This window comes from Musca vetustissima, unplaced genomic scaffold (genome assembly GCF_032173495.1).
Source record: "Musca vetustissima isolate MV318-11 ecotype Yass unplaced genomic scaffold, APGP_CSIRO_Mvet_v1 utg21612, whole genome shotgun sequence".
In the NCBI taxonomy this organism is placed as follows: Eukaryota; Metazoa; Arthropoda; class Insecta; order Diptera; family Muscidae; genus Musca; species Musca vetustissima.
In genome coordinates this window covers 162802-306980 of record NW_026880991.1, presented here as the reverse complement: position 1 = coordinate 306980, position 144179 = coordinate 162802, and the positions used below count along the sequence as shown (strand labels likewise).

Below are 144179 nucleotides of genomic sequence, written 5' to 3'. Positions count from 1 at the left end.
ATTCCATGTCCATGAGTTTTAAAAAAGTCATAACTCTACATATAGTCCAAAGATAGATAGTCCTAATCAGGCATGCTTACCCATATACGCCATCGTAACTGAGGGTCGATGGGTAAACACATTTTTTCATTCTTTCTCCTTACGACAGTCGTTTTTAATGGTGAATTCTCAGTTACGCTCGAACATACTTGCTCTCAATTTAATTTTGCCCAACACTGGTAGTTCGCTCACAAACTGATAGAATGTACTCGTCTTTACGTGATCTTACCTTTAATTGTGTGCTATTAAAAACGTGGTTCAATATTATAACATAATATTTAATTTTTTATTATATGTGAATTCCAATGTTTGATATAAGTTTTTTTTATACAAATGTGTGAAAATTTTATTTTTTGGATTTTTATTTTAAAATGTTCGACCCGTTTGGTGAATTGATGTTTATAAAACAACCCCTCATTCAAAAAAAAAAAAAAAAAAAAAAAACGTAAATATTTCATTAGTGTTAGATTAATTAAAAAACCAATATATATGAAGCGCATTATTGTTATTAACTTATATATCAATAGATTCCATAAGTTATATGCTATGTGAAATGAATACAGCAGATCTGGCGCCCAACATACAGTGAAAATGTATGATATGCCATTTTAGAATGTTCAAAAATTATTTGAAATGGAACATTAATTTTTGGCAACATTCTGTTTGTGTTAATTAATGTTAAAATCCTGTTTATCATAGAAATTTGATAGCTGATCAAAGTTCAATTCATTCATTGGATGTAAACGACAAACTTATTTCTGATGGGAATTCCCTGAATTGAGTTGTAAATATTTTCAGCTCAATGGAATGTGTATGTGAACAACGTAAAGAAAAATCATTTTAATACTAGTGTAAACAGCTAGGATTTAGTATATATCGCTCTAAAAATTAAGTACTTTCTAAATAGACTCAAATGTTAGTCAATATGTGCTTTAAACGGCATTTTTGCCGGGTTAACCTCCTCTATGTGGATTTATATGACATATATGTAATGGAATTGATAATTTAGATCTATTGGTTTTAATAAATCCGATACAATGTAAATGTACAATTAAATCCCAGTATTAAAATTATATAAAGTTAATAGTCAGCTATTATTTGTTTACGCATATAATATATTTCATTTGTATTATAATTTCTATGGACTCTTTTGCATCCATATGTAAATTATTAATAATTCCACGTATCTCTTCAATATTATCATAATTCTAATAGGAATTCCTTTCCGCCGGTTAAAAATAGTTCCGTTGCAGAATCCAGGGTGCGCAAAAATTCGCTCGCGAATGAATTAAAATACATTCTTTTCATTTTGTGCTCATTTTACGAATGAATTTATAGCGATAAATTCTTTAGCAAACGAGCATTCGCCCAAAGAACGTTCCCACTCACATAACAAACGAGTGAGAGCAAACAACAACGATCGTTCGTTTCGTTTGGTGGTTGAAATTCTTTCTGACATTCTCTCACAAATGAAAACAAACATTCCCGAATTCTCGCGAATGCTCAAAACAGCAACAACAATAACAACAAACGTCCATGAACTCAATACTATTGAGTTCCAACTTGGAACTGTGTTTTGTTATTCCACACACTTTCTGCCATGCCTATATAAGGTCGGCCAGTAAGCACAGGTGAGTATCCCAGTAGAAAGTGTCTTGCAGACAACATTAACGAATCGTGCAAGACAATGGCAATTCCTTGAAGACACTTTACAGACAACAATGTGAGATCCTTGACGAAAATTTCACACAAGTGTCGCAGTATTCATGCAAGACAACTTGGGCGACAAGGTAAGCGAAGTTGTCGTTGACGACAACTTCGGCGACAAAATTCCCTACTTTTCGTTGACGACTATCATCGACTATGTCGTTTACACAGTCGTTGACGACTGAATACCCATTGTCATCAATCATACCCCTTTAAAAATTCAAATAAAAATATACATATACATACATTTTCAATTTATATTTTTATAGCATGTAATTTATTATATAACAAGAATTATACATTGCATTTACAAGAATAAATACATTGCATGATAAGTTGTAAAGAAACAAATACATTAAAACGCTTTAAAATATGAAACATCTTTCAAATATTGCTTACAATATTTCACCAATTGTCATTTATTTGCCCCATCCTAAGAGTAAAAGAAAGCAATTAAGAAATGATACAAATAATTATATAGTCAGTTAAACTTACCTATTTTAACCGAGATTCTTAATTATTATATATTTAAATTTAACCTAAATTTCTTATATATTTTTTCAGAAACATTTTTCTTTTCGTTTCTGTCAATATTTCATAGTACACTCGATTCAGACTATTTTTGTTTTCATATTTCGAGAAGAACGACATTTTCGACGACATATCATGTGTTTAGTCATGAATGACAATTCCATAAATTTCGTCAACGTTTCGTCAATGAAATTGTCACGCAAGAGAGTATTTTATACTGGGATAAAATTTGCTGTCAAATCATCCCAGTAGAAAGTGTCTTGCAGACAACATTAACGAATCGTGTAAGACAATGCCAATTCCTTGAAGACACTTTGCAGACAACAATGTGAAATCGTTGACGAAATTTTCACACAAGTGTCGCAGTATTCATGCACGACAACTTGGGCGACAGGGTAAGCGAAGTTGTCGTTGACGACAACTTCGGCGACTAATTTCCCTACTTTTTGTTAACGACAGATTTACTTCCTGTCGTTTACACCTTCGATGACTGTATACCTATTGTCATCAATCTTGTCGTCAATCATACCCCATTCAAAATTCAAATAAAAATATATATACATATTTTTCACTTATATTTTGTATAGCATGAAATTTATTATATTACAAAAACATACCTTACATTTACATAATATCATATAATATAAATAAGCCTGAGAACTTGGCGTAATTGATTGATTATCTCAATTTTAACATCATCTGTAAAGAAATGACATAATTAAAATGCATTGGAATATGAAACATCTTTCAGATATTACTTACAATATTTCACCAATTGCCATTTATTTGTCCCATCCTAAGAGTAAAACAATGCATTTAAATAAATATATAAATAATTATAATTTTTTAAACTTATCTATTTTAACCAAGAAAACACGTCTTCTTTTTCTCAAATTTCGGAAAGAATTTTTTATTCGTTTCTGTCAATATTTCATAGTACACTCAATTCAGACTATTTTTGTTTTGTTTTCATATTTCGAGAAGACCGACATTTTCGACGACATATCATGTGTTTAGTCATGAATGACAATTCCATAAATTTCGTCAACGTTTCGTTAAGGAAATTGTCACGCAAGAGAGTATTTTCTACTGGGATATTTTGAAACCTATACATACACACAAAATTATGTTAGACATCAAAACGAAAATATTAATATTTTGTCAACATTCAATTCAAATTATATTGTCTTTGTGAAGCACATTTGGTCTATTTCTAGACTTTAAAGAGGATTTTCAAGTAAATTATCCTACGAATTATAAATTGTGTTGTGTTTTGGCTGTGTTTTTTATTTAAAGGCGAAACAATTAGTTTTCGCCTCGGCAAAGAAATTTATGTTAGGGTCGTACCTAAATTCATGCGTATGCGTACGATTTTATTCACTTCAAAAGTTAAATACATGCATTTCAATTAATAATACCCAAATACGCATTGCAATGCGTATTCCGGACTTTTTGTTATTTTGAAAATAGAATTCCAGTCATTGAAAATTTTGTTTTTTTATACAAGTAAATATTTTTTGGTTAATTAAGAAAATGTTTTCATCCATTTTCGCCGTTTTCAATTAGCACACAAGTACATAAGGTCCTTGCGTATTTGGGTAATACGGACGTTCAACAAACCCTATAAAGGTGAGAAGGTGAATATTTTAGTACGCAACGCACCGAATTTAGGTACGGCTCTTAAACTTAAAATTTCTCTATGAATTCGCTTACTGGCCGACCTTATATAGGCCTTGCCAAGGTTTATTAATAAGGTTAACCGGCAGGCAAATTCATGCCTTAGTCTTCTCTTGCTGTCAACTTTTTAATCGCGAAATACCCACCAGAACAGGATAAAAACTCCAAATATATTTCAATAAAAATAATGATAGTAACAAGGTAGATGTATAAGGTAGCCGCATCGGTGAATTGGGAACATTATATATCAAAACGGCAAACAAAGCGAATTTAAATTAATTCGCCTTGACATATCAATTTTGAAGCAAATTGTTTTCTACCAATCAGAACACCGAATTTTGAAGTATCAAAAAATATTATTTTGCTTTTAATTCTTGTTTTGAAATTCTTTTCATTTGATCAAATTATAAATGAAAATTTTATAAATGAAAATCATCATAAAAATTAAAATCCGTATTTGTAAATGCAATAAAATGGCGGTGGAGTGATTTCAATACGAAATGTTAGCCCTATACCCAACCTTTCGTAATACCGGATTGGTCATATCTCTACTCGCTGAATCAATCGTTCTGATATTTCGCATTTAGGTTCGGTTCTGGCCAATGGCAGCGCCCATCGATTTTGGTTATGAAAGGTTTGGTTGCTCTTTGGGCCACAATTATGACTTAATAATGGACAGTAAACATGATATGTTAGATTTTGTGTGAATAATAACCAAAACTTTATTTTATGACCTATATATTTACTCGGTGAAGACAAAGTTCGAATAAATTGGCATCATCATATCTAAAATGAGGATGTATACGATACGGTATACATATATAAAATGTTTGCTTATTCCAAATACTCTAATATTGTTGTGGCTGTTAGAAAATCAAACATCAGATAATTGTCGCGGGACTTTTGCACAATCAGGGTTAAGCTCCATAGAAAATTTAAGACCAGTGGACCGTCCGAATATACCGCATTGCTAACAAGTTGTTAAATATTTCATAAAATTGATTTCAAAACAATTTTATTGAATTTTTGTTTGAAATTTGCAATTTCCTACGGCGAATCCAAAATTATATTTGACATATGTTACCATCAGCTGCCTTGATACGGTTACCTTATTAATATACCTTGGATAGTAATGTGCACGTATATTTTGGTTCGAATTAAAATATTTTCTGTTTATTTATTCTTCAAACTATAAATTTGACAGTCAACGAAGACTTCGAATTCGCCTCCTTGTTATCCTTATGAATAAAACTTGGGCCTTGCTTTCTGCTACACACACATTGATTTATTGTGTGTGCGTTTACTTTTTTAACAGTGCATTTGTTTTTTTTTTTTTTTTTTGAGTTTTTCAAAAGAATGTTCTTCAGCAACAAATGCTCGCGAACGAACGAATCGACGACGCTTGCAGTGAAATTTTATGGTTCGTGAATTTTTCGTACAATGCGAACGCGAGAGATTGCAAATGCATTCATTCATTGTAACTTTATCGCTCGCGATAAATTGAAGAACATTCGAATTCTCGCCGTGAGAAAGAGTGTATTTTAATCATTCTCCGAACCCTGCCAGAACCCAAAAGAATGTACTAATTTTGCAAGTTCTTCAACATTTTACTTGAAAACCGTTCCCGAATTCACAAAAGTGGTAAAACATTGAAGCAAATTTAAAGGAACACAAAACAAAATGGCGTTCTCTTTGTAAACTTTTTAATCGAAACTTTTGTCGAGTAAAAATGGTAAACAGGAATGGATTGACAGTTATGTTGATTTTTAAGTGTTGCCATCTAATTTTGACATATTTACTAGATTTGCGTTCTCGAACTTTTCAAATTATTTTGTATTCTGAGAGCGATTTTGAAATGTTTCCCTTTTACTAGCTTTACTATTAAAAAAAGCACTGGAACAGACGAAATGTATATAAATTTGTGTTGTTTCAGAATCTGCAAGAATGTTATTTTAATCGAAATGTAATCGAATCGGAAAAGTGATGTATTTTGTGTTACAAAAACCGTGTTGTATTTGATATTATCTCAATTTAAGGTACGTTTAGTTTATAAATCGAGATACATTCTAAATAGAGTTAAAGTGATAATTGGTTTCCACGTTTAATTGAACCACATGATTGGGCAAAAAATATTGCATAGGAAAATACATGTACATTTTCTCGGATAATTAAACCCTGTTAATTGATTTATCCGCTTAATTGGTTCAAAATTCATGCCATCAAAAATAAATTTCATTTTACTTTTCACCGGTTAATTGCAAAATAATAATTTAAAAATAATCTGGCATTTTTTACATACATATTTGACATAATTTCTGAAAAATACTAGGTGGTATCTCTTCTAATTCAAAACATATGTTTATTGCTAAGAAAAAACTGCGAGAAAGCGAAATTTGTAGTAGTTCCAATTATACGTGTTTACTGTAATTGAACAAACTATTCAATCAAGCGGGTTCGGATAATTGGTTCTTCGGTTAAATGAACAGAAATTTGTGCAAATTTTGATGTGCAATTAATCGAAAAATACTGTATTTGTTTACACATACATATGCACCTTTAATCATGATCTAAATGTCGATCAGCTGATGTTTGTTAATATACATACAAAATGTATTAATTTGCCCGAAAAATATTTGTTTGTAATTATAAAAATCAAAAGGAAAAGTACAACAATGGACATGGTTTTGCAATGCTGTGATCGTTTGGGAAGACACACGATTTTCATTTCACAACCGTTAATTATAAAAATAAGCAATATTTGGAAACAATTGCAACTTTTGGTTCATTGTGAGATAGTGCATTTTAAAATAAACCATGCCCAAAGATGATTTAAAATTGTAGTAAATTTAGCATGATTAAGAAAATAAACCCTGATTCGGCCCTTAATAATGATCAAACGCTATAGGTAAAACCGCTTTCAATCAGCTGATATTCCATATAATTCCATAAAGTGAAAAATGCAAATAAAAATGTTTTAAAATATGTTAGTTATATTATGTTTACATTGTACTCGATTTCGTTAATCCAATTGGTTTAATTTGCCAATTCCTTTGAATATATGCCAAATAAATGCTCATAATGTTGGTTAACCCAGAAAAAAGTTCCAGATTATGGAAAGCAACCAAACTCCTGTTGCAATTTCAACTGGCAACGCCACTGAAATTAAACTTAACATTATGAATATCATCTTTTCTCAATTGCCGTCGATAAGACTGTTTTGAAGAAGTGCTTCAACTAGAAATATTGTAAACAAACAAAAAAATGAATAAAATATTTCAGAAAAACGAATTATATGTGATGATAAACTCAGTGGAACTATTTTTGATGATGAAAATTATGTTCAAGGTGTGTCATTTATTAGAAGGCATTTAAGAGATAAATCTATTAGAACTACTGTGAGTAGATGCTAGCGTTTAGTGAAATGTTAAATCAACTGCTCATATTAGCTTGAAGGTGTATTTTCGACTACCAAAAGATGCCGTTGTGTACATAGTTGAAGCCTTAAACCCTGATTTCCGAAAAGACCGGCGGTCAACAGCAATTCCTGCTCTCTTAAAAATGTGTTCAGCTCTGATGTTTTTTTGTGGAGGGTAGTTTTCAAAAGTCCCATAGCAATGACTTCCACCTTGGCATGGCTCAACCCACAATGTTGGTGGGTTTCGCCGAAGTTATCCGGCTAATAGAGGAAAAACTGTGTAAAATTTGGATTGTATCAAAATTAACGGAGGAGGAAAAAGGGAAAAATAATTTTTTTTATTCGAAAACAACGTTCCAGGGTTTTGACGGATGTATTGATCATACACACGTACAAGGTCTTCTGAAATGGCCTTCCAAACATAATCGGTAGTGGCTTTGGTTTGACCAAAAGTCCGCACGCCGCGTGCTACATTTGGGTGAGCTTCCATCCAAGCAATAAGGATCTCAAATTGTTCTTTTTTAATGGATTTTGATATTTAAAGTAAACAGATGACGCACATAAAGCCATTGCCATTGTAGTACTTATAGAAAAGTTTGATTAATTTATTGGTACAAAAAAAAACGGCGTTGTATTTAAATTATCTCGGATACGCACTAGAAAATAAGTTTGATTTTAGAATTCAATCGAGAAAATACACACCCTTATCATTGCTATTCGAATAATGAACATACTACTGACAGCTACGAGGAATTAGGTATACATATACATTATACCTAAACAAATATCAGCTGACTTTGTATCTTTTTAATAACTAGGATTTAGTACCCCAGAAAACCAGTCAATTTTGAAGGCATAGTCTAAAAGCGCATAAAGTTCATTGGTAGTTACAGCACCTTCTAACCATACTGCCCCGATTACTTGTTTTTAAAGTTATTGTATAAGGAAATCTAGTTATATTTTCAATACAGAATTACAGATTCTTTAATATAGACGAAACGAGATTTTTGTTTTAGAAAACAAGGCTTTAGGATTTTGAAAAAATAAGTCGTAGAAAATAGAGTCAATTGTATATCATCTGCTATATTTTTGTTTACACATTGTTTAGATATAATAATTCATAAGATATGTTTAAATTTAGTGCAAATAAAAACATCGATATGGTTATAGATCTAATCAGCATAAAATATTTCCTATTTTTGAAGGCGTAATTTATGATGTTGACAAGAAAAAAAAAAACAATTTGCTCAAATCGATGGAGGTTTTTTATTCACACTTCAAGGTGAGTGATTGGCATTTTTGTGATAAACTAAAAAATGTTGAACATTAATATGTGAAAATTTTCATTTTTCCATATCACGACCGATGGGCCACAAAATGTCCACCATATTAAATCTAAATAAAATAAATGATTATTGGTCTTGACTGATGTTATATCAAAGCCGTATAGTTTTTTGACAAGGTGTTGTTACATATATCTTTAATAATAATGTTTTCCACGTTTCTTTTGTTTCTATGGAATTTCCCAGCACCCTTGAACAACTGATTCTATATTTGCAGAATATTAAAGACTTGCTAATTAATTGGTGTTATGTTATGCGTGGCGCATTCCACACCAAATTCCCGTTCGCATCCGTGATGTCTCATGTATTTGATTAAAGACAATTTTAGCAACAAAGAATATTAAAAAAAGATTTTTCTTAAATTCATATAAAAACTATTATGGAATTTCATTATTATTGATTAAGAATCTGTGTTTTCATTTTATTTTCTATTGATTTCGACAAGAAAACCAAAAACTAAATTATGCTAATTTCGTTTATTTGTTTTAATCTAGTGATGATAGTTCTGGTGATGGTGGAGGTTGGTTACGATGTCTGGCTCCAGTCAGCATTAAATTCCAGTTTGATTTTTTAAACAACAATAACAAAAAAATACACATATTTTTGCCAAATATTGCCAAAAATGCTTTTATGTTTTGATATTCTATCTTTTAGATTAATTTTTTATATTTCTATTTTGGACTTGACGTCACAAAATTCTTTTGGCCAGCCAATGTCATTCATTCATTTTTATATCGTTTTGAAAAGAGCTCCCTTTAAAAATGCGTATATTCGACAAATGTTTTTTTTATTTGGGTAGAGATTCGAATCTAATGGCTAATTTAATTGTTATTTATTCCAGAAATTGTGTTCCACTTAATTGAAGGCATTGACTTGAATTTGTTGGAAATCCGAATTAGTCAAAGGCACCAATCTAATTAATTAATAGAACATTATGTGATGATTGTGAACAAGAATTTGTTAATTATTGCGAATTTGATTTTCACAATTAATTAACTGAGTCAGCTATTAAAATAGTAAGGTTACCATATAGAAACAAAATAGGATTTTTTATAAAAAAATTTTTTTGAAAGCAGATTTAGGCCACTAGACGGATTTTTTGAAATAAATTTTTTAAAGCAGATTTTGGGAATTAGGTGGGTTTTTTAAGAAATTTAAGGGTCAGATTAAGGCTAGTGGGCGTGTATTTAAAAAAAATTAAGGAAGTAGATTAAGGCTAGTAGGCATGGATTTTTTAAAGCAATTTAAGGAAGCAGATTTAGGGAATTAGAAGTGGACTTTTTAAAGAAATTTAAGGAAGCAGATTTAGGCAAATAGGTGTGGATTTATTTAATAAATATTTGAAAGCAGATTTAGCAATAGGCTTGGTTTTTTTAATAAATTTTTCACAAGAGATTTAGGACAATAGGCGTGGATTTTCAAATACATTTTTCACAATAGATTTAGGCCAATAGGCGTGGATTTTTAAAATAAATTTTTCACAATAGATTTAGGCCAATGCGCGTCGATTTTTTCAATAATTTACTCAAAAGAGATTTAGGCCAATATGCGTGGATTATTAAATACATTTTTCACAAGAGATTTAAGGAAGCAGGTTTAGGCCAATAGGCGAGGATTTTTTTAAGAAATTGAAGGAAACAGATTTAGGCCAATAGGCGTAGATTTTTTAAATAAATTTTTCTAAGCAGATTTTGGCCAAAAGGCGTGGATTTTTGAAATGCAATTTTGAAAGCTGATTTAGGGCATAAGGTGGGGAATTTTGAAAGCTGATTTAAGGCATAAGTTGGGGAATTTTGAAAGCTGATTTAGAGCATAAGGTGGGGAATTTTGAAAGCTGATTTAGGGCATAAGGCGGGGAATTTTGAAAGCTGATTTAGAGCATAAGGTGGGGAATTTTGAAAGCAGATTTAGGGCATAAGGTGGGGAATTTTGAATACTGATTTAGGGCATAAGGTGGGGAATTTTGAAAGTAGATTTAGGGCATAAGGTGGGAATTTTGAATACTGGTTTAGGGCATAAGGTGGGGAATTTTGAAAGCAGATTTAGGGCATAAGATGGGGAATTTTGAAAGCAGATTTAGGGCATAAGGTGGGGAATTTTGAAATACAATTTTGATGGGGAATTTTGAAAGCAGATTTAGGGCATAAGATGGGGAATTTTGAAAGCTGATTTAGGACGTAAGGTGGGGAATTTCGAAAGCTAATTTAGGGCATAAGGTGGGGATTTTTGAAATATAATTTTGAAAGCTGATTTAGGGCATAAGGTGGGAAATTTTGAAATGCAATTTTGAAAGCAGATTTTGAGCATAAGGTGGGAAATTTTGAAATACAATTTTAAAAGCAGATCTAGGGCATAAAACGGCATTTACATTAGAACTTTTTACTGGGTCAACCTACTCTATGAGGATTTATTTGAAATGTATACAATGGAATTGACAATTGAACCCCACTGGGTTAACGAAATCTGGTACAATGTAAACGTACTATAAGGTAGGGATTTTGGAATACAATTTTAAAAGCAGATTTAGTGCATAAAATGGGGATTTTTGTAAGCAGATTTAGTGCATAAGGTGGGGAGTTTTAAAATACAATTTTGAAAGCTGATTTAAGGCATAAGTTGGGGAATTTTGAAAGCAGGCCCATAAAGAAATTTATAGAAGCAGTTTCAGGACATTTTTAAAATATTTTTTTCAGTCTTTTTAAGTGATTATTTATACTCTTTCGAGTCGAGCTTAATGATCGAAGGTTTGCAATGAAAAGGAAAGCCAGGAGAAGAACCTACGTACACCATCACTATGCGACGCGTTTCGCCGTTGGTTAAGCGGCTCATCAGGCATATTGGGCTATGTGGCTTTACAAATGCCGTAAGTTGATAACTTGTATTTATTCCACCATGATGCGAAACTTGCATATGCGAATTAAATTCAAATTTGTCAAAGTTCGACATTTGTCTTCATTCTAGAAACAGTCCTTTTCAAAGTAGATTTTTGTTGTAACTATGGATAATTAATCCACACACCTACAATTGCTTCCATGGTATAAACATGTTTTTGCGCAACCGTTTTAGAAGTGTGTTGATGGCTCAAAATGTTAAGTGGTCTGGCAACATTTGTGTTGCTCCGAGGACCGAAGTTCGAGCCCTAGCCGTGCTCAGCTTGAATTATTTTTTGTTATTTGGATTTTGCCTTGTAAGGGCAGTGATCATTTGAAAGTAATTTTAAGTGATTATTTATACCCTTTTGAGTCGAGCTTAATGATCGAAGGTTTGCAATGAAAAGTTTTCAGTCTAATAAATAGTTTAATTAGATTATGATTATGAAAAGTATTTAATGCTACAATTCAATATAATTATAATTTACTGTAGTTACCACATACAATTCTTCTTCTTCATGACCCATTTAAATTGGGCGGAAATACACTTAGGCACAATTTGGGACAAGCAAACAAAAAATCATTAACCTCTGGCCACCTTAAGCTACTGATAACAGTATCTAAAGAGGATGGATGTAGTTTTTCTCGTCTTCATCTTTCTTCTTCAGCTTGTTATCAATAAACCATCACATTGGACATTAATCTCAGGATTTTTTTTTTTTTGGGGGGAATGCTATCAATCCAAATAGTTTAAAAACCAATAAAAACTTAACTGCGAATCTCCACGATAGGGCAGCGTCGACGTTGACGCTGACAGCATTTTTGGCGACGAAAATCTTCAAAAAAAAAAAAATAATAATAACAAAAATTCCCAAAAAAATAATCTGAGAAAAAAAACGGCGAAATGAGCACAAAAATTCAAACAAACAAAAAAATATTTTGAAACGTAAAACCAGATTTGTTGTTGCAAACGCTCGCGACAACGGCGCCGACTTGTTTTTGTTTTTGGTTTCTGTGTGTGTGTGTGTTTGGCGTCAAAAATCGAAGATGAGACGAAAGCGGACCAGCCACAAAATCAAAGCGCACAGGCATGGCAAAATGCGGCAAATTTGTTTCGCTTTCGAGGTTTTGAAATAAAATTTCAGTGATCAGTTAGAATGAGTTTAGATTTAAACGGGAGTTTGAATAGTGAACAACACGCTAAATCAAGAAAATACAAAAGTCAACAGAAGAAAGTATTCAAAAAAGATACAATATTTAAAATAAAACAAACGGAACAATTTTGAAAAAAAAAAAACAAAAAGTATATAACAAATTAAGACAAACATTTAAGTGCTTTACAGAAACAAAAGAAAAAGAAAACAAATTAAATGAACCTTGTGGAATATAGAACTTTGTGGAATTGAAAACCGAAATCAATAACAACAAATTTGAAAGAGTTTTGAAAAAGAGTGAAGTGATTGGTATTGATGATGATGATGGCATTACGACTGTTTATAATAAGCCTTATAATGGCTTTGACTTTAATCAAGGCCGGTGAATCGTATGCCGTGGGCCAATCCAAATATGGCCGCATTGAGAAATTCCCCTACCAAGTGATGCTGATTGGCAAACAGCTGTGGCGCAAACGTATACTGTGTGGTGGTACCCTGCTGGATAACCGTTGGATTCTAACAGCCGGCCATTGTACCATGGGTGTGACCCACTTCGATGTTTATATGGGCACCAAGAGTGTCGATGAATCTGTGGAAGCGGGCAAGGTTGTGATGCGCAGCAACAAATTCATTGTCCATGAACATTTTAATCCTCGCACGGCTGCCAATGATATTGCCCTGGTAAAGCTACCCGAAGATGTGGTATTTTCATCGCGTATTAAGCCCGCCACCTTGCCACACAGCCTGCGCAATGATCAATTTGTGGGTTCACGTGTTGTGGCCACCGGTTGGGGTGCAGCTGGCGAAACTTCCAATTCGGATCCCATGCAGTATACCGAATTGAGGGTAATTTCCAATGCCGAGTGTGCTGATGAATTTGATGTTATCACAGATGGTATTTTGTGTGCCAAGGGCTTGAAAGATGAGACAGTGTGCACGGGAGATTCGGGCGGTCCTTTGGTGCTGAAGGGTAGCCAGGTTGTGGTGGGCATTACCAGCTTTGGCCCAGCCGATGGTTGTGAAACAAATATACCCGGCGGCTTTACACGTGTTACACATTATCTGGATTGGATTGATGCGAAAATTGGTAACAGTCATGCAAGTCAACAACAACAACAGCAGAAGCAACAACAACCTAAGCAAAAACATTTAGATGATGGTCGCTATCATCCGCAATATAATGTTCAACATAAATCGATGGTCAATACGCCGAGAGATCATCCCAATATTGTGTGAATTGAGGGTGTTGTGAAGACGAAACAATCAGGGATTCCCCTGTATTGAATATTATTGCTGAATCTCATCTGAAATGACTGACTGAACCTAATAGCTTTATTTTTTATTATTTTGATTGGTAGTTACACTCGATCCTATCCAGTAATTATAGTATGTAAGCATGTTATTATTTATTTATTTTTTATTACAATTAGTCAGTAAGGCATAAATACAGGAATTAGTTTAATTAAAAAAATAAAAATAATGTGAAAGTGAAAAAGGAAATGTGATGAGAAATTGAAAAAATCCAAATTTTTTAAATGATTATTTTATACTTTTTTTTTTTAATGTGAAGAGTGTGTGAAGAGAATCCCAACTAATAATTAACCATAAAAGTTTACCATGTGTTTACCCAGACCTAGACAACATGTTGTTTTTAATTTGTATTGCTTGCTGGAGTACAAATAACAGCTGATATAAACACTTAGATTTTTACGTGTTTCTCTCTTATTTTATTTTTTAAAATAAAATATTGAGATGTTACGATTTTCTCCTTTGTAAAAAGAATCTCTACACACTTTCTTTTTCATTAAAAATGTGTATTAAATATATATATATATATATATCTAATGTAAAAACACAGAAATATATAAAATTATTAAGAAGAAAATTCATTGAGCAAAACAAAATATAAATTGTGTAAAAGAGAAAGAGAGAGTAACATTTTTGAGTGAGAGCATTGACATTTTTAAATGATTAGTCATATTTTGTTGTTCCTATTAACGTAACATAATATAATTATTTTTTTTTATTGTTTTTGTTGAAATACAAATTTTTTAAAACCTTTAATATTTTTCTTGAAAGGAAGTAATAACACTAAAAAACCTCTCTTTCTCTTTTTATTAAACAAATGTGATATTAAATATTTCCATAGTTCTCGAAAGGGGAAAAATATATATTTTTTTTAAATTTAAATAATAATAAAAAATATTTTCCTTATTTGCATATGAATTTAATTAAGTACAGTTTATTTATTTGTACGATAAATTATTTTTTTTTTTTTTTTTGTTTCTCATATACTTAGAAGATAAAAACATTAAAACAAAAACAAACATTTTATTTGTTTATAATTAACATAATAAAAAAAGAGAGCGAAACAAACTCAAAATACTCTCACAAAACAAATAAAACACACAAAGAAATTTATATACAAAAAATTAAAAAAAAAAAAATACGTGGTTTTTTTATTTCTATGACGCCTTCTTATATCGAGTTTTAGGTCTTTGGGTTTTTACCCCTCAACAACAAAAAAACATTTCTTGAATAACAACAACAAATTTGATTTAAGCTTTTACCAATATTTTTTTTTGTCATTGTCATTTTTGGGGAATTTCTTCGTTTGAATTTTTTCATTATTTGCTATTTTTTTTATTTTGTGAAAGGTTAAAATACTCTCAGTGATATAATATATTTATTTGTTTGTTTGTCTTTTTGAAATACTTGCATAATTATATTTGTTGTTGCCGTTAATTTGGCGCCACAAATTGCCGGTTTCAAATTGCCAGTTCAGTAAAATCTGGTCAAGATTTGTAAGTCATCGCCGTGGTTCCAGCCAGATAACGATTCAATGATGCTGCTGTTGCTGTCGCGACTGTTGTTAAAATCTGCTGCCTTCAATTCGTAAAGGGTGAAATTTTTTTGTTTGTGTTGTTAAAAGTTCGCCGGGGTTTTCCGAATATTATGTTATAATTTTAAGTGGCGTGTTTTTTTTTTTTGTTTCAATGGAATGAGGCTAACCCAGTTGTCTAGATGATTTAGCGTTTTCTATGTTAGTTTAGCTATTAAAATATTGGCTGTTTTATATATTGTTATTGTTGTTATATTTTTGTATTAGTTACAGTGTCAGCTAAACACAGTGGGGTCATTTAGGGGCATGTTTTGATAAAAATATTTTAACCATTTTTGTGCATACCTTTGTAACTGGCAAAAGGAATCGAGATAGACCCATGGTTCCTTTTGAGAATATGCATAGAATCACTTTGTGAGTCGATTTATGCATTTCCGTTTGTCCGTCGGTCTGTCCGTCCGTCCATGTGTTTTTGTGAGCAAAGTACAGGTCGCTTTTATGATCCATTTTAAGGTGTTTGAAAAAAATATTTTTAACAAGTAAAAAAAGCGTTAAGTTCGGCCGGGTCGAACTTTGGATACCCTCCACCATAGAAATACTGACAAATTTTTGAAATGAAAACATAAGGAACATACATATAACTACAATTCTTCCAATCGATTGTTGTAAACCAAATAGAAAATTCAGCAATTTCAATGGGGGTTTTCCTAAAATCTCTAAGTCCTGATTTATATTAGGCGAGTTTGCTTGCGGCAATTATTATCGTTGAAACCGAATTGTCTATACAAGACAATTCGGTTTCAAAAATATTTCTTTTTTCATTTGATGTCAATAGTTTTTTCACATTTAAATAAATATAAAATGTCAACAAATACGAAATACACAAAACGAATTGCCAGAAAATTGTCGGTACGAGCAATTTTTTCCATTTCTATTCCCCTTGCCCCTCTCTCCTACAGTCAAAGACTTGCCGCAAGTAAACTCGCCTAATCTAAATTGGGACTTAACCCTAAAATGTTGACATATGTATATTATTAACGCATGGTACGGTGAAACATGTGTATAAAATGTTGAAAATACTCCAATTTAGCGGGACCAATATTGACAACATTGTTTATGAATTAGCAACTACTTGGTGTTTTCATTATATAAGGGGAATTAGCAACTAATTAAGGACCGATGTAGCTCAAGTTCCAAGCTAATATTTAAGTTTTCAATCCCAATACAGTCCATCGCGCTAAATATTAAATAGGTGGGATGTTTTATATAGGACCTGGTCCTAAATGCGGGTCGATACAGTCCATTCTCAAACCTTACGTTTTAGTTTTTATGTCGATATCCTCCGAGAGAAAAATTATTACAGCATATGGCTACATCGACTAAATCGTTTTAGAATTCCATACTATGAGGGGTATGAACTGAAAATTTCGTATACCGAATATCCCCTCCTACTATTGTGGAATACAGCTATATGGGATAACCCCAATAAACGGAAAAAATCAGTTAACTATTTTAAAATAAAAAAGGGTGTTATATGGGGACTACCCCTAAATAGGGGTGAATATTAACAATTTTTGGTAGGGAGATTTGTTACCATATACGACTACAAAATACCAAATTACAGCGAATTCGGTTGCAAAACGGGCTCAAGAACCCCAAAATACCGAAAATTTGGGGTACCCTTATATGAGGGCTACCCGGAAAAATGGACCTATATTTATAACTGTTTGTGGAGAGATTTGCTACGCAATAAGAACTCAAAGTACCAAATTTCTGCGAAATCGGTTGCAAAACGGGCTTAAGAACCCCAAAATACGGAAAATTTGGGGTACCCTTATATGAGGGCTACCCGAAAAAATGGACCTATATTTATAATTTTTAGTGAGAGAGATTTGCTACGCAATAAAAAATCAAAGTACTACATTACAGCCAATCCGGTGAAAAAATGCGATCAAAACCCCCCAAAAACTGAAAATTAGGAGGTACCGTTCTATGGGGGCTACCAGAAAAAGTGGACCTATATTTATAATTTTTAGTGGAGAAATTTGGTATCTAAAAAAGAACCCATTTTACCAAATTTCAGCGAATTCGGTTGAAAAACGCGCTCAAGAACCCCGAAATACTGAAAATTTGGGGGTACCCTTATATGGGAGCTATGCCTAAACGTGGACCGATATAGCCCATCATCGAACTTGACCTGCCTGCAGACAAAAGACGTCTCTATGCAAAATTTTGGCGTTCTATCTCAATTCGTTTAGACTGATATGCATATATATACTTTATAGGGTCGGAAATGATTATTTCGATGCGTTACAAACGGAAAAACAAAACTAATATACCCTCCATACTATGGTGGAGGGTATAAAAATACAGACCATTTTATAGTGTTTGAAAAAAAAAAATATTTTTAAAAGTCTAGGTCCTGTAATTCTCCTGAAACCCAAATTAAAGCCACTTTGGAGACATAATGCGGGAAAAACTAAAAATACGGAAAATGGTGAAATGACGTTCTCAATCGAGAGATCTCTTTTTTGACGCCATATGCAACATTCTTCTCGAAATCTCTAATACGCAGTGAGAGTTTTCCTAGAACTAAATTGCGGGATTTACTTTAATAAATTTCCAATTAAAATGTGATTATTCGAATTCACATTTTTATCAAAAAACAAAACTGATGGCCCATCAAATTCCAGGTTTTTTTTTGCTTCAGGGAGACCTGGCGCCAATTGACGGATTATGAATGCTTTAAATTAAATTTGAATTTCTTAGAATTCTTGCATAAATTACCAAGTTATTTGGCAACATTAAAACAGAAAACCAAAAAATCTACAACAAAATACATCTCTCAAATTCGCTCGATGACAAACAACAATAAAGAATGAATGCCATTGATAAGACTTTCAATAATCAATGGAATGTAGTTCCGTCAAGTTAATATCTTTTATTTCGATTCAATTCGAGAGATAAACGAAAGCTTAAAAGGAAAACCAGATTTAGTCACCTAACCATGCATTATTAAGTCTCACGCTACCACTACCGACAGGGGACTTCTTTTGGGGTAGCAGGCGACAACGATATCATCATGCATATTTATTCGACGATGATGATAATAGTGTGCTAGCAGCCAGTATATATCTTAGCATATCGGTTATCTATACAAATCGATCTTGATATTTATTTTATTCTGACCATTGTCCAGATTTTATGCGTTTTCTTCACATAATAAAATACAAGCAAAAACACAAATACTAGGCACATTATTCACTGTCTCACCGTTTGATAATTTATGTATATGTGCGATTTTTCGAGATTGTCTGCCATGTGATTGACGAATATCAATAATGATGAATTATAGGTTCTTAAGTATTTATCTATAGATATTACGAAAAATGCTATGAATGTCTTTTCCACAGCAAAAAATATAATAAAACCAGTAAGGAAAGTTCAAAAGTCGGACGGGGCCGACTATATGATACCCTTCACCACTATGGGTACATGCAAGACATGTTAATATCTACAATATCCTGTAGATATAGAAATTTCGCATACATCAGTCGGGACCTAATTCAGTAGTCTGTGTAAAATATTGCTTTAGTCGGACCACTATTTTGAGTTTGATGCACTATTTACATTAAATCTTTTGTCTTTAAATTGGGAATTAAAACGGCTGCTGGAGTGTAGGATTTAGGTAGTTTAGGAAATTCGTTTTTATTGGTACTAAATTTAGTACAATTTGGATTTTGGAAGAATTTGAAAATCTGAAATTTGGAATTAATATTGCTATCGAAGATTGAGGTATTAGAGACATCTTTGGAAATTCGTATTTAGGTTTACGAAAAGTACTAAACGGCACTAGATTTGGTACAATTGGGATTTAGGTGAACGGAGAGAGCTGGAACCCTTAAATTTGGAATAATGGTTACTGTTGGAATATAAAATTGAGATATGGAAGCATAGTACTTGTGTGTACTATATTTGGTACAACTTGATTATGTGTGAACGGATAGGGCTGCACCCCAGAATCTATACATACTAATAAAAGAGTAATGTGATTGACTGACTGACTTATTTAACGATTCATCAACGCCCAGACGAAACGGCTGAAGCTAGAATCTTGAAATTTTGGGTGAGCGTCACTCTTGGTCCAAAGGTGACGACTAAGGCTAGGTTTTTGGAAAGTACTAAATGTGATACCATTTGTATTTGGCGAAACGGTAGAGCTAGAACTCTTAAATTTTAAATGAGGGTCTCTTATGGAGTGTAAAAAAGACATTGCAAAGTGTTTTTTGGACATTCGAACTATAAGTATGCGAAAAGTACTAAATTTGGTACAATTTCGTACCATGTGAATGGATAGAGCTAAAAACTTGAAATTTGGAATGCGAATTAGGGTTGAGATGCAGGTTCTTTACTCACGTGTACTATATGGTACTATATTTGGTACAAATTTCATTTGGATATACAAATCCAGCTGGAATCCTGAAATTTGAATTTAACATTACCGTCAGAGTGTAGGATTGGGATATGAACGTAGTTTTGGAAATTTGTTACTTATGTGTACGAAAAGTACTATAATCGGTACAGTTTGGATTTGGTTATAGCGGGAATAATGAAATTTGGAGTCGGGATCATAGTAGGGGTGTGGGATTGGGGTCAGGATTCAGTTTAAGAAATTAATACTTATGAGTACTAAACGGTACTAAATTTGGTACAATTTTGATTTTAAGTAAACCAATAAAGCTAGAATCATGAAATTTGGAGTCACGATCGCCGTAGGGGTGTAGGGTTGGGGTATGTAAGAAGTTTTATAAATGTGTACTAAATCTGGTACAATTTAAATTGTGGGTTAACCGATAGAGTTGCAATCCTGAAATTTTGATTTAGGAACACTGTGTAGGATTGGGGTATGTAGGAAGATTTGGAAATGTGTACTACTATGTACTAAATTTAGTACAATTTGAATTGTGGGTGAAATGATAGAGTTGGAATCCAAAAACTTTATTTTAGGATCATTGGGGTATGTAGTTTTGGAAATTGGTACTATTGTGTACTAAATTTGTTACAATTTGAATTGTGGGTGTACCGATAGAGTTGGAATCCTGAAATTTTGATTAAGGTCACTGTGGAGGTGTAGGGTTAGGATATGTAGGAAGTTTTCGAAATATGTACTAAGTGTACTAAATATGGTACAATTTAAATTGTGTGTCAAGCGATAGAGTTTAAATCCTGGAATTATGAGTTAGGACCACTGTGGAGGTGTAGGATTGGGGTATGTAGGAAGGTTTGGGAATTGGTACTACTATGTACTAAATTTTGTACAATTTGATTTGTGAGTGAACGGGTAGAGTTGGAATCCAGAAATTTGAATTTGGAATCATTGTGGGGGTGTAGGATCGGGGTATGCAGGAAGTTTTGTTGGATGGTTGAGGAGGGTACTTATGGAAATAATGAGTGTTAAATTGAAAAATTTGGATATGGGTGAACCTTTTGAGCTCGAATCATGAAATTTGGTACTAAATGGTACTCAAATTCAATTTATGGTCAATATTAATGTGTTGTTGTTTAGTTTTTCTTGCATATGCTGTTTTCTGTAAAAATAGAATATGTTAATACATGTTTAAATATTAGCCACATTCGCTAACGAAGTAGTGGGCATATGCTAGTCGCCTTATAAATAAAATAGGGACATGTCGTAACGAATCAAATACAATGTAATATATTTATTTAACATGTTTAGACTATTACATCCAAATCGAAAACGATGACATCGCACAAAATTCAAGGATGTGGTAGAGTTGCTTCTAGGCAACGGTAGATGGCAGTAAAATCATTTATTTAAATGGAATAAAAACAATGATAACGAAGCTAACGCAAGGACTGATAAATTAGGAAGATGTTTTGTAAAATACCTATGTTCCCAAGAAGTGTAACCGAAGAAAACTAAATCCTTGTGTACTTTCACCTTTAAATTCGTAATTTATTCCGGTTGATGCAAATTTGAGTAAAATTCTGCCTCCAAAATGCTCTATACAAATAATATATCGTTTTCTCCCTTCAATTGGAAAAACAAATGTGAAATGTTGTTCAGAATAAGTCGAACCGGGAAAAGGAGAAAATTCACGGGGAACTGAGGTCCATAATAAATCTAAATATATTCAATTTCAATAATTGACGAAATGAAACTAATTTTTTTATACAAATCCTAATATCAATGTGTGTATGTGATATTAGTAATTTTATGCGTTTTCATAAATGAATTGTATTGTTTACCATATCGAAATACAAAAAAAAAGCTAAATATGCAACTACGTCTTTTTTAATATAAAATGTTTTCGAAACATTTTATATAAATGTTCATACATATATAAAATATTTTGTTTATGAAATTCAACGGTATCCCTTAGTTATATGGATTAATAAAGCAAGTCATTGACAAATTTATTTTCACCTAATTAATGATCAGTATTTTAATGCAATTTATTACTAATTGATGTTATTTTTTTTCTAGTTATTTAATTTTGCTCTGTGGCAATTAAGAAGATATATCGTATCTCTTAGTAGCGGTAAAATGTCGTCTTGATATAATGCGCATATTTATGCATACGTCACCGATATGGTTTGGGAATGCGGGAATTTCGATTAGCATTTTGTTTACCGAAACAAAATTGGATTGTATTCTTGGAATAGGTGTTTTTGTTTGTTTATTTTGAATGAGTTATCAATTTTAAAATTCTACAATGAAGATTTGTTATGATATTTGATATCATAGCAGTAAAGAAAGGTCCAAAGTCGGTGGTGGATCATATATGAAAGCTTTAGAAAAGACTCTATTTTCAAACTTAATACTGACAAATAGTAGAGTAGAGTGTTCATGCTCCCAAAAAATAATGTTCAACATTAAATATATTGGCGCACCAATATATGGGACTAATTGAAAACTTGGCCCAATATTGATAATTTTTGTTAAGGAGATTTTTAACTCAATGACTATTAAAATTACAGCCAATTTATTTCATATACATGCCTAGGGATACGAAGTCGAGCGAAAAGTCGACTTTTAGACTTTTGCCTCTGACCAAAAAGTCGATTTTTAGACTTTTCGATTTTTGCCTTTGACTAAAAAATCGACTTTTCGATCTTTCGATTTTATCAAACCTGTTCAAAATCGATTTTCGAATTTTACCAACTAAAGCAATATCGACTAAAAACTTAATTTTTTTATAAGAATTGTAATAATAACCAACCAAACCAATAACCAAGAATTTTTAAAGAAAATCGAAAGTCGATCTTTAAAAGTCGACTTTGCGATTTTCTCAAAGGTCAAAAGTCGACTTCGACTTTTAAGCGGTGTACACACTAGCACTTTTCAGTGCCACTCTTGCCCAAATTTTGCTTGTTTGATAGTCTGGCCTCTCATGCTTGTCATTCATCAGGCAACCACAAAAATATTCATGGATGTTGGACAGTCAGTACTCGATAAAAAAAGCTGTCACTCAAAAGTGCCTGTGTGTACACCGCTTTAGACTTTTCAATATAAAAAGTCGATTGGTCGAAAGTCGATTTACTTATCCCTACACGTGCCCACACTTCCCAAAATACATGGCCTATAAATAAAGTCACCCAGGGAGACCAGCTGGATTATGAAAACGTAAAAAATTCGAAAATTTTGACATTAGCTTGAGAAAAAACAACTGTTTTCCGATATCGATTACTACCTGGGTGACCTTATTTATAGACCTTGCCAAAATAACGAAATTTGGGATGTATGGGAGGTACAGTAGATATCGGATATAAGAAACTCAAAAAAGTCGGAGATTTCTTTCTTATATGCGTTTTTTTCTTATATGGAATATCGGATATAAGAAAGTATAAAGTCGGTGCTTTTAATAATCTTTTTTATATGCGATGTTTTCTTATATGAGATGTTCTTATATCCGATATCTACTGTATCATAAAAAGCTACTCCGAAACATGGAGAGAGTTTTTTGCTCAATAACAATCCCTAATATTAAAATAGAACTAATTCTGTTGAATGAGTGCCCAAAATCTTTAAAAGAGCGAATATTTGGGGAATGGGAATATTGGAAGTGGGCTACCCTAAAAAGTGGACCGATATACTCCATTCAAACAATATCAAACATTCTAGGGTAATAACAGTGTATGTGCAAAATTCCATGGCTTCCTCTTAAATATTGCGAGCTCTATCATAATTTCAACGGACAGACATGGATTAATCTGATCAAAAATATATATATTTTATATGGTCTTAGTTGAATATTTCAAGGTGTTGCAAACGGAATGACAAATTGTATATATACCCCCAACGTCGAAATTTCGAAACCATAAATGAGGCGGTCCCCTTAAATCGACTCATAATTAACTTGAAATAAAATAAAATTTTCATAATTGCTACCACGTTTTGGCTCAAATAATAATGATATTAAAAACAAAAAAAAATACATAAATAATAAAATAAATATTTCAAAGTTCAAAATACAATCTGAAAAAATATTGTCTGCTTCTCAGATGATGAAACCTAACAACAAGATATAAAATTTACGTAGATATTACCCAGTTGGATATCACACAGCTAATGGGATACGGAAATTATTTATTATAATTAGAATGGGCTAAACAGCGTGTTCAGCCGAATGAAGATGGCTAACTACGTCACAAACTCCCACGAGTTGGCTAGCTGCTGAGTTGAGATACCACATGACACCAATATAAAACATTTTCAAACACATAGACAAACATATAAATTTATAAAGGAACGCCAGAAAATTATTTTCAAATTATATTTCACTGTGTGAGAGTGATGTTGTTTTCTTTCTTTTTTTCTTAATTTTTCATTTATTTTCAATTAAAAGTGACTTAAATTTAATACAAATTGAACTAACATTCATTTAATGATAAATTTTAATTTTTTTTTTATTGAAAATATTGAAAATAATTGTCTCTTTGACACTGAATGGGGGGATGGGCAATATTTGTTGTTTTGTTTTTTTTTTTCTTTTTAGGGAGGTAGGGTGAGTATAAGTTGTACAATACATACATATATTAATATATTAATTTTTGTGGTAGTATTAGTTGCATTATTGTTCTAAATCAGTTTAATTTAAAGCTTTGTATTTTTAATGTTCTCACATTAATTATCTTTGGTGTCTAGCATAACATTTTTCCCCAACTGGTTTTTCCTACCACCTAACCATTCTCAGCCGGTATTAATAATTTGTGCAGCAGCATGTGCATAATTTTTCAATATTAAAAAAAACAAAAAATATTAAACAAAAATTTGTTTTAACATTTAAGAAGAAACAACAAACATAAAGTAGTAGAGCTATGTGGGGGATAGTGGTCGGGTCTTTATGCACTGGCCACAACAGTGGCTTTCTTTTGTATTAAACAATCCAAGGCACAGGTGACATCATTGAAGATTTCATCAACACCGCGTTCAGCATTGATCTGCAAAAAAATAGAACAATTAAATTTTAACCAAGAATTTCTAAGGCAGAAACATTTTCTCGAATCTTACGGTTAAGGTCTTATCGGTATATTGTGAGAGAATGGCATTGGTGTTTGATCTGAATGTGGCAATGCGGGTCTTAATTGTTTCCTCATTATCATCAGCACGCTTTTCAGTGGATGCAGCAGCACGAGCCATGACACGGCTAACCAAAGTGGCCTGGAATTCGAGAAAAAATAAAAATATATTAATTTACTAGGGCGAATGTTTTTTTTAGTTTGAATCTACTTACATCAGCACAGTCGAAGAATAGAACTAAATCGGCAGGAGCAATTTTCTTTTCAAAGGCGACACCTTGATCCTTTTCACGAGGATAACTGCAAAAAAGAAGAAGAAATAAATGAATTTATTTGTATTTATTTTGTTTTTGCAAAATAGTCAGGCTGAATCACAGTTTGTTGTTTTTATAAATTTGGAAATAGATAAAAATGGAAATAGATAAAAGTTGAATGGAATCGACTATTTAATTTCCATATTACTTTGGATAAGTAGACTTCCAAATTACAAACATTCAGGTTGGAAAACTGAGGTAGGAACTACAACATACCGAAAATTAAACGTGACAGGTGTATGGGGACTATTTAAAAGCATTAACCTATATTGAATAATATCTAGAAGGATGGTTTTTTTATTTAACAGGAATCCGATATGCCAAGTTTTAGCTACTTCGATGAAAAAAACTCGGTCAACAAAATTAGTTTTATCAAAAATAAGTGTTACCAAAAATTAGTTGTACTCTCCAATATCCAGGAAGGCCAACGACAGCCACTAAAATGACATATGTATGTCAGCCTTTATACAGATTTACAGCCACATCAGTGGGAAAATGTTCCTAATGCCGCAAAACCCTTATATGAGTGCTATAGAAAAACGTGAACTGATATAGATAATTGCTTGTTATATATTTTTCATCTCATGAGAATCTGAAAAATCAGACTTGAATAAATTCTATTGAAAAACAAACCCAAACTACCGTATAATAAGGGGTACCATCATATAGAGGCTAATCAGAACCTGGGGCCAATATTAATATATTTTGATAAGGGGAGATTTTATTCGCAATGAGAATCCAAAATACAGCAAATTTGTAGAAAAACATTCGACAAAAGTATCCAAAATTCCCTAACTTAAAAATGGGACCAATAACGATGATTTTAGTAGTGAGATTTTCTACCCAGTAAGAACCCGAAATATCATTTGGAGGTGATTAGGTTCAAAATATTGTGGGGCACCGTTATATGGAAGGTACTCTAAAACGTTGTTAATTTTGGATAGATTTTCTGATCAATGAGGAATCTCCCAAAAGCTTCAAAATGCCGAATATTGTGGAGTACCGTGATATGGCGACTATCATAAAAAGTGGACCAATATTGATCCATGGTATCATCCTAGTTCGTCAAGGGCGAATCATCCCAGAGATAGGGATACTCTCTAAGATGACGCTGAGAGAATATTTTTCCTCACTTAAATTGGGCAGAAAGTCAGTATATCTCCCCAGACTCGCGTTACTCTTTTTAAGTGAAATGTGGTTGGGAGACAAAAGACTTGTTGAAAGTTCGATACTGAGGATATCAAGGCAGCCACACCAACATCAGTCGGAAGGGAGTTGTCATAAATTGTTATACCCTCAGCTTTATGGATGGTGTATACACTTTGGTACGGTAAAATTTGGACCAATGGACCAAATACCTTTCAGACAATTTAGAGTCGATTTAATGTCCGTCTGTCCGGCTGGCTAGCTGGTGCGCACAATAACTCTCGATTCATCGATTTCATCGAAACTTCAAGCCAAGTCCAAAGGTCTTTTTTTTTTTGTTAAAAGAGGAGTTTTGTTAGTAATGTGGCAGTGATGTTGGTTAAGTGAGGCTTTGGGATCGGCCATGACATAGCCTCTTACCACGGCATGAATTTGGCAGCTAAGCCTGAAATACTTGCTGAGGCGTTTGGGTATCAGCAAGTTTACGTTATAATACACTCGGTACCCTGATTGCAAAACCGTAAAACATTAATGGGAATGAAGTTGCCCAATAATCGATTTTAATAGTAAGAAATTGCCTATTTAAGGGGACCAATTTCGCTTCAATGATCCGCTACTGTTTTTCTTTTTAATACGCAAAACATATTATTTATTGGCTTTAGGCATCTCTAAATAGACTACGGAAAGCAATTATACGAATCTACTGCATTTTGAAAAACACATTCGGGCATATCGACATCGTCAGATGCTAAATTCTATTAGAAACCTTCCCAAAAACGAATGTAATAAATCGCTTATGACCAAGGGAACGGCGAAATTAGCCGCAATAGGCGATATCAAAATATAGGCGATAATAAAATTATTCGAATCATTTGGATGCCTTCGATATAACCTATATTTCGCTATAAACAATTTCGACTATACCACAATCTATGACTGCTTAATGCCAATTCCATACAGACCCACACACTGGAATAACCTCATAAAATAGTACCGTTCGATTTGATATACTAGTTAAATAATCTGTTGTTAGTCGTTGAGTTTATACATTTTTGGGATGTGGTCGATCAATGTCAATGCCTCATATAAAATGCTGTTCAATTAAATCTTTCTTAATTAGAATTCAGATTCAAAATTGTTGATTTTCACATTGATTGGCAGTCATAAAAATGTTTAATGAATTAATATCAAAAAAATGGATCAGAAATATACACGTATTTGATTGACATCGAATATTTAAATGAGATAAACAATGCAATTTGAATTCTCGAAAAATGTAGCAAATTACACACGTGAAATTCATTGACACCTATTATATTTTATTTGTAAATGTTATTGACATCGTTAATTACAAAGGATAATAATGAAGATAAAGAAACCGTTTCTAATGAAGTTCATTTAATCGGTAAATAACAGTTGTAAATTATATTACATTTTTATTTGTTTATGAGTATTGTTTTTAATTAAATATTAGCACAGCTTGATGCCTGATTGATTTTAAATAAGCAGGTTTCAATTTTGAAAATATCTAAAACAATTATTTAATCAAAAATTCAATAACAAAATTGGTTTGTAAATCCTTACAGAAAATTGTTGATATTTTAGTAAAAAGTCTATCCTGAAAATGGATCCTATATTATCCGGACATATCCTCCTTCGAATATTTCTTCATTTTCTTGAAGAAGATTTTTTCCTTTAAAAAAAATCTACAAAAATGTGTGGTAAACTTTTCCGAAGAACCCGACTGTCCTTTATAATTTTAAATTTATTCGAAGTGTTCATAGATATAAGGTTTTCTGATCAATACATTTCATATCTATGACAAACTTATTTAAAATCTTATGAGCCTTATTTTTGTAGAATATTTGGAGGTCAAAAAATCACATCTAGACATCTTTTTGTCTACGATTCAAGAAAATAAGGGCCAAATGTGCCTCTTGCGATAGAAGGAGAATATATTTTATAAAAAAAATTCCTCATTCGATTTGACTGAAGAAATGTCACTTCAAAAACAAACTGTAATAGCCACAAACAACGATACAAAGCATTTTCTTCGTGAAAGCATTTTCTTCGTGAGTTATAAGCAACAAAATGGTATAGAATGTATACCACCTAGCCAAGATGAGGTCATAAAAGCAATTAATCGGCTCAAGAACAACAAAGCAGCAGGAGCCGATGGGTTACCAGTCGAACTATTGAAGACTGGTGGCCAGATGCTAGTCAGAAGCATACACCAGCTGATTAGCACAATATGGCTAGATGAATGCATGCCCATTGATTGGAACCTCAGCATCCTGTGTCCCGTGCACAAAAAAGGAGACAAGACGATATGTGCCCACTATAGAGGAATAAGTCTCCTTCCCATCGCATATAAAGTGCTATCCAGTGTGCTGTGTGAACGATTGAAACCAATGGTCAATGACATCATCGGACCATACTAATGCGGCTTCAGACCTGGCAAATCCACCATTGACCAGATTTTCACTCTGCGCCAAATCCTGGAAAAGACCCACAAAAAACACATCGACACATACCACATATTTGTCGACTATAAAACCGCATTCGACAGCCCTATCTGTTCAGAGGTGTTTAAAACCATGTCTGCGTTCGGCATCCCTGCAAAATTAATACGGCTATGCAGGATAACTTTAAGTGGCACAAGGTCTGCAGTTAAAGTAGGAAAGGACCTATCGGAGCCCTTCAATACCGAACGAGGATTCAGACAAGGTGCCAGTTTGTCGTGTGATCTTTTTAACATCCTACTGGGAAAGGTCATACGAGACGCAAAGGTGAACAGAAATGGCACTCTGTACACCAAAAAACACATGTTACTCGCCTACGCCGATGACATCGATATAATGGGTCGAACATTGCGAGCGGTAACAGGCACTTTTGAACAAATTGAAAAGAAGTCTGCCAAAGTGAGTCCGGCAGTAAACGGCGAGAAGACCAAGCTGATGGTATCAACGCGCAAGACGTCCAGTAGACTCGGACCAACTGTGGAACTTAAGAACTACAGCTTCGAGGTAGTAAAGGCTTTATATACCTTGGTACCGCCATAAATAAAACGAATGTCATCAGTTTTGAAATTCGGAGAAGGATTGTGATGGCCAACATATGCTACTATGGTCTAAGTAAGCAGTTTAGAAACAAGGCCACCTCCCGCCAGACCAAACTCACACTTTACAAGACGCTGATACTACCCGTGCTATTATATGGATCAGAAGCATGGGTACTTGCGCAAGCAGATGAGGCAGCTCTTGGGGTGTTTGAGAGAAACATTCTCCGAAAGATCTACGGACCGATCTGCGTCGACGGTGAATATCGGCGTCGAATGAACCACGAGCTTTACAATTTATAAGCGGACATCGACACAGTCAATCGTATTGAGCTGCAGCGACTACGGTGGCTAGGCCATGTTGTGCGGATGACTGAAAATGCCCCAGCTCAAAAGGCATATAAAAATGAGCCTACTGATGGTTCTCGTAGAAGGGGAAGGCCACGAATTAGATGGAAAGACCATCTAGAAAACAACATCTTGGAACGTGGTCTTCCAAATTGGGGGACTTGCGCACAAGACCGACGCGCTTGGAAATCTTGTTTAAGCTCGGTTTATGGAACAACCGTTCTGTAACAAACCAGCTAAGTAAGTAAGTAAGCAACAAAATCATCCAAAACTTGACCAATGACTTATTTGTCCTTCTTGGTTCTTAATATTCATGTCAAGGTATTTCATCCTTATAAGAAACATTCCAATCCGCCAAAGTTTGTTGTACTGTGTAATTAGTCTTTGTTTGGTCCAATTGGGTGTGGGTGAAGCGAGAAATGTTCGAGATTTATCGATGTTATAAATATTACTATGCGTGTTTTGAAGTTTTACAGTTCAAGAAAGTAAGGGCGAAAAACACACACAAGCAATTGAGATGGAAGAAGGATATGTTTTACAAATAAAAAATCTCATTCGATTTGACTGAAGACATGTCATCTCAACTTCTTGCATAATTTAAAGTTATCAGAAAAATATACCAGAAATTAATATACTCGCCAAGGGCTATTTTCCCCATAAAGAACTTTCCATCCCCCAAATCTTGTTGTTCAATGTTATAAGCCTTAATGTTGAAGGTTTCGAATTTTTTCCTAATTTATAAGGGTTAAATAAGTTGGTCTTGTGTTGGAGATGCGAGAAAAAGTGACCCGATCGATGGCCCCATATTTGACTTTTATCTAGGCTTATTATAAATATTACAATGTGCCAAGTTTACTTCATTCGTGACATTTTTAAAATTTTAATTGTTATTTCTTTTTCGAAGTGGCATCCATAACAGGCTAACTACACGTTACATCTTTACATTAAAAAAAAATTCAGAAATGTATTTCAATCACAGAATTCATTACAACACTTACCCATCGATAAGGAAACCCTTGGCACCATTAAGTCTTTCACGAATAGCTTTTTCCAAGAGACCCAAAACGTCATCGTTGGAAACAAGTTTGCCTTCTTTCATGATGGCAGCCAATTCCTGGCCCTTGGGTGAACCGGAGGCAACCTGTTAACCACAACACACAAAAACACAATAATTATCAGGCAATTCAATTAATAAATTAATCAAAGGACGAGATACCCACCTCTTCACGCAGCAAATCACCACTGGACAAATGGACGAAACCGTATTTTTCAACAATTTTGGCACACTGGGTACCCTTGCCGCAGCCGGGACCGCCCAAAACCCAGATAATTGGTACACCAACCTAAAATTAAATGAAACGAAAAAAAACTCGAAAATGTTAGGGAAATTTTGGGAAGGAAGCAAATTAAGCGATTCATTATATACAAAGTACAATTAAGGCATAAAGTAAGCTTAACAGAGGCTGCCTGGCTGGCTTACAATAAATAAATTTAATTTAGCTTTATGTTATTTTGTCATTGGCATAGCGGCGAATAGTTGCAAATTGGCGTAGATTTGTTTTAGTTTGTCATACATTATACAGAAATTTTTAATCATATTTAGAACATGCTCCTTTACAAATCAATGTTATTATGGAATTTTATTTGTTGTTTTTATGTTTGTTTTGCTTTTTAGGGGGTTAGCTTTTGTGCACACCCACATCCACACAATATTGATAACAAAACAACTTTCCCCTTCCTCCCATCCACTTGCACCATTTTTTTTAGTTTGGGGCTGAGGGAGTTTTGGAATCGTTGTTTTTCTGTTTCCGGTACTTACACCAATTTGTTGTCTTCGTACTTCATCAGCTTTTTGTTTTTCATTGGCCTCCTTCTTCATGGCCATTTGGTGACACATGAACAACTGTTTGGTAAAAAACACATCACCCCCAGGGCAACAATTTATTGGTTTTATTTTGTATGTTCGTTTTGTGTGTTTGTGTGAAAATTTGAGAAGAAAATTTCAATTCAACATTGGTAGTTAGAAAAAAACTTCATTTTATTTCTATAGTTTGTTGTTATTTTTATTATTTTCAATTGCGGGACAAGGTAGCCATTAGTAGGGGGAAGGCGTAGTATTTTTCGGTGTGTTAGTAGAATTTTTAGGGATTATGCATAAATTGGAAGTACTAATAAAAAAACAAGATTTTGAAATAATGGCTTCAGAATCTTTAAATTTGGAAGACTATGTAAACGCCCATATTAAAAACAAAATCGATGTGGGGATGAAAAATTCCGCCATTGTTGTTTATATCAATAATGCAGAAATACAAATTTTGTCGTAGGTCAAGTTTCTAAGTTATGGCGTGATGAATATTTTGCTAGTAACCCAAAAGTACATGAAGAAAATGCTTCATATCTTTGGTTGTGGCTATTGCAGGTTGTTTTTGAGATGACATGTTTTCAGTCAATTTGAATGAGGAATATTTTTGTAAAACATATCCTCCTTCTATCTCAATTCCTTATCCGCCTTTTTCGACTACATTTTCTACAAAAATGTCGCTCATAAGATTTTATATAGGGTCTATAAAGAAATGATACCTCTCACACGAATCCGACTCTTTTTGAAAATCTGCAATTTATACGAAATTTATTAATGTTCGTAGATATACGTTTTCCGAACAAGCATCAGGTAAAAGGAGAAAAGAACGCTACACATTTCAAATACTGATTTCATGCCTTTGGAGACGCTATCTAAAATCATACAAAAATATTCCTCATTCGATTTGACTGAAGACATGCCATCTCAAAAATAATCTGCAATAGTCGGAAACAAAGATATAAAGCCTTTGCTTCATAAACTTTAGAGTTACCAGCCTCAAAAACTTGACCTATGGCTAATCTATAATCGTCAAGGGCGTACAACCCCAAAAGGAACTTTCCACCTCCCCACCATGAGCTCGACTTTATTGTATAGTGTAATATAATGTCAAAAATTTGGATCAAATCTGGTACTATATTCACTTCCTTATCCAAATATCCTATCTATGAGTGGACCGAATAGGCGAAAATGTGTGCCCGATGGTGAAAAGTTGTGCCAAAGTTTGTAAAAACTGACACCCCATCCGCTTCATTTGGGATTTAAATATTGAAAATTTCTTTAAGAGTTGCAAATGTAGGAAATTGGTACCATAACCTCCATATTTTGTTTCTCTAACATGTCTAACATTTTTTGATCGAAAATTAAGCGGACAATTGTCTAGGGGTCTATTAAAACACATGAATAATAAAAAATAATTTCTAGGGGAAGTATTTCAATCACTTAAAATCTGGTATGTCAAACATGTTGCTAAAACTTTCAAAATGTCAAAAATGGGGGTGGGACCTTTACATGGATCCATAGAGAATATTTTCTGTAAATCACATCCGTGGGAATATGTGGCTTAAACCTTCAATATACCAAAAATGGCGCGGGGTCTTTATGTGGATGTTTGTCTAAAATGTGGTGCAATTAAAAATTTTCTGCAGAAATAATATTCAGTCCCCAGAACCAAGAATATTAAATTTCAACCACTTCGGTGGGATAAGGCAGAGAAAAACATATAAATAACGGGACTGAACCTTTATATGGGGCCTATGGGGCAAAACACCAACCTATATTAAACATGTTCTGCAAATATGTTTTTCACCCTCCAAGAATATAGATTGCCAAATTAGAAGCACACATCGATCAGAAATTTTGGTCAAAATTACCGAAAATTTGGCAGGATATTGATGTGAAGACCGTGTCGAAACATGGACCCATATAGACATCTTTCAACGATTTTTTTAACCTCCAATCGATCGGAATTGCGGTCAAAAATACCAACAGGATATTGATGTGATATTGGCAGGATATTGATGTGAAAACTGTAGACATCTTTCTGCAACGATATTTTTAACCTCCAACAACCCGGAATGACAATTTACAAAGACTTCGGTGAGAGAAGGCAAATAAAACCCTAAAATAACAAAGCAGGACCTTAATTTGGGACCTATATTCACAATTTCAGCCTCAAAACATGGGAATTTAGCCTCAAAACCTGGGAATTTGCGGTCAAAAATACCAAAAATTTGGCAGGATATTGATGTGAAAACTGTGCAGAAACATGGACCTATATAGACATCTTTCTGCAACGATTTTTTAACCTCCAACAACCCGGAATGCCAATTTACAGAGACTTCGGTGGGAGAAGGCAACTAAAACCATAAAATAACAAAGCAGGACCTTAATATGGAACCTATATTCATAATTTCCCAGCGTAGACATATGTCAAAATTAAGACTATATTTATAAATTTCTGTTTATATAGATGCCAGCCGCCAAAATCCCGACACGTTAAATTACACCCACTTTGATGAGGAAATGCGGCTAAAGTCTTCAAAATGTCCAAAATTAGGCAGGACCTTTATAAGAGGACTATGCCAATATATACCAGCATCCATTAACTCAAAATGTAAAATCCGGTTGAAAAACGTGCACAAAAATTCTAAAATACCGAATAATGGGGGTACCGTCATATGTAATTTTTTATAGGGAGGTTGTCTTATCAATGATAATCCAAAATATAAAATTATAACCCATTTGTCTGAAAACGACCATTATATGGTAGTTATGCCAAAACATCGAAGGAGTTGCCGCAATATATGTGCAAATATTATAAGCTCTATCGTGATTTCAACAGACAGGAAATGACCAAGTCGACATAGAATTTTTTTTTTCTGATTAAGAATATACTTTATGGGGTTCACTTGTGAATATTTCAAGGTTTTGTTTTGTGGAGTGTATAAAAATTAATTCCTTGTACAAATATCATTAAAAATATTCATTATTATACATTTTTTTAAATATATATTTTTTTTTAATTTCAGTTCTTTATAAGGATAGGGCTTCAGTTGGGCCGATCAGTTGAAAAAGAAAGGTAACAAATTAAATTAAAAAAAATAAATAAAATGTTAGGCATCATATGTTATATACAGTTTTTGAAGTGTTCGGGGTTGGCCCTGAAGGAGGTAAAGTTCTCTTCTACATACAGTGAGTGTAATAAGTATTTTGCCTCAATATAAATTTGACAAAATTATAATATATACGCCTAAAGCCAGCATACTATAGATGTAAAATGAACTATGTATGATGGGATATGTTTGTGGACATATTTAGATCTTATTTCTGCAAGAATCACTGCGAAAGACCTATTGTTCACGAAGATATCGGCCAAAATCTATACCAACACAAAAATGATTATCACAAAAAAGTATTTTGCTTTTTATTATCATTTTTGAAAAAATCATTATATAACACACGCTTTGTCTTTTTATAGTTACCATTGCGGGTAACCACATACTAAAAGCGATTTGGCGACGATTCCAATAAACCACGGCATTTTTTCGCGAATATTTTCTCACACTTACGTTCAATACATTCTCCAGCAATTTTTCATTTAATATATGGTAATTTCTCGTCCTAATCTCAAAATGAGAGTATTAGATATGGTCGTCGCGGCTTCAAAACATGCCAAATAACTTTAGAATAATAAAAAGGAGGTTTTGCAAAATAAATCGCGAGGACAGGATCTTAAAAACTATTAAAACCAAAATCCGACAAACAAATTATTAAAAAAAATATCGCGAAACCCCATTTTTCTGACTTTGAAAACCTTATGGTTCATTAATATTGATCTTGGAACCAATATATGCGATTAAAATAGCAATAAGGTGGTCAGATTCAAAGAAATTAACAGTTCTAAAACAACAGAAACTACAAACAGTACATGAAGTTGGGAGAAAACATCATTCTTCGTCAAATACTATTGCGTTTTAAAAAACTGTGGTAGCTGGTGACGAATACGCAGTCAATATTTTACATCCGTTTAACACCATCAGTTGCGAATAAAATGCATCAGTGAATAAACTGGTCGATCTATTTATTTTCGAAATTTGCTGTATTTCTATTGCCACAAAACCGTTCATATCTTAGAATCTGACCTTCTTATTGCTATTTTCATCGCATATATTGGTTCCAAGATCAATATTAATGGACCATCAAGTTTTCAAAGTCTGAAAAATGGGATTTCGCGATATTTTTTTTAATAATTTGTTTGTCGGATTTTGGTTTTAATAGTTTTTAGGGCCCTGTCCTCGCGATATATTTTGCAAAACCTCTTTTTTATTATTCTAAAGTTATTTGGGATGTTTTGAAGCCGCGACGGCCATATCTAATACTCTCATTTTGAGATTAGGACGAGAAATTACCATATATTAAATGAAAAATTGCTAGAGAATGTATTGAACGTAAATTATGAGAAAATATTCGCGAAAAAATGCCGTGGTTTATTGGAATCGTCGCCTAATCGCTTTTAGTATGTGGTTACCCGCAATGGTAACTATAAAAAGACAAAGCGTGTGTTATATAATGATTTTTTCAAAAATGATAATAAAAAGCAAAATACTTTTTTGTGATAATCATTTTTGGGTTGGTATAGATTTTGGCCGATATCTTCGTGACCAATAGGTCTTTCGCAGTGATTCTTGCAGAAATAAGATCTAAATATGTCCACAAACATATCCCATCATACATAATTCATTTTACATTTTTAGTATGCTGGCTTTAGGCGTATATATTAGAATTTTGTCAAATTTATATTGAGGCAAAATACTTATTACACTCACTGTATGTATAAATATCAAATTATAGAAAAAAATATTAAAAAATTTAATGCCGACCCCTAATTATTTATTACGCCCATCCTTTCTTCGTGGCCAACTAGAAAAAAAGGTCACCACAAATGATGACTGTCATCATAAAAAATGATGTCATCATAAAAAAACAGCAAACACACGCATTCATACATACTATATTACCTTTGAATGTTTGTTGGCAAACTTTGCTATTTTTTTAAGTTTTGTCAAAACAGCTACTACATATCATCGTCTGACTATCAAATAAAAATACAATGTCAATTTCCCCCTATATTTGTTTTTTTTATTCGCCGTGAAAACGAAACAGAGATTTCATTATGCAGAACACAAAAATTTTGTTTTCCCCCCCGGCATAATGCCAAAACATTTTATTTGTCTTTTTTTCGTGAAATTCTTTTGGTTTTGTCGTTTGTGGCAAGTGGTTATTTGTGAAAAATCACAAGAAAAGCAAATCGAAACAAAGTTTTCCACGGGCGTATCTATCCATAATGAAGTGGATATTTAAAATTTCTTAAATGGATTGGGACAAATTAGAGGCAACTTGTTTGAAAATCTGGCCCATAATTCTCAGAATACCGAATAAGAGGGGTTATCATTATATGGGGCATACAAAGAAAATTACGTCAACATTGATATGTTTTGGAAGGGAGATTTTCATCCAAATCGAAATGTTTATTGAAAGAAATTTAACAGTTTTTTTATACAGGCGCCTTGCTAACATTTCGACCAATTTTGGAAATTTTTATTATGAGCACTTTATAACTAGTGGGAACCTACCAAATTATAGCTGATTAACTTCAAAGAAACAAAATCTAAAGTGGACCCATATATCCCAATACCAAACATCTTAAGAGTAGTAGCAATGCACATGGAAAGCTATATCTTAAATATTGGGAGCTCTAACGCGATTTCTACAGATGGACTGGGCAAATTCGTCATAGAATTTTATTCTGATCAAGAATACTTATATATACTTTATGGGGTCTTCGGTAGATATTTAAATGTGTTCCAAGCGGAATGAAAATTTAATATACCACTCCACCTCATGTTAAATGTTCCCCAACTACGCCAATGACTTAATTTCAGAATTTATATTGTTATTGTAACACATGGCATATACGAAGAGGAGAAAGGTACAAGCAGGAAGTAGGAAATTTAAGAAAAACAAAACGATAAAACGATTGTGAATCAAGAGATCCCCCATTACCTTCAAAATTGGGGGATAACTTGTTGTATGCTATTGTCAAGATCAATTTATTCTTATTCGCGCTCCGTTGTTGGTATATGTTATTATAATGCAATTTTCGTCGAATATATATACAACGGTGGCCAAAACTAAAGCAACTGAATAAATGTACTGTAACTTTTTTAAAATTAAATTATAAAGTTATAGTGAAAGTTTTTTTTTCAGAAATAAATAGGTAATTTAATCACTTTCAATGAATAAAACATATAAACATAGTATTTATTTTGTAATAAAAAATAATCTACTGAAAACTAAATTGATCCAATTTTTTCTTGGTCGATAATAAAACAACTTTTCGATTTCTTCTTTAAAATAAGTAAAATTAGCTAATAATCGACAGCGTAACCATTATTTTTGGTTACGACAGCACACCTACGATGAATTGAATCTATAAGACGCTCAATTTGTTTGTTTGAATCTGTTTTGCTATCTATAATACTCCAAAGATTCTCCACAGGTTGTAGATCTGATAATTGTGTTAGCCATTTTAAAACCTTGATTTTTTGCTCACGCAACCAATCTTTGATATATTTCGGTGTATGTTTGACGTTATTGTCAAGCTGAAACACCCCAAAAAGCGGTATATTTTCTTTAGCGGAGGGAACCAACGCGTTTTTCAACACATTTGTATAAACAATCCGATCCGTTACTTTATAAACCTCGGAAATAGATCGAATTCCATAAAAAGAAAAATAGCCCAATACCATTATGGACCCTCCTCCATGCTACCCTTACCCTTGCAATACTGATACTTCATTTTTTACCTTCTCACGGTTACTATTTTTTTGTACCTTTAATATTGAACTTAAATTCACACGAGAACATAATATTTATCCACAAAGCCAGATTCCAATGAATATGAACTTTTACGAAAGCCAGTCTGGATTTCCGATTCTTTTCAGAAATAAGAGAACTTTCCTGATATTTTCCGGTCATGTAGGCCTTCTACCATAGCTCATACACGCTCTGTTCTTTAGGTTATTTCCAACAATAACCGTCTTACATATTCCGTTGAAATATCAAATCGATATTTTTACTGCTATGACAATTTGTTGATCAGTACGAACTGATTGATGTTCTCTTGAAAACTTCCTCCGTTCTGAACTATTACTACTGATAAAGTTGCAAAAAATTCAACTTATAATTCGAGAAATAACGGATTTATTTATGGAATATTTCTTCAACATCATTTTATGTGATAAATTATTTTCACAATTGCTGGTAATTAGTTGTCTTATCTGAGTGCTGTATTTGCTTCTAGCTTTTTTTCTAAATTTGATGCCAGTAAGTCATAATTGAAAACCAGACACATGTTATTGTAATAAAATCCATTTAAAAGTGATTTATAAGAATCGAAATAAGTGTAGAAACCGAATAACAGTGATAAAAACGGTAAAAATAACTAAAATTTTAGAGCTCATCTGTATGTGCCGTAGAGTTGCTTTAGTTTTGTCCATGCAGAATTTGAGACAATTCCATTAGCCATAAATTATTTTTTATTTCATAATTAATTTTGTATTATGTGGTTGAATAAAGTACCCGGTTTAAAACTGAGAAAACCAACACGATATCCTAAATTTTGAAAAAAATTATACGGCATATATTAATCTTGCAATGGTAGTTGCTTTAGTTATGGCCACCACCAAAAATTTGAGTTTATCACAAATTAATTTATTTAAATAAATATTGATTTATATTTATACGTTGTTGTCTTTAAATAAGTCAAGTGATTTGAAATCTTATTAAGAAGTTATGAAAATGTATATTTATTTATACGAACCAATAGTAATATTCTAGCGGCAATCATAAAAATAAATTCGGTTTCCGAAAAATATGTTTAATGAATTTCTTTGTATTTTGTTGATTTTTTTTTTACTTTTGCTTTCTACTCAATGTGAAAATTCGGGATACTGAAATGTGTTGTTCTGACGATGAGAATATTTACCCTGAATATATGTATGTATGTATATATGACCTTGGGGACAAACATAATATGAAAGAAATTTAAAAGAGCAAAATAAAAGAAAACACACACATTTTAATAGACAAATTAATGTCCCAACAAACTAATAATTTATTCTGGCATATTTATGAGGTATTTTTTATTTCAATATATATATATATATATATAGAATTGTATTATATGTACCATAAATAACGAATAAAAATTGTGTCAAGTTGGTTGAACCAATACCCAACAAGGAAATCGTTTAAAGGGTGCAATTCAAAGGTAAATCATAACCAATTTCCTTCACGTGTTTCTTTCGGAAATTACTTCCAAGATGTGACACAGTGTGGTACAAACAGACATATTCTACACGATTTTTTCTAAAAATATACTGCTTCACAAAGTTCACAGGCAGATGATAAAAATGTAAAAAAATCGTTTATTTCGGGCAAGCCGAACTTCCTACATGTTCCACCTAGAGCAGTGACGTAGCCAGAATAGGCGGACCCGGGGTGGGAGGTCTCGATCAATATTGATGTTGTTGGTACGGACATTTTCTACCCAATGAAAATCGAAAATATAAAATTACAGCCGATTTGGATACAAAAACGTGCCCAAACTCCCAAAAATACCGAAATAATAATTTTATTCCCTTCACTGTGGGCATTGTGCATATGTGTGTAGTAGGCAAAAGGAAACGAGATAGACCCATGGTTCGTTTTGAGGATAAGCATATAATCAACTTCTGAGATTCCGTGCATCTCTTCATGTACTATCGTAAACACAGTACAGTTCGCATTTATAATCCGAATGGAGATGAGATTTGGTACAGCTCATGTATTCGGCCCAAAAAACAAACTTTATTGAAATTGGCTAAAATCGGTTCAGATGTAAATATAATCCCCATATATAATTTCGTTCGATTTGATGTAAATGCTTGTGGTTGTTGTTTTTTTTTTTTTGCCGATTGAGACGATATTTTGCAGAACCCACCTTGAAATTGTTTAGAAATATCTCCAGAGATGGTCCGTCAGAAACAGTGACGTAAATGACATACATTTCCGACGTATAATACATACGTCAGAAACGTCGGAAACGCACCCAAAACCATTAGGTTTTCTACAAGATAGCTATTTCCATTAATCAATTCGAAAATTACGCATGCTTTATCCAAATCCATAATAAATGTCAAAATTTTCTTCTCAAAAAAGTTTAGAATTTTTTATCAGCTCTAGTAAGGAATAGTCAGGAATAGTAAAAATAATATATATTCTTGAAAATAACTGTATATGGTAAAAATATTGAAATAAATGACGTTTACTACATTTATTACATTTTATACAGGTATATGACGTTTACAACTTTTTGACAGTCGAAAACCTAAAAATTCGTCACACGGACCATCCCTGTATATCTCCCATATATATTTTCCTTTTCAATTCACATTAAAATTTGTACAGCACATTGAATGGAGCCTTGAATACCGCATGTAAAGTTTCGTTGAAATCGATTTAGATTTTGATATGGCTCCCATGTATATTTTCGTCCGATTTTATGTAAATGGTGCACTAAACTTCCAATGGTTGTCCGAATAAGACGAAATTGGGAATATCGTAGCGTATTGAGTCTGTAATGAGGTGCGCTAAGTTTCGTTGAAATCGGTTTAGATTTAGATATAGCTTTCATATAAATTTTCAACCGAATTTGGGTAAATAGTACGCCAAAGGCCCTATACATTAAATTTAGCACAGCATATTGAATAGAGCCTAGAATATCCGATGTAAAGTTTCGTTGAAATCGATTTACATTTTGATGTAGCTCCCATTATATTTTCTTCCCATTTAATTCTTGGAACAAGGTGCTGTTCTACAGCATACCGATTGGTACATTCCAATTTTTCTTCAAATCGATTCGGATTTACATATACCTCTTATAAGTAATTCGGCTAGATTTCATACAACTGTACATCATGCAGAATATACATGAAATTTTGCACATATTTTAGCTTGAGGTGTGTATTGATCGATTAAAATAGGTCCACATATCAAAAATCCAATTTCGTCCGATTTTCTTTCAATTATGCTGTCCTACAATGATATAAGGTATTTTGTTTCGAACGATTATTGTACATATATGGCAGGGGTTTAAATTTGCACATATATAACTGTAACTTGCATTAAGAATCTTAAAAGCTACTTTTTTATATATCTAAAGTGGTTATTTGCTTTTGATCACGTTGTTCAATCACATAGAAGTCCCGAACAATTTTATATGTTTTGAATTTTTGCCTGATGGTGGAGAATATAATTTTAAGTTCATTAATTCTCTCGCTTTATATAAAATATAAAATAAATTAAGGCTATCCAACACTGGCAGTGTAAATACCTGAATACAACAACCCTAGAACACACATTTAAAATATTTCTTCATGGCTAGCGAATTAAAACGTGAGCAAGTTGAGCGTGGGCGTAACAAAAACAAATCAACAAAATGTTTTTATTAAAAACAATAGAGCGCAGCGGTGTGTGAGTACGTGTGAGTGTTTGTGTGAAATATTTATCGCAAAACGGCAACGACGTAAATTATTAAATCAAGTTTCGCTGTTCACTTAGGGGGTTTTTCACTTTGGCGGGGAAATTTCACACCTTCATTTTTTGGTTTTCTATTTTCAGTTTTTTTTTAGCTTAACAAATATATTTTTAATAAACTATAGATATCTTACATATACATGTGTTGTTGAAAAATGTTTATGTTTTGCGTACGTAGATCGTTTCTCCATCGATCAGACGTTCATTTTATGCCCCAGCAGTATTCTGACATTTTTCAATTTTGTTATTTTTGTTTTGCTTGGTTCACAGCTTCCTTTTTTCGAAATTGTATTAATCATTCCTGTCTAGGTGTAGGTTATTGATTATTTTTCTAAAAATCGAATATATATTTTTTTTTCGAAAAACAAACAGAACAAATTGTGTATTGTGTGTGTGCGTTTATTTGTTCAAGGTGCAATATCGATGCGCACATGTCTTCCCTACCATGCTGGCGTATATTTCAAAAATAAATCTACTCGTATGTTATCTGTCAAGTTATATTTCTTTTCATCTGTCAGCGGATATTTCAATAGCTATTTGTAAAGGTGCAAACATATATATTGTAAAATAGTTGGCATTTGAATAAAAATGCTGAAATATTAACAGCAAAATTATGAAAATAATGTAATAAGTTAATCGAAATAGGATAGATTTGCTGGAAACCAGCATTTTGTAAATACATTTTTTTAAATCTCATACAGTCATGGAAATAAATATTCACATAAATGTTGATTGAGAAATTCCTTTCAAAAAGACCCAATACTTTTAAAATTACATTATATTTGTCCGGTCTGAAACAGAATATCTCTCCATGGTAGTTCATGGTCAAAATTTTGCTGAAAATAATTTTAGAATATACATTTGCGAACAGAGTATCCGATTTCAAACAATGTTTGTGAAAATATTTTATTAAATGTTTGTACAACCTAATATAGTTCCTCACCACAATATGGTATGGAGATACTATACCCTATGATAATCAAAAATACTAAAGTACAGCCAAAAAAAAATCGAAATTTGGAATATACTCATTTAGATTGATTTCTCATGATGTTCCCTAAAAAATTTGGTACCCAATGAGAAATCATACTAAAATATCTAAAGTTAGGCAGTACCGTCATATGGGGGCAGCTCAAAATTGGACGAATGTTGATTAGATATTTTTGGTAGAAAATAATTTACCCAAGGTCTCTTTTCTTTACTTTGTTCTCAGTTCTTTCCTATAGAAAAATTAATCTTTTTTTCTATAGAAAAAAATCCTCAGTCAACTTAGGATTTTTTTCTATACAAAAAATCCCTTATTCAACTGAGGACTCTTTTTTATAAAAAAACCCTCCGTCCAAAGGGGACTCTTTTTTATAGAAAAAAAAAAATTCCTCGGTCGATTAAGGACTCTTTTTTCTATAGAATAAAATTCCTCAGTAGCCTGAGGACTCTTTTTCTATAGAAAAAAGTTCCCTGAGGACTTTTTAATAGAAAAAAATCCTCAGTTCCCTGAGGACTCTTTTTCAAAAAAAAAACCCTCAGTTCCCTGAGGACTCTTTTTCAAAAAAAAACCCTTAAGAAAAGTAGTGAAGTCGGACTGGGCCGACTATATGATACCCTTCACTACTTTGGATATGTTTACGTATGTATCCTAACAGAAGTCGCCTTTTCGAAGGAACATTGACATGAAATTGAATGAACATAAATATGTGATGTTTATCTATAACTAACATCAATCCTAACACATGCCATTCTTTACCGATATATAGGATATATTGGAGCTATGCAGATATATAGGAGCTATCTGTTAATCTGAACCAATTTTAGACGCAATTCAGTACACCATGCAAAATTTCGTACAAATCGAAAGACATATAGAGACTTTGGTGCATCATTTACATAAAATCGGACCAAAATATATATGGGAGCTATATCTACATCTGAACCGATTTTCACGAAACTTAGCACACATCATTCTGGACCTGATTCATTACCCCATGCTTAATTTTGTGCAAATTGAAAGATATTTAGGGGCTTTGATGCCCCATTTACCTTAAATCGGATGAAAATATATATAGGAGCTATATCTAAATCTAATCCGATTTTCTCGAAACTTGGCATACATAATTTTAGACCTAATGCAATAGGTAGTGCAAAATTTCGTACAAATCGAAAGACATATATGTACTTTGGTGCACCATTTATCTAAAATCGGACGAAAATTTAAATGGGAGCTATATTGAAATCTGGACCGATTTTCAGGAAACTTAACACACATCATTCTAGACTTATTTCCGCACGCTGTATTAAATTTCGTGCAAATCGAAAGATATATAGGTACTTTGTTGCACTATTTACCTAAAATCGGACGAATATATATGGGAGCTATATCTAAATCTGGACCGATTTTCAGGAAACTTAACACACATCATTCTAGACTGAATTCAGTACGCTGTGCCAAATTTCGTGCAAATCGAAAGATATATAAGGACTTTGGTAAACACTGAGGACTATTTTTTCTATAGAAAAAAATTCATCTGTCCACTGAGGACTCTTTTTTCTATAGAAAAAATACTCAGTACACCGAGGACTCTTTTTTCTATAGAAAAAATATTCAGTACACCAAGGACTCTTTTTTTCTATAAAAAAAAATCCTCAATACCCTGAGGACTATTTTCTATAGAAAAAGAAAATACTCAGTACCCTTTTTCTATAGAAAAAAATTAACATCTGTTCATTTATACAAACTCTCTAAATTTTGAGACCCATAAGTGTCTGTACGAATTTTGAAACACGAGCGAACGCTTATTAGAACTGTCCAGATGTTCAGTCAAATACTTAATATTCATTAAAAAAAATCTTAAGAAAATTATTCATTACCTTTTTTCAGGTGATTCCGCACATTCCGATAACGTTGTCACATATCAATTTAATTTAATTTACATTTGAACAAAACAAAAGAGGAACGGCATATCATGTCACTTATAACGGGTATCAACTGTTTAAACGTGCGGTTACGCCGGTCATCATCAACAAATTAAGAAAACACTTGTTATATTTCACAAACATACATACATATGTACTAAATTAAAGCTATGATTATGATGATGATGACACAGTTTAGTGATTCACTCACTCACTCGCTCAAATCATTTAGATGCGACGTTGAAATAAATATCTGGGGAATGACCGGCAGAATGGGACAAACGAACGGAATTTAGAGTTCTCATGCACATGTTTGGATCACAATTTTTTTTTATTATCCACAAAATTAGATATTTAAATAATTGATTTTTTTATTAACCACCTCAAGTTCAGGTGGGTGGTATGGAGGCACTGACCGACCCATTACAAGGTCATATTATTTGTGTAAAGAATTTTTTTTATTATTTTTTTGTATACATTTTTTATTTATGTACATTATGCCGATAAAGGATATTCGTATCCTTTTCAAACAGCTGAGAACTTAACAACGATCTAACACTTGCGAATTATCACGGTGACTGTTTAAAAATCTAAACAAAACTTCAAGTTTTATTTTTATATGTCACATTCCAATTAAGCGCGGCTAGGCGGCGCCGTTGTTTGTCGCATTTCAAATATATGTCGTCGTTATTAATAGTCGCTTATTTCAACTTTATTAAAGTTGTATTTCTCTGGCAATACCTCTCAAGCCCTCCCTGCTTCATCTCCAGCCATTCAGCAGTGATATTTTTGTTTTGTCATGACTATTCATATTTTTTTTGTTGGGGAATTTCTGATATGCAAATTTGATTTGAATTGGTCAAGTTGTCATAGTTTAGATGCGCCAATCTCTCACAGAAATTCGATCAAGAATTTACGTCACACGATATTTATTATTATTATTGGCCATTGGAATGTTGTTTTGCAGAATGACTCGCTATTCAGAAAGATAGCAAGAAAGAGAAATAAAATTTGAACAATAACAAATTCCAGAAGCAACCGGTTCCATGACGGCCCAATGAATGTGTTATTTATTATTGTCTAATCATTGGCTCCAGCCAAAAAAAATAACATAAATATTGGCGACGTTCGATGATCTTTAAATGCAAAAAAAAATCTCATTTTATTTACCATAATTTTTCTTTGTTAACTAATTGGAGCTAGTCTTGATAATAGCAGCTCCCTTTCGTGGAGGCGAATTGAAAACAACAACAATACCATGGAAGTCAACAAACATTTCAGCATTTCTCATTTCTTCGTCGCTAAAAGCGGGTCTGCTTAGCTTATAAATAATTCATTTATTTGTTTTGGGTTTTTTGGCCAACTTCATTTAAGTTCCTCAACTTTTTAAACCAGCCTACGTTTAGAAGCTCTATGGTGGTGAAGGGTATTTTGGAGAGGGGCTTGGTGATAGCAAAGGTCGTTTGGTGTTTTTGCTTTCTGGTTATTTTTTTTCGAAGACTTGAATGAAGATTAAAAATTTTCAAATAAAAAAAGAGAAGAATGATATTAGCAAATAAACACAAGAAAATAACAAAAATATAAATTAAATTTTAGCTTTTGAAGCATCTCATTGTGAGTTGTTAATTTTCTTTTAAAATATGTTTCAAATTATTAGTTTAAAAATTAAAATCCAGTTTGCTATGGAAGAAAATGTGCAATGGCCTTGAAAAGAGTTATGGGTGCCTGTTGACATCGACCACAAAGGAATTAAACAGATAAAGAAGAGAAAGAGAGAAAAGAGAAATACAAATCTATATATGACTCGCTTAAATTCTGCCATATTCGTAGAACAGAATCAAACGGGTATTTATCAGGATATGGAAAAATCTGAAGTGAGGAATCCGATTTATTTTTTTCTGAGTCAAGTTAAGACTATAATCTTCCATGATCTAATCTTATATCTTATATATAGTAAGCCGTATCAACATAGGCACTTAAAATTTCCAGATATTTAGCCATCATTGCTAATTTCTTCCGGAAGAGCAGTCTTCAGTTATCGACCACATAGTCCATCGTGTTGCGAGAAGTAAATGTAGATAATGCAAAAATTCTTAGGTAGGTTTTTGATAACTTCATCTAAATCTCCTTGCATTCCAACTACATCAACCAGAGGGTGAAAGCTTGTAACAAAATCTAAAATCTCTGGCTGGCACCTCCTGGGACAAGAATAAGGACAAGTAGTTAACGACATATAAGACTATCCATTCCATTCCATCATGCTTAATATAATTTACTTAAATATACCTTCAAATTTATGACCTAATTAAAAAAATCCACATTTCTATTCAAAAAAAAAAAAAAAAAAACAAAATGTTTCAAACTACTTGGTAAAGGTTGTTTCCATTTTTTGTGCCGCTATATAGACATATGGGGTTCCCCGTAAATATTTCGTGATGTTTCAAACGGAATGACAAAGTTCATAAACACTCGACCTTATGGTGGAGTTTATAAAAATAAATTATTTTATTAGATAACTAAATTTAAAAACTTCTATTTTTTCATTAACAAAACTAAAAATACTTCAAAGTTTATTTTAGATAAGGCTAAAAAAATTCAATCGTAGCAAACATATTCACCTTGATTGATTACCAAACTCAAAGTCAAGAACAAAAATTTGCAAAAAAGAAAATAAATAAGATATGACATGAAATACCGACTGATTTGTTTTTGTATAACAATACCGTCGACAACTGGTATACGAAAGTTTATATTTAAAACTATATTAATAGTTATTATTTGTATAATTTTATTATATTTATTAATTTTGTATAAGAAACTACAGAATGTATTGTCTTATATGTGTTTTTTATATGTCATTTTCATATATTCATGTTATGCTGCATTGTCATAGTCAAAATCTCTGGACTTGTTCACATAATAACACCTCTAAATAGAACATTTCATTATCGATCTCGAGTCATTTTTATAAAATATAAATATGAAACCTCATTATCATGTTTAGTCATATAAATGTAAATATTTTTTTTATTTCCATTTCCAATATTAAATAATTGCGCCCATTGTTGTCATATCACATTGTATCGCGTGACAAAACGTTACCCCATCCTCAAATGTTATGCAAATCAATTGTTAACTAAACATACAATTTATCGCTAGTTATTTATAATAACTTTGTAAATAAAATAACCGTCAGCCACAAGTAGATAATTATCCGTACAAGTCATAAATATTCAATACTATGATGAGATGATGAACAACTGTCAATACATGTAACCCCTGTCCACCTTTTATTACATGCACACTACTATGTGTAATAGGGTTATGATTTTTTTTCTATAATGGTGAATGAATGAATTTTTGCCAAATTATAATTAAATTAACTACTGAAAATTAAAACCAATTAAAGTTTTTTTGTTAAAAAAACATTACATTTGTTCTTTTTTAAATCACATAACCCTAATCTGCAAAATATACAGGCCTTATAAGATTCACGAAAACACAATGAACAATATGAAACTTTGGTCATAGAAATCGTAGGATTCCCATTTGGATTTTTATTGTGGTAGATACTCCTATTCAGAATTCAACATAATGATTGTTGCCGATACCAAAAGGCAAGGCATTATAGTTCGCCTAAATCACCAAACATTGAGCCCTTTCAGGATCGATTGTACAAGAACAACCTTCCACTGAGATTCATACTCACCAACTAAAACCCTGTATAAACCCAAAAAGGATTCTATATATATCCTGAAAAGTTACTTTGAGCATGTTACATGCACACAGACATTGAATACTGTATCAGTGTTGGGTAGAAATATTTAATAGTAAATAATTTCTCACATATGGTGACATTTGTACAGCTTCCATATAACTATATAATTTTTCAAATTAACTATCCGAGTCTTCATTTATTTTTTTTTTTATTTCAATTCCATGTCGACCATAAGTTGATAACAAATATGTATTAATTATTTTGTATGGATGTGAATAAATCTCCACTTATTTCTGAACTATTTGCTTCACATATATCATAATGTATCTAAATCAACATTTACTTTTTCACAATATTTTATTTCGTATAGCAATAGTATTGCATTCAGTATCATTACATCCATTGTGTCTGAGAATATACTGTATATTTTTAAAATGCTATAATAAAACGAGAAATTGCAAATTGTCAGGGTCAATGTGAAATGAAAATGAACTTGATTTTGTAACACAAGAAAAAAAACCAAATCAGGTCAAGGACGGCGACAATAAAAAAAGAAGAAAAATAAAAGTCAATAGAACATGTGGAATCTCCTCACACAGATTTTATTGCATGACCTAAAAATACTTGGGGGTATTAAAATATTGCAGGATGGGATATTGGGGTAATAAACTTGGTTGTTTGTTAGTAAATAAGGAATAGGAATAAGCAGTTTGTATTTTTTTATAATAAATTTAAACTCAAAACTCAATTAATTAATAAAATTCATTGCATTTTTTTGTCCCTGGTGTCAGTCAGTCTGTCTACTGGGGGAAAATAATAATCCCAACGTATTTTCAAAAGGCCAAGGAAATTCCATTACTCACCATGATGATCAAAGGGATTTGATTTTTGTTAGAGAAAAATTAATCGAATTATTTAATAGACAGAGATTGTTAGCCTCCCTGTTTGTGCTGCTGATTTTGTTACTTTCTAAATTTCTGTTCCCACAGAACAATTCAAAACTATTTTTTTTTTTATTTTTAAAATTATCGGTACCACACACACGGACGTTACGTTCAACGATGACTGACTGCTTGCTGCTATTCTTGTCGCGTAAATCCCGACCGTGCCGTTGTTCAAAGCCAACTAAAAATGATGAAGGAAAACACGAACAGCTTGTACTACAATATTTTCCGCGTTACACTTCAGTTGGGAAATTTCCTCACGAGTTTTCATTGAGTTGGTTGCGTACAGCCGCTGAGTGTTAGTGTTGTTTTTGTAGGTCAGTTTGTGATTTACCTCCCCCTCAAGGCACCCACTTACCATCAATGTTGAGCATTTTCCACTTGCGCTTGTACTCATTTCTCACGATTTTTTGTTGTTGTAGTTGAGTTATAAACTCAAGGGAATATGAAAAGGAAAAACTTTTGAATTTTCTATGAATAATATTGATTATGTTTTCAATTTTTTCAACATTTGTTTTGTTTGATGTTCTGATGGCATTTGACTCAATGAGTATTTTGTTTTTGTTTATTCAAAAACAAAGAGAGAGGTCGTTGAGCAAATGTCATCATTTGAAGTAGGGTAGGGTTGCCAATTAGGAAAACAGTAACGAATTTCGTGAGATTGTTTAAAAATATTATGACAAATAATATTTTTTTTTTATAAAATGCGTAATTAATTCGCATTCACAAAGACCAGCATGGCGTAGTTACACAACATAGTCCAATGCAGGTATATAATTCCAATTTTTTTTCGTAATTTTACTGTTGAAAACATTTAGCTTTCAAAATTTAAATGAAAATATCCTCCTTCGAAATGTACACACAACTCGTGTTCAGTGGCAATAATTAAAAAAAGGTTTATATTTTGAGTTCCCTCTATAATCTATAAATATAAGTTATAGTATCAGAAAATAGAGCTTAAGAAAAATGTGGATCAAAGAATGTAGACATTTATTAATATAAACTAAAATTATTCATAATAAAATATTTAAAATCTTTAGAAAATATACTTTTTTATTTTTTTTTTTAAATATGCCAATCGACAAGCATACCATGCAACCTACTTTATGAGGATTTATTTGACAAATAGGCAATGGAATAGACAATTGAAACCCACTGGGTTAACTAAATCCGGTAAAATGTAAACGTACTATAAGATTTTATAATAATTTTTCAAACAATTTGAAATGGAAAAAATTTTCCAAATTAAAAAGGGTTGACATTATTAAATGATCAAATTAAACTACATTCTGTAACTATGACATGAAAACCAGTAAGGAAGGGACCAAATGATACTCTTCTCTACATCACTTTGGGTACACCCAAGAGGTGCTCTTAAGATTTTTTTAAGTATGGGACTGGAATTCGACATCTTTGGAACTAAGATGTTAAACCAATTTTTTCTTTTAAGTTGAATGTCTGACACTTACGGAAATGGATGGTCTAACTATCTCACAAGTCAAATTGACAAAGCCTACTTCAAAAATTTTCAAACGGATATGTTAATAAAGAGAATTGTCATATTTGGCGTTCTGAGAATCCTCAATTAATTGAAGAGAGTTCATTACATTCACAAAAAGCCACTGTTTGTTGTGGTCTCTGGTCCAAACCACGATGGAACGAATGTCACGGTCAATTCGGAGCGTTATGGTATATGATAATCGACTTATTTTTGCCTTCTATTGTGAATGTGTGGTTTCAACAAGATCGTGCCACATGTTCCACAACTCGAGCGATTTAATAATTTGTTGATTCAAACATCAACCGGACTGCTTAAAGTGTTTTGCCAGGGTTCGGGACTGACAGAGCAATCGGTAGTTTGATGGCAAAAAAATGGTTGGCTCACATAAAAACTTCTCAAAGCTGATTTCCATATATAAAAACTTTAGAAGTCATCGACTATAAGTTCGATAAAATATAAAATGTAAAATTTAAGGTCTAATATATTATTATACCATGTTCTGACGGGCATTCGAACAACGTAGTTCGCTCTCAGAATTACCTACATGAATTAACCCCTTCATACAACACTGTTCTTAATTCATGTCATCAGAGTTTTTTTTTATTTCAAACTTTTTGTTTCTTGTTTTACACCAAAATTATAACATATTTGCGTGAATCACATATGGATCTAAATAGAAAAAATAATTCTCTTTCTCCTGACTATAATATCAACCCTTATCTCTTTACTTTTAATTCATGTTTTTCATTTTTCCTGAAAATATTGTTGTTTTCAATACATTCTTAAATATTCTCACCTCAAATGTCACATTTAAAAAATTGGAGAATTTTTGTTTGGGTTTCCCCACTTTTGTTTCTCGTTTTGTACGCTAATTAGGACCAAGGGGAAAGAAATGCATATTGCATTATGTAGACAACAAAATTTACATTCTTCTGCATATATAAAAACTAGAATTTTGTTTACTTTTCATTCATCATTTTCAATTTTACTGAAAAAAATTTGAAAAAATTAAAAAAATTTTCATGCTGTCAAAATTAATTTATTTTCGATAAATTCTCTCAATTGTTAGAGATGGGACAAAATTCTTGGTGATTCAGAGAGTGATTCGAATTGAACAACGTACAAAAGTCGGTGTTCGCTCAGACAATTTTGTATGGGGAACTAAGTAATTACTTAATAATTAAGGGTCGAACAACGAATGAGAGAGCGAACAACGCTCGTCTGTACATGGCATTAATGGCCTAAAGCAACGACATTGGTCTAACAATAATGGGGATCAAATGGAATTTTGAGTTCTTGGTGAAGTCTATCGGTATTTTTTATTTATGCCCCATTAAAGGCATTTAGTCATGAAACCCCAACCAAGTCATTTCATTTAAGCGTTACATTAGTTTATATGTATAAAAACTATAAATCATACAGTTTATATGATATCCGTCGAGATATTTGTTACTTTTAGTCCAGAGTTTGAAACTTTATTCTTATTTCATACGGCCACGATTAAGTGATTATTTTGAATACACATTTTTTTGGTCGTGTGAAATATTTTAAAAATATAAATACATTCCTTAGGATTTTACAAAATTATTCCAATTTCCTTTCTGCAATAACAATAAATGATCTGAATATAATTTCCCTTATAATTGCAAATATATTTTTATACACATAATGTTATTGACATCGAACATTGTCATATGAATTAACCGGAAATTCCATATAATATAATCAGGCGATTTACTGGCCAACAGTTCCTCAGACGAAAATATAAACAATGTGGCGGCGGCTGGTTTGGAAATAACGTGCACATGTATGTACGCATGTAATTAAAAAAACCGAATTGTTTATGTTAAAAATAACAAATTGTTCGTTTATATTTTATTTCTTTTAAACATTTCAGCAAACAATAAATGAGTGAAAAACAAAGTCTCAGTACGCCTCAGTCAAAGTGCAAAGAATTTTTTGAAAATTCGAAAAAAAATATTTAGCGGTTAGGCGCGGCAAATAATCCAACCAAAAATAAGCAAATTGCGTCTACGCACAGCTGGATTAAAATAATTTATAAATAAATTTAAGTTAATTAATGCCTCAATCTTATTGAATGGTAAACAAAATTATATATTTTGTTAATCAAATGCCATGGGCATAAGGTTTATTGTTGTGTCTGTGATCACATGATGATACCCTATTATTTAGGAAAAACCAATCGTCATATAGAGAAGGAAAAATTCATATTCTTCCAAAATCAGGAATAGCTTAAGAGGTTACTTTAATTTCATTATGTCAGACAATGCACTGCTATTCAAAAACAATACACATGCGTACAAAAAATGTGTGTAATAAAAAGGGAAATATCATACCTTGTGCACGATTATGGAATTTTTCTAAGATGATAAATTTGAGTGATTCAATTGTATAAACAATGATATATGGCATGAGAATTCTTTATATATTTATATAAACTTGTAGGGAGTAAAAACAAAATAATGAACATTTACCACAACAACAGTGCTAAATATTCAAATAAAACAATATTAATATAAACAAACCAAAGATATTAATTACACATCATAGGGAAATTATGAACAATATAAATGATGTGATATATTATTTTAATACAAATTGTTTATTCAAGTAAACAAAACCATACATTGTTTATATTATTTTTTTCCTAATTTACCCAGTAGATTGCTGAAAAGTGTGTGTCTCCGGTTCATTTTTTTGCGTTTCATAGGTGGAAGTGTATGTTTTTCATCTTTGTTAGTATGTATGGCTGGAAAATGGAACATCAACTAAAATGATACAAAAATGCCTGAATTTGTTTTGAATCATTTACAGTCACCAATAGCAAAGGCACCGGATTCAATTGCTGACGATATGTACAGTAAATTTCTCTATGTGTGGGAAATCGTTGATGTGATTCCAAAATAATTACACGAAAATTCGGAATATGTGGTGAACTTTTACGAAAGCCTTCATTGTGAAAATAAACATCAAAGTTTATTCGAAAAGTTTCCCCGTTCTCCGACTTCTCTTCATCATCCGATTTCTCCTCATCATCTTCATAATTCTTTAGGGCCACAATATTGAATTGCTCGAATTGTTCTTTAAATTGCTTATATTCATCTTCATCTTTGAGAAAATCCACCAAACTTTTACGAAAAATATTTGCACTACAATAACGACGTCTCTTTGCATTATTCCAATTATTATCATCATTTTCCGTCGCTTTTCGTTTTAGGTTTAATTTCACATTACCATTTAAATGCATTTCAATATCATTCATTTCGCTAGATGTGTCTTCTCTATTATTTTGGTATTTAATATTATCTCGTATTTGATCAAATTGTTGTTTAACTTTGCCATAAAATATTGATTTTTTCACATAATCCGGAAGAGTTTCATTTTGTAATTCTGCTTCCAATATTGCCCAGGTACAATCTTCAGCTGTTTCAATTTGATATTTGGGAAAATTTATATTTTGATGTTTAACCAAAATATAACCAACACGTGTGAAATGCGAATATACCAGATATTCACAATATTTGCTAGATTTATTTTCACCCAATAGCAAGAGGTAGGCTTGTTCGATACTTAGGTTTCTTGATTTGTATTCAAGTTGAAGGCGATTCTGAAAATAGTAATAGAATAATAAATATAAATGTTAATACATAAAGTATAGGCTGGGATAGGTAGTTAGTAGTTAACTTCAATACATGTCTAAAAACGAACAAATTTAGGAAAACATCTTCAGATTATCTTCCTTTTGGGTCTTCGGATAACATTTTTGTGTTCTTTCCGAAGGAGACCCATAAAATCTAAAAGATTTTATCGGTTTCCTTCGGCACTTCTGGTCAGCAGCACTTCTGGCGAGTAGGTTGGTTTTCTCATTACCTATAATTCCTGTGTGACCCGATAACCATATGATTCGTAGAATACCGTGTTGGAAGAAATTTTATATATATATTTTTAATGTATTTCAGTAAAGTTTTGGATTTATTTGGAGCTTTTTGCTTTTATAAACTATTTACTATCTGTCAGGGTATATATTGATTTTAGTACAGAGTTTGAACTTCAATTCTTATTTCATACGGCGTAGCCACAACCACGATTTAATTAGAAGTATTCGAAGTTTTGACAATCTGTCCCATAACGGATTTTTGGACAAACTGGTTTTTATGCAATAGATTTTCCTACCATTACCACCTAAGGATTTACAAAAAATGTAATTCTAACCATCATAGCGTTTTAGACGTATTAGGGAGAAGCTGTATGAATTGATATCACCCCTATACAATTGATTTTGCTTAAAAGGAATTCCTTAAAAATACCGTCCTCAGATATTTCTCCCCTATAAAGGGAACAGTTTTTCTAATCAATCGAACTGGAACGAATTTTTTTGACAAGGTAGATGTAGAATCACCCTACTAGAATGTCTTGACTGTATGTAGAATCGTTTTCCCAGATAATCAATGAAAACAGTATTATTTTCCAGTAACACTTCTATATTCGAGATAGGTGGTCCTACAAGATTATAGAATAGTTCTGAAAAATACATTTAATTTCCTTGAGTTAATGAATCTGGTTAACAAACAGATTATTTTATATTAAGAAAAAAATAAATAAATACAGGCTACTCTTTTTATTTGATTAATCCGCCCCACATATTCAAATTCTAAAGATTTCTTAAACATTGAAAATATATTTTAAATTCATTAAATTTCAAAAGGTTGATTATAATGGTTTATAATTACATTATCAATACTTACCACCTCTAATAAAAACAATGCTTCATAATATTCCAAATATAGTTCTCCATTCTCACTATAGCCAAATGTACCAAATTTGCCATCTTTGCGTATTATACGCACAGCTTTAACATTGTTATCCCATTCAGCTACAGCTCTGCCACTTAAACGTTCGATGCGCGGTGTGGATAATTGGTTTTGAAGTTGAGCTATTAGAAAGGAAATAATGTATTATAAAAATATTTTGATCTGTGGGATAATAACTTACCATAGAGCGTTTCCAGTTCCTGTTTTTCTTCTTCTGTATTCTCTGGCAATGTTCTTTTTAGACCCAAAGTGAAACCATTCAAGTCTACATTCCTGAGTTGTGTTAATTCTGTGGAACTATGAATACCATTTTATTTTAATGGAACCAATCAATAAAATTTCATTTACATTTATTATTTACCTTAAATAGTTGGTCTTTGGCTGAACGTTTACTACGTTTTCTGTGATTTTTAGACTCATTTTGTGTTGCGCCTAATTTTAGATATGGGTTTAGGTGATATTAATTATATGGGACCTTAGGGTTATAGGCAATATATGTGTTAAGATTCGTTTAGAATTTGGAAGATCGTAAAAAAATCACCAAGTCATAGAAAAGGCAGTTGCCGAATTGAAGCGGAATCCTTATGTTAAGTTGACATGCTCTTTTCGGATACTTTGCGAATACAATTTTCTTTTAAATTTGAAATATTTCGTAAATAGTCGGCTTTTGAATGGTAATTTTTCAATTAAAATTTTGGAACAAGTGTAATTTATAGACACCTCTTAGATAATTTAAAAATTCAGTACTTCCATGGGGCTCCAAAGTTACAAAAATAGCCCATCTTTTTACTAAATATCTGTAAGAATACTGCATTAAACACTTCAAATGTTTCTTAAAGATATTTAATTAAAATTGGGGGTATTTTTCGAACTTGGAACGACATATCTCGTGAAGTACTGTGAAGACATACATTTTTCTTTCAAGCCTCATAAAATTTTTTATTTTAACATTTTTCGTTTCTTATAAATTTTAACTAATAGGTACATATGTAACGTTTACATATGTAAAAAAATTTAAAAAAAAATTTTAAACCCCTTCTCCCCTACATGTTGTTGTAATCAGATTGACTACCTATGGTAAAAATTTAAAAATGATCTGATAGGTGTCCGTAAAGTGCATGTAAGCCAAAATTTTTTACTAATAAAAATCCGGGTTTCGACGGTCTTAGAAGGCACATTAATTTGTGAAGTATGGAATTCCTCCACGAAAATGTGTGCTGATCGGAACTAAAAGAAAATCAGGACGACATATCTAATCTAAATATATTCCATACCAAACAGCTCCAATCCAATTCGAGAGATGTGTTGATTCTAACTTTTCGTCCCAGCGTGTAACCGAATGAACCGACCTTATTTAAAAACGTTCCACGTGTTACGAATAAGAATATACATAAATGACGAGAGTCATGTGTTGTTTACGAACGAAGGTGGGACATAACAATAAATGTTTGTTTTGAAAGAGACGTTGCAACATGGCAAACAGCTGATGGAATGCCCCCGTAAAAATAGGGATACGTAGGTCGTTGTTCGTCTAATTGATTACATGTTATGTGACGTAGCATGTTCGTTGTTGGACAGTCAGTAATCGATAAAAACAACAGGACATTCCAGAATTGTAGTGTGCCGAGTCCAAAGAAACATAACATTGGGCCTTTTTGTATATAGTATATATGTTAAGACTTGTTGGTCTGTTCCCGTACTGCAAGAACCTACTAATTTTGTTTTCTATATTATAAAGCCTAAATTGAAAAATAAATCATAGAAAACAAATGTCATATTTAATCTATTCCGCCACAGATTAAAATTGGTTTGTCCGATATTATTTAAATGTTTATTTAAAATTAAAACATCGTTCTTATTATGAAATATATAAATATATTTATCTTTAATGTTTCATTCCAGGTTATTGTGTATGGTATATGCTCGGATTTCCGTATGATGACAGTCGAAAATGATCTACAAAGGATAAGGATAATTATTTATATTTTTGGAGTTATCCTGTTCGCTCAATCACAAAATTCTACATGGAATGACATGGCATAACTATAAAAGGTAGTCTCATGCAGACATATGGTTTCAATTTTTGCATAAATTTGCTTTTGACAAAATTCAATTTTCAAAACTTAAACGAAAATAGTTTCCTTCGAAATGTACGCAAATTATGTAAGGATTGCAATACGATAGAGACTAAATAAGTCGCTTAGGTTTTTAAGATATATATCTTTTTAAATATATGTATATAATTTTTACAACGATTACTATTTCATAAAAAGAAACGAATTTAAATATTGTTTTTTTTTTTATTTGCGAATACAATACGTTAAGTATGCACGCCCCTGCGCGTGCGATATATTTTTCTGTGATGACGTCACAATTTTTCTTTTACCTGGTAGAAAGTAGCCCGCCATAAAAATAAGAAATTGGATTTTGGAATGCTGCACTAAGAAATTAAAAAATCTAGCATACTTTTAGGCGGTCGATTTTTTTGGCAGGGAATTAATTGCCAGATCAAGAAATTTTTAATTTTTTTTTTCGGGCAACTGGCTATTTTATTATGGGCGACTGGTATTTTTGTGAATTTTACTCAAAATTACAAAATTTATAAACATACGCCACTTTACTGTTTTACAATAATTAAATACGGAACTGTGTAATAAGAAACTAATGTTGGGGACCCCCATTAACAGATTTTTCAAATGTCCATATATAAATAAAAAACATTTTTTGTATTTTTTTTTTAAATCTGTTTATTTGTAGCATGTTCGTTGTTGGACAGTCAGTAATCGATAAAAACAACAGGACATTCCAGAATTGTAGTGTGCCGAGTCCAAAGAAACATAACATTGGGCCTTTTTGTATATAGTATATATGTTAAGACTTGTTGGTCTGTTCCCGTACTGCAAGAACCTACTAATTTTGTTTTCTATATTATAAAGCCTAAATTGAAAAATAAATCATAGAAAACAAATGTCATATTTAATCTATTCCGCCACAGATTAAAATTGGTTTGTCCGATATTATTTAAATGTTTATTTAAAATTAAAACATCGTTCTTATTATGAAATATATAAATATATTTATCTTTAATGTTTCATTCCAGGTTATTGTGTATGGTATATGCTCGGATTTCCGTATGATGACAGTCGAAAATGATCTACAAAGGATAAGGATAATTATTTATATTTTTGGAGTTATCCTGTTCACTCAATCACAAAATTCTACATGGAAGGACATGGCATAACTATACAAGGTAGTCTCATGCAGACATATGGTTTCAATTTTTGCATAAATTTGCTTTTGACAAAATTCAATTTTCAAAACTTAAACGAAAATAGTTTCCTTCGAAATGTACGCAAATTATGTAAGGATTGCAATACGATAGAGACTAAATAAGTCGCTTAGGTTGTTAAGATATATATCTTTTTAAATATATGTATATACTTTTTACAACGATTACTATTTAATAAAAATAAACGAATTTAAATATTGTTTTTTTTTTTTTGATTTGCGAATACAATACGGTAAGTATGCTCGCCCCTACGCGTGCGATATATTTTTATGTGATGACGTCACAATTTTTCTTTCACCTGGTAGAAAGTAGCCCGCCAAAAAAAAATAAGAAATTGGATTTGGGAATGCTGCACTAAGAAATTAAAAAAATTCTAGCATACTTTTAGGCGGTCGATTTTTTTTGGCAGGGAGTTGCCAGATCAAGACATTTTTATTTTTTTCCGGGCAACTGGCTATTTTATTCTGGGCGCCTGGTATCTTTGTGAATTTTACTCAAAATTACAAAATTTAAACATGCGCCACTTTACTGTTTTACAATTAAATACGGAACTGTTAATATTACTAAGAACCCCCATTTGGGGACCCCCATTAACAGATTTTTCAAATTTCCATATATAAATAAAAAAAAAATTTTTTGTATTTGTTTTTAAATCTGTTTATTTGTTTTATTTAAATAAATCGACAATCAATTACATTACATATTTTATAAAATAGTAATGGTAGGTAGTAGTAGGGAAGAATGATGAATGGAGCAGGCTTAAAGTTTGGAGTTGGTATTTGCCTTCGACTAAAATTTCAAAAAAAAAAACATTTTCGTTGCCTTTTGTATTAAAATTTTATTTATCGTTATTCGTAATTTCTAATAATACTCTAAATTAAAAAGAAAAGTAACTTTTAACAAATTCTAGTGATTTTTGTACAAATATGTGTGGGATAGATAAAAAAATATTTAAATTTTATTTTTTACTACCAAAATAAAATACGTCCTGGTGCAGGTGAGGTGCCTTTGGAAAAGAGTATTTCGGGAATTTCATCATTGGCAAATGTGTCATTACTAAAAAAATAGTTGGAGTAGAAATTAAAAAGAAAATATATATATATATATATACGTGTGCTATATTTTGTATTTGTATAATTTAAAAATTTGTTTTTTTTTTCGGTTTGTTGAAATTTATAAATAAATTAATTATTTAATAATAAATAGAAAAAAATAAAAAATATATACATATACAATGTAAAATATGTTTGGGTGTAAGTATGTGTGTGTGTTATAATTGAACTTAAAAAGACATTTTTTCAGTTTTTTCATTAATGAAAAACTAAGGACATCGAGTGGTGAAAAAAATGTTGTTTATTCCTCTGCTCAGCTTTGCGTTGATGATAGATGTAGAGCTGTAGACATCACATGATTAGCCCGTGCTAGGATGCTTTGGACGTTTCACTATGTTGATGAAGGACTCCAAGGATTTTGAGTCCATAGTACAGTTCCAGAAAAATAAACTCTGAGACAGGACGGACATATGTTAATGGTTGATGATTAGACTACAGACACAATTCCATTAACATATCTACATCTATATATGTGTGCGTGTGTTGTAGAACCATACAAAACATATAATTCTATGTAGTTTTTTTCAGAAGAATTTAGGGTCTGCGAAAATAAAAAAATGGACAAAGAAAGAAAAAATAAATAATGAAATTAAAATCTTTCAGTTTAAAAATTATTGTTGAGAACATAAATAATTAAAAATTTATTTCTAATCTTAATATAAAATAAAAATACACATAAGCCTTTGAGATTGGAAAACAAAAATACTTTACTATTACCTACACCATATACAGAGATCTTCATTCGGACATACATATTAGAAATAAGTATTAAATAATTAAAAAATTGCAAATAGTTCAGTAGTTTTAAAATCGTATACAACAAATTAGTTTAAGTTTAAAATATTCCAAATATGTCAAATCCAACGAAACTTGAAGCAGATCCAGAAATTGTTTAAAACTTTAGTGGATTTCTAATAGAAAAATCTGCCTTATAATGTTAACTATAATACAAGATCTGTTGGGTTAAAACACAAAATTGTATATCTGTATATCGGGAAGTTCTGATGGATATTTGTATTATTTTTGTAGAATCTCGAAATACATTTTTCTTTTAATTTTTTATACCGATTATCGGTAAGTGCTGAGAACGATTTTAAGTGGATGGATATTTGTATTATTTTTGTATAATACCGACATAAATTTTTCTGTGGATTTTTCTGTTATTACTATTACGAATCCATTTTTATAATTTTGTATTGAGAAAGTAGTTTGTATTTAGGTCCATAAAATTTGGGATATTTTCATTCAGACCAGTCATCCCACTGCCGAACAAAAAAATATTTTTCTACGGTTTGTTATGAGAAAGTTTATTCCAGAATGATTCACTGCGAATATTTTTACGAACTCCGCAATGAAGAAGCAGGGGACTAGAACAAAAACTTTAATTTTAAACTCAAACTCTACTCAAAGAAGATCTTAACATTTTCTATAATAACACTCCCATAAGGAGACCTCATTCAGTATGAATATAAAACGTTTCAATAATATATTACCTTTGAATTCCTTAAAAATTATAAATTTTGCATTGAGAAAGAAATACATAAGGCGACCCGAACCTCATTCAATATGAATATAATCACGTCTCAATAAAAAAATTACCCTACAACTCCTCAATAAAAATGGCTTTAAACTTCAATAGGAAATCTTTTGAATAATTTTCAATAATATATTCACTACTTCTAAAAGAAGAAAACCGTTGATCTTCTAAAAAAATAGCAGAAAGACTTTTCACTAATTTATATGAAGCCTTCTTATAGAAAATCTAGCCCCACATATGAATCACGACAGATATTGGTTTTAAGACCCATCTAATGGTGGAAGAACTTCAGTGTTACTACACAAAGAATTTTGGGTCATCTAAATGGAATATTTGCACTTCTTCTAAAAGTAGCAAAAACTTGTCATTCATTTCATAAGGATGACGACCGATTGTTTTTTAATATATCTCTGGTGGAGGCCTTAGAAAGTTCGAGGCGACGAATAATAACCGATTTCAATCATATTTAAATTTTAAAACTAAATTTTCTCATTGAAAGCCTATACAATTTCAACCATTTTCTGGATCTGTACCACTCAACACTCCCACTCCCTACAAAAAAAAAAAAAAAATATATATATATTGGGCCAAGTTTCCTTCATATGAAGGTACTCCCATATTCGCTATATCAATGATCACTTCAAGTATTGTTATAGCACATTTTTCAGTATGTTGAGGACATCAGATATATATTTCATACCACTTTTCTATCCTGAGTCTACAGCTTAGTAATTAATCACCATAAAATAGTCCCCCTATAAAATCCCGATTGAATTTATATATTTATATATGTACATCTCATGGTAAAGGGTATACAAATGTCGGCCGGTTGTTTATAACAACGTTTTTTATTGTTTAGGTTTCAAAATAGTCACAGAAGTTATCATAGCCAATTATTAAATTCTTTTTATACCCGCCCTATTCAGAACATTTGAGAAATCTTCAGATTAAATTGTTTGTGGCATATTGAAAAATTAAAAAAAATATATAGGAATTGATGATAATTTGTTGCCGAGTAATAATCTCCTCAGCCTTTCGGGCATGTAATCAATTTAATTTAAAAATATATATTCTTATACAACAATAATAAAAACCTACTAAGTTGTAATTACTTCAAAAATAAAAGTTAAAAAATATATATATACAAATTAATAGAATTTAATAGTAAACATAAAAAAAAATAAGAAAACAAGGACAACATGCAAAAAACAAACAAACAAATAACAAAATAAATAAAAACAAAATAACATCAATAACAAAACAGCACAGAAAAATTATAAAGCAATGTGTTTGTGGAGGAGGCGACACTGGAGGGACATGGGACAAAATTAAAACAACCAAAAATATATTGTCATCCTAAAAATCTGTCATCGAAACTTCAATCACTGCAACATTTCAATTCCATGGAGGAGGGGGAGAACAATAAATTTACAACAAAACACACAAATTTCAGTTTTTTCTTTTGTTTTTTTTTAGAATTACATTTTCTTTATTATATTATTAATTGTTTCATTTTTTAATATTTTGCTTTTAAGCCAATCGTTTTTCAGTTTCTATTTTTCTTTTTGTTAATTAAGCATTTTTCCATTAACGAAAAATGTTGTACAATTAGTAATAGTAATAATATTTAATAATAAAAATTATTTCAGTTTTTTTTTTTTTTCGTTTTCATTTACTTATATAAATTAATTTTAATTTAAAATTAATGAATTAGCATAATTTTATGTAGAAAAAATTATATATAAAAATATATATATTTTGAATGTATTTCCATAACGGAACACACACATACACAAAACAAATAAACATATGCGATAAAGGATTAAGGTGGGATTTTTTTTTATAATTAAAAAAAAAACTAAAAATTGATTACAAAATTACATTTGAAAAAAATCGTACCAAAAACAATAGTAATTTGTTTTTGTGTCTCTTTTTTAATTTTTTGTTTGTTCTTTTGACTAAATCAGGACGGTTTGAAAAATATACATATTTATTTTTATATTCAACACATGAACTCGGGGTCCGGCATTTTAAGATGAAATTAGTAAGTGGCCAAAATAAAATTCGTTGATTTTGTGAAAATGTTGAAGGAAGTTCGTTGTTTTATAAAAATGGTGCTATCAGGTTTAGTAAATTGCGAAACTTTTAATTCTATCAGACTGTGTAATAGAATTTCGTCGTCATATCCTGAATTGCTTATGTTAAGTAAGGCCTCAGGTCTACAAGAAACCTCAAGGTCTATCATGAAACCTCAAAGAGTGAATTGAGATGTCTTGAAGAATTATCATTTAATTTTTTTTATTTTAACACTTGAATTGAAACCAAGTTTTTTCAAGCGTTTGGAAAGTGTTAACATGGTTATTTATAAAAATTATTTTTTTTTCTATATTCAGGACCCTTGAGTCCATGTGTTATTTGTTTTTTAAATAAAATATCTTTTAAATTAAAATCATAACTAAAAAAATAAAGGAAACAGCTCAAAAAGGAGGATTACAAATTTACAAAGAATTTAAACATAAAATCGAACAAACAAAAAAGTGTGTTTATAAAACAAAAACAAACAGTCAAGAAGATATTTTAAATTCTAAGCAACTTTATAATTTTACATTAGTTTTTTGTTGTTGTGGTTTTCTTATGTGTTCAGTTTCAGTTTTTGTTTTAAATAAATAATATTTATTATCTTAAAAGAAAAATTCGTTGAGATAGAAAAATAAAATTCAAAAACTCTTTTTTTGTTCGCTTAATAAAAAAATGTTGTGTGATTATAGCTAATAATTCAATTTTTTATTTTTTTTGAAACTAATCACAAGGCAAATAGATTTGATCGGTTGTAACGCCTGGGTAGGTAATGTTTGGTTGGTGGTGCTAAAGGCAGTTGTTTAATTTGTTTTTTTTTAGTCGCTTTTAATTTTTGTATTCGAATTTAGTTTAGAGAGCATAAACGACTAGTAGTAATAGAAAGTAGTAGTGTTGTTGTTTTTGTTATTAACCATAATAACCTCGATTTCAATTTTGCATTTATTAATATCGAAAAGTAAGCATTGTTTATAGATTGGTTATAGTGTCGTCTGGCTTATGTTATGTGGAATGCTTAGGGGGTTACAAGGGTTCATTGAAATGTTAATAAAATAAAAAATCGAAATAATAGCGTTTTAATGAGATTCAACATTTGTGGGATTTTACATGACATTTTTGTAAAACCAGGCACTTGTATTTGTACTATTTTTTTGCAATACTTCTATTTTTTTTGTTTTTGGAAAACTAAAGGCACTATTTATTTTATTTTGTATATAAGTTGTCAGTTGTCGGACTCAATATTTTAAAAATATTTTGGACATAAGGAGTAGGGAAAACTTTGAATTTTATTGCCATTAAGAGTCGTATGCAGAAATCAGAACTTTGGATTTCTATATTCTATCTTTTTGTAATTACTACATAAATACGAAATACAAATTAGGTTTAGAACACTTCACCTTTTAAAAAGCGTTTAGAGGACTGTTTTTGAAATCGGAACTGTGAACAATTCTTTCTTAAACACTTTAGAAGACTATTACGATTAGAGAACTCTAGCCTATTAATAATGTCATCCAGGATAAGCAGCTTCTCAAGTTTGCTGTCAAAATCCATTATTGTGAATTTACGTCCATTATGAAAACGTAAACAACGTCCAATTTTTCGACATTAGGCTTGAGAAAAACAGCTGACTCTCGCCTGCTGGGTTACCTCATTAATAGGCCTTGATTATGACAAAAATGGATCGATCAACTTAAAGTGTGTCCTTGTTGGATTCCACATAATTTAATAATTGTTCAAAAAAGTCCGCTTTGGCGCTTAGAGTATGCTTATATTTTTGTCACAGGTGACAAATCACTAATATATGTGCATGATCTCGATAAAGAACAGTCGTCGGTTCCGCTTGGGCAATGCAAGATGTCAATTCTGACAGGTACTCCACAATTTGTTCAGTTAATAATAGGCCAGAATTATATATCTTAACATCAATTATTTATTGTAGTCATTCCTATTTGTGTATGTTGGGACCTAATTCTTAAATTTGGATTTTAGATCTTGAAAATCTAGACCTTTAATGCAATCATGTATACAATTTCCTTAGTTCATAGAAATCAATTAGAAGACAATAATCGTGAGTTTAGACTCTGGATGGTGGTCTGATTTTGAATGACAATAATTTGCATTCCTCTAATATCCCTAATTTTTATAGCTATATACAGTGATGGATATATCTAGGATAGCGGAATAACTTCAGTGCTATATCATCATCCAGTCAAGTGGCAATTCTAACGGGAAACCTATGAGACTAAGAAGACTAATTTAAAAGTTTTCGTTAATGATTAATTCACTTTCAATGATGCCAATACTAATAAGTCAAGGGTATCGGGAATAATAACATTGCTTTTTTAAATGTTGTACATGGATGAAGTTATTTTCAATTCACCTAAAAAATGCTAATCAAAAATTAGTCACCCAAAAGCTATGCAGCCCTCCGGGAGACATATCGAAATGAATGTGTAACTTGGTTAAGGAAACATATGAATGAGTTGCACATTAGCTAAGCTAGTTAATGAAGAAAAACATAATGGAAAACATTGTTCCATCAATGGGCGACGGTGATTGGACTAATAACACAAATGGGAATAATGCTACTAACGTTTACTGGACGGGCTTTCAAAAGCGAATGTTGTTACATATTAATAATGGTTGTATGTAATGCAAACACATTGAGTTAATGGATGGAGTAGGGGACATTTTACAACGTTGTTTTAGAGGATATTGGTGTCATTTTGTTTTCATAATTTCGTTTTTTGTTTTGCTTGTTGACTTCAATATAAATCATGCTTACTTTTTGATGAGCGATCGAACTTTTTTAATTGTTCGATTGAATATTGTTTTGTTGTTGTCTCCCGTCGTCGTCGCTGCTGCTGCCGCCGTCGATGATGTGCCGATGGCCTTTGTGGGTGTTGCGCCTAATGAACTGCTGGATGTAGTTTTGGGTACACGACTTGTGGCACTGCCACGATGTACATGAGCCGCTGCTCTTGTCTGACTCTTGGGAGCGGAAGTTGTGGTTTTGGGAACTACTGCTGTCTGACTCGATCTTGCCGACTGACTACTTTTCTGACTTTGTGTATCCTCATGCTCATCTTCTGCCGAACTGATGCCTTCGGGACTTTGTCTATTCGAGGGACTTTGCCGCAGAGCTGTAACACGATCTGGTGTCAATGATTTAGAGTCCCGTACCGAAGCCGAACGCATAGGCAGGGAATGAATTGCTCCATTTATGACATTCGTAGAACGAATGGGCTCCGGTGTTTGAGGTGTGGCAAGATTTTGCATACTCTGTGTGCCCTCGGTGGGTGATGGGGGTGCCACAATGGCTGCAAGTGTCTGTTCATCAAGAAAATGATCGAGACTGCGTGATTTACGATGCTGCGGATTAATGGGCGGAAGATGAGCAGATTTATCACGTCGTGACACATTCGATGTCACTTCGTTGTCTAGCAAATCATCTGTGGATACTGAGTAATCGTCTTCATTCGGCTGAAGAGTACTGGTGGAGCTGGCATTGGTCAATGCCATGCTGCCAGCCGAAACAATAGCTGCAGCTTCGGCTATTTTACGATCGCTACTCTCACTACTATCCAACAGTCCATCAACACTGTGACTCCTAAAATTTGATGCAGCCGGCTTGGAGTTGCCAGCATCATTGCAAATACCCACAGCTGAACTACGACGCGGAGGTTTATAGGCCAATGGTGAGACATTCTGCATTGAACCACCCATGGCCAATGGCTTGTGGGCCGAAGTCGGTTGTGTTCTGTACGGGGGCAACATATTCCTTTTGGAACCGCGACCGAATACACTCAACTGGCTGCCCGTACTGCCCAGTTTGCCAGTGCTGCTGATCATACTGCCACCTCCTGGACCCAAACGTTGACGAGCCGGGGACGCCGATTGCCGATATCTATTTGCCTGGTGACTAGCTGCTAGTTTGTGATTAGTTTGATTAATTAATTGATTATTATCATCATCATCAGTATCGTTATTATGTAGGTTATTGAGAAAATGTAAGTTTTTTGAATTTTGACTAAAGTAACTACTACAGTTTTTGCCACTGCTGCTGCAGTTGCTGCTATTGAGGGCACAACAACTGCCACTGTGGCCACGATTTGTTGCCAATTGGCCGGTTAATAATTTAGATTTCAATTTTGATCTAAGTATGTATGATGGAGAATTCGAAAGAGTTTTGAAATGCTTTTTGCTATGACTATTGTAGTTTTTGTTGTTGTTGTTGCTAATATTACTAATATAACTACTAAGGCTAACTTTATCATTAATATTATCAATAATATTCGAAATAGAAGGAGAAGAACAAGAAGAAGGCGATGAGGAAGGAATAGAATGGGAAGGTAAAGTAGTAGGGTAGTGTAAAGAACTAAATGATGGAAGGATATTACTACTAGTAGTATTGATAGTGTTCTGAGAATTAAGAGAATTTTCATTATTTGTTTCAAATTGTTTCGAGTTCAAACAATCCAGTCAATCGACACTGGACCGTCCTGTATTTGAGGATGTTGTAGTTGTGATCGAATTTTGTGCCCCACCTTGTCCGCCGCCATTAACCGATGATCCACTGTTGCCGCCGCCACTGCCACAACAATTACTGCCGCCCGCATTGCTGCCCGCCACACTATAGTCCGAATCGTTGCTGTGCATTCTTTGGTATGTTACCGTCGAACTGGGCGTGCCCGGTGTCATTGCCGTTATGCGATCAATATTCTTTTCGCCGCGCATAAATCTAAATCGAAGAAAATCGAATCGAGAAAAAACGTGATTGTGTGATTACTATTTGTACGCTACGTTGTATGGGGCGTGAGCTCATGAGTTGACAACGAACCTCTCTAATTTATCGATACAGGCATCCTGGTAGTCATGTATCCAGGTGACACCATTAAAATGACATACGCTGCGCATATCCTCGGGCAGTCTTTCCGATTCAGGCCAACTGAATTGATTATCAATGATGGGTATAATATTGCAGTTTGAATTAAGGGCAGCAACAATTTCCTACAAATAAAAATGTTGACGAAATATTAGTTACAGTATATTTTTCAAATTTTTTTTGTGAGATTATGTGGATTTTTTTAAATTCTAGAGAATCTAAATATAAATAAAGAAAATATATCTTCCAGGAATCTCTAAGTTTTAGAATATAATTTTCCTAAACCAACTTAGGTCTAGACATTTTGTAGGAAGAATAGAAGAATATGATTTCAAGGGCTAATCGAATATTAGATTTTCAAAGATATATTATTTTTTGAGAATTTTGAACTATAAAGAACTATCACAGACTATAAAGGAGGATAATAAAATATTATAATTAACTATTTTGTCTCAGAACATTAATTGGAAATTTAAATATTGTTTTTAAGAAATATCGATGGGTCTGTAAAGATTGATTTTAACGCCTATTAACAAATGTTTAATAATACATTCCAATAAACTAAATAATGTTTGAATGAACCTAAGAGTCATTTAAGATATTAATAGGTATTTTTCAAGTATTAATTTTAAAACAATTCTGAATATTTAAGGAATTTATTTTGAGGGGCTATGGTATTATAAAACATTCAGATATTTCTTTAAATGGATATGTTCTATTGTCTTATACCGAAAGCCTTTTGTACACAATTTCTCCAAAACGTTTTATGTCTAACCTTACTTTTATCGAATTAAATTACTTAAATACAATAGATCAACTTACCCGATGCACCCAATCTTTACATTCATTATCGTCGACACAACGTTCAAGAGCATTTGGTGTTAATACTAAAACGAAATTTTTCGCTTGACGAATACTGTTTAGCAAACCATTATCGAATTTGCCAGCCTCCAAACGTTCAACATCAATGAACACCGAGAAGCCGCGTAATTGTAGATGGACCTGCAAACAGAAAATAACGAATTAATGATAAAATTCAATCACCAACCACAGACGTCGTACTCACCTTAAGCAAACTAGCCAATTGTGACCCGTTCGAACGTCTATAACTAACAAAAACATCCAATGTTTTGGCCATACTATCCTCGGATGCACTCGACAGAGTGTTCTCTAAACTTTTTACTGCATTGAGAATCCGTAGGCGGTGTATGGAATTTGTAATGTTGCACTCCTGTATTAACATATCCTCATTGAGGTGGGGCAGAGAATTCTTATCAATGCCGGCATTTAGCATCGAATAGGTGTAGGTACAGTATTCCGGACCAATTTCAGCCAAAAATTGGTGCAACTTGGCTGTATCCTTTGAGGAGTAATCGGCCATTCTTTTGAGATTTTGTAATTCACGTTCGAAACGTTTCAGCAATATGCCATTCATAATGCCGATATCATCACGTAGATTTTTATCGGTCAGCTTCAACAGCAGATCTCCATCCACCTGGGACTCTTCGAACTGTTTGACAAATTGACCAAACCCGATTTGTTTCACCCACTCTTGTACATCTTCAACAGACCACAGTGGTACTTGCTGCGACAGCTTGTGCGGCACAGTTTCTCCAATCAGGCGTAAAGCTTGAGCGGCAAACTTCGAGGCTATGGCATTTGGACAACTCGCCACAGTCTTTAGGGCCTCGATGGCACCAATTTCCCGGAAAATCTCTGTATTTCCCTGTTCACGCTTTATACCAGCTTCCATACAAAAATGGAAAGCGGCCAGACTGCGTGCCTCTTCTCGATTTGAACTTAAAACTGGAACTAAACGCTGTAGCCAATGCTTGCTTTGACCGTGGGCATGGGCTAAATTCGATTTGGCAAACTCTGAGGGATCATGGGAGGTAACGAATGGCTCTACCAAATCCAAACAACCGGATTTCAAGACCTCAGCTTCGATTTCTTTGTTGGCGACTAGAACAGCAATTGCCAGGCAGGCATAATACTTGATGTTGTCGTCATTGTGGAAGGCCAAGGGGAACAACCACATGGGTACTTTACGCAGGATCATGGCTTCTTGATTTTCAGCACCACCATACAATGACAGATTCGCCAAGGCACTGGCGCAATGTCTCAACGTTTCCACATCACTGGTACGACATTCGAAGAGTACAGCATCCAAACCGCCGAGCTTGATGACATCCGAACATGTGCCCTCAGAGTGTTTGAAGAGATGCTCCAAAATGCCAGTACCAACACGGGAGTGCTCGGTGCTTTGATTTTTGGTGCAGACACAGGCCACATTCACCACCTTGTCGAGACCATTGTCTACCACATGGGTACGATTCTCGGTGGTCAGACATTGTTCCAACAACTTGGCTGAGGAGAACTTGATGCGCATATCACTCTGGACACAATTGCGCATTAACAAATCTAGACCACCACTGCTGCGCAAGGAATTACACAAACTATAGCCTAGTTCATGGCCATGGGTGGGTACTGCCCACGCTCGACGTATGACTTCATTGATTTTATCCAAAAATAATGTGGCTTCCGAATCGGCTTTTTTCTCTTGCAGTGTACTGACACAATTGGTCAACATGTTCGAGTATTTGTTTATGGCCTGTTCGATTTCCCGTTGGCCACTATTGGCCGATAACGACATTAAGTCGTCCAGCTTGAAATCGGCCAGTTTGAAGAAGCTGCCATTTGTTGTGGACATTTGTGAGGAGGAGGAGATCATGGTACTGCCACCGGAGCTGCTGACACCTTTGCTCGTCATGGTATAGTTGGCCTGGGCGGCCGATGACATGTGTTTCTCTTGGCTAATGATGCCATTGGAGGTCATCGTTTGGGATTGTTGGGATTGGGAGATGGCTTTCTTGTCGGCGGAGAAAGTGTCGCTTTGTACCTTAAGACTAGCGGCGGCCACATTGTTGCTGGCCTGTTGGGTAATATCACCGGTGCGTAGGGAGAGAGCTTCCTGTGAAATAGAGAGAAAAAAGAGTGCGAATAATAACATGGGAATAATACAATTGGTAGAGACAGATATTATATATTTAACACAAAGAGAGGAGGGGAGTTTTGGGAGAGAGTTACATTCGTGTAGAGCTATTGACCTAATATTTTCCCGTTGGGTTCTATCATGAAATTCTAACCTTATTCTGTTCGACTTCAATGGGTATTTCTCGAACATTTTTCAAAGGTCTGGGTGGTGTGGATGATTTTATGGCATTATGATTTATGTGTTGTTTTTGTTGCTGCTGCTGGTGATGATGCTGTTGTGTAGAGGAATGACAGCTGTTGTTGATTAGCGAGGGACTGGATTCTTTACGTACAGAAGTGCGTGAAGCACTACTACTGCTGCTGGAGGACGTTGCCGATTGGGACATACGGGCAGATGCGGACGAGGCAGAAGACGCGGAGGCAGTGGCAGCGCTGCTGCTACTTGAGGCGGCGGACTGGGACATACGACGTTGACCCGACGACGACGACGAAGATGATGACGATGATGCTTGTGTACATTTTGAGCTAGCAGTTAGGGCGGCGGACGAAGTTACTGCTGGTCCAGGAGGGCCTAGTATGACTTGTACTGGTTGTGGCGGGGGCGAAAGTGGGCAATTGTTATCGAAACGACTTAACGACGAACCGCGACTATTACTGGCAACCGGTGGCGGTGACAAGGGCATTTCCACAATGGGACTTGGCGATCTGGTGGGTATGAAATCTGATTGCCCACTAGAACGAAATATGCCCTTGCGTACCGGCCAAGGTGCTTGATTGTTCATGTCGGAATTATTAGATCTATGTTGGTGATTTGAATTTTGAATGTTACCAATTTTGTCGGAATTAGGGAAATTTTCAATCTGTCTAAATGGAACGGGGAGATATTTTTTATTATTTGTGAAATTTCATTGCCAAATTGAAACAAATATTAGCACAACAACGGGAAACCACACATACACACACACTGATACTCTCACGCGTATACATATAAGTATTATGCAAAACAAGAATTTCATTAGGAAATATTTAAGGAGCTCATGTAGGCTCTGACAAAGATATTAAAAAAGTAGATATAAAAGAAGAAAAGTGACGTCATAACATATTTAGGCGGACATAGATTGATAGCTATTAGGGTAGAATAATAATAGGTGTGTTCATTAACTTAATTATTTTTAATATTTTGTAATAATTTTATTATTTCTTTAAGAGAGAAATACTTGAGAAAAGTTCTTTTACAATGTGGGATTGAAACCCGGAGATTTAAGTGGAGAAATTTGTTAAGAAAAAAGTTCAATCAGCTAATTTTAAATCCAATTTCAAGAATAGTTCACTTGCGAGAAGACTTGTATATTCTCTGAGAATAAAAATTTAGAGAATTTAGAAGATTTAAAGTTACTGAGTTACTAACAAATAATCGAACAAACCTAATGTAACAAATCATAAGATTTTTCAATGTCAAACTAAACGCAACACCCGCTATATATATTAGACAAAAATTTTAAATTGTATTTTTTCAATGTTTAGGATTCAACTGAAAGTGAATAGAAAACATGAGAGAGAAAGAATAATTTTGAAAAGTTCTCTCAGCTAATAATATATAAACTTTTTTTATTGGACACATTTCTGTTGGACCCAACACAGCGGAATGATGAGGCATAATTCATTCGAGAAATGTTTACGATGATTCTTGCTGCTAAGACTATCCCAAATAATGTATTTGAATGTATCAACAAGCGTCATGGAAGCTGTAGCATAGAAAAAGCGGAACATTACTTGGGTGTTGAAAATACAAAAAAAAAAAAAAAAGAAAACATTAATTCAATAAAAAATCAAACACGATTTTATTTGAATTCACAAATAAAATTGTTTGTTTTATTTTCAATATTGACGAAACATTTTGAGAATACATACACATGTATATGAAAATATTTGGCGAAATTTTTATTATTAGTCTCGCGCGTAAATTGCGATGAGCTGTCAGACAGTTTGGGTGGGAGTGTATTAAGAATTATCGAAGATGTATGTATTCACAACAATTAAAAGCGTTCAGTAAAAACAACGTTGGGTCACTTTTAAAATAAATTCGAAATTTTGAGAATTTGTGGGAAACTTGGGGTTTTGAAATTAAATTTTTAACTCTTCGAAAATAAAAATCAGACATGTAGTCTCTGGAAATATTTTGTGTTCAACATTAAGTATTTAACCGGTTTATATTTTACGAAAAGGCTCGGAATCCGAACATTTCAATGCAAATTTATAGAACAAAAAACATCCACATGATGTAATAGAAAAGTTATTTTTTTTTTCAAATTAATCTATGAACTCTGATCTGAAATTTACATGTAAAAACAATAATTAATTTAATTAAATGACAAAAGTCATCAAGTAATGAAAAATAAATATTGACGCAAAAAACTGACACTTTAAGAAATTGTTTGAGCGATAGCATTTGGAAATGTGTCCAGAGGTTGCGATTGGTGGAAAGCCCAATAACATTCATTGGTCAGCTGCATATACCAAAAATCGGAAGATCGAACTAATAAAAAACCAATTGATAAATGGTCTTAGGCCACCTTCCATAGAATGTGAGTTGTGAGACGACCTCATGACCATCAGTGTATTACAGTTTGCAGTCAGGATACCAACTGTATTCGAATGAAGTCTTGTACCAAGTCCAAGGGATGTGACAAAAAGATTAGCAGGGGAGTAATATATGTTTGCAAAATTCCTATTGACAGGGGCTGTCGGAAGTTCACAAGGAATTATCCATATATTATCATCATTATCCATATATTATCAATTCCTTGATTGGGAGAATTTCAACCTTTGATACCAAGGTGGCTCAAGTCAACCACCCTCACCTATGAAGACTGAAGTAGACCGTGCATAACTGAGAAAATTAAGCCAAATACTTGTACTCAGTAAAAAGCTTCAAGCGTGTTTGCAGATGATAAGAGATCTTTTGGGCACCAATAACCAGTGCGAAGGAAGACAAAGCCTTGCACGGGGCTCCTAAATGGAGGACCTGTAAAATGGTTTCCGAAAACTATTTAGATTTTGGAAAGAATGAGTTGAGAATTTGCAACTCCAAGAATAGCGGTCTTGTCGCTAACTTTGCCACAGGTAAACTTAGGGGAATATATATTATTTATTATTATTATGGGAAAATATATTTTCGACTTTCCCCGGAGAAGCATACTTCGAAGAGTCTTAATTTGTCGTCCATAATTTGTCGACAATCTAAGAATTATAAATTTTCTATAACGCCTACATATGAAAACCCTCAAAGAAAAACGAAATTGTCACTAAGTTTGAGTAGAGCTGAGGTGTTCAATTGTATGGGGGAAACTATTTCTTCGCCCATCACCGCAGAAGCATACATCGTAGAGGCTTATTTTGTCGTCCATGCGACATTCTAATTGACCTCTATAGGACTTCTATAAAAATCTCGTATTGAAAATCTATTAGTCTTTATAAAATTTAAATGAAAAGAAATCCATTAGACCGGTCGTCGAAAATGTTGATGAAATCGGAGAAATGATCGAAGTTGACCGGCATGTTGTAGTCGTAACATAGCCAAGGAGCAAAAAATCGACCATAATACTGTTTTAAACAATTTACATAAAGCTGGACTCAAAAAGAAGCTCGATGTTTGGGTGTCACACCAATTAACAGAAAAAATAGGATGGATCGAATTTCCATCTGCGAAGCCTTGACCAAACGGAATGAGATAGACCCATATCTTAAAAGGATGGTGATAGGAGATTTAAAATAGATCACATACGATAAACCTGTGTGAAAACGATCGTGATCAAAGAGCGGTGAAGCACTTAAAACGGTGGCTAAATCAGGACTAGCGGCCAGGAAGGTTCTGCTATACATTTGGTAGGACTGGAAGGGGATTATTTATTATGAGTTGCTTCCATATAGCAAAATTCTGATCCCTACTGTCAACAACTGGACCGTTTGAAGATAGTAATTGACCAGATTGACCATGATCAAAGAGCGGTGAATCACTTAAAACGGTGGCTAAATCAGGACTAGCGGCCAGGAAGGTTCTGCTATACGTTTGGTGGGACTGGAAGGGAATTATTTATTATGAGTTGCTTCCATATAGCAAAATTCTGATCTCTACTGTCAACAACTGGACCGTTTGATGATAGTAATTGACCAGAAAAGGCCAGAATTGGCCAACAGGACAACGTGTCGTATTCCACCAGGACAAAGCTAGGCCACTCATCTACTGTGACTTGCCAGAAACTTTGGGAGCTTGGTGGGGAAGTTTTAATACATGCACGACTTCTATGAGAGAGTCAGTATGAGATTACCTTTAAAATGACAACAAATCATACAAAAATAAAGTCTTATTGTTGATATAAAAGTAATGGATATATTTTTCCCCAACCTATTATATGTAGTTGTCTCTTTTTAGAAGGTTCCCAGATATATAAGAGACAACTAGTGGTCTTCTATTAAAAAATATATATAAAAATGTCTTTTATTAGGTCTTCTATAAGAAGTCTATACCTATATCCTTCTAAAGTTATTTGTCTCACATAAGAAGTCATATTTGAATTCTATAAGAAATCGGGTTTCTATGAGAAGATTAATGGGATACTTTATAGGGCCCGCAACAGGTCCTCCTATTGGACTTTTTTTGGAATATATAATGATCTATATAAGGGGACATATTATGTTTTGCAGTTAGTCTATTATTAAAAAAATCTATGGTCTCTTATAATAAGTCCAATTATTTTTCTACGATAAGCACTCTTTATGACCTCGATTTCCTTGTTTACAGCACGATCTGTTTGTCTTTTATAAAAATATATTTTGGACATAATAAATATTTTTTTCTTTTAATAAAAAATATATTTTGGGTGTTCTGGACTTATTTTTGCTTAAGATTATGCCTACGATATTAAAATCGGTTCAAATTTAGATATAGCTCCCATATATAGCTTCGCCCGATTTTAGATAAATAGTCCACTAAAGTCCTTGGAATTATTTTGACTTGCACGAAATTTGGCACAGCGTAATGAATAAAGTCTAGAATGATGTTTGCCAAGTTTCGTGAAAATCGGTTCAGATTTAGATATAGCTCCCATATATATATATATATATATCTTCGTCCAATTTAAGGTTAATTGTGTACCAAAGTCCCTATATATCATTCCATTTGCACGAAATTTGGTACAGCGTACTAAATTAAGCATAGAATGATGTGTGCAAAGTTTCGTGTAAATCGGTTCAGATTTAGATATAGCTCCCATATATAGCTTCGCCCAATTTTAGGTAAATAGTCCACTAAAGTCCCTGGAAATCTTTTGATTTGCACGAATTTTGGTATAGGGTACTGAATTAAGTCAAGAATGATGTTGCTAAGCTTTGTGAAAAGATCCATAGCTAGGCCGATTGACACATCGTACTGATGTTATATAAATTAGTCTCTGGCAAGTTTCCCTGAAATCGGTTCAGATATAGATTTATAACAAAACGCGTCGTCTGTTAGGATACATATGTAAAATATACCCAAAGTGGTGAAGGGTATCATATAGTCGGCCTAGTCCGATTTTACTACTTTCCTTACTGGTTTTTTATTTTCTTCCTTTGCCTTGTCTTCCTTTTAATAATATTGGGAGAATTTTACAACGACTTTAATTATCCACCATTATGAATGTTCAAACCCTTTCTTCTGTTATTCACTTTTTTTAACAAACACTTGTCAATTACAAAATGAGAAAGAAAACGCACTCTGTCAGGTTCGACACAGGCATGCAAATACATATTTAACAGATAATAGCGAATAATTTGTAAATTTTTTTTTTACAGAAAACAGATTTAAGCCAAGACCACACTCAAAGACAAATGACAGTTGTAATAGAGGAAAATAAGTCACAAGAATACAGGAAACAAATTAATAAAATTCAAATATAAGCTCACATAGGTGCGATAGCGATAGCTCATTTTGTTTGGGCGGTAGTTAGAGGCAGTTAACAATTATTTTAAATTAAATTAAATCCAAAAAAGCCGAAAACACTTTCGTTTTACTTTTGCGTATATTTTCTTCTTTCTTTCTTATTTATTTATTTTCTTTTAGAAAAAGCGCAAGAATTATTTCAATATTTTCTATTGCCGATTTATTCGAATTTGTTGTTTGTTTATTTGTTATTCTCTCTTGTTCTTTGCGTAGCTATGTGTGTATGGGTGTGTGTGTGTGTGTGCTATACTTGTTTCAAATAATTTATTGTTGTTATTTTAAATTTGAATTTGATTTCAAATGATCTTTTAACACCAACAGAAGGTCGTTGTTTTTATTTTTTTTTTTTTTTGGGGTTTTGTCTTTTTGGCTATTTCCTTTGCTATATATTTAAAACACTGTTGTTGTAGTTTTTGTTTTGTTTTTACTTTTTAAATATTTGTAATTTCTTTTCTATTTTGTTTGGCTTATTTTTTGTTTTGAATGATGCGACCGATGGCAGCTAAATTTCGTTTTCTTCCTATTTGAACATTAATTGAAATAAAAATAAAAAATAAATAGAAACAGTTTCGTTTTATTTTGGTCGTTTGTGGTTGTTGTTTTTTTGGTTTTATTTTGATTTCGAAATACACTTTACTTGTTTCAATGTACACCAACAAATTGTCAATGACACGAAGTTCAAAAACTATGCATTGACCGTTGTCGTGCAATCGATTAGAAGTGTCGATTGAAGAGCCTATTTTTTTGGTGTGACTTCTTCCTCAGGTGTGCAGCTGAGCTGCAAAATAATTAGCCAAATTATTCAGGTACACCAAATACGATTGCCAAAATTAACAAATCAATTGTTGAGGAAATACATTAATAGATTTTATTTTTATTTATTTGTTTCTTATTTTTGTATTAACCGTTTTTTCAAAAAAATCGTTTTTTGGTCATCAAATTTGTGCTTTTTTTCTTTTTAAATTTTATTTGAATTCTTTAAATAAATGCAAAAATGTTTTCGTACACGTTTCACGTTTATTTATAATTACTAGATATGTATATATTTTTGTTGCTATATTCTTATTTGTATTTATTTTTGTTTTTGTTTTATTATTTTCAGCTTATTAACGAAATTTCGCGTTTGCTTTGTGGGGCGTATGAGCGATTTGTATTCGAAATCCACTCGATCGTGCAGTTCGTTAAAGACTAAACGACATCGAGTAAAGACGAAATTTATAAGAGATAGCTGCTAGGATGCCAAACAATGGTGTATTCTCTCGCCATTGTAATGCTAATTTAACGAAATGGTTTTATTTTCGCGCGATCAGTATGGGTTCTATTCTGTGAGAGAGTAAAGATTTTATTAACCCATTGGCAGCCAGAAACATATGAATGAAAATCATTCATTCCATCATGAGGCGGATATTTAATATACCTAAAATCGATCGTAACTTTTATAAGGAGGCTAGGCTATAAGACAGATTTGCTACCCACTTAGAACCTAAAATACAAAATAACAGCCAATCGGGTTAAAAAACGTGCCGAATAACGCTAAAATACGGAGTAAAGAGGTGCAAAGTTATATGAGGTCTACAGTGAAACTTGGCTATACAAAAATGGTCCAATATTCATCATTTTTAGTAGGAAGATGTTCTACTCAATCATTGGACCAATATTGATAATTTTTAGTAAGAAGATTTGATATCGAATAATACTTGGTAGGAACATTTGTGCACGTCCAATAAGAACCAAAAATATTAAATAAGAACCAATTTAGTTCAAAAACCTGCCCTCACTCCTCAAAATATCGATATTTTGAATGTAATATTACGCCTACACGAAAAAAAGGCCAATATACATTATTTTTTGTAGGAAGATTTCCTACCCTATCAGGGGACCAGTATTGATGATTTTTAGTAGGAAGATTTGATTTCGAATAATACCAGGTAGGAAAATTTGGCACCCAATAAGAACCAAAATATTGCAAGCGTTATCGTTATTTCAACAGACGGACAGGTAGATATGGTGGAGTGACGTGTGAGAATACAAATGAGTCTATGTTTTGACCCGTCAAAAAGATGCTGGTTATAACCGATTTGTAAAAAGTCGCATAGATATGGTGCACAATGACTTTTTTCTTATTCGAATTTCTCTGAAGACTTCAGGCAGAATTAACGTCCTGAATTGCTCAAGTGGAATAGTCGCAACATGACCAGTTTTGCTGAAGTACATCTTCGAAAACCGAAAACACTGGATTACTGTTTTGTTTCGGGCTCATAAGAATATATATCGATAAACTTCTTTTGAATTATCATGATCGTATTTTTATACCCTACACAACTATGTTGTCAGGGTATCATAGCTTTGTGCAGCCCCAAGAGTTCGTAACGCTGCGAAATATTTAAGTATACCGATCGTCATATCTCGACTAGCTGAGCCGATCTAGACATGTGTGTCCGTCCGTCTGTCCATTATATTTTGTAAACACGTTACAGACCACAGTTATGAACCAATCATCACGAAATTTTGCATGTAGGATGGGTTCTGGCCAATGAAGACCCCTATTCTATTTGGTAAAAATCGGTTAATATCTAGGGGATGAAATGGACCAAACACTTAATTTTTGTCGGTTTTTCTGGTCGCTCCAGGGGCCGCAATTATGGCCAAAACATCTCGAATTTTTACATGGAGAAGGGGATTGGGCCAAAGAATAAGCATGCCTGTTTTGATAAAGATCGGTCAATATTTAACGGGTCAAATGGATTTGTGTGCAAAATTACAAAATGTATATTCTATAGCGAATAGATATACCCCTGAAGGACATAGACCCGAAAAGTTGTTGGTACATCCATGGGCAGTAGTTGACCTTTAAATTGATACCAATTATATGGTCGTATGTACTCAGATGTGGGAGTTACACTTAAATATTTACAGGTGCTTGTGTATTCAGATATTATTTAGTAACCCTTTACCACACTAGAGGGCGGAAATGTAGCGCTGATCGCTTTTAAATTTTCCATGAGGGTCCAGGTATGGTCAAGGACAACGCCTACAATTTTCGGTGATGATCAAGTAATAATTTTGGGATGAATTGGACCAAAAACTCAATTTTTGTGCTTTTTTTCAAGTCGATCTATAGGCCACTATTGAAAGTCGAACACAAACCACCGTGAAGGCAATCTGGACAAGTAATTAGAAGGGCTGTACTGAATATTAGTACTATTTGGAATATATGACAGTTTAAGGAAGAGGTGCAGTTTATTTCTAATCGGGCAACAGGGTGCAACAACCACTAAATATTGCCCAGGCTCGGAATAAAAATCCGCAGAAAGTTAGAGTTCCGTGGTAGTTGTGTAGGATATCATATGATCGGCCCCGTCCGACTATACTGCTCCGCTAACTGGCTTCAAAATGTTTTTGCATCAATCGACACCAGCCTTTTTGAGCTGATAGAAAAAATCCTAAGCATATCCCTATCATATGCATTACCCGACGTCCGTGGATCAATACAAGTTTAAAAGAATAGATTTTCCATCTGATGTTATCCATCCCTAAATAGAAAGAGGAACTGAATGTATATTCCAAACAATTGTTGATGTATGTCCAATTACTGTCATTATCAAACTCGCCATCAACACGAACAAATGGGGATAAAATAAAATATGAATTACAGGAAATAGCGCACTCGGAGTAAAATGGCAACACTAAATAAGCATGGACACCAGCGCAAAAAAATGAATAAATTGTTTTTTATAAGTAACGATAGATGGCGTCTACATCACCTTGGGCAAGCTGCAGCAGACCATTTATCTACTTAGCTTGGAGAAAACCAAATATGAATGGGAGAAGATATCGCCACTCAGAATAAAATGGCAACACTAAATAAGCAAGGACTCCAACCACCGCAAACAAATTCTATAAGGCGTTGTTTCTAAGTAACGATAGTGGCGTCCACATCACCTAGGACAAACTACATCAGATCATTTATCTACTTAGCTGGAAATGGAATTCTATGCTCTCAAGAGGAAAATGAAAAAAAGTTGTTGAAATTCCTTCAAAATTTGCCTGTAATACGAAATTTTATTTAGCTGAATTTTTTGAATATTGAAACTGATGTTGCCCATCCCTGAGTGGAAAGAGGAACTGAGCAGTTCTTTTTTTAAACAATTGTCGGTATATGTTCAATATATGTATATGTCTTATATGTATGTATATGTCATATAATATTTTTAAGGGATTTTCTTGTATAGTCGCCAGCTAACCATGAAATCTATTTTTCGGACTTTGTAAAGTTGAAGCCATACAGTCATAATTATCATAATCATGATAAAACACATTAAAAGTGGTGAAAAATCATCGCACAAAAATATTTACGAGTTAATTCAATTTGTTGGCAAATTGATTTTTCAATACACTGTAAACAACACGACACATGTTAGTACGTCAAACCCAACTGAGAACATCAAATGAAAGATGCCAGGCTACATTTATCATTTGTACCAATATTAAACAAATTTTTGCAAGTATTTTATGTTTAAAAATATTTCAAATAGAATGATACCTAAATTCCGACCTGCAGTAATTTTAATAAAATAAATTCTAAATAAATAAATTCTTTGATACAATTTTAATATAGAAGTACCATTATATAAAACCCATAGAAGCAAAACACATTTTTTATATTTTAGTTTTTAATTAAACACCATCTCTCAATGGGTTAATTTGCCATTTAATGTGAGTAAATAGTTTAAGAGTATATTTTTTCAAAAATGCTACCAAAAAGAGATACACATATTGAAGATTAACTCTCCGCACACACACACACACACACACACTCTTACAATTGTCCATATGCTCTGGTTTTTTTGTTTTGTTTACTTTTCACATGTAACGATGACTATTATGGCCACGGACTACCCTATGAATTGGATGGACAAGAAGCTAATAGAATTACAAATATGGAAGTTATAACAAATAAATAAATATATATTTTATAAATTGATCTTATTATGGCGTTAATGGGCTCTTTGTGTGTGATAAATATTTGTAATAATTGGAAAGAAAGATATTGCAACTAATAAATGTGGGAATTCAAGAAAATTTGAAAATTGATAATATCTAGAATTTCTTTGTGGCCAGTACTGCCAAGTTCAGTTATTACAGTTTTCAGCATTGAGAAAATTTTATGTGAAAATGCAGGGAATTGCGAGTTATTCCATGAAGAAAGATTTGCTTCCTCAAATTTTCCCAGGAGGCAGATTGAGTAACTTGAATACGGGAGAACATTTAATAAAGAACAATTTCAAATTGTATGCGTTCCCAATTTTCCTGTTGGGTGATTTTTAAAAACATAATTTGTAAAATTCATGTTGACACTAGTACAGTATTTTTCGGTTAATTGTACATCAAAATTTGCACAATTTTTTGTTCGATTAACCGAGAAACCAATTATCCGATACCCGCTTAATTGAACTGTTTGTTCAATTACTGAAATCACGTATATCTAAATATCTAAATCTGAACCAATTTTCACAAAATTGAGCACACACTATCTTAGTCATAAATCAATATCCTATGCCAAATTTCGTAAAAATATATATGGAATTCGGTGCATCATTTACGTAAAATCGGACGAAAATATATATGGGAGCTATAGGTAAGTTGAACCGATTTTTTCAATTTCAATAGGGTTCGTCCTTAGGCCGGATTATAAATGCAACATGTACTTTGACATGTCCAGACAGACGTCCGTCCGTCTGGACATGCATAAATCGACTCAGAAAGTGATTCTATGCATATCCTATAAAAATGTCAGATTATTTTTCAATAATAATGCAATTAACCGGTGAAAAATAAGAGGACATTTATTTTTGATGACATGAATTTTGAACCAATTAAACGGGGAAATCAATTAACAGGGATTAATTATCCGAGGAAATTTACATGTGTTTTCGTATGCAATATTTTGTTGACCCATCATGTGGTTCAATTAAGGGAACCCCACCCATTCTCGATTTTAATTGTTCAAGATTTTCAATGGGCTGGTAAATCAATACCAATGCTTGTTAAGGTTTGTAACTTTGCACATATATATTTGAAGATTTAAAAGAGAAGAACATCGGAATCCGAAAATTCTAACGGTGTTAGAAAGAGTACATGTTTGGCTCTCGTATGAACTAGGATTATTGACTTCGCTCTAAAATAACCAAAATGACCGACCTTTAAAAATATTTTTGGAAAATCGCTGATTTTTTAACAAAAACCAAGTTAAAAAATAAGGAAGATCTTCACCGATTGGCTTTATCCTAGTTCATACGATAGATATACACTCACAGAGAAACGTGTAAAAAAATCGATTGGGTTATTAGTTTTTGAGTTATCGTGCCCGCCATTCGCAAAAAATGTTTAGAGAAAAACGCGTTTAAAGTTTGAGAAGCCCTTCAGCCGTCACTTGATGCTGACACAATAAATCGGCTATATCTTCAAGAGTTCTTGAGATTTTCACTTGAAATTTTGTAGAGACATTCTTTAATCAGTGTAGATTCGAATTATATCAACAAAAATTTTGACCCCGAGAATGGTAGGGGGGGGGTCCCCCCGTAGGGTCAATTAACCGAAAAATACTGTATTACGTTGGAATCAAATCAGCTGGGATTTGCTGTTACCTTTTATAATTCTACCATGATTATATTCCAATATTCATTGAAAATTGTGTATAATGTACATTAGGGTTATGACTTTTTTGCAACCTCATATCCCAGTTTAATGCTTTGATGAGTTTTTTTTCAAAATATTAGTTCCGTTCCAAAACCTAAAAGAATCTACTCATTTTACATGTTTTGCAATTTTTTACTCGAAACCCGTTCCTTAACCCACAAAACTGGTAAAAAATTGACTCAGATTTAAAAGAGCACAAAACAAAATGGCGTTCTCTTTGTAAACTTTTTATTCGAGAAATTTGGCCGAGTAAAAATGGTAAACAGGAATGCCTACTTCTGATTGGCTGTTATGTTGATTTTGAAGTATTGCCATCTAATTTTGGCATATTTACTAGATTTGCGTTCCCGAACTTTTCAAATTATTTTCTACTCTGAGCAATTTTGAAATGTTTTCCTTTTACTAGATTTACTATTAAAAAAGTACTGGAACAGACCAATTATGTAAAATCTTTATGATTAGGCGATTCTATAAAAAAACTCCACACCCACAAAATTATTTGAAATTTGTTTAAATTAGTTTTTGAATTTTTTAGTCATTCTAAGCAAATATACAATTTACCACAAGCATTAGAGTCACACAAAATGACATAACCAATGTCTCATATTTTGTTCATTAGTTATGTGGCTTTTCGTGGAAATTATAAAAATTGATACTTTTTTTCAGTTTTGGTTATGTTTGATTAAAAGAAATAAAAATTATTTTTTTTTAACAAAAACATAATTTAAGCGTCGATTTTGCGGTGCCTTTTAAAATAATAATTTCGAATAAATATTAATTTAGTCATTAATAGGATTAAGTTCTTTCGTGCCTACTATTTGAAATCGTTTTTGAAAAAATGAACAAAGTCATAACCCTAATGTATATATAAACCTGTTAAATCAAAATATTTTCCTAGCTATTGCCAACAACAACAATATACAATTTTGAATATGATTTGCTACTATTCTCAATATTATGTTATGAATTATTTAAAAATAATGACGCCACAATAAAATGAAATAAAAATAAATAAACTAGTGTATGAATGGGTGAACTCATTCACTATACATTGGAGTGGTCGGCATATTTTTCAAATGTTTTATGCAAATTCATATTGAGGTAGAGTTCATCTATGAAAAAATTAAAAATATTTTGTTAGTAGCATTAGTTTGGGATTTTTTTGTCGGGATGTGTTTTTAAAAATATATTTTTTAATATTTAAAAATATATTTTTAATATATACGAGAGACTCCTGGGTCTGTGATATATCAAATATTTAATTTTCCTTCCCTAAACTGAAACTGATGTTGTCCATCTCTGAATAGAATGAGGAACTGACAAAATTCTTATATACACAATGATCGGTATATATCCATATATATGGCCCAGAGACGTAGCCAGAGGGGGCCCTCTGAAATGATATTTTTTCACAGTAAATTTTTTTCATTTTGTATTAGCGGCCTCCCCAGGAATGAAGTCCTGTATACAGCCCTGATATAGCATCACGTAAAATGTTTTGAATTTTAGGGTATTATTCATATTTTCAAAAGAATAGGTACAATATCCGATGTAGTTGTCATCTACCGGTTCCACCTAATTTGTGACTGTTTCGGTAATATATATGCCGACTACTGTATAATCGTAAATATATTAGCTTAGAAGTAACACTTCTTGTAGATGATTAAAAGTGCGGCACATAGCCGTTGCATTTGCCGCTCATCACAATATTGGCCATTATCCAATTAAGTGTCATGTTCTTCGATGTTCGACTATGAAATACCTGTCTGTCAGTTTTTTTTTTATTTTCACTTTGATTCTACGGTTTTTTGTTGTGACCTTGAGTCATGATGCTCATTGATTGACAATATATAATTCGAAAATGTTTTATCTTGTAGTTTATGTTTAAAACTTGAAATTGTTTATATTATTGGTGATAATTGTTTGAAATGCACTTTTGCGGAACTATAGTAAGAAAATAATGGTCGGCGGTGGTGTATGACAAATATATTAGTTATACGCTACCAATGGTTTTTCCCCATGGGGAAAGGATTGCAACCTATCTATAAAAGGTATTGTGTCTATGGAAAGAAAATATTTATAATAGAAAAATTCAATGACTATTTAGAACCTATAAAAGACATTCTTTCTGAGAACCTGACAAATCACTTTAGTATATAAAAGATCAATAGCAGGCCTTCCAGCTACAGAAAACTTGTAGATGATCCTGCAGTTGGAATTTTGGCTTCTGTATATGTTCATAGGAAGTTGTTACTAGAAGTTCAAAATGTCTTTTTCTACATAAGGTATATTTAAGCTATTTCACTTATAGAAGTTATAGCATATCTATAGACGATTTTTATAATCTAAGTTACTATAGACAGACCTATATATGATTTCATATAGATAAAAGACCTATCTTAAACGTTGCTATAAAATAATTATAGAGAATCTGCTTACTATCTTCTAATTTTAATATGTCTTTAAAAAGGCTATAAGAGACCCATAGAAGATCTTTAGAAGGTATTTTTTAAAAAAAATCCATTAGGCCTGTCGATAACATTGGATAAATTATCGAAATTGATCGGCATGTTAGCAGTCGTAACATCGCTCAGGAGCTAATAATCGACCATAGAACAGTTTTAAACCATAAACACAAAGCTGGATTCAAAACGAAGCTCGAAGTTTTGGTGTCACACCAATTAACAAAAAAAGGATCGAATTTCCATCTGCGAAACCTTGGCCTTAAACGGATGGTGACTGGAGATGAGAAGTGGACGGCATACGATAACCCTGTGCGAAAACGATCGTGGTCAAAGAGCGTTGAAGCACCTCAAACTGTGGCCAAACCAGTTCTAACGGTCATGTATTTGGTGGGACTGGAGGGGATTGTTTAATATGAGTTGTTTCCATATGGCCAAACGCTAAATTCTGATCTCTCCTGTCAACAACTGGATCGTTTGAAGATAGCAATTGACCAGAAATTGCCAGAATTGGTCAACAGGAGAGGTGTCGTGTTCCACCAGGACTACGCTAGGCCACACACATCTACAGTGACTCGCCAGAAACTTCGGGAGCTTGGTTGGGAAGTTTTAATGTATCCGCAATACAGCCCAGATCAATTATCATCTTTTTCTTGCATTGCAAAATTTCTAAAAAAATCGTTTCTAGGGAGGATTGTGAAAATCGACTTCTAGAGTTTTTTTGCAAATAGAGAGCAGGACTTCTATGAGAGTGGTATTATGAAGTTACCTTTAAAATGGCAACAAATCATACAATAAAACGGTGCATATTTGGTCCAAATCGGACATTCCGAAGCATGTTAAATAAAGACGTATAGTTCATATAAAAATAATGGATTTATCTTTCCCCAACCAAATATTTATAAAGAAATTTCTGTTCATAGAAGAGGTCTTCTATCTATAGTAGGCCCATAAAATAGCTTATATTTATACGAGACTCATAGAACTGTAGAAGGACTTTTAGGGCATGTAGGAGGTTTTCTGTTTGTCGGCAATGTATAGACTGTTCTCTATTTATAGAAAACCAATAGAAAGTCTTCTATTTTTTCGTATTTTATCTATAGAAAACCTATCTAAGTATAAGTATTATAGAACCTTTTTTCTACAGATTAATTAGATACCGCTCTCTATATATAGAAGAACAAACCGATAAATAGTTCCATGTTTAGGACTTTTGTTTATAGAAGTCTTATAGAAATTCTTCTATTTGTGGATAACATATAGATTGTTTTATATTTAGAGAAGACCTGCAGAAGGTCTTCGATTTATTGGCCTTCTTTTATCTATTCTAGAATGTCTATCTAAGTATCATATACAATATAGAGATGACATAGATTTGGCATTCTATATATAGAAGAACAAAAAAGATCACTAGTTTCCAGTTTCATCTATTACTCACACTGGAAATTTTATTTTATTTTATCAATATTGTACTCAGTACGGATTGATGTATGACCATGTGCTATGTTGGTGTCGAATTCAAATGAGCTGGAACTAAAACAGCAATCGACCGTCTGTGTCTTCGAAGAAGAGTCAAATCTATTCATGGAAGAAACACTTTGAAGCAAATGGTGGCCTAATACTTTGTCAAATGCTGGTCCTGTGTCGATTGTTCTGCTTGAGCAACATAGAACATTCAATTCTGGGTGGTACACCATAATTTCATTGTCAGAAGTCCCTATAGAAAATCGGAGAAAAACACACCGTCTTTAAAATCATCTGCCGTAGAGCTTTGGCCCAAAAAATCAACAATATTCGTTGCCAGAACGTCCTGTTGGAGCTTTTAAAAAAACCATTTTTTCAGCGCATGAACAAGTGTAAAAATCACGCTGGAGAACAAAAATCTGCAGAATTTTTACTATATGAAAAAAACCTTTGAAGATCCTTTGTGAATAGAAAGTCTTTTGTTCATGGAAAATCTATAGGTTTTGTTAATATCTACAATATATACATATTATATTTAATTCCACTTTATGGCACCTCATAACGGAACCCACATAACCATACACACACAAAAATACAACAACAACGCAAAATTTAATAAATTCCACGAAAGAAATGCAATAAAATTATAGAATTTGCTATCGGTCGTTAATAGAGTTAATGTCCATTAAAAGTACTTTACCTTAATGCGGCCATATACCGATTTGCGTTTTGTATGCTTCGAATAATATACTAATGTTGAAGGTCCAAGGTTGGTGACACGACCACCACCAGCAACACCACCACCACAGCCGTAAGCAACTTTAAACAATGTCCTTTGACCCAACACCCACACTTGGGTTGAGAACATTGTCTGGCAAATGAATATAAAAAAAGTCCGTTTCTTGAATTCGGTTGAACTACATGCGAGCTACTGGCGACTGGCGCCACTTGATGTCTTCCGAAAAGGGGATAATAAAATGGAAAATAAGAAATTCACTTGTTCACAAACAAACACACACTCTCTCGCGCACACCCGTGGAGAACAAAGGACTTTCGTTGGAAGGATTTTTATTTGGCAAACTTTTAGTTGAGCATGTTTTCTTTTTTTTTTGTAAAACGATAGAGAGCAAGAGAGTAAATAAGAAGTCGTCTAATTCAGAATAGTTTATAAAATCAATACATTGTTTTTTATTTATTTTTTTGATTTCTCTCGAACTTGTTTTATTGGTTCTCTTGTTTCATTGTAGCTTTACGATTGCGTTTTTTGGAACATTAAACAAGTATTTATTTTTATTTTATTTATTTTTTTACAATTTCACATATTTTCATTGCTTTGTTATAGAAAAAAACACACAGAAAATTTGTTGTTGCTATGTCCTTGATGTCACCACTCTTGGAGTTATTTATGTGTGTCCTTTTTCTTTGTTTGATGTTAATGCGATTTCCAGCTAAACCATTTCAACACGCAAGGACTTGATTATATGATTGCGTGCACATCAAGAGAATCGGCGCGGGACTTTACATATTCGACCGATTGTAATGTACTCGAAAACATTGGATTAGCGACTGTTCTTTGTCGACAAACTGGGTGTTGCGCGCTTTTCGTGTTCCAATGAGATTTGAATTTGTATGTGTGTGTGTGTGTATATGTGCCTGATTCAGCAAAGTTAGTAATGTCATAAAAAATGCCAGTGCTAACGTTGTTTTTGTGTGCAGGGCGGCATACTGAAAACAAAAACAATAACAACAAAACACGCCACACACACACCCTTTTGTCATTTCACGATACCACACAAAGAATTCAAAACTCCCACCACTGGGAAGCAGTAGAAAGCTTCTGGGTGACTGTCTGTCTGTCGTCAGTGACATGAATGTTAGCAACCTTTTATATTCTCACTTTCAAAGTATTCCTTGGAGGATATTTTTTAGCATAGTTTTTTCGACGAATGTTAATAAGGATAATTTAATAGAATTTTAAATTTAAAAAAAAAACACGTAAAACAATTAGGTTAAACTTTATATAGCAGGTTACCCATAATATACGTTGAAAGCATTCTATATGTAATTTGTGGAAGAATACTTTTCTACAATTCGGCTTTATAGATGGACGTATTCCATATCTTACCTTATTTTCATATATAGTATTGGGCCCTCTATAGGTTTTTGGGCAGCATATAAAGGCCTCCTATAGATAGAGGTCCTTATACATATAATCGGCTTTATAGTTTGAAGGACTTGTATACCTTAATTTTTATATATAGTATAAGATCCTATATAGGACTTCGGGCACAATATATATGTTACATATAAATTATAGACGAGCACCACATATATAGACCTTCTATAAATGGAGGACCTTATAAATGTTTTTAGTAGAAAGGTAAAATTTATCTATGCTTTAAAACCTCTATACCACATTTCTCGTTCATAGTCTAAGGAATATATAGGTCTTCTATTGATAAAATACATTATATAGATCTCCTATACATAAAGGACCTTATTCAAGGGCTTCTTTTTTTTGTGTTTTTCGAGTATTCCACAATTGAAAGCCGAACATAAAAACACAACCCACTGCTATAACTTGAAGCCCAGACTCAGAATATAGAACCACACAAAGTTAAATTTTCATGGAAGTTGTGTAGGGTATCATATGGTCGGCCCGTCCGACTATACTGCTCCGCTCACTGGTATATTTATAAAATACATTATATAGATCTCGTATACATAAATTACCTTATTCAAGGCCTTCTTTCGTTTGAGTATTCTATTGAAAGCCCTAATATAGATTTATCATAAGCATAGATTTTCTACAGACAAATGATCTTATATAGATCTTCTATCATCACGACAGGCCTTCTTTAACCAAAAGGCCTGTTATTAGTCTTCTTTAGGTAACAACATTTTTAAAACAAATATTTTTAAGTATCATCGCAAGGGGTGGATTTTGTAAAATATTCTTAAGGATCCTCCTAAGGCTTGAATTTTTTAAAAACATATTTTTAAGGATCTTCCCAAGGATTGGATATAAAAATATTTTTTAAAGATCTCCCAAGGAGGGGATTTAAAAAAATATTATTAAGGATTCTCCCAAGGTATGGATTTTTGAAAAAAAAAAAACGATACCACATATATTTTTTTAAGGATCCTCGCAAGGCGTGGACACCAAGTTTCTTTAGACCACATCCTTTTCAGACAATTTGAATTCGATTTTTCAAATCTCCGTCCATCTGGATGTCGAAATTCGGTAGTATTTTTTTATAATATTCTTACGTTGTTCATTTATAGAAGCCCTTGTATAGATTCGCGATAGATAGAAGACCGTATGTAGGTCATTCACGTCTATAATTTTCCCGAAGATTAGATAATCAGTAAGGATATATGTAGTAGAGTTTTATGGAGATCTTATATATATAAGAATATCCAAATAATACCTAATCTACAGAAGATTTACAGGTCTTCTGTAGTCAAACATATCTTTTATGATAGAATACCCTATATAGATCCTCAATAGGTGCAGTAGATAAAAGACCCTCTATATAGTTTTTTCAGATAGAATTTCTATTAGAAATCTTCAAGAAATATACCTTAGACGTCTACAGATCTCCAATAGATATAACACTAAAAAAATGTGTGTATTGCCGACCACTGTAGTTGAATAAACCCTACTTTAATTCATCCTTCAAATTCGAATAAATGAGGTGACTCATAAAAAATCGCAACTCCATAACATGCATGAATTTCCATTGGGGTTAGTAGGTATTAAGGTTCCATATTCCCTTCTCTCCCTGAAACTGATGTCTGCAATGACATTTTATGATTATTTGCAATATATTAACGCCATTACAAATCACATTAATTCACCATAGACTATTCAAGATAAAGAGAGCGCCATAAAGGGTACATTACCCAATGTAAAGTGGGATGGTGGTTACCCTTTTTTTCTAATGTGAATGTGAACTGACGATTTAGCTTGGTATGATTTCATAAGGAAAAAAAATTGTGCGATTGTGATAATCGTATTGGTGGGTGACTGGCCGGCTATACAGAAGTATGCGCAATTCAAGATTTAAATGACGTCAGAAAATTTCTTTTGTTATTGTTTTTTTTTGTTCTAGGCCATAAGAAGTCAAAGGATTTGGTGGTGGGAAAAAAATCGGAATTATGTGTAATCAAATGTTCAAAAAGAACATATGTAGATATTCAGAATATAAAAATGTCGAATTTGGATTTATATTGGACATAAATATGTTAAAAATATGCCCGCCTATAGGACTTATGTTCCTAAAAAAAGTTTTTTTTTAAACAGGCCTATAGGTCGGCAGTTGTAAAAAAATATTTTTTAAATACCACGCCTACAAGACTACACGTCCTATAAAAATAGATTAAAAATATCCTCGCTTCTACGTTTTCTGTTTTTTTTATTCTACACCTACAGGACTGTTGCTCTTTTAAAATAGTAAAAAAATGCACCCATATATGCCTGCAGTTTTAAGCGTTCTCATTTCACATAAAAACTGATATGTTCAAAAATTTAATTCTCCCAAATATACCTCCCTTCATCTCTTGCAGTATTGCTCAATAGCATTATCTCCCAATTCAAGGGAAAAATAAAAACCTATTTCCTACTTACATGTATAACGGCGGCATTCTCCTCTGTCTTCACGCCATCCATTTCCATGCGGTTGCGTGACGCTGCTGCTGCCTTGGCCTGTTGATAATCAATATCACCGGTCTGCAGACGTTTACTTTCAGCCAAATTACTGGTGGCCTGTTCCGAACTGAAACCATCGGTAATGACTTTTGTTTTCGATTCGGTTTTTGTACGTTTCTCTTCGAATTTGACGGTATCGACGAGAGTGCCCTTGGAGCCACTCAAACCATTTGTGGACAGTTGATTTGAGGCTTTGACCAAATCCATATTTAGATTCATGTCATTGTCATCACTGTCATCGGGAAATGTAATACTGGGTTCGGTATTACCATCCACAATGTTCTCCAATGAGGAACGTATCCTGTAATAATAGAAATATATGAGTATTTTTGCTTATAAGGATCCTGAGTTTTTTTTTTAAATTCTCTACTCACTTTTTCTTAAGCTTATTTATGGCATCTGCACTATTTAGGGAATTGAGATCGTTGATGGAGGGTGGCTGATGATGACTTAGGGTTCCCGTGGAACCACTTAAGGCGGGTGATGCATTTCGGCCCAGGGCCAAATCATTGATTTCCGACATGGAATTCTTAAATTCGCTCATATCACGTTTCAATGCGGCTGCTTTCATTTCTGTGGAGGTCGATGATGATGACGAGGACGATGATGAGGTTATGTGATGTAGGCGTGATTTCTTTTCGACACGTGTGGTTGTACTACTACTGCTGCTACTGTTAACGACCTGTAAATAAGCGAAATTCAAAAAAATAGGCAAAGTCATTAGTTAGTAAAGGTTGTAGTAACAGGTATTTGCAATAAGAAAAACGAAGTAGATAGTGAGAGATTAGAGGCACCTTAATTGTCGTATACCTGTTATAGTTATTTACTAATAGTTTTGGTTTCTACCTGCTAACAGTTTCTACATCTATACTGCGGTTTTGTAGAAGTATTATGCATTTTTAAAAATAATTGTGTGCAAAGTGAATATAAAAAAGAATTTTGAAAATCAGCACCAAATATGTGCGAAAAATATATTAATGGAGACATGGAAATCAGGGGGTGTACGAAAATAGTAAATGATACGGACATTGGTACATTTGGTAATGACTTCTACAATATCGGTACCAAAATTAGTACACTTAGTATATGGTAAATTAACTGGGTTTCAATCTTGAGCTTTGATGTGGGATCGATAAAAAAATTTAGGTTGAGGTAAAAAGTTTACGACAAGTACCAAATAGTACAGTTGTAGTACATTTGTTATTGAGTGGACAAATTGAGTAACATTTTCAATTTTTTTAATAATTGCTATTGGTGTGTAATAGGGACGTACCGCATGACATGACATTGCAAAAAAAAGCCTAATAAAGCAAAACATCTCAGAGGTACGAAACCGTACCCCATATTTAGTGCAACTAGTTTTAAATAAATAAATGGAGCTAAAATATTGAAATATGGTACGCATGTCACTGATAGAGGTTGTAGTCTGAAATTTTGTTTACGAATTGTTATTTGTATTCCACATTACAATTATAATCAAAATTCGTACTATAATTGTACGAAAAATTACATTGGCCGATATATAAATTTATAAGTATCTGAAAAGTACTAAAATGTCCTAAATTTGGTACAATTTCGTAGCTGTTATCCATTCACATACAATTTGAAATTTGGAATGCGGATTAAGATTGAGAAGTAGGGTCTATGTAAGGAAATGGTTTTGAAAGCGTGTACTCATGTGTTCGAAATAGTAATTGATGGTACTATATTTGGTAGAAAGTTAATTTGGAGGTACACATGGGCTGGAATCCTGAAATTTGAAATTAATTGGTCTGTTCCCGTACTGCAAGAATCTACTCGATTTTACTATTTTCTTCGATATCATAAAGGAAAATTCGTTATCGTAGTAAAAATAGTAGATTCTTGCAGTACGGGAACAGACCAAATGTTATCATCGGAGTGTAGGATTGGGATATGTACGAAGTTTGGCAAATTTTTTAAATAAATGTACGAAACGTACTTGATACAATTTGGATTTGGGTAAACCGATAGAGCTGGGATCCTGAAAGTTGGAGTTAGGAGGATTTGAAAATTTGGGTGAAATTTGTACTAAATGGTACCAAATGTAAATTTGGGTGAACCGATTGAGCTGGAATCTTCAAATTTGACCTTAGGATCGCTGTTGGGGTGTAGGATTGGGCTTTGTAGAAAGTTTTGGAAGTTTTAACTAAAGCGTATTAAATTTGGTACAAATTCAATTTTCGTAAACCAATCTAAAATGTGGAGTTAGTGTAGCGTTGAGACATGTAGAAAGTTTTGCAAATTTGTACTAATGTGTACCAAATGTGTATCCGGGTGAACCGATAGAGATGGAACACTGAAATTTGGAAAAAAAAGTTACGGTTGGTGTGTATGATTGGGGTATGGATACAAAGTCATTCCCAAGGATAATAAATTGTACTAAATTTGGTAAAATTTAGTACAATTTTGGGTGAACTCATAGAGCTGGGATTCTGAAATTTGGAGTTAGGATCATTGTTGGGGTGTGGGATTGGGGTATGTAGGAAGATTTGGAAATTTGTATTAAATACGAGGGCAGTTCGGAAAGTTCTTAGCCTAACACGAATGGAATAATTAGAAATGCGTGCTTTCATTGTAAAAAAATTGCGGATGCGTCTTTTTTGGACACCTGTGTCTATATGAAGGGGTTTGCCAGATCGAAACAAAATTTAACATTTGTTCATAACAGAGATAGAAGTTTCCAAAACACAAAACTTTTTTCTGTTTATACCACGCTTTTGGTTCTAGGGAGTTTAGGAAATGTCCACTAATATGTACTAAATGACTCTAAACTTTGGATTTGGGTGAACCTATATTTGAAATTCGCATTTTTGTTAAATAAGTATTGCAAGAGTACAAAAAGGGTAATAAATTATATCAAATTTAGTATAGAGCTAGATTTCTGCTTCGGACAGAATTGGTGTGTAGAGTTGAGATATGGAGATACTTTTGGAAAAACGTACTATTAGAGAACATAGTAAAATTTTAACTATGGTCGGTATTGGTTTTTAAATAATTCCCACATTCGTTAACGAAGTAGCGGGCAAATGACTGACTGATCATCAACGCCCTGACGAAACGGCTAAAGCTAGAAACTTGAAATTTGGCATGAAGGATGGGTTTGGTGCGGAGGCGTGTGATAAGGCGGGGTTTTTGGAAATTCGTACTAAAAGGTACTAAAAATTGCTTTACGCCGGAACGTTTCGATATAGAAGTAGAACTTTGAAATTTAGTATGCAGCTTTGTAAATGATAAGGGAATCAGAATGTGTGGACAAATTTTGGAAATTAGTACTAAAAGTATTAAAAAGTACTAAATATGATAGTACGATAGAATAGGCAGGGATAGATATCTAAAATTTGGTATGTAACTTAAACTATTACAAACAGAATGATGGGCAAACATATTTTTTGGAAATTGGTACTAAAATGTACTAAAAAGTTGTAAATATTATATTGCAATATAAACTATACAGATAAAAATTTGAAACTTCGCATATAGATTCAACTATTACAAATAAAATGCTATGCATATAATTTTTTAGAAATTAGTACTAAAGTGGTGATAAAAAGTACTAAATAATATAATGCAATGAAACAGGTAGAAATAGGAATCTGAAATATAGAATGCAGCTTACTCTATTACAAATAGAATGCTGTGCATATATTTTTTAATTGGTACTAAAATTTACTAAATACTGTAGTATAATAGAATCGGACGAAATAGAAATCTGAAACGCGGTACGTAGATTTAACTATTACAAATACTATGGTGGTGGATGATTGTCTCAATATGATATAGTCTCAAATATGATAATCTCCTCATTTGATATGCCATTTCTCATTATTCAAATATTTGACAATATGTAGAAAATATGCAAGCCAATATTTTATTTCCTTGTAGGACTACTCAATTTTTGAAAATTTGCCTATAAACTGATATTGATTTAGTGAGAACATAAAGAAATGGGGCCAAATTGGCATAACGATATTTGATACAAAAAAGGCGAAAAAAACAATTGTTCTCAATATTTGTTTTTAATAAATAAATTATTAATATTTCTCATTTCGCTGCTCATTAAATAATTTTGCAAAAACAAAAAAATCACACATAAACAAAACAGAAATGAAACAAATGATTTATATTCATTTTTTCTGTTTGTTTATTTCGCTTTTTGTTATTGTTGCTCTCTTTCTCACTTTTTCGTTATGTGTTTATAGATTTTTGCCGCCTATCATTGGTTCTGATTATTATTTTATTTCTGTTATCAGTTTCATTATTGAATCCGACCCGTAGACAATTAATGTTCATATCCCTGGTTTGTTAATGCCAAAATGATGAATGAAGGCCCTTGTTATTAAGAAAAAATTATTATTTGTATTTGTTTGTCCCGCCACACGTATTTTTTGAGACAAATTTTTAACAAATTTTTGTTTTGAAAATTTATCGTTAATTTTATTTTGTTCTAAATATAGACAATTTCTAAATATAAATTCAAATGAACTTAAATGATATGTGTTGAAGGATTTATTAGTAAACAAATTGCACTCAAGTTCCTAGAAAAATAATCAAATACAGTCGAAATATCTTTAAAACACACACACTTTTGAACGATGAAATTCAAAAGTTCCCAAAAAAGTTCTGCTATTTTCTTATTATTAATAATAACGACAATCGATAAAAGCAAACAATTTCGCCGGTGTAATGTGTAATACCAACATTAATCATAATTTTGTTTATACTACACCTTTTTCATATGTTATTCAAAACATATCAAATGTAATTCGAGAATTCCATTTGTATTTCCCAACATACAATTTGAAATTTGAAATTGAAATTTGAAATTTAAATAATTCCATTTGAAATTCTTAACATTTGATTTGAAATACATAACATTCCATTTCTTTTTCATAACATTTAATTTTAAATTCGAAAAATATTATTGGTAACACAAAAGGAATATGTATGAATTTGAAATGAATTGTTATGAATTACAACTGAAATTTTATGAATTACAAGTGAAATGTAATGAATTTCAAATTGGATTCTTTGAATTTCAAATGGATTTCTTTGAATTTGAAATGAAACTCTACGAAATTCAAATTGAAATATTCGAATTACGAATGAAATTTTTTAAATTTCAAATGTAATTTTTTGAATTTCATACGAAAAGTTTAAAATTACAAATGAAATGTTGTGAATTACAAATTACATACTCGAATTACAAGTGAAATGTTATTAATTGCAAATTGAGTTTTCGAATTACAAATGAAATTCTCGAATTGCAATTGAAATGTTTTGAATAACATTTGAAAAAGGTGTATGCGTTTAGATATTTTTACCTTCTATAGGTAGAACTGCTTAAAATTATACAACGGAGACCTCCCATTTTAAATCCGACAGTCGTTTAAATATTTTTGAAAATAAATTGTTCATTTGTTTCCGCACAGTTAATAAGATGTATGCATTTGTGAAATAGAAAAACAACATTGAATATTTTTTTTTAAATTATTATTATAAAAACATTATTATTGTACAAATAAAATTTGTTTTTATAATAGGTAAATGATCTCTGCATTACCATCCTATGTGGGTGGATTGTTCGATTGTTTTGCTTTGTTTAATAAAGAACAATTTATTTTTAAATATTAACCACCAACTATAATGTACTCGTACAATAATGTAAACATATAAAAACATGTGTATTTGTTTGACAAAATTCTTAAGAAATGAATTAACAATTGTTGCCAATTTTTATTTGGCGCGCGAACACACATACACTCACAATCTTCTTAGATAAGTTAAGATAAACGTGGATTTCATTTATTGAATTTTGCCGTTTTTGGTGAAAAATCATTATAAAAATTAATAATAATAAAAAGAAAACGTCAACATCTATTTTTAGATATTTTTTGTCACTTTTAGAAAAATCTAAATTTGTTTGGCGAATTACCAAAATATAAATTGCAGATAAAAATATGTAATAATTTGTATTTAATATCAAATCGAATATTAACAAAAATATACACCATATATAAATAAGTCAATAAAAAAATGGAGATGGATATTGAAGTTATTCTATGAACGAAGGACTGGATTGACTCATATCTATAGAGTCTTATTTTTTATGAAATGCCTATAGAAGGACGTTTGCTTAGCTAATAACTTCAGACGACAAGCTTTAGGTCTTCCATGTAAAGATGGAAGATCACTTCTATGTCTTCATAATATTTTAAAACGCTCGGTACCGATATAAGGAAGATTTTAAATGTAAATGATATGTGGAAACGTATTGTGCTCTCTGAGAACAGGTTCCGGGATATAAATCATTTGGAAGAAGAGATTTTGAAAAGTATTCCATATGTACAAAATCACACAAAGGCTCCTCGTTAGGAAGAACACTTAGTAACGAATCTTATGACGTATGTAAAAGTTCCGACTAAAAGATAATTTAAAGGGTCTCCAAAACAATATCTTCCCATCAGGAAGATCAAAAGTTTAGCAATGTTATCAACAAATATTAAACAATCATTATCATAAACCTTTTTCAGACTAGCTAATGTATTGGGATAATTTTTTTTTTCAGAAATCTGAAATGATCTTACTGTACTTAGAGTATCGTCGGACAATCAAGAAATTAAATGATTAAATTTTTCTATGTCTGTCAATGTTGGATCTGTCTGAACTAAATTTTCAAAAAGACTCATAAAATTTTCATATTCGGAATATTTTCCGCTAAATTTAGACAATTTTATATATGGCAATCTTCCTCTAGTGGGAAGTTCTCCCAGATAGTATTTTAAAGCCTCCAATTGGGAAAGGACCGCTTTCGAAGTTCTTCGAAATCGATTTTTCCCTAGAATTTTTTTTTTTACAAATAAGTCATATAGTAACAAAAGAAGGTTTCTAATGTCATATGGCCCTATCTATGACCTATATATACAGAGATCTTTCAGAAGGTATTCTATAGACCGAAGAACTTTGAATAGTTCTTTATAGACGAGGGACGGATAAAATGGCTTATTAGTCAGAAGCCCCACTAACAAGAAATCAGAATGGACTTTGGATAGTTGGAATATCATTCCAAAAGATTCTATAGCAAGAATATTTCTTAAATAGGGGTTTCCGTAGACTGAACGTCTCTATCGATAGAAGCTATTAGACCTTTCGGATGGTTCTGTAATATAAAGATATATTCTGTCCTATTTCAAAGAATATGATCTATAGGTTGCATGTGCATAAAATAACATCTAGAGGGGTTTCTACCACCTAGAAGAGCTGTCAAAGGATACACATAATTTCGAAGGGTCTTCGGAAGAATAAATCCTTTTCAAACGGCGTTCTAAAGGAAGTTGGAGCAGGTTTTATTCATCCCTTATAACAGTTCTGCCTACAGAATATAAATTTCTTGGAAAGAATCTGTAGATAAACCTGTTAAAAATACTTCTCTTCACAGAAGATGCTTAAAATGTCTTTAATATGTAGAACAATATTTAAAGGGACTTTAACGTACAACAGATCCTTTTGAATATTTTTCAACATCCTTTAGAACACCATTTGAAGAGGATTATTTTCAACGAAGATGCTGCGAAAGGTGCTTTATATATAAAGTACCCATCAAAGGATACACATAATTTCGATGGGTCTTCCGAAGAATAAATCCTTTTCAAACGGCGTTCTAAAGGAAGTTGGAGCAGGTTCTATTCATCCCTTATAACAGTTCTGCCTACAGAATATAAACCTGTTAAAAATACTTCCCTTCATAGAAGATGCTTAAAATGTCTTTAATATGTAGAACAATATTTAAAGGGACTTTAACGTACAACAGATCCTTTTGATCTGTTTTGATCGAGTTTTGATCTTTATAAAACCGCAAAGTCGACTTTTTAGATTCGACTTTCGTTTTTCGTAAATAGTTGTTTTTTTCACAAAGCCCAAATCGCCAAAAATTAGACATTTCAGAACTTTATTTTATTTCTTGACAACAATTCATTTAAAAAAATCGATTTTCTATTCGATTTTGCATTAGTCGATAAATGTAAATCGGTTTTGACAAGATCGAAAATTCGACTTTTAAGTCAATCGTAAAAAATCGAAAAGTCTAAAAATCGATTTTTTGGTCAGAAGGGTTTCTACCAATAGAAGTGCTGTCAAAGGATACACATAATTTTAAAGGGCCTTCTTTTCAAACGGTGTTCTAAAGGAAGTGGGAACAGACCCCTTTCATCTATACATCATTTACAAGACAAAATAGATGGAAAATAGATAGAAATATTCAACGAAGACCCCCCATTTTATTGAGTTATTCCTATCCTTTCGACAGCCTACTTTAAATTCGGATAAATTACACAATATTACTAGAGTAGGGTGGTTCCGGGAGGAGGTAGTTCAAAGGTTCCATCGATACTAGATCTGATTCAGCTTTGAAGAACTCTTTGAAGAGAGGATCTTTCAAAATTTCTTTACCGGATTAAATTTAATTCAAAATATGAAATTCCTCACACAATCAATATGTCTGCTCATCCCTCTTCCCTTCCTCATTCTCTAAGAAAGGGAGAGTTTATATCCACTATGATAAGATTGAGGATATTTTTTTATTTTGTAATATCGAAAAATGCATGGGTAATCTCTGATTTCACAGTTAAATTAATCCTTCATTAATCCTTAATTTAATCCTTAAATTAATTCCTTAAAGTTGGCTAGTTCCGGAACCAGTCCAAAGGAACTACATGAACGATCAGTACTAGGTTTGATTCTTTCGTTTGTCTCGTTTCTTTCGTAATAGTCCTTTCTTTTTGCTCTCTTTCACCTAGTTATCTTTGATCCAGTCGTACTTCTAAATATTTCTGTTATTTATCGGATATATTTCGAAATTTTATTCCTATGCTCTATTAAAATTTGAACTGAAAATTTTGAACGGAACGCAGTAGTTTAAAGACACTATTCAGCAAAAGGAACTGTTTTCGGTTCATCTAGTTCCTTATACTCCAGTTTTTAACCATGAACGGAGTTCTTTCAAAGGAAATGAATACATACAAAATGAATACATACTCCATTCGAAAATTCTGTTGTTCTTATTAATTATACTAACCTTTTTTTACTTATTATGGGGTCGATTGCATTAGCTACAATATTTTGAATTTCTCTCTTCTGACGTTTGTTCCTCCACTTCTGTTTCGTTGGAATTCAAAATGTTTTGCACTTATTTTGTGTACATAGAAATACTGTTGTTGTTGTTATTGTTGTTAAAACAAACACTTATCTAGTTCGTCGATGCGTTTAATTGTTATATTTATTTTCACCACTTTACATTGATTAAATTTGTTTTTTTTTTTTTTTATTTTATAATATTTATATTTAATTTGTGTTGTTAATAACTCATTTGTTGATATTTAAATTTGTTAAAAAATTTTGCTTACATTTATGTCTTTTTCATTGCTTTATGTTTTGGTTTTTTTGCTTTGTTTTGTTTTCACAAAAGGTTGTTATTTTGCTTTATTACTATTATTATTTTTTTCTTTTCTTTTTCGTTTCCTTTTCTGTTTGTTTAATTGCTAGCTGCTTTGGATGGATGGATTTTTCCTTATCAATTCATGACGTTTTTTTGCTATTTTCTTTCTTTATTTTTTTGGTATATTGCTTCTTCTTCGTCGTCGTTGTTGTTGTTCTTACTTGATGTGTATTTATATACTATTTTAATTAGATCTAGAAAACTCTTTGTTTCAGCTTCGTTGCTGGATATTTGAGAGAGTAAAGAAAAAACATATATTTTTTTGCACAACTTCAATTCAATATTCCACTGGCAAATCAACAAACGAACCAACCAACCAAATATTATCCAAAAATTCCACTTCTCATGTATCGGTTATGAAATGGGTGTTCTTTTTTAATAGAAAACCAAAAAAAAAAAATGCGTCAAAGAACCCAATTATATTATAACCCTAAAACAACGACTGTTATTTGTGGACTAATGGCAAAGCGAAATCAGTTAAAACGCCTCAACATGCTTGTATTCAAATAATATTTTCTCAGTTTATCTACAATTTAGTTTTTGTTTTCTTCAAGTGTTGTTCTCTCAGTTCCCGAGTGTTTTGGCCGATAGACAGTTAGGTGCTGGCTTATCAATATTTCGGCATGAATTGTATGTATGTGCATATTATTGTTGTTCACTTCTAAGAAAAATATGCACACATAATTTATATGTATGGTATTGACAAGTGTTTCAAAATAAAGTATATGATTTCGTCACTCGTTTCGAACGTACAAGCCTTACGTTTGATGTCTCTTCGCTTCTCAGGTAATTCAGTTGGAAATTAGAAGTAGGTTAGTATCTCTGAATCATTTTTTGTAACTTCATGGCATGGTACAATTATAAAAGGTAACAGCAAATCCCAGCTGATTTGATTCCAACGTAATACTAGTGTCAATATGAATTTGACAAATTATGTTTTTAAAAATCACCCAACAGGAAAATTGGGAACGCATACAATTTGAAATTGTTCTTTATTAAATGTGCTCCCGTTTTCAATTTACTCAATCTGCCTGCTGGGAAAGTTTCAGGAAGCAAATCTTTCTTCAAGGAATAACTCGCTATTCCCAGCATTTTCATATGTGTTATACATATATGTGGCAATTGCACAATTAAAGGAAAGATGTGGACGCGATAGAAATATAAATTTGAAAGATTTTCATTCATGTTTTTAAAAATGAAAGTGAATAAAGAGAAAAATCGGTACATTTATAGTTTTTCTTTGACAAAGGGGAAAATGCAAGCCAAACGGCTAAACTTGTGAATGGTGTTTATGGTTCCGATACTGGAACAGCCAATTATGTGCAATTTTGTTTTCGTAGATTTCGTTCAGGAATTTTTGATGTTAAAGATGCACCTCGCACAGGTAGGCCGGTAGTCGAAAACGTCGATAAAACCTAATGACAGCAAATCATACAACAAAACGGTGCATATTTGGCCCAAATCGGACATTCCGAAGCATGTTAAATAAAGTCCAGTAGTGTTGGCGGCTTATTTGGGATACCATTTGTATTTTGTGTTTGCAAAATAGTCAGGCTGAATCCCAGTTCGTTGTTTTTATAAAAAAAAAACAACTATTTATTAGTAAGGAATGTATGGCATTGTCCGCCGAGGGGTATGGCAGGTTTTTTTTTTTTGATATTCTCCCCAGAAGCTATTTACTGCTTCTTAAAAAAAAACTTTCATACCCAAATGTCTCTTGTGATAATTCGAAGTTCTTACGTTACCAGCGATAAGACCCCAATGAGAAGCTCGTTTCGTTGGCGACTGACTTCGTGGTCAACAAGGCATTTGCAGACAACTACAATACATTTCCCACTGCTATGTGTCGTCACTTTGAGCTAGTTAAAGCAATAAACCAAACTGTATGACCACGCCTGCGTCTACAACATCAGTAATGTGGGCGGGTTATTTGGGAAAGTCCTATAATTCATATAAAAATAATGGATTTCTTTTTCCCCAATCTAATGTTTAGAGTTTGACAATCTCGTTCCTAAAGCGGTTCGGCACTTGATGAACCAAAAAGCAGTACCTAGTACGGATCGTCCCTTTTGTGGAATAATGCATTTGGACTACTTGATTGATCATAGCTTTTTTATTTATTTATTTATTTTTTTTGAATTTTTCCTGTACGGCTAGGACTTGAACCTAGGTCCCCAAAGCAACATAAATGTTGCCAGACCACTTAGTGTTCGGAGCCATCTACACATTTCCGAAGATTGCGCAAAAATATGTACCATGGATACCATGAAAGCAACTGTAAGTGTCGCTACAACAAAAACAAAAAATCTGCTTTGCAAATGACCGTCTCTAGAGTGAATACAAATGTCGAAACTTGACAAATATTATATGAATTTAATTCGCAAATTAATTTTCGCCTCAACTGTGACATAAATACAATTTATCAACATATGATTTTTGAAAGGCCACATAGCCCAATATGCCTAATAAACCGCGAAACGCGTCGAATATTGCTGGGTAGGTTCTTCCCCTGGCTTTCTTGTTCATTGCAAAACTTCGATAATTAAGCTCGCCTCGAAAGAGAAAAAAAACTCAATTAAAATGTAATTGCTTATATTTTAACATAGCGTCTGAAGGGAAGGGCTAAATTAACTATGAAATTTGGGGTCTTCGAAAAATATGTGAAAAGATGGACAACGGGATCAAAGGGAACTAGGTGAAAGAGGGCAAAAAATAAATGACTGGTGCGAAAGAAACTAAATGAGTGAAAAACTGAACCTGATACCGATCGTTTCTTTTGCGGAGTAGTAATTTTGAATCAGTTCATTCCGAAATAACCCAACTTTTGAATTGTTTTAACTGCTCGAATTTCAAAAGAGTCGAAAGAGAAGGGCTAAATCAACTATGAAATGGGCGGTATCCTGTCCATTTCATATCGATTCCCTAAACCTAAATATAATAATTCTGGAATTACAATTGAAATGTTTTGTATGTCATCTGAAACATTTGTAGTCGAATTATGGCCATCGGTAAAAGACTAAGTCTAAGACCAATATTATAAGATGTTAAAAACATTTTTTGGCCAAAACAAGCTTACTTTACAATCACAACATACTTGGGTAGGACATAAATATATTTTAACATGTAAATACAATTAATCATGGTTCCCCGTTTAATTACATATCACACAGACACAAATAACACATATAGTATGTATGTAGATATGCATGAAGAGTGCCACACACCTGTGAAGATAATGTCTTCTGCTGTAATGCTTTCCAAGGACATAGAAATGTTGTATATGTCTCATTTTCTATGGTTTTATTGCACAAGAGATCAGAACAGGACGCGGCCTTATTGTGGGTATGAATCAACTATGAAATTTATCGAAAATGAAAAGAATAACATTATTATTTGAAATAATTTAGTTTATTCAAATACTCAACACATATTGAGGTTATAAAAAAAACGAATTGATACTTGATTTAGAATCACAGAAATTGGATTTTTTTCAGAGCTTCATATTTTTTATTTATTTTTATTTTCACAGTTAGTGACCAACTCATATATACACAGAGAAAGACAGAAAGTAACTTACACACCTTTTTAGAGGATATCGTAACATAGGACCAGCCCTCGTCGGGACATGCCAAACATGTATAGCTTTTATCCAATAAAATTTCACTGTCGTTTAAATCGGAACATGAAATCGATTTTAGTCGAATACGATGCCTACAGAAATTAGAATTGCAATTAATATTATCACATGCACAACACATTTTTTTTTGTGTAAAACTTGTATTTCACAATATTACCCCATTCTGTAATTCTTCAATTATTTTAATTATGTTTCATTGAATCGTTGAAATGAAAATGAAATTTGTATAATATTCAGAATTATTCACATTGTTCTTAGGTCCAAGTCAACTGATATGTTATATTAATAAAATTTGTATGCCAACAAGAAACGCCACAATGCATTGAAAGCCTAGTGTGTGTGTGACTAATTCCAGCCGTGTAGTATTGCGGTATAATTGTTGGTCTTTACTCTTCTGCGTCAAATAAAATAAATGATAATATCCGGCGTATTATATATATATATATATATATATATATTAGGCTGGGTCTGAAGATATAACATATTGAATAGGGTAACTACCGCGGAAGATTCTCACTCGCTTTTCATGTACATAATTTTTAAAAATAAGGAAGATGTTGACTGATTACATATCCGATATTTCTGAATAACGCGTTAAAATTTGATTGGATTACTAGTTCATGAGTTATCGTGCCCGCCATTTTTTAAAGACCCTGTTTCGAGAAAAACATGTTTAAACTTTGAGAAATACTATATGAATGTGCCACACACCTGTGAGGATAATATCTTCCGATGTAATACTTTCCAAGGACATAGATATTTTGTATAAGCTTCATTTTCTATGGTTTTATTGCGCAAGAGATCAGAACAGGACGCGGTCTTATTGGGTATGAATCAACTATGGAATTTATCAAAAATCAAAAGAATACAATTATTAATTAAAATATTTTAGTTTGTTGAAATATTCGACACATATTTGGCCTGTTCCCGTACTGCAAGAATTAACTAATTTTTACTATATTTTCCGATATCATAAAGGAAAAATTGTTATCGTAGTAAAAAATTGTACATTCTTGAAGGTTCTGGAACAGACCAATTGTGGTAATACAAATAGACACATAAATTATCGTAAAGAAATATAGAATATTTTAAGGGAATTTAAAAAAAAAATTAAAAATTTGAAAATAATTTTAAATTTCAATTAAATTTTTCATTTATTTTTATAGTAACAGTTAGTCACCAACTCATAAAAAAACTTACACATATTTTTAGAAGATATCATAACATATGACGAGCTCTCATCGGGTCATATATATATATATATATCTTTTATCCAATAAAATTTCACTTTCATTAAAATCTGAATATTTAATCGATTTTTGTCGAATACAATGCCTATAGAAATTAGAATTTCAATTATTATTACCACACGCACACATTTCATTTGGAAGGTTTATTTATGTTTTAGTGGCTAGAAAACCTTTGAAAAATGATCTATATACCGAAGATCTGGGGCGTCCTCTGTTAATTAATGTTGCTTAGGAAGACATCTGTATTTTAGGTATATGAAGAATACTTTCCAACTGTCCTTTTGCATGCTGGATACCTCCTTCCTTAAAAAAGGATCATACTCTGTACATTACATCTTCAAAACTGTTCTGCCTATAGCAGTTTTTTTAAGGTTTTTATAAAACTTATTTTTGTTTAAGATACGCATAAACTAGTTATGCATATGGGAGAACTTCTGAAGATAAACTATTTTCTCTTTGTAGACAATCTTCAGAGGTGTTCTTTGAGTGGGGTTTTCTGTAATGAATAGTTTGATATCATCGTTTTGCAGAAGAAATTTTAACAGGTATTCTTTTTATATTATTGCTCTGGGTATAGCTTCTGGATTTCGAAACCCTTGAAAGGTATTTCCTCTATAAAAACATCGTTAAAATATATTATCTCTACAAAGTTATGCTGTTGTTTTAAATAATTCTTCTGTCTATGGAAGTGTTCCTTTTAAGGGAACCCCACCCATTCTCGATTTTAATTTTTCAAGATTTTCAATGGGCTGGTAAATGAATACAAATGCTTGTTAAGGTTTGTAACTTTGCACATATATAATTGAAGATTTAAAAGAGAAGAAAAATAATTTACAAAAAAATTTTTGTTAATGTTTTGTTGTTGTTTTTTGTAATTAAAGAAAAGTCCTTATTTTTGATGGCGGGCATGATAACTCCTCACTGGAACATCGGAATTTGAAAATTCCAACGGTGTTAGAAATAGTACATGTCTGGCTCTCGTATGAACTAGGATTATTGACTTCGCTCTAAAGTTAACAAAATGGTGGACCTTTGAAAAAATATTTTTGGAAAATCGCCGATTTTTTACCAAAAACCAAGTTAAAAATAAGGAAGATCTTCACCGATTGGCTTTATCCTAGTTCATACGAGAGCTATACACTCCCAGAGAAACGTTGCAAAATTTGGAACCGATTGGATTATTAGTTTTTGAGTTATCGTGCCCGCCATTCGCAAAAAAATGTTTAGAAGTTTAAGAAGCACTTCAGCCGTCACTTGATGCTGACACAATAAATCGGCTATATCTTCAAGAGTTCTTGATATTTTCACTTGAAATTTTGTAGAGACATTCTTTAATCAGTGTAGATTCGAATTATATCAACAAAAATTTTGACCCCGAGAATGGGGGAGTCCCCTTAAATACATTTAAAAAAAAAAAAAAAACAAAAGCCTCTACAGAATCTGTAGACCCCATCTGTTCATAAGATATTCTAACCATTCTGACCTCTTGCTTTGAGGGGTATTGTGCCTATAAATGCATTTTGAAAGCTCTTCTGTTCTGAAAGAAATGCACCAATAGAAGAACTTAACTTAAGTCTGAAGAGCCCTATGGGCTATAGGTCTCTTTCCGTCAATAGAATACCTATTTTTATTAAGGCTTAAACGGTTCATCTCTCTATAGAAAACCTTTTTCAAAATTGTCCTGCCTTTTGGGAGACCTTTTCAATGATCGGATGTCTGTTGGAGTACAACAGCCTATAGCATCGCATATTATTACCTAGAAAACAAATGAAAATCATATATTTCCACAAGATCTATGGACGGCAAATTGGGACGTCCTCTGTAAATTTAATGTTACATAGGAAGACAAGATGTATTACGGACATCTTCTGAAACGTATTTTTCTTGAGCATATTTTTTGTTATGAAGTCTTCGAAGATTTTTTAGACTCTATAATCAGAAGCCTCTTGGTCGTTGGGAAAGTATGGCAAGGGACTTTAAAATATCGAAAATCGGCTAGTTAGGAAATATGGCGGAATTTTCTTAACCTATGTCGAACTTTTTATACCCTACACAACTATGTTGTCAGGGTATTATAGGTTTGTGTAGCCCCAAGAGTTTGTAACGCCGCGAAATAATACTAAATTTTTGTCGGGTTTTCTGGTCGCATCAGAGGCCTCAATTATTGTCCAAAAATCGCAAATAAGGGGATATGGCCAAATAATAAGTATGACTGTTTTGATAAAGATTGGTCAATATTTAGCGGGTCAAATGGACCCTGACTTTTGTGTGAAAAATGACAAAATTTGTCTTCTATAGCGTATATATTTACTCCTGAAGGACATTGACCCAACATGTTGATAGTATATCGAAGATGAGTGGTTGACCTTTAAAGCTATACCAATTATATTGACGTATGTACCCGGATGTGGGAGTTGCACATAAATGTTTACAGGTGGTTACGTATTAATATATTATTTAGTAGCCCATTACCACACTAGAGGGCAGAAATATAGAGTTGATCGCTTTGAAATATTCCTTGAGGATCCAGGTATGGTCAAGGACAACGCCTATAATTTTCGGTGATGATCAGATAATAGTTTTGGGATAAAGTCGAAAACTTGTTTTTTGGTGTAATTTGGAGTCGATCTATAGGCCACAATTGATAGCCGAACTTCACAACACAAAGGGTGAAGGTAATCTGGACAAGTAATTAGAAAGGCTGTACTGAATATAAGTAATATTTGTTGACCTCTAGTCCGTCAAGAGGGTGCAAATATCGCGAAATATTGCCCAAGCTCAGAACATAAAGCCAAAGAATGTTAGACTTTCATATGGTCGGCCCCGTCCGACTATACTGCTCCGCTCACTGGTTTATTAATATAATCGATGATAACCTGTATATGGGATCTATTGTAAATTGGCTGCCAAAATGTGGGTTATATCTCCGAAATTGGACCGAAATATGTCCTTCTTTCGATTCCAAATATTTAAGGAATATTATAAGTGCTGGGCCAAGCGGCTAAAATTGTGAATAGTGTTTATGGCTCCGATACTGTAACAGCCAATTATGTGAAATTGTTGGTTTCGTAGATTCCGTCAGGAATTGTTGATGTTAAAGATGTACCTCGCACAAGTAGGTCGGTTGTCGAAAATTTCGAAATGATCGAAGTTGACCGGCATGTTAGCAGTCGTAATATCGCCCAGGAGCTAAAAATAGACCATGAAACTGTTTTAAACCATTTAAAATTGACCAGAAACGGCCAGAACTGGCAAACAGGAGAAGTATCGTGTTCCACCAGGACAACGCCTCGCATATCTACAGTGAACGCCAGAAACTTCAGGAGCTTGGTTATCATATTTTTCTTGAATTAATGATAAAAAATTGGTATCTAGAGAGGTCTGTGAAAAATCGACTATTAGAGTTATTTGCAAATAGAGAGCAGGACTTTTATGAGAGAGGCATTATTAAGTTACCTTTAAAATGGCAACAAATCTATCTATACTAATAAAAGAGTAAAGTGATTGACTGACTGACTGTTTTAACGATTCATCAACGCCCAGACAAAAAGGCTGAAGCTAGAATATTGAAATTTTGGGTGAGGGTCACTCTTGGCCCAAATGTGACAGATAAGGCTGGGTTTTTGGAAATTAGTACTAGGACGGTACGAAAAGTACTAAAAAGTACTAAATGTGATACCATTTGTATTTGGCGAACCGGTAGAGCTAGAACTCTGAAATTTGGACTGGTGGTCGCTGATGGAGTGTAGGATTGGTGTAGCAAAGGGTTTTTGGAAATTCGAACTATAACTATCCGAAAAGTACTAAAATGTACTTAATTTGGTACAAATTCGTAGCATGTGAATGGATAGAGCCAAAAACTTGAAATGTGGAATGCGAAGTAGGGTTGAGATGTAAAGTCTATTTAAGGAGATGGTTTTGAAAGCGTGTACTCATGTGTACGAAAAGTACCATATGGTACTATATTTGGTACATATTTAATCTATGCTAATAAAAGAGTAAAGTGATTGACTGACTGACTGATTTAAGGATTTATCAACGCCCAGACGAAACGGCTGCATCTAGAACCTTGAAATTTTGGGTGAGGGTCACTCTTGGTCCAAATGGGACAGATAAGGCTGGGTTTTTGGGAATTTGTACTAGAACGGTACGAAAAGTACTAAATGTGATACAAGTTGTATTTGGCGAATCGGATAGGATAGATGTACTAAAGGGTTTTTGGAAATTCAAACTATAACTATCCGAAAAGTACGAAAATGTACTAAATTTGGTACAATTTTATTTGGATTATAATTAAGATTTTATCTAATTCATGATTTCAATTGGATTGCATGATGTAGGTAGCAATGGAAATTTTTACATATGTGTTCTAAGTGGTACAAAATGTGACACAAATTGGATTTAGGTGAACCAATAGAATTCTGAAATTTGGAATTAAGATTGGGGTATGTGGGAAGTGTTGGAAATTCGTACTTATGATTGTTAAAGTAGGTAGTTATATTAATGTGCACTAACTGATACTCAATTTGGATTTGGTGAAGCTATATTAGATTTTTTTCAAAATAAGTATTACAAGAGTACAAATGGTAAAAAATTACAGCATATTTATTATAGAGGCAGATTTCTGTTGCGGTCGAAATGGGTGTGTAGGGTTGAGATATAGCGGTATTTTTGAGAACATACTATGGCAGAACATACGTACTAAATGGTTCTAAAATTTTAATAATGGTCGATATAGAGTTTTAAATATATCCCACATTCGCTAACGAAGTAGCGGGTCTATGCTAGTCATACTATAAAAGGATGCATATATGGCCCAAATCGAAATCATATAAAAGTAATGGATTTCTTTTTCCTCCACCCTAATATATATATATATATATTGTTGGGTCTTCAACGAACACTTCAAGGTGCTACACGAATTTTGAACTATCGTGAGGGCCTCAAAATTAAAAAAAAACCTTGAATCATTGCCGGTATAATTTCCAATACATATTTTATAAATTCTTACTGTGATTAATACGCCTAAGAGTTAAACGGAGAAAAAAATAAATGATCACGTAAAGAACTGGAGAAACAACAACAACAAACACATTGACGTTGACCAGCATCAATGAATGCAATTACAACAATAGCAACAAAAATCGGTTATCACAATTATCGTGATATGACGGCAGCAAATGTTACGATAAATACCGTTAACATTGTGAAGTTATGAGAGAATAAAGCACGCTTTTGGCTACTACAACACTTATTCGACACGGTGTGTCGTGCTTGCATGCCCGTCTGTACGGAAGACAAAACACCAAACACAAGTAGACGTAGAAGAAGAAGAAGACAACGACGACAACAACAACGACGCTACCACAGCCAAGTGGTGATTGCGAATTACTTTTTTTTCATATCGGCCATTTGGAATGAGACAAAGTTTCTATTTTTACACGATGATTAACGAGCGTTTAGTTACTGGGTCGATCGGTGTGTTGGATGCTCGGCTAGTTGGTTGGTTTGTCGGTTGATTGGCCTGACGATCGTTGTAATGAAAACTTATTATTAATAATGTTGTTTATTTTCTCAATATAAATTGTAAAAATTTTAATTCCTTGATCTAAATACCTTCGTGTATATATTTTGAAGAAATTTATTTAAAACTATATTTAATTTAAATAATAATTTTATTTTTGCTCGTTATTAAGAATTATAATATTGAATTTTTGTTTTTTCGTTGTTTACACTTTTCTTATTTATAAATTATTAATATCTCGTTGTTGGCGACTATGTTTCGTTTCAAAAGAATATTTTTCCGTTATTTCTTTTTCTTCTCTTATAAAATTAAATTTCTTTATTATTTGCAAATAATTTTCGTTTTGGGTTTTATTTGCTTGCGATATAATTATAATTATTATTTATTTTTTAATATTATTTCTTGAAGCGCGCACAAAACCACTATTCCGGCGTTCTACGCTTGAGACACGTTCGTTCGCTCGTTCGTTTAGTATCGTTTTGATTTGGTTCTGGCCCTATTGCTGCTCAGCAAGCAACCCATCAACCATCGGAAGACAGAAACACTCACGCCCCCATGGAATCGCTCTCAGAGAATAGAAGAAAAGCAAAAAAAAAAAAAAAAAAAGACAAGAAATCCCAATGAGAAGATATAGGTATGTATGTTTGCATGTATGTGCGAGTATGTTCCAACACATTTGCCAGGAAAGTGGCAAAGAAATATAATAAATGAATAACAATAATAAAACAAATAACAAAAACAAACCCATTTATATATAGTCAACTAGAGAGTAAAATTCAAAACAAAAAAATCTCTATGAGAAAGGGTACCCTATATTATGTGATCATCGGCAGAATTAGATTGCTATAAATTGTTGGACATTTTTCAAATGTCTATAATTCCCGTATTGATTTGAAATAAATGCAAGTAAAATATTACGCGCTTCATATTACATTTTAAAGTTTTTATAGTTTTTTAAAAAAAAATCGGGAAATGGATCTGGGTTTGGTAAAAATATTACGATATTCATTTAATGGATCAAATTGGTTACTACATCCGACTCATATGAAATTGGCCGATGAGTCTCTACTTCGAATTTAATATAGGAATGAAAAAATGGATTTACAAATTTACTGATATTGAATTTTTCAAATTTTCATTTGCAAATCTCAATTTTCAAGTGAATCAGCATATTTTTTGTGCAAAAAATAACTGAACCTCTGAAATTCTTTTTCTCGTATTGATTTAATACGGAAATGGCTGGTATCGATGAAAATAAGATTTGGCACACTCAATTTTATAACAAAATTCACTTAAAACATGCCATTCTATACTAAATTCGATACGCTGTGCAAAATTTCGTGTCAATGGGAAAAAAATTAGGATCTTTGAAAATTAACAAATGGAAAATTCGGTATATTTTACAATTTTTCTTTGACAAAGGCGAAAATGCAAGCCAAGTGAATGGTGTTTATGGTTCCGATACGGTAACAGCCAATTATGTGGAATTTGGTTTCGTAGATTCCGTTCAAGAATTTTTATGTTAAAGATACACCTCGCACAGGTAGGCCGGTCGTCGAAAATGTCAATAAAATCGGAGAAATTATCTAATTTTACCGGCATGTTAACAGTCGTAACATCGCCCTGGAGCTAAAAATCGACAAAAACAGTTTTAAACCAAATACAAACAAAAATAATAATAATAATAATAATGGATTTCTTTTTCCACAACCTAATATACACCCTCAGCCTATGGTTTTCGGACGTCTTCAGAATTACCTACAAGTTTTATTATTCGTTTCATATAAGGTATTTGTTCTTATCAAAGTGGTTTCGGATTTAATGTTTATCAAATTAGCTTCAAATAAAATTTACAATGTTATATAATATACTCTTTTTGGGGGAGGTGCCGTTGGAGAAGACAAACGGGTCTCAGCTTCGGACTTGATCTAGGTTTGGTAAATAAAATAGGTTGTGTAAAGTTTGGTTCAAATTGGGCATTCCATTTGCTTGATATCGTATTTATAAATATTGAAAATTTTGACCATTTGTGGGGGAGGTACCAGAAGGAGTGGACCAATTGGTCCCATTTGATCTTGGCTTGGTAAAGATAATAGGTTCTGCAAAGTTTGGTTCAAATCGGACATTCCATTCGCATGATATCGTATTTATAAATATAAATAAAATGTTGACACTTTGTGGGGGAGGTACCAGAAGGAGTGGACAAATGGGTCCCATCTTCGAACTTGATCTAGGCTTGGTAAAGATAATAGTATTTAGAAAATTTGGTTCAAATCTGACATTCTATTCGCATGATATTGTATTTATAAATATAAATAAAATGTTGGCACTTTGTAGGGGAGGTACCAGAAGGAGTGGACCAATGCGTCCATCATCGAACTTGATCTAAGATTGGTAAAAATACTAGGTTCTGCAAAGTTTGGTTCAAATCGGACATTCCATTCGCCTCATATTGGATTTATAAATATTGAAAATTGTGACCCTTTGTGGGGGAGGTACCAGAAGGAGTGGACCAATGGATCCCATCTAGGGACCTGGTGTAGGCTAGGTAAAGATAATAGGTTCTGCAAAGTTTGGTTCAAATCCGATATCCCGTTCGCATGATATTATAAAATCAATTGTTTGCACAATTTGAGCATTTTGTGGGGAAGTTACCATCTTCGAACTTGAACTAAGTTTGGAAGAAATATTAAGATGTGCAAAATTTGGATGAAATCAGTTCGAGAGGTATCGTGCGCGCCAGCCGGCCAGACAGACGGACGGACGAATATTTGTAAATCAACTCCAAAGGAACATGGGGCTAAAACCAATATTTCGATGAGGCACATCGTAGAGTATATACTCTCATTAGCCATAAGGCTGATTGCATAAAAATGCTTAGCATGGGCCGAAAGATATGCCAATATCACCAGAATTCTCTCTGTAAGTGAGTCGACGATTATCCAAAATCATTTTCTTCGCTGTTTCAATATCTTCATCCGTTTTTGACGTAGTCGTGATTCCAGGACGAGCCCCGTCATTGACATATTCTCGACCTTCTTAAATCCAGTTATAAAACTATTGACCTGTTGTACTGCCCATAGTAGACTCGCCAAACACCACAGTTAACATTTCAGATGTCCTTGCGCACATGTTTTTTTTTTTAAATTTAAATTTAAGAGCACACCAAAACACCACCACTAACAGAAAAAAATACGAAAGTCGAATTTACATTATTCTCGAAATAACGTTTGATCATTATGGTCGTTAGATCATTATTTCGAAGATATATATATATAAATTTCTAATCCTTAAAAACGAATATGGCAAAGAATAATAATAATTCCCGTTATCAATACCAAGCGTAGGGTATTGCAAATTCGATTCGACTCATCACTTTAATTTCTATTAATTGTTTTTTTTTTGTTAAACACTCTTATCTATTTCACTCTCTCGCTCTTTGGTGAACAAGTGGACAACAACAACAACACCTATCAATCTGTTTTATAAACTCATTTACACTTCTCTCAATTGTCATTAGAATGGTTAATACTCTTAGAATAAAAAAGTGAATTGTTTATCGCAAAAAAAAACAACAACAACAACTATAAGAACTACATAAAATGAAAATTACTACTTTTGCTGTTGTTGTTATCTTATTTAAATAAGAAATATTTGTTTAACGAACTAACGCGACATGACAGCAGCAGAAAATTGTAGGAAAAGTGTACACGTTTATATATATTTAAATATATACATATTACAGTTTGAATATTTTACGTTATGACTTAAGTAGAAATTCTACGAATTGTCACTTGTTTATTTTTCACGCCAAAAACATGAAAGCATTTTCCTTTTTTTTCTAATATCATCGACACGAGAGAGCAGGGAAAAAATAAAAATCGAAAAATGTTAACAAGAATCCACATGACGCGAATAGCATGCCAGAAAAATACACAAATTTACATAGAATAACACATTTTAAAAATAATTTAAATATTATGTAGTTTCTCTATTTTTTTCTTACAATATTTTTATTCATGATCATGCAGATCAGTAGACTGGCAAAATAAACGTGACTTTTATTTAATTTTATTTTGCTTTTGTTTATTTTTGTGTTGTTCTCTCATCACATTTTCATTTATAACAGCTTCTAGAATAGATGATGTTGTTGTCGTTGTTGCTACTACTGCTGCTGCTTGTGAAAAATGCAAACATTTTATTTTTATTTTTTAATTTATTCACTTTTTTGATATTATTTCTTTGAGTTTTGCTAATTATCTTGTATTTTACTTTTAAATTAGTAAAGTGATGTTAGTGTATCGAAGCAATATTGGCTGAGGAATATGAGACATGAGAGTTGCTTGATTTAAGTTTTTTAAATAGTATTGATTTTATAAACAAAAGAGTAACTGTTATAAATGTCAAAAATCTAGCATAATCAGCAGCACCACAGAAGATCGTTGTGTGTGTTTTATCAATTCGGATTTGAAAATAATTTTCAAAATAGGCTTCCACTTAACGACCATTTGAATATCTTACTTAATTTCAGATATTCTCCAACAGAATTGGTTTAATTTACGTTTTCAGATTTTGAGTAGACACCCATCGCCTGCATTTAAAAGCCACTATTTTGATAAAAAAGTTATTTTTTGGATATCGTAATATTTCTTCCAAACTTAAATCATGTCCGAAGATGGGGAATATCGGGTCACTCCTTCTGGTACCTTCCTCACAAAATAGTCAAAATTTTGCTGCAAATTTGTTTTATAATATTTGGTTGGGGAAAAAGAAATCCATAATTTGTTTGGTAGATTACTGTACTGATAGATTGCTCGTAAAGTATCGATTAAACAATCGATCGGAGAAATTATCGAAGTTGACCGGCATGTTAACATCGCCCAGGAGCTAAAAATCGACCATAACTGTTTTAAACCATTTACACAAAAATGAATTTGTTTTTCCCCAACCTAATATCAAGTGAATGGAATGTGTCAAAATTAGGTAATTCAATATCAAACATCCAAACTTTGCAAATCGTAATACTTTCACTTTCTGTGACCAATCTGCTTTAATGGGTGGGGTCCCATTCTCGGGGTCAAAAAGTTTTTTGAATTATTTCGAATCTACACTAATTCAAGAATGTCCCTACAAAATTTCAAGCGAAAATCTCAAGAACTCTTGAATTGTTGTTGATTTTCCAAAATTATTTTTTAAAGGTCCCCCATTTGTACTCTGTACACATGTACTCTTTCTAACACCGTTGGAATTTTCGGATTCCGATGTTCCAGTGAGAAGTTATCATGTCCGCCATCAAAAATAAGGACTTTTCTTTAATTACAAAAACAATAACAAAAGAATAACAACAATTTTTTTAAATTATTTTTTTTTCTCTTTTACATCTTCAAATATATGTATATATGTATCTATATACAGTGGCTCCATCGAATAATCGGACAAGTGTTTGTCAGATATAATAATGCTATACATTTCAAAAAAATGTCTACATGTGTAGTTTTTTTTCGCTTTTAGTTACACATTACTTACTTTTATTTCTGAACTATGCAAAAAGCAACAACTTTCCTAGTGATAAAAGTAAATTTCGTCAGAAAAACAAAATTAACTCAATTTATTGTGTTCAACGCAAAATCGGACAAAACAAAGTATCAATGTTAAAAGTCCCGTTATTATGCAAATATGAACTTCAAAGCTGTATTTTGTTTGTCGTATTCATTTGTAAATTGCATTTAGATCAAGAAAGTGGTAAAACTAAATAAAAATAAATTTAAATGGCTCCAAAAGGGAAAAAATTCAGTGTGGAAATCAGACAATTAATAGATAAATTGAATTATGAAGGTAAAACAGTAAGAGAAATTGCCGTATTGGTTGGAATGAATAAATCTACTGTCCACGACATTATAAAGAGGTTCCGTGATGAGTTCAGATTGACCAATAAAAGCAGAGAAGGTCAATGGAAGATATTGAATGAGCGAGAAGAGCGTTCGATATTAAAAGAAATAAAACAATATCCATTTAAAAGCGCAAAAGAACTTAAAATAAATTTAAAAACTCGCACTTGAAAAGTTGTGTGCCTAAATACTATTCGCAATACATTACATAAATATGATTATTATGGAAGAGTTGCAAGAAAAAAAGCATTTATAAGCCTTAAAAATAAAAACAGTAGAATAAAATATGCCAAGGAGTATTTACTAAAATTAGAAGATTTTTGGAAGCAGGTAATTTGATGATAGATCATCTTAAAATACATTTCTATTGATAGTTTCCATTATATTAAGGATCTGTTTACTGACGAAAGCAAATTTAATTCGCACGGATCAGATGGAAAGATGTATGTGTGGCGTAAGCCAAATGCTGAATTTAATCATAAGAATACAAAAGCCACTGTTAAGCACGGATGAGGTTCTGTTATGTTTTGGGTCTGCATGTCGAGTGCGGGAATATACAATTTGCATTTTATTGATGGTAAAATGGACAAATTTGTCTACCTCAACATTTTAAAACAAAATGTAAATCAAAGTGCAGACAAATTGGGTATCGCGAACAACTTTGCCTTTTATCAAGACAACGATCCCAAGCACACATCAGGTGTTGCAAAGCTTTGGTTGATCCATAACTGTCCCAAACTTATACAAACACCTGCACAGAGCCCAGACCTTAACGTAATTGAGCATCTTTGCGAAGAATTAGCTAGAAGAGTGTATGAAAAAAATGTAACTCCTTGGTACAGCTTAAGGAGGCTTTACTGAAATCGTGGAACTCCATAGAGCCGGAGGTATGCCAGAATTTGGTCAAATCAATACCGAAGCGTTTACAGGCCGTTCTGGACAACAAAGAATATGCAACTAAATATTAATTTCTCGATTTTTTGCATTTTTTGACATTGATACTTTGCATTGTCCGATTTTGCGTTGAGCACAATAAATTGAGTTAATTTTGTTTTTCTGGCGAAATTTACTGTTATCACTAGGAAAGTTGTTGTTTTTTGTATTGTTCAGAAATATAAGTAAGTAATGTGTAAATAAAAGCGAAAAAAACTACACATTTAAACAATAAATGTATAGCATTATTATATCTGACAACCACTTGTCCGATTATTCGATGGAGCCACTGTATATATATATATATATGCAAAGTTACATACCTTAACAAGCATGGGTATTGATTTACCAGCCCTTGAAAAATTAAAATCGAGAATGGGGGAGGTTCCCTTAAACAGGAAAACCACGTCTTATGGGCATCGGTGACGAGCTGTGGAATATCGTCAACGACGACCCACATTATATCAAAAACCAAAGGCCAATCATCCTACTTGGAATGTCCAGAAGAGCCAAAACCGAAAAAACACGTCATATTTGGATTTAAGGAATACTACCATGAAGTTATGCTACGTTTGCGCCATGCAATTCGTCAGAAACGCACAGAATTGTGGAAAAAACTATTATGGGTTTTTCCACCATGATAACGCACCAGTTCACACACATATTCACCGGACTTGGCCTCCGCTGATTATTTTCTCCCACCAAAATTGAAAATAACTCAGACAGAAATTGGATATAAATTTCAGAGAAATACAGCACACCCTGATTTACAAATGCCAAAGTAGGTCCATGTTCGGCAATTAAATGTCCCTACCATTTCAAATCAAAGTAGCTACAATTCGAAATTTTGGATTCACAATTCTCGGCCATAATAGAAAGTTAGTATTTATTTGGTAATTTAATTTTTATCACTTCAAACTACTAATAGATTACCTTACCTAAAATAAAACCAGTGAGCGGAGCAGTATAGTCGGACGGGGCCGACCATATGATACCCTACACAACTTCCACGAAAATCTAACATTCTGTTGTTCTATATTCTGAGCATGGGCAATATTTCGAGATATTCCACCCTCTTGGCCGACTAGATGTCAAGAAATATTATTTATATACAGTGCAGATTCCCTTCACCGTGTGTTGTGTTGTGATGTTCGACTTCCAATAGTGGCCTATAGATCGTCTCGAAAAAAGACCACAAAATATGTTTTCTGTCTAATTTATCCCAAAATTATTATCTGATCATCACCGAAAATTATAGCCGTTGTACTTGACCATACCTGGATCGTCATGGAAAATTTCAAAGCGACCAGAACTATATTTCCGCCCTCTAGTATGGTAATGGGTTACTAAATAATATCTCGGTACGTAAGCACCTGTAAATATTAACGTGTAACTCCCACATCCGAGTACATACGACAATATAATTGGTATCGATTTAAAGGTCATTCACTCCTCTTGGATATACTATTAACTTCTCGGGACTAAGTCCTTCAGGGGCAAATATATACGCCATAGAATACAATTTTTTGTAATTTTTCACACAAAAGTCGGGGTCCATTTGACCCGCTAATTCTTTATCCCGTTCTCCACGTAAAATTTCGTGATGTTCGGGCCATAATTGCGGCCTCTGTAGTGACCAGAAAAACTGACAAAAATTTAGTATTTGGTCCATTTCATCCCCTTTCCCCTTTCATCTTTACCATTGGCCAGAACCCATTCTACATGCAAAATTTCGTAAAGATTGGTCCATAACTGTGGCCTGTATCGTGTTTACAAATTATAATGGACAGACGGACGGACGGACACACATGTCTAGATCGACTCAGCTAGTCGAGATATGACGATCGGTATACTTGAAGGTGGGTCTAGGACCAATATTTCGCGGCGTTACAAACACTTGGGGCTGCACAAAGCTATAATACCCTGACAACATAGTTGTGTAGAGTATAAAAAACACATTGCAGATTAGTTCATAGTCCGTGACTGCGCCTCAAATGGTTCATCCGCATAGTCTAATTTTGGTATACTCTGAGCGAGCTTTTTAAACCAGTTATATTCTTGGACAGGGTAAAAATCTAAGATGTTTTAACCATGTCCGTCCGTCTGTTGTAATCAAAATGTTTTTCGAATGCGTTTTGAAGTTTTGTTTGACTATGGGGTTAACTTTAAAGACCCTCCGATTTTTGGCATTTTTAAAAGCGATTGTCAGATTTTCCAAACGAATCGGCTACAGTTCTTAAATACCTAAGAATTTCCTTGCAAAAATATATCCAGTTTTAGATATTGCCCCATCTAACACTTTTCAAACTAAATCTATTTTATTTTGACATTTTTGTTTTCTGATTTGGTAACAAATCTCGCTATCAAAAATAATGAATATTGGGCAACATGTGTATGGATTTTGACGGTGTTGGACATGCTCTCCCATCTTGACCGTTATTGACTTTCTTGGATTGTAATTGAGGTTTTAATTTCCCTACTAAAACAGTACCTGATTGGGTCAACCTTTAAGTATAGCACCCATATAACGGGCTCTACCGAGCTATATATGTGATAACAATCATTCTAATTGTAATTATATTACGGTCAGATAATTTTTGTGTTTTATTTCTGATAAGAATGATGATAATGATCTTCAAATACAACTTTATGTTTCGAATTATGACTGTTGTGTATTTGTGTATTATAAATAAAATAAAAATACTGTTATTCAAATGCCGCAAAAAGATTTCCCTCTTTGTGCTAAAACTGAATGCGATGACTCAGATTTGCAAAAAGATGGCAAAATATAACTCAGAAATACATTTGTATGTGTGCGCTCAAATAATTACACATTTGTGATTGAAAACAATCAGAGAACAGAGTGGCAAATGTCATTTGTGTCAAGTAAATGGAAACAACAAAAAATTACGTACTATGGCGGAGGTGGTGGCACGTTGTGCCTGTTGTTTCTTTTTTTTTTTGGAAAATTTAATGATTTAAATTTGACGAACAAAAACACCGGCTAACCTGCGTGGGTGGTCATAACACCTAAACATTGTTTTTGCTATTTCCATTTTAGTGTCAGTGTTCCGCAAAAAAAAGAAAAAACGCACACAATATTACCGATAAGGTAAAGACTAGAAATAATCTAAAAATAACGATTTTTAAGAAATGATTGACAAATTTCATTTCTGTTTTATTTTAAAATGAAAAATTTTCTCTGAAAAAAATGAACATAAAATTAAGTCATTCACTTGAGTTGACAGTATTGATTTCATTGTTAATTCTTAAGAATTAATAAAAAAAGAAAACAATATTTGAAACACATTTGTTTTTTCAAAGAAGTTACGATGAAACTACTTCTTGGTTATAAATAGGAGGTTTGTTCAAAAAGTAAGGGGAATTTCGAAAATCTTAATAAAAAGAATAAGGTTTTGGGGCTAAGACAAGGACTAAATTTATTAATTTCCCTTATGAAAGATGTGGATTTTATAAAAAAATTTCGCATGGTCTATTACCAGACGTAGTTTTTATAACCTACACAACTATGTTGTTAGGGTATTATAGCTTTGTGCAGCCCCAAGAGTTTGTAACGTCGCGAAATATTGGTCTTAGACCCACCATTAAGTATACGATCTTATCTCGACTAGCTGAGTCGATCTAGACATGTGTGTCCGTCCGTCCGTCTGCCCATTATACCACAGTTATGGACCAATCTTTACGAAATTTTGCATGTAGACCCCAATTGTTTTTGGTAAAGATCAATTAATATTTAGGGAATGGTATGGACCAAATATTTATTTTTTTTGGGTTTCCTGGTCGCTCTAGAGGCCGCAAATATGACCCGATCATTGCGAAATTTTACATGGAGAAGAGGATTGGGCCAGAGAATATGCATGCCTGCTTTGATAAAGATCGGTCATTATTTAGCGGGTCAAATGGACTCTGACTTTTGTGTGAAAAATGACAAAATGTGTATTCTATTTACAGGTGCTTACGTATTCAGATATTATTTAGTAACCCATTAGCGAAATATAGCGGAAATATAGCGATGATTCCTTTAATTAATGATTTTCCATGAAGTTCAAATTATGGTCAAAGAGAACGCCTATAATTTTCGATGATGATCTGATTAAAATTTTGTGATGAAGTGGATAGAAAACTTAATTTTTTGTGTGTTTTCTAGTCGAACATGATAACACAACCCACCGTGAAGGGAATTTGAATAAACATCCGAGTTCCGTGGTAGTTGTGTAGGGTATCGTATGGTCGGCCGTCTGACTATACTGCTCCGCTCACTGTTTTTTTTTTAAGTTAATTTCTTTGGCTTGAATTTTATAAAAAATATTTTCCCAGGGACTAAAAGAGGAAGATTAAAACATTTTTTATGGGTATACCAAAAGGAGCGTATTTTTTAAAAAGTTTTACTAAAAAGCGTGAATTTCATCAAATTATTTTTTTGGGTCTAGTACAAAGGGTGGAATTTAAAAAAAATAAATTTTTTGGGTGTAGATTTTTTTTAAAAATAATTTCATTGGGTCAATTCCCGGGCTTTTATTTTATGAGAATAATTTCTAGGGATCTAATACAAGGCTGCGAATTTATACAAATTATTTCTTTGGGCCCATTACAAAGTTTGAAGTTTATAATAAAATAATTTCTAGATTTCTATTACAGGCTTGAAATTAATAGAAATGTCAATGCCTAGTACAAGACTGGGATTTTTTCAAAATATTTTTTTAAAAATTATCACTATGACTTTCTTCTTTCCAAAACTATATTTTTATGATAAGCATTAAAATGATGACAAATAAAATTAAAACAATTAATCAATCTGACAGTTTTTGTTTTTAATCATCAACTTGCTTTTTCAATTAATCTGATTTGGCATACCTAACCTATTAGACGTGCTACGGTATCTTGTGATAATAGAAAACACGTTCGCCATATAATAAAACTAACAATTTGTTAGCCGACTGAATGCCTAACTGACTGACGGACGATTAACAAATTGTTTTAAAAATAATTATTACTCTAACCCAATGGTAGTCAAAACGAAAACTGTTTTGTAGGTTCACCTAGGGTCTGCAAATAAACATTGGGAATAGGCTTTTGACATATTTAAGTGGCGATAGAGATATGTAGAAACACACTCACACATAAACAAACAAACTTTGATGTACCTGAACAAATTAGAGAATACAGCGGCGGAGATATGAACGTTTAGTGTGACGTATGATCAATTTGTTGTATCATACGATGACATTACTCATACTCGGTGGAACGTTTGAATGAGGGCTTGTTTGTCGTTGCTGATGTTCCATCCCTCAGTTGATTAAATATAGAGGGAAATAATAAAGAGGAAAACTTGGTATTTAATTAAGACATTTTTCAAATTTTTCATTTTATTCTATTTGTGTTGTCTTTATTTTTTGTTTGTATGGAGTTTGATAACAACAACAGAGAATAGAAATTCATAATCTTTGATGATTTGTTTGGAAGAATTTTATCTAAGGAATCTTGACACACTTTTTTTATTTTCAAAATCATGCGATATAGAAAAAGGAGGTAATAAAAACGGGATAGTTTTATTTTAGAAATGCAAATAAATATTTAAATTTTTTTGGAGGTTTGAACACACCTTTTGTATATGATCTAGAACAACTACGTTTACCAATAGCTACTATAGCGACAATACCTAGCTTTATTGGGATGCATAAATCACGAAAGTTGTGAAAAAATGGAACGTCTCAGGATAAACAAATACAAATATTCGCTTCGATTTGCATATATTTATATTGAATATTTTGAAAATTCGTAGTCTTGTACCTTTCACTGAGAAAATATTTATAGCCTACACAACTATGTTGTCAGGGTATTATAGCTTTGTGCAGCCCCAATAGTTTGTAACGCCGCGAAATATTGGTCCTAGACCCACCTTTAAGTATACCGATCGTCATATCTCGACTAGCTGAGTCGATCTGGACATGTGTGTCCGTCCGTCTGTCCATTATAATTTGTAAACACGATGCAGGCCACAGTTATGGACCAATCTTTACGAAATTTTGCATGTAGGAAAGGTTCGGCCCAATGAAGACCCCTATTGTTTTTGGTAAAGATCGGTTATTATATAGGGTATGAAATGGACCTAATACTTAATTTTTATCGGTTTTTCTGGTGGCTCCAGAGGCCGCAATTATGGCCCAAACATCTCGAGTTTTTACATGGAGAAGGGGATTGGGCCAAAGAATAAGCATGCCTCTTTTGATAAAGATCGGTCAATATTTAGCGGGTCAAATGGACCCTGACTTTTGTGTGAAAAATTACAAAAGTTGTATTCTATGGCGTATATATTTACTCCTGAAGGGCATAGAGCCGAGAAGTTGAGAGTATATCCAAGAGGAGTGGTTGTCGTTTATATATGTCGTATGTACTCGGATGTGTGAGATACACTTGAATATTTACAGGTGCTTACGTATTCATATATTATTTAATAAACCATTACCACACTATAGAGCGTAAATATAGCACTGATCGCTTTGAAATATTCCATGAGGTTCCAGTTATGGTCAAGGGCAATGCCTATAATTTTCGGTGATGATCAGATAACAATTTTGGGATGAAGTTGACCGAAAACTTATTTTTTTATTTTTCGAGTCGATCTGTAGGACAGAATTGAAAGTACTGAACATCACAACACAACCCACGGTGAAAGGAATGTGGACAAGTAATTAGAAGGGATGTACTGGATATGAATAGTAATATTCGGAAAATATGTCAGTGAAAGGAAGAGGTGCTATTGACCTCTAATCAGACTAGAGGGACGAAATATTACCCAGGCTCGGAATAAACATCCGCAGAAAGTTAGAGTTCCGTGGTAGTTGTGTAGGGTATCGTATGGTCGGCCACGTCCGACTATACTGCTCCGCTCACTAGTTTTAAAATTCTTTTTTTAGAGAATCCACATAAATAGCTGCATAAATATTTTATTTTATTTTTAAAAGTCCCTGGGATTTTACTAAATACACACCTTGTAATAATACCTGGAAAATATTTTGATCAAATCCACAACTTGTAATAGTATGCAGTTTCTGTGGAAACACGTTTTAAAAATCCACAACATTTAATAGTCCCTGGGAAAGTATTTTTGAAAATCCACACCTAGGATTAATCCCCCAGGAAAATATTTTCCAAAAACTTTGCGACTTTTCAGAAATTTTCACCGATAAGCTGCGAATTTACTGCAATTGATCAGGTTCCAGCGATTATTTTCTCTTCTTAGATTTTCTTACTGTGTAGAAATGATGGCAACATTTTTTATGTTAGAGTATACTGGCAATGAAGTTTTTTAGCTTATTAGAAATATTTTTTTTTTTTAATTTTGTTTAATCCAGCACTAGTTCTTGGGAAAATGTATTTAGGAAACCCGTATTTCTTTTGTTAAGAAACTATAATATCCCTAACAAAAAACAATCAATGGTGAGATCCGAATTACGCTTGACTATTTTGCAATAACACAATACAAATGGTGTTCCAAACAACAAGCCACCACTTCTGAAAATATTTTTCTAAAAATCGACAAAATTTCATGGAAAAATACTAACAAAAATTTAGTTCTTGGGAAAATATTTTTGAAGATAACAACGACACCTAATAGTTCCCAGGATTTTTTTTTAAATCTGCCCCCTTCAAAAATCGCTTGGAAAATATTTTTAACAACACACGCCATGGTTTAGTGCATGGAAAATAAATTTTTATAAAGTCCAGGTCTTCTCAGAGCGTCTCACGGGGAAGCATCGTATGTACTGCTACTGATCAGGTTCCAGCAAATATTTTTTCTTATCAGGATTGTTATAGATGCTATATAACAAAGAAGTGGACATATACAGACAATATTTTCTAAGTAGATTGGCCTATTGGGCACCACCTTTGATAGATTATTAAAAAAAACTGAACTTTTTAAACGTCCACCATTCAAAATTTCTAAAATCAATAGGGACTACATGGGTGATATGTCGTGGTAAATTGCTGCCATAAGAAGACAATACAGACTCTAATGTTGAAAATTGGGTTAGAAATATACCAAACGTTAGTGGTACCGTTATTGGGGTTTATATCTGAACAAGGACAAATATTGAGCATTTTTGGTAGAAAGATGTGACACCCCACCGAAAATACAAAAAAAAATACTTATATATAAGTAATTTGTAATAATTGATTTATGTTGTAAGAATGATCATCTTTTGGATTTGAAAATAATTACTTACAAAATGACAGTCAGGATTTCTTTGATGTTTCGAAATTAAAAACATTTGTGGGCTATTTTCTATTAACAGAACTATATCTTTGAAAACAACAATAATATCTTGAAATGACGTATTGTACATTGGAATGTAAACTTTGAGATTAGTAGAAATGTTGATAGCAATAATTTATAAATAATAAATAAACCAGTGAACGGAGCAGTATAGTCGGACGGGGCCGACCATACGATACCCTACACAACTACCACGGAACTCGGATGTTTATTCCGATTCCCTTCACGGTGGGTTGTGTTGTGGTGTTCGCCTATATTCAACTAGAAAACACACAAAAAAATTAAGTTTTCGGCCCACTTCATCCCAAAATTTTAATCAGATTATTATCGAAAATTATAGGCGTTGTCTTTGACCATATTTGGAACTTCATGGAAAATTTTAAAGTAATTAAAACCACATAAAATCCGCCCTCTAGTGAGGTAATGGGTTACTAAATAATATCTGAATACGTAAGCACCTGTAAATATTTGTGTGTAACTCCCACATCCGATTACATACGACAATGTAATTGGAGTCATTTTGAAGATCAACCATTCCTCTTGGATACACTATCAACTTCGTGGATGTATATGCTTCGCAAGTAAATATATACGCCATAGAATACAAAGTTTGTCATTTTTCACACAAAAGTCAGAGTCCATTTGACCCGCTAAATAATGACCGATCTTTATCAAAGCAGGCATGCATATTCTCTGGCCCAATCCTCTTCTCTATGTAAAATTTCGCAATGTTCGGGTCATATTTGCGGCATCTAGAGCGACCAGAAAAACTTACAAAAATTAAATATTTGGTCCATATCATCCCCGAAATATTAACCGATCTTTACCAAAAACAATAGGGGTCTTCACTGGCCAAAACCCTTCCTATATGCAAAATTTCGTGAAGATTGGTCCATAACTGTGGCCTGTATCGTGTTTACAAATTATAATGGACAGACGGACGGACGGACACACATGTCTAGATGGACTCAGCTAGTCGAGATATGACGATACTTAATGGTGGGTCTAGGACCAATATTTCGCGGCGTTACCAACATTTGGGCTGCACAAAGCTATAATACCCTGACAACATAGTTGTGTAGGGTATAAAAACGAAAACATAATAAACCATTCTTATCACAACCATTCATGTAACTCTCTTTTTGATTAAAAATCAATTAATGTCCTTTGGGTCATTATTTTAAAACATTTAAATTTTTTTGGAAATGTTTAACAAAAATTCACAAAAATATATTAACACGTCACAATTCAGGGAATTAAAAGTATTTATTTATTTTTTGTTTAAATAAAAAAAGTGTAAACCAATGACGCTAATTTTATTTAAACACTTCGTCTTTACGGCTATTGATTAGATAAGACATTCTGTCAAAAAAAAAAGCGCCCACAATTTCCAAAAATAAATGATTTCATATGCAAAAATTAAATATAAAAAAAAACCAAAAAAAACAAATAAATAATAGTGATGCGAAATTCAAATACAATAGAATTACTAAATAAACATTTGTCGGTTAATATTAGGCACGCGTTGTATTTTTTTTTTTTTTTTTTGTAGAGTAATATTTGTCCAAAATAGGCTATTGGCAAAAAAATTCTTGGGATTTGGGGAAAGCCACAAAAATTGGCTTTAGCACGATAATATAGTCTTGGTCTAACACAAAAAAAAAACACACACATACCAATGATGTTGCAGCCATTACTCTATACCCCAAGCCTATTCCGAAAAATCCCATTAAAACCACATAAAATCAGGAGACCACAACTATATCGAAGAAAACATTTTACAAAATTGGAATTATTGCTTTTATGTAAGTTGGACCCAATCTGTTATAAACCATTTTAACAAATTCCTATTTTTAAGGAAAAAATATCAATGTTTTATTCGGAATTAAAACCAGTAAGGAAAGTAGTAAAGTCGGACGGGGCCGACTATATGATACCCTTCACCACTTTGACCATCAAAATGAAATTGGATCCATATACATGTCATTCTGCAACCTATACCAATTTTTTCATTTGGTCAGATATAGAAGCTATATCTAAATCTGAACCGATTTCAGGAAATTTAACATGATGTGTGTGTCTAAACCTAATTCATTAAGCTGTGCCAAATTTCGTGCAAACCGAAAGATATTAAGGGACTTTGGTACACCACTTACCTTAAATTGGAAGAAAATATTTATGGGAGCTATATCTAAATCTGAACCGATTTTCACGAAACTTGGCACACATCATTCTAGACTTAATTGAATACGATATGCAAAATTTCGTGCAAATCGAAAGATATATAGGGACTTTGGTCGACCATTTACATTAAATCGGACGAAAATATATATGGGAGCTGCATCTAAATTTGAACCGATTTTCAGGAAACTTAACACACATCATTCTATACTTCATTCATTACGCTGCGCCAAATTTCGTGCAAATCGAAAGATATATAGGGCCTTTGGTGCACCATTTACATAAAATCGGACGAAACTGTATACGGGAGCTATAACTAAATCTGAACCGATATTAATCAAACTCAGCACTCATCATTCTAGGCCTAATTCATTACGTTGTGCCAAATTTCGTGCAAATCGAAAGATATATAGGGACTTTGGTACACCATTTACGTAAAATCGGACGAAACTATATATGGGAGCTATATCTAAATCTGAACCGATTTTCACGAAACTTAGCACACATCATTCTAAACTTAATTGAATACGATATGCTAAATTTCGTGCAAATCGAAAGATATATAGGGACTTTGGTGGGCAATTTACTTAAAATCGGACGAAACTATATATGGGAGCTATATCTAAATCTGAACCGATTTTAATGAAACTCAGCACACATCATTCTAGGCCTAATTCATTACGATGTGCCAAATTTCGTGCAAACCGAAAGACCATTCGTGCACCATTTACATTAAATCGGACGAAAATATATATGGGAGCTATATCTAAATCGGAACCGATTTTTCCCAATTTCAATAGGGTTCGTCCTTGGGCCAAATAAGTGACCTATGCCAAATTTCATCCAAATCGGATCATAAATGAGACCTGTACTTTGTTAACAAAAATACATGGATGGAGACGGACGGACGGACATGCGTAAATCGACTCAGGAAGTGATTCTATGCACATTCTCAAAAGGAACCATGTGTCTATCTCGTTTTCGTTTGCCTGTTACAAACATATACACAAAGACATAATACCCTGTACCACAGTGTGGTGAAGGGTGTAAAAACACACCTAAATAATAAATAATTGAATATTTCATTAATTGTTCCTAAACATTAATTTCATGTGGAACATATTTCCACATTGCACAATAAAATAAAGCAAAGAAATGCAAAAAACTATAGCATACTTTTAGGCATATCGCTGAACTACAGATTGTCAATTAAGGTGCCTCATTTTAACAAATAACAAAAAAAATGAAATTTATTTTGAAATTACCTGTTGTGATGACGATGTTGATGATGTTTCCTTAACACTACTACTGGAACTGGCATTTATTTGTCGACTAGCACTACCACTGCCGCCACCGGCCAGGGCTATTTGATTGCCACCACCAATACCACCACCATTGATGGACGGTGATGTGCTGCCACCAATGGTGCTTGGTATGCTAATACTTGGCGATGTTGTGACCGACGACGATGTTGATGATGCCCCACCGCCCGGACCACCACCGACGACAGTAACTGTGCCATTTTTCTTGTGGAAATTTTCAATGAACGAGCTGGCCGGGCTGATGACACCGCTCTGTGAACTATCCGAAAAATCTGACATCTGCAAGAAAGAAAAAAGTTTTTATTATATTGAAAATCAAAAATTTTATGAATCAGAAACTTATAAAAAATTGTAAGTAATTAATATTTTTAAATTTTTAGAGCCCTTTAATAGATAACGGATAGATAAGTGAAGTATAGGAAAAATTGAGACACTCATTAGTCCCTCTTATATTTAAATGTACAATTTTTTAAGAATAAAAAAACACATTTCAATAAAGGTAGCATGGCATAATTATGGAAGATAGCCTCAATTGAGAAATTGCATCAGACTACCTTGCATAATTATGCCATGTAAAAATATATATTTGGTTCGGTATTATATTGCAAAAATTTTAGTCTCTAGGAAATGTCGCATAGAGTTCAGCATACATTCACATACATTACATTCATGAAAGGGTTTTGGGCTTTTAGAACATATCAATCCCTAAACTTGTTCCCGATATTTGCCTACCATTTTAATTTAATTTGATATTGTAGGTCTGTTAAAATGTATGTTGTTGATCTATTATCCAAAATCATCTACCCAATTTTTGTTGTTGCAAAATTTCAGTTTTACAAATCAATCTAAAAATAAAGTAATACATAATTTGATTTCGTTTGTTTTCCTGTTATCCACCATCACCACCACCGCCACCAATAGAACCCATAAAATACAAGTAACACCTCCAAATAACACCAAACTACCTCAGTCACATCATAAAATATGCAAAAGACAACAACAACTATGGGATAAAAATAACAATAACAACAACAAAAAAGCTAACAACGAAATTGCCATTAAAAAGAGTCTAAAGAAAATAGAAAAATTAAAATGCAAATCACATTTGCAAAGGAAATCCCACGTCCATTGTTCGATAGTTGTTCTGCCAGTAACAATACCAACCAACCATCCAACCACCGCAACAATAAACAAAATAATAATAACAACAATAAAAACAAAGTCAATGTCTTCCCAATTGTGAGTGTGTGGTATTGCGAATTTAATTTAAAAAAAATTGGCGAAACATTAAATGTTTTTGTTCACTCAGAGAAAAAAGCATGTGCATGGAATATGTAGCGGAAGCGGCGTTAATTTCGACCAGGCCTCCAACCATCTCTGGGAAACCATCCCTTTTGTGTGATTTTTTATTTTTTCAATATGGGGTGATTAAATCATAAGGGGGTAGGCGAGGTTATAGTTTCCGATTTCGCCAGTGATCCTTCCCATTTCCTTTAGGAGATGTCGGGATATTCGACCCAGAAGCTATTTTGTAAAGAATTTATAAAAGTTAAGAGAACTGTCCTATACCTTGGGATTGAGTCTGACTATTTAAAAAAAAACATAGTTAAGTTCGGCCAGCAGATTCATTATTTTTTCAGAATTTACGAAAGACTGGCCTTTGAAAAAGTCAAGAGCCATTTAAAATTATGGCGGGATTCCAAAAAATATGAATGTTTTTAGAATACTTTTGCAATTATTTTTTCAATGATTATTTTTAAAAAAATATTTCTTCCTTGTTGGCGCAAATTTTTACCACCAATGTCCCGGAGTGCCACCAAAGTCCCGGAGTGCCAAGTCACCAGCATTATGAAGTGATTATAATTTGACATTTAGCTCGTTAGAAAAAAATCGTCTAGGACTATATACAAACTATCTATATCAATAGGATCTGAAAATATTATATTATAGCTAACTCAATTGAAAAACACCTTTAAAATAAAAAGAAGTATAAAGTTCGGCCGGACGAATTTTAAATACCATCCACCATGAGGTGGACATTCACAATACCTAAAACTAAATACCAAACTACAGACACCCTAATTGGAGAATCCAAAAAAAAAAAAAAAAAAAAAATGAAAAACGTGCCCAACTCCGAAATTCGGAATTTTGGAGGTTTCGTTATATGGTGGGCTACCCATTTATTATCCAAAATACCGAATATTGGGGTTACCGCTTCGAGGTGTTGCTAACGGATATGGTGGAGGGTATATAGCAAAACGTGAACGTATATTTATAATTGATAGGGTCAAAACGTGTTCAAACTATAAAAATATCGAATGATAGAGAATGGTATTATATGTAGGGACTATCACGAAACATGGGACAAAACCTATCCACAAACCAGTAAGTGAAGTAGTAATGTCGGACGGGGCCGATTATATGATACCCTTCACCACTTTGGGTATATTCAACACATGAATCCTAACAGACGTCGCATTTTTAAAGGAACAATAAAATGAAATTGGATCAATAAACATGCCATTCTGCAACCGATAATAAATTTTTCATTTGGTCATATATAGAAGCTATATATAAATCGGAACCGATTTCAAGAATCATAATACACATCATTCTAGACCTAATTCATTCGCTGTGCCAAATATCGTGCACACCGAAAGATATTAAGGGACTTTGGTACATCATTTATCTTAAATCTGACGAAAATATATATGGGAGCTATATCTAAATCTGAATCGATTTTCAGGAAACTTAACACACATCATTCTAGGCCTATTTGATTACGCTGTGCCAAATTTCGTGCAAATCGAAAGATATATAGGAGCTTACATTAAACCGGGCGAAAATATATATGGGAGCTATATCTAAATCTGTACCGATTTTTAGGAAACTTAACACCCATCATTCTAGACCTAATTCATTACGCTGTGCCAAATTTCGTGCAAATCGAATGATATATAGGGACTTTGGTGCACTATTTACATTAAATCGGTCGAAAATATATATATGGGAGCTATATCTAAATCTGGACCGATTTTCAGGAAACTTAACACACATCATTCTAGACCTATTCCATTACACTGTGCCAAATTTCGTGCACAGTGTGGTGAAGTGTATAAAAACATAAACTACGAAGATATATACAATGTGGTGCTTCTGTTACATGTGGCGCTATCCAGAATCTTGAGTCAATGTTGATCATTTATCTTAAATTTTGTGTTAAATGCAGGAGGCACACAGACGGACATGGCTAAATTGATATTTATACTTTATGGAGTGTTTGAGGAATATTTAGAGGTGTTGCAATATGTTGATACTCCTGTTGCAGGGGTTTTGAATGTTTCAACATTTTCTACGGAAGAACATCGTTGAGCACGCATTTTTTTCTAGATGTGCGACAATAATATGAAGTTTTTGGGTGCTACCAATTTCAGACTGTTGAAGGTCCAAAGTTGCTGTTTTCAACCGATATGAGAGAGCTCACATCGTTAAGGTTAGTTTTTCTAATTTCACAGTAACCATTGGTCGTGCTACGTTGCTGAAACGGAATTGTCGCTATATGACCACTATATTAACCAGGCGACCATTTCCTTCGAAATGATTTTTCCACGAACAATTTTCATTGGATTTGGCTCGTCTTCAAAGATCTACTGTTTGATTTCCGCCTCATTCGCATAGATCCATATTTCTTCAACTGTGACATTGGTATGAGGCATTTTTGGATGATTGTCAAATTGTTCGGAATCTAACGAGAACAAACCTATTTTATATATAGACAGATATTCATAGAATATCGAGTGTATGTAGATGGTAGGAAAGACTGTATGACTCTACTTCATAGTTAGTTCAGGCGCGGTACAAATGTATTGTGCAAAAAACTAAATGTTTAGGAAATTTTACCTACCAAAAACGTTCAATATTAGTCGACTTTCAATTAGTGTTAGGTCCCTCTGGGACAAACTACTTCAAATGAACTAATCCACAAAAATAAACTATCGGTACAAGGTTCATTTTTCTCCTGTTTGATTCTGTCGTTCATCCATATCATCCAAAAGGAACTATGGAACCAAATGAATGGCCTAGTTTATTTTTTACGGGACGAACGGAAACCGATCGAACCGTTTCAGGAACGATATTGTCCAACTCTACAATGAATATTAGATTAAGGCAACAGGCACCATATAATGGTGCAACTCTCTCATTATTTGGTATTTACTTATATTTTGCTATCACATTTCAATCCTTACCTATTTCTGGTTGTGTATTAATAACGCTATATATCGTTTTGCTACCACCCACTGTAATTTTTGTTTTTTTGTTGTCTGTCATCAAAGCCATTGATTTATCTGTCTACAAACATGCGCCTCGCAGTGATTTCCTTATTGATAGATTATTATTGGAAACCGATACGATATGTGGTGGTGGTGGCGGTGGTTATAGCCATTATTTATTTGATTGGCCAGCACACACACGCACTTGGCTTACTCGGTGTCCTTAATAAATAAAATCAAGTGAAGGCGTTTGTACCGGTACTCCCGACACTTTGTCATTGTTTCAAATTCATTTTTGCTTCTATCAAAATTGATTTATGATGTTAGTATAAATTGAAATACAAGTCATGTTTAAATCATAGCAATTGAACAACATAATGTGAATATTCTATTCTTCTAATAAGAGTTATTGACATTTTAAAGAGAATTTTAAATGTTAAATTCCATGGCAACCCAATATAGTCATAGTTTGCTTAAAGAATGCTATGTATTTTCCAGGTCATGGACATAAAATATGAATTCTATGAAGAGTAAGAAAATGCCAACTATGCCATACAGTCATTCAATGATACTCGAACATAAATAGTTGCGATTGAAAATACAACATTTTTGGACAGTTATGATTTCACAAAACTACGAATTTTTTGCATTGAACATAATAAAATTTTTCCTTTATGAACAGAAATATTTTTTCTTAAAATAAATTATTTGGCAATAAATAAAAATAAACTACTATTAATCAAAAATAAAATACATTTAAATACCAGCATTGTAGTACATGAAGTAAAAACTCCTTTTCCCATAAATGTTGTTTGGTGGAATGTCTGTTCACTTTTTATTAAGTAAGCCAGCTTAACTACCCACATTCCTATAATAGAGTTCACTTAATAATTCACCTTTTTAAAGGTCATTGGCCAAGATAACAACCACAACGGAAAAATAACTAATCATAACACCTATATATACACATATGTACACTTAGGTCATGATTGACTACACTCACGTGTTTTTTCGTCTTTAATATTTCAAGAAATTTCCAGATATAGTTAACATTCACCGCATGAGGTGTCATTACGAGTTTTCTCTTTCAGTGTCATTTTGCCACAATATATGGTAGCTTGGGGAGTTTGCTTTAAACATTTTATTTGGTAAGAGATTTTGAGCGTTGATTCATCGTCGTTGGTTTGCCAAATTTGGTTCTTCATCAGTCAAGCAGTGCTCTTCCATGTGGTTTTAGTGGTAATGAATAATACACTCATGGAAAAATGTCTGTTTTTTTCATTTTGGAAAAAAAATAGCTGGAAGCTGATATAGAAATATATACAGTGGCTCCATCGCATAATCGGACAAACGTTTTTCTAATATAAATGTATTCTGAACATTAAAAAAGAGTTAAACATATATATTTTTTTATATTGGTAGTTTTCATTATATTAAGGTTCTGTTTACTGACGAAAGCAAATTTAATTTGCACGGATCAGATAGAAAGATGTATGTGTGGCGTAAGCCAAATGCTGAATTTAATCATAAGAATACAAAAGCCACTGTTAAGCACGGAGGAGGTTCTGTTATGGTTTGGGGCTGCATGTCAAGTGCGGGATGAGGCAATTTGCATTTTATTGATGGTAAAATGGACAAATTTGTCTATCTCAACATTTTAAAACAAAATGTAAAGCAAAGTGCAGACAAATTGGGTATCGCGAACAACTTTGCCTTTTATCAAGACAACGATCCCAAGCGCACATCAGGTGTTGCAAAGCTTTGGTTGATCCATAACTGCCCCAAACTTATACAAACACCTGCACAGAGCCCAGACCTTAACGTAATTGAGCATATTTGGGAAGAACTCCTTAATACAGCTTAAGGAGGCTTTACTGGAATCGTGGAACTCCAGAGAGCAGGAGGTATGCCAGAATTTGGTCAAATCAATACCGAAGCGTTTACAGGCCGTTCTGGACAACAAAGGATATGCAACTAAATATTAATTTCTCGATTTTTTGCATTTTTTAACATTGATACTTTGCTTTGTCCGATTTTGCGTTGAACACAATAAATTGAGTTAATTTTGTTTTTCTGGCGAAATTTACTGTTATCACTAGGAAAGTTGTTGTTTTTTGTATTGTTCAGAAATATAATTAAGTAATGTGTAAATAAAAGCGAAAAAAACTACACATTTAGACAATTTCTTTGATATGCATATCATTATTATATCTGACAACCACTTGTCCGATTATTCGATGGAGCCACTGTATATAGAAATTTGGGCAAGAACATTTTTCAAAAAAACAAAAAATATCACCTTACCAATACCGCCAATTTGTTGCAAGGACTAGGAAACATCTTTACAAAACTGGCTCAATACATAAGCGTCAACGCCGCTCAATTAAACTAAAATAGAAAAAATACTCTACTCTGGAAAAATATTATCAAATAATTTCCCAATATACATAAGTATGATTAGATTTGAGCAGAAAAGTCGGTATACAACCGCAACTAACAAACAAAGCAGTTTTGTTCAACCTTTAAAATACCTACACACCAGGTCTCATATTGGAACCTTGTACCAATATTTGGAGAGTATATATAAAATTTGTCATTCCGTTTGCAACACCTTGAAATAATAAGAATAAAATTCTATGTCGATTTATCCATGCCCGTCTGTGGAAATCACGAAAGCAATCTAAATAGATAAGAGTAAAGTGATTGACTGATTTAAAGATTCATCAATGCCCAGACGAAACGACTGAAGCTAGAATCTTGCAATTTTGGGTGAGGGTCACTCTTGGTCCAAAGGTGACAGATAAGACTGTGTTTTTGGAAATTCGTACTAGAACGGTACGAAAAGTACTAAATGTGATACCATTTGTATTTGGCGAACCGTTAGAGCTAGAGCTCTTAAATTTTAAATGAGGGTCACCGATGCAGTGTAGAATAGATATAGCAGAAAAGTACTAAAATGTACTAAATTTGGTACAATTTCGTAGCATGTAAATTGATAGAGCTAAAAAAATTGAAATTTGGAATGCGAATTAGGGTTGAGATGTAGGGTCCAATAAAATATATGGTTTTGAAAGAGTGTACTCATGTGTACGAAAACTACTATATGGTACTATATTTGGTACAAATTTTATTTGGAGATATACATCGAGTTGGAATCCTGAAATTTAAAATTAACATTACCGTCGGAGTGTAGGATTGGGATATGTACGTAGTTTTGGAAATTTGTTACTTATGTGTAAAAAAGTACTAAATCGTACTATAATTGGTACAATTGGATTTGGGTGAAACGATAGAGCGGGAACAATAAAATTTGGAGTCAGGATCATTGTAGGGGTGTAGGATTAGGGTCAGGATTCAGTTTCAGAACTTAATACTTATGGGTACTAAATTTAGTACAATTTGATTTTTAGGTGAACCAATAGAGCTAGAATCATGAAATTTGTAGTCAGGATCACTGTTGCGGTGTAAGATTGAAATATGTAGGTAGTTTTAGAAATTTGTACCAAAGAGTACTAAATTTGGTACAATTTAAATTGTGGGTGAAGCGATAGAGTTGAAATCCTGAAATTTTGATTTATGATCACTGTAGTGGTGTAAGATTGGAGTATGTAGGAAGTTTTGGAAATTGGTACTACTACGTACTAAATTTGGTACAATTTGAATTGTGGTTGAACCGATAGAGTTGGAATCCTGAAATTTGTATTTGGAATCATTGTGGGAATTCAGGATTGGGGTATGCGGGAAGTTGCGTTGGACGGTTGAGGTTGGTACTTATTGAAATAATGTGACTAAACTACAATTTGGATCCTGCAATCTGAATTTGGAGCTCGAATTATGCAATTTAGTACTCAATGGTACTCAAATTCAATTTATGGTCGATAATAATATGTGGATTGTTTAGTTTTTCTGTCTGTCGAAATCTGGATATTTTGTACGCAAACCCTCAATATTCCGTATTTTGGGCACATTTTTTAAACATTTTGGATTCTTATTGCGTATCCCCGGTATCCCAAAAATGTCGGTACTTTGGGGAGTTTGAGCACCGTTTCAACGAAATAAATGTAATTTTGTATTTTAGGTTCTCATTGGGCAGTAAATATCCCGAAAAATAATCAATAGTCTCCCAAGTTTTGGGGCAGCCGAATCGGTATTCTCCATTATTGGATATGTTTTCGTAGGTAAATTTTCTAACCGATGTGATTACTAAACCACAATCACTTTCTAGTGTAAGTTACTTTAAAAACATTCTTAAGAGAACATTGTCGATATAAGTCATCCATACAAAGCTCACTCCTGATTTTCGGTATGTTCAAGGCCCAATTTTCCAATTTGAGCATAGTTTGATACGCGTTTTCTTTTGGCAGCAGTTCGTCATAGGTATTTAGGTATTTTTTGAGTGCCCACCTTATGGTGTTGGTGAAGAGCGATAGAGCAACAATTTGAAATTTGTAGATCCAATTCGAAGCTAATTTAAAATTCCAATTAAGCTAAATTATTCGCAACGTAATATTTTTACTAAATCTAGAGTCCGAAAATGGGACTTATCGGTCCATCCCACTTATACAAAATTTTAAAGTAAAAAATTTCTAAATACTCCATAATTAAATTCAAATATGGGATCGGACGACTTCCTCTAATACCTCATATATATATGATTGCCCGGCTTCTACACATGGACCCTGACTCCACACACTTGGAAAAAGCTATCAAAAAGCGTACAAATGTCATGATAAATATACATATACTCAATATGTTAGAGGCTAACGGTATAATTCTGTAGGCAACACTCACTGATACATGTTGACTATTTCAGATGTAATTCAAAACATTTCAATTATAATTCGAGGACTGAAATGCAAATCTTCGTATTTGAGTTTTGAAAAAATTTATTGTAATTTGAGTATACGATTTGTATGATAATTCATCTATTTTTTAATTAAATATCCGTTTCAGACAATTCCCAGTCGATGTAACCAATAATATTTGGAACTTAACTTTATTTCTAATAAAAATTTTTTAAATTTCCAATATTGTGAAATAAATATAGAAAACGTAAAAAAGTATTTTGCATCGCCATGAACTAAGACTGGTGTTTTGAAATTAATTCATTTTGAATTCTGTTTCATGTTTCGACCCACACTAAATTTCAATATGAAATTCGATGACTTTAATACGAGGCAAGGTCAGACAGCTTAAGTTTAAGTTGATGTAGATTTTGTTTCGTTCTTCTGATTTCAAGCTGAGGTGTAGTGGGTAAATGGTAGAAATTTTACAAATGCAATACAAAGTATGAAAAACTATTTGCAGATAAAATAAATATGATAATTTGGATGATTTTTAATTCAGTTTATACACTTTCGAATTGAGCTAAATGCTGGAAGTTTTGCCATGAAAAAGAAAGGCCCTCCTCTGTCTTTTTATTTTTAATCATTAAGCTCGACTCGAAAGAGAATAAATTTACTTTATAAAAATAAAATAAATATTTTTTCGTATTTTACATTTCGTATTTTCTATAATATTTCTGCTCAAATAAGAAATTCAATATTCGTAACATCTAAATCTGATCTAGACAATCTACCTTGTTGAACATCTGAAACAAAATATTGTGTTGGAGGTGAATTCCAGGAATTGCCCTCATACAACAACTCATACTCATTATTAATTTGTTTTTATCTTTGTTGTGCTTGTTTTAATAAGTTTAATGAGCGATATAAAAAAATCGAAAATATAATTATAGATAAATGTAAATTAGACTTACAAATTATATGGCGCGGATAATTGTAAATCTAAAGATGGTAATAGAAAGAGGAACTTTGTTGTTATTCTTTGTATAACTGTAGGACTTTGAAATACCCTTTTATGGCAATACAAATTTTATTTAGAAATTCTTGGGAATTTAATGAATACAGATTCAAAAAAAAAAAAAAAAACAAGTAACAATGACATTCATAAAGGGGAGAGAACACATACGAATTTATAAATTGACATTTCATACAAATCTATGTTATCATGCCAAGCCTGAATGCTCGTATATGTTCCACCCCTTAAGAGGGCTATGGTATCTTGCTGCCAGGGGGAAACGAAATACCAAACTACTGGCGCTTAGTTTGGAAAATTAGGCTCTGACCTTGAACATACCGAAAATAGTTGGAAAACAAGTCTGAAATTTTTTAAAAATAAAACTGTCGTTAAATTCGCTTGAACCGATATTTTATACCCTGCACCATAAGCTGAACATTTAAAGTGAATCAGGGAACTGCATATGGCAGAAGATCTAATCAACCTACATACCAATATTAATCTTAATTAACATTTTAGTACCATTTAGTTCCTTTGTTCTGTTATAGTACGTGTTTCCAAAACTCTCTCCATATCGTAACACTACACACCAGTTCGGACCGCATAAGAAAAATAGTTCTATTTTCGGTACAATTGTGGTGCTCTGGTGATACATATTTCTAAAACTAATTCCAAATTTTATGATTCGAGCTTTTACCAAATTTAGTACCATTTAGTGCGCACTCATATAAATTGAAGCCCGATCGGTTAACCCAAATATAATTGTATCAATTTGTGTACCATTTAGAACATATAAGTATGAATTTCCAAAACTTCCTCTATACACCGAAATTCTACATTCCATCAGTGGTCATTATTCCAAATTTAACAGTTTTAACTCCACCGGTTCGCCAAATACACATGGTACCATATTTAGTACTTTTTAGCATTTCTCGTGTCGTTCTAGATCGAATTTTCCGAAACCCAGCCTTATCTGACACCTTCGGACTATGAGTGACCCTCAGATTCTAGTAATAGAAATAAATTGTTAAGTCAGTAAGTAAGTTAGTCAATCACTTTACTCATTTATTAATATAGGTTTAAGACATAGTTTGAGCCGCATTTTCCAACCGAAAGAAATAAGAAAAGTATTAAAGCCGGATGGGCCGACTATATGCGATACCCTTCACCACTTTGGGTATGAATCCTAACAGACATCGCATTTTAAACGACTATATGATACCCTTCACCACTTTGGGTATGAATCCTAACAGACGTCGTATTTTTAAAGGATCACTAAAATGAAATTGGATCCATGAACATGTCATTCTGCAACCTATACTAAATTTTTCATTTGGTCAGATATAGAAGCTATATGTAAATCTGAGCCGATTTCAACAAACTTAACACACATCATTATAGACCTAATTCAGTACGCTGTGCCAAATTTCGTGCAAATCGAGAGATATATAGGGACTTTGTTACACCATTTACCTTAAATCGGACGAAAATATATATGGAACATATATCTAAATCTGAACCGATTTTCACGAAACTTAACACATCATTGTAGACCTAATTCATTACGCTGTGCCAAAGTTCGTGCAAATCGAAAGATATATAGGGACTGTTGTGCACCATTTACATTAAATCGGACGAAAATATATATGGAAGCTATATCTAAATCTGAATCGAATTTCAGGAAACTTAACACACATCAATCTAGACCTAATTCATTACGCTGTGCCAAATTTCGTGCAAATCGAAAGATATATAGGGTCTTTGGTGCACCATTTACATTAAATCGGACGAATATATATATATATATATATATATGGGAATTATATCTAAATCTGAACCAATTTTTCCTAATTTCAATATGGTTCGTCCTTGGGCCAAATAAGTGACCTATGCCAAATTTCATCCAAACCGGATCATAAATGCGACCTGTAGTTTGTTCACAAAAATACATGGACGGACGGACA

General features: G+C 32.9%; 4 protein-coding genes across 4 annotated transcripts; 1 reads left to right on the top strand and 3 right to left on the bottom strand.

Moving 5' to 3' along the window:
- Window positions 1-13060: 13060 nt before the first annotated feature.
- Window positions 13061-13972, top strand: LOC133327031 (brachyurin). The gene has a single exon (XM_061535625.1). The coding sequence runs from the start codon at window positions 13061-13063 to the stop codon at window positions 13970-13972; it is 912 nt and encodes a 303-aa protein (XP_061391609.1).
- A 10911-nt stretch (window positions 13973-24883) lies between these two features.
- On the bottom strand, window positions 24884-50457 carry LOC133327032 (adenylate kinase isoenzyme 1). The gene is made up of 6 exons (XM_061535626.1): window positions 50417-50457; window positions 31208-31330; window positions 30986-31128; window positions 25337-25421; window positions 25114-25263; window positions 24884-25043 (listed from the first exon to the last, which is right to left on the bottom strand). The coding sequence occupies exons 1-6, from the start codon at window positions 50453-50455 to the stop codon at window positions 24945-24947; spliced, it is 639 nt and encodes a 212-aa protein (XP_061391610.1). The 5' UTR covers window positions 50456-50457; the 3' UTR covers window positions 24884-24944.
- A 3887-nt stretch (window positions 50458-54344) lies between these two features.
- On the bottom strand, window positions 54345-56811 carry LOC133327029 (uncharacterized). The gene is made up of 4 exons (XM_061535624.1): window positions 56753-56811; window positions 56573-56688; window positions 56326-56513; window positions 54345-55187 (listed from the first exon to the last, which is right to left on the bottom strand). Exons 1-4 carry the CDS (start codon window positions 56809-56811, stop codon window positions 54345-54347), a joined length of 1206 nt encoding a protein of 401 aa, XP_061391608.1.
- An 11994-nt stretch (window positions 56812-68805) lies between these two features.
- Window positions 68806-132301, bottom strand: LOC133327028 (NAD(+) hydrolase sarm1). The gene is made up of 7 exons (XM_061535623.1): window positions 132089-132301; window positions 93975-94282; window positions 93520-93901; window positions 70357-72261; window positions 70113-70292; window positions 69246-69415; window positions 68806-69146 (listed from the first exon to the last, which is right to left on the bottom strand). Exons 2-7 carry the CDS (start codon window positions 94169-94171, stop codon window positions 68888-68890), a joined length of 3093 nt encoding a protein of 1030 aa, XP_061391607.1. The 5' UTR covers window positions 94172-94282; window positions 132089-132301; the 3' UTR covers window positions 68806-68887.
- Window positions 132302-144179: the final 11878 nt, after the last annotated feature.

What these genes read in the sequence shown, in the direction of transcription:
- LOC133327031 (XM_061535625.1), top strand. Translation starts at nt 13,061, where the DNA reads ATGGCATTACGACTGTTTATAATAAGCCTTATAATGGCTTTGACTTTA.
- LOC133327032 (XM_061535626.1), bottom strand. Translation starts at nt 50,455, where the DNA reads ATGAGTACAAGCGCAAGTGGAAAATGCTCAACATTGATG. An exon ending in GTGATTTGCTGCGTGAAGAG is followed by an intron (nt 31,129 to 31,207) that starts GTGGGTATCTCG and finishes TGTGGTTAACAG; the next exon opens with GTTGCCTCCGGTTCACCCAA. An exon ending in AAGGGTTTCCTTATCGATGG is followed by an intron (nt 25,422 to 30,985) that starts GTAAGTGTTGTA and finishes TCTTTTTTGCAG; the next exon opens with TTATCCTCGTGAAAAGGATC.
- LOC133327029 (XM_061535624.1), bottom strand. Translation starts at nt 56,811, where the DNA reads ATGAGTCTAAAAATCACAGAAAACGTAGTAAACGTTCAGCCAAAGACC. An exon ending in GGAACTGGAAACGCTCTATG is followed by an intron (nt 56,514 to 56,572) that starts GTAAGTTATTAT and finishes CCTTTCTAATAG; the next exon opens with CTCAACTTCAAAACCAATTA. An exon ending in CATTGTTTTTATTAGAGGTG is followed by an intron (nt 55,188 to 56,325) that starts GTAAGTATTGAT and finishes TACTATTTTCAG; the next exon opens with AATCGCCTTCAACTTGAATA.
- LOC133327028 (XM_061535623.1), bottom strand. Translation starts at nt 94,171, where the DNA reads ATGAAAGCAGCCGCATTGAAACGTGATATGAGCGAATTTAAGAATTCC. An exon ending in AGAATGCCGCCGTTATACAT is followed by an intron (nt 72,262 to 93,519) that starts GTAAGTAGGAAA and finishes TCTATTTCACAG; the next exon opens with GAAGCTCTCTCCCTACGCAC. An exon ending in TGTATCGATAAATTAGAGAG is followed by an intron (nt 69,147 to 69,245) that starts GTTCGTTGTCAA and finishes TCTTCGATTTAG; the next exon opens with ATTTATGCGCGGCGAAAAGA.